A 138,618-nucleotide genomic window follows, 5' to 3' on the forward strand; every position below is an offset into this window, starting at 1 on the left:
GCCAATGTCGAGCTACGCCAACCTTGGCCGATGTCAAACCGGGTAAGCCAGGGACAATGCCCAGCTGAGTCGACCTGGGCCCATGTCGAGCCAAGTCAGTTCGGGCTGATGTTGAGTCGAATTGACCCAGAATGATGCCGAGTCGAGTCATGTCAAGACATGTTGGCCCGGGCCGATGTCGATCGAAGTAGGCTCGATTCGATTTCTAGCAAAGTCGGGCCGATTGATGTCGAGCGGATTTGACTCGAGTCAATGTCGAGTGGACTAATATTGAGTCGATGTCGAGCGGACTCGGCCCAGGTCAATGTCGAGTGGACTTATCCCGAGTCTATGTCGAGCCGAGTCGGCCCGGGTCTATGTCGAGCAAAGTCGGCCCGGGTCGATGTCGAGCGGACTTATCTCGGGTCGATGTCAAGCGGAATCAACCTGGGCTGACTAATTTCGATCGAAATTGTCATGGGTCGTATTAAGTCAGAGTTTGCCCGGGTCGATGTTGACATGAGTTGGCACGGGACAATGTTGATCGGAGACGACCCGGGCCGAAATCGACTAGCGTCGGCTTGGGTCGATTTTAAGAGTCAGCCCGGCCAATGTCGAAAAATGTCATCCTGAGTCGGTTTCGAGCAGAGTCAATCTGAGCCAATGTCGAGTGGAGACGACCCAGGCCAAAATCGACCATATTTGGTTCGAGTCGATTTTCGAAGTTGACCTGGGTCGATGTCGACTAGCGTTGGTCCAGGTTGATGTCGACCGGAGTTGGCATAGGCCGATGTCGATCGGAGACAACTCAGACCGAAGTCGACCAAGGTCGGCCCTAGCTGATTTTCAGAGTTGGCCTGTATCGATGTCGAGGGTAGTCGGCCCATGCCAATGTCGACTAGAGTCGGCTTGGGCGAATGTCTAGCTGAGTCGCCCCGAGCCAAGGTTGATTCGTCACCGAACCCATGTAGAGTCATGTTGACCCAGGCTGAGTCGGTCTGGACCAATGTATAACCGCGTCGGCTCAAGATTAGCCCGAGCCCGGACACCTTGACATCGCCCCGAGTCCGCTTGGCTCGACATCGACCATGGCCTACAAGGCTTGACATCGGCTCGAGCCTTCTCGTCTCCGGGCTGAAATCGACCAACGTCGGCTTGGGTCGATTTTAAGAGTCAGCCCAGGCCGATGTCGAAAAATGTCATCCTGAGTCGGTTTCGAGCAGAGTCAATCTGGACCAATGTCGAGCAGAGACGGCCCAGGCCAAAATTGACCAGCTTCGGTTCGAGTCGATTTTCGAAGTCGGCCTGGGTCGATGTCAACCGGAGTTGGCATAGGCCGATGTCGATCGGAGACAACTCAGGCCGAAGTCGACCAAGGCGGCCCTAACTGATTTTCAGAGTTGGCATGTGTCGATGTCGAGGGTAGTCGGCCCATGCCAATGTCGACTGGAGTCGGCCTGGGCGGATGTCGACTGGAGTCGGCCTGGGCGGATGTCGAGCTGAGTCGCCCCGAGCCAAGGTTGACTCGTCACTAAACCCATGTAAAGTCATGTTGACCCAGGCTGAGTCGGTCTGGGCCGATGTATAACCGAGTTGGCTCAAGATTAGCTCGAGCCCGGACACCTCGACATCGCCCCGAGTCCGCTTGGCTCGACATCGACCATGGCCCACAAGGCTTGACATCGACACAGGCTTTCTCATCTCAATATCGACCTTGGCCCGCTCGACATTGACCCAGACCTTCTCGACTCGACATCGACCCGAGCTTATTGACTCGATATCGAACCTAAAAGACTGAGCTTAAGATTGACATGGGCCAACTCGATTCAATATCGGTCCTGGGGGTCAACTCAATATCGGTCACTCAGCTTGACTTGGCCCATGGTTGACTCAGCTCGACTTTGGCCCAGAATGACTTGCCTCGACTTTGACTCAAACGACGCGGCTCAACACCAGCCCTTGAAGACTCGTATCGACATTGTCCCTGGCTTACCCAAATCAACATCGAACCAGACTGAATTAGCCTGACATCGGCCTAGGCCGGCGTAGCTCGACATCAACCTTGCTTGATTTGGCTAGACATCTTCCTGGGTGGAGTTGGCTCGATAGGGACTCAATCAGACTCTGCTCAACATCAGCGTGGACCGAAGCTAGTCGACATCGACCCAGGATGACTCCAAAAATCGGCCCAAATCGATGTTGGTCAATTCGCCCTGGGCCGTCTTCGATCAACATCGTCCTGTGCCGACTTTGCTCGCCATCGACTAGGGCCAACTCCAGTCAACAACGACCTGGGTCGACTCTGGTCAACATCGAGCTGGGCCGACACAAGTCGACAACGACCATTGCCGACTCCACTAGAAATTGACTCAAGACGACATTGCTCGACATTAGCCCAAGCTGACTCCACTCGACATCTGCTTATGCTAACCGGGCCCGGGCCGATGTTGAGCCGAGCGGGCTCAAGCTGATGTCGAGCTGAACGGGCCCGAGCCGATGTCAAGTCGTTCGGTCGAGGTTGATGTCGAGTCGTTCGGGCCCAAGCCGATGTCGAGTCATCCGGGCCCGAACCGATGTCGAGTCGTCTGGGTTGGGATCGATGTAGAGCCGAGTTTGTGTGCATCTAGGTTGAGTCGGCCCAGTTCGAGCCAAGTTAGTCTCTATTCATATCAAAATGGATTTAATGTAATTGACAAAGTGGATTTAATCTGGATTCAATCCACTTTAAATGGATTTTAAAAAAATCCAAATATATTTGATCTAATTAAAGTGGATATGAATTTTAAATCCAATCCATTTATTTGGATTTGGATTTGGATTTAGATTGAATTTTGGAAAATCCAATCCATACCCACCCCTAGTTTGCACATACGCTCATCCACCTCACACCTGATAACAATGTTTAAGATTTGAGGAACTGAAAATGTTTACTACTATATTAAGGGAAAAAATTCATTTTGTAACTAAATACTAAAGTTCTACACCTTAATTTATGGAAAAATTAGATACATATGTATTTTTAAAAACATTAAACTACACAAACTAATTTTCACTATAAGAGAAGATTGATTAGTTTTATCACCTTATTTTTATAGATAAAACTTTAACCAAACTGAAAGCTTATCAATGCAGAATCTTTCCATTTGCAGCTTGGTTTGAGTTTTCAAACAAGCAAGTAAAGCACTGCAAAGAGAGTTTCAAAAATTGGGGATCCCAATTCATGTTATATATAATTAAACTTATCTGGAATTTGCAATGTGGGGTACAGATCACGTAAAATCCTTGCAAGTTCAGATGAGTGTATCACTTTCTCAGTCAAACAGTATCTTCCACTGGCTGAAGCAATCTCATATGCCAGAATATGAGCGTTAGCAACATCTTTCACGTCGACCCATCCGAAAAGCTTTATTTGGAATTGTTTTACCTGCATTAAATAAGTTAAAGAGTTAGTGTGCTTGTTCTGCAAAACCAGTTCACTTGGAACACACGTAATCCAGGTGGTTGAGTTCTATAAAATACTTAAACCCTTTTATTAACAGTGAAAGGTTTTATACATAAAATCTACTCACAATACAGTATACCATCCATAAACTGTCTCAACAATAACAAAAACAAGATTGAAATAAAGCACTTTTCCTAATACTTAAAGAATCTATGCATAGAGAATACTCATCTAACCCATAATGGTCTTTATATGTTATATAGAACATAAACTAAGGAAATAATAGAAAAACCATTTAAGGAAAACCCCTAAGACAATTATAACAAACACCCACTAGACTGTTTAACTTGTCTTAACACTACTAGATTGTTTCTAATAGATAGTTTTCTCCATCATTCCATCAGACAATCTAATCGTCCAACTGAACTATTCAGCAGACAGTCTGATGTACATGATTTAGTATCAATCATCACACGTATATACAGATGCACGAAAAGGAGATAGCAAAATATTCAAACAGCATAACATGACAAGTACATAAGAATTACCATTTATTACGTTTAAAATATACTCAATGCTTTCATTAACCTCTGGTTGTAAGAAAGATCCTGCCACCATTCCTGGGTTAATAGCAATCATGTTGATGTTGTTTTCATTTACAAATTTCCACGCAGCCTCCTCAGCCAAAGTCTTTGAAAGATGGTACCACATCTGAAGACATAATAAGAAAATTAGCATGCACGGTTAACATACTATATAAGATTATTACAGCATGTTGGAACGAATAGAGATTGTCTACAAAATACAAGATCGACATTACTAAACAGTGGTTGAATAATGTTCAAACTTGAAACAGTTTAAAAAGCTTTACGGCCCATCTCCACTACAGTGTTACTTGTATCTGGGAGGAAATTTTATTACTCTCTTTTTCCCCTGTTTTCGCTGTTAGAGACTTAATATAAACCATTCATGAATATTTCATCCAACGGCCTAAGATTTAGGGATAGTTCAATAGTTCATGACATAGTATCAAAACAGTATTTTGTTGTTTTCTTTTGATATGTTTAATTGATTAATGCAATTTGATTGAAGTAGAAAATATGACCACCTAAAGAAAAGAAATCTCCTTTCCCATAGCCAAATCACTTGTCCTTCTAATGCAGACTCCTCAAAAGATTGGACCCAGAGATTGTCACCGGGAAGGTCTCCTCGATAGGTAAGTGGCCATTGAAGGATTTGACATCTTGACAACGATGCAAATCTAAAGAAACAAAGAAATCAGCATCCGGTTCTACGAACAGAAGGATGTCAATAACAAACAGATGGTCAGAAACCAAAACATCTTCGGAGATGTTGAATTTTAGGGGAGATAAGAGAGAGAGGGAGAGAATTGTTCAGCTAAAATTGGTTGATAATTTGATTGCCCAACACTTAGGTTGTGTAGAACATCTATATAGATAGACCCTTAATAGACTTAGTAGACATCTACTAGGTAAAAGGTTGGTGTTGCTTCTAAAATACTAATTCCTACAAAAATTAAACATATTTAACATGCCAACAAGAACTATACATGACCTGCGCTCAGACCCTCTTACATGCCAAATGATTTATGTAATACCCAATAACAATTTTTTCCTACTAAAACAAAACAAATAGAAAGGTATACCTTAAAGACTCAGTTGAATTCACTTGATCTAGTGACAACTAAATTTCGAAAAAGGGAAAGATGTTGGTTCATTGAAGGGAGACACTGGGAAGATTTGGCCCAAATGAGTTGCGAACAAATTCATACAAGAGACTAGAACACAACCTTCAACTCAAAACTTTAAGATAATAGTTTATGAGTCCTTCTACTTATATATTGTACATCTTACTCATTTTTACCTAATGTGAGACTTTCAACTCACCTTGAATTCCCAACACCTTTGGCACTTTCTAAATCCCTCTTTCTTTATTTAACTATAGCTGTGGTCATTTGCTGTCGTGGGTATTAATCACTATTTTCTTCTACTAATTTTACAGCTTAGCATGGTTAGCAGTGGCAAAGGAAACAATTTTCAACAATCATAAGGATGCATAGTTTCAGGTTAAAAGAAAAGGAACAGATAAGATGAGATTTAAGTTAATATAACAACGCAAGACTGTTTCAGGCAATATTATTCTAACATTTAGGAAAGACATCCAGTTCAGTATTATTGGAAAGTGATTTTTACTCATCTCTGGAAAAGTAATGTCTTACTCTATAGTATAAAATACTTCTCATAAATGTATGTGTAAATATCCCCATTCTTGGAATTAATATTAACATGTCTTACATTTAGCAAACACATTTATGCTGTTCGTATGTAGTGATAAGGTACATAAATGTTGTTTTAGATGGAAAGAACATGTCGTTCATTTCCCAGCTTTGATCAAACCACTTCAAAAACATATTCCACCTAAATAAATTTTAGCAAAAAATATTACCAACCTTTAATTCCCTACAGACATCTGGATCTGAAAACCATGTCTCATCAGCTACTACTTCAGGAGTTCTAGGTCTTTCAGTAGTAGAAGAGGTGAAGACAACCCGTTTCACAGATGGTGATTTTGCACATGATTTGAGAACATTAAGAGTTCCTATCACAGCTGGATCAATCAGCTGAAACAAGGAAAACAAAAGTTAGCAGGGGACAAACAGGCAAGTTTTAAGTTATTTTTTTTTTCTCTCAAACAAAAAAAAACAGCCAATGATCCTTTAAGAAAGTCAGCAAAAAGGTCATTTCCAATCAATACTACAAACATTTTAAGAACTTCAAGCATATCAAAAAAACAATCCAGCTTAGTGATTCAAATCATCATATATATCTTAAATAACAGGAGCAAGAAAAAAACTGATAAATGAATTGTAAAATAGAATTTCAACAGTGCATTGACCTTTACAAACATGCAGACACAGAAATTAGCGATCTTGGAGTATTTCTAATGGAAGCAACTCTTGAGTTGCTTCATACATAGCTTCACACATAAAAATATGTTTGTGATTTCCACTGTGCCTCCCAGTTTTATTCCGGTGAAAGAAACTTCAACGAATTTGAAGTAACTTAAAAGTGTATATTTTTTATGGTGGTTGATACTGAACAATAATTTTTTAATGTTAAACATTCATCTCTTATACCTCATCTTTAACACTCTTGCCACATGCCACATTATCTCTCAGGTGAAATTTTTCAAGATTTCGGTTCTTCAACTCAAAAAATCATTAACTAACACAGATTCTTTAAGTCAAGGAACCATTAAGTAATACAGTTCGAGATGCTATTACGTCACTAATGTCCTTGTTATTAGTTTTGTGCAGAGAGGCAACACCTTACCCTCGGCCATACATTTTCTTCATTCAAATTCCATAATACTAGTAGTTTAGACATAATAGGTGTTTATTCATAAAACTTAAATTTTAAGAAATACATATTTCGAATATATAAATTATAATATATTAAATTCCATAACAAACAATTATTATGGACATATAAATTATGTTTACAATAAATAAATACATTGGTTATATTATATTAAGATTTATAAAAAATCATTAATTTGGACATAAATTTTAACTTTGGATATGTGATGAATTTGATACAATGTTATTTTTAACTGTTGATAATTTTTTTTAAATATTGAAATTCAATTTAGAATAAATATAAAAAAGGTTAAAAGATAAATTATATTAAAATTTATGATAATTAATTAATTTAAACATACATATTTTATTTTAGATTTATGATAAACAACTAATATTGCGATACAACGGTAATATCATTCAATATAATTTTATTCCAATTCTTTATTATTATTATTATTGTAAGAAAAGAGTAATTTGATCTAAAAATATAACTGGTTTAAATGAGATAAATATAAAGATTTTATTAATTAAGTTAAAAATTCTATGAATAGAAAATTTAATTATTCAATCTTCATTTAAAAAAAGCTATTATCTTTGTACAACTAAATTCCATAAACTCATTTATCCATTTCAAGATCTGAATCTGTCATAGGAATGCTATCATAGAAAAGATATACTTATCAAAATTTTGTTTAAAGCAATTTTTTTTTATGAATGTTTATTGGGTTGTTTAACAAATTAAAATTTAATATTTATATTAATTTAAATTTAAATATGTTAAATAAAATATATTAAAATATATATTACATCTACGACAGTATATGATCCATATCTTTTATATATTATTTTAATTTAGGATTAATTAAGTTTTAATTCTTTTATAAATGTAAGACATTAAATACTAAATTCTTTTATATTTTTCTAATCGAATTTTCAATAAAAACAGTAAAAGTCACTATTTAAATTAACCAAACAGACTTAAGATGACTAGACTAAACAAGATTAGAACCATAGACAAAAAGATTATATGAGACTTAATTGAAGATTCTTAACTTTATAAGGAATTAAAAACATAATTAAACCTTTAATTTATAACAGTGAAATATACATTTAGTTTTAATAATATCATAAAAGATGAGAGGTATAAAGTTACTTTACAAGATAAATCATCTTTCTTTTCTATCCATTAATTTTTATCACTTTCTTCTTTTTCTTTTTTCTTTTTTCTTTATTTCTCTGTTTCTTTCTTAGAAGATGATGAAATTTTAAAAAATTAAGAAGTGGCGGTAAAAGAGGAAAGAGGATTTGGTAACCTACTTCACAATAAACAGATGCATGATTTCGATTCTAGTACTCACTGATCTAAACTACTTGTAAGAAAATCTAACCGTAATCATCATCAACTATTGCAACCTGTGGATCTTTCACTGCGAAACGGACAGGTGAAGCGGTGTGAAAAACACCGTCGCAGCCTTCCACAACGGAGTCGAACGAACCTTCTTCCAACAAATCCGCCTTGAACAGATGCAACCTCTCCTTCGCGCCCTCTAGGTTAACCAAGTGCAACACCTTTTTCCGATTACCCGCATATCATATCATATCACACCATACACATTCATTCATACGAACTATTGATGAATTTAAGAGATAGGTATTAGGAACAATACACATTCATTCATATGAACTATTAATGAATTTAAGAAATAGGTATTAGGAATCATACACATTCATTCATATGAACTATTGATGAATTTAAGAGATAGGTATGAGGAATTAGAGATGGATGAAACTGACTAGGGTTTCGAACGGTGGCTCTGACGGTGTAACCGCGTTGGAGAAGAAATTTGACGATCCATGAAGCGATGAAACCAGAAGCACCGGTGACACACACCCCCTTTCCTACGCCGCTGCTCATCCTTGCTAATACTGAACCAATCCAAACCCTAATTTTGAAAGCACTTTCTCAAACAGGAAAACTCGTTTCGTACCATTTCAAGAGTGTAACGGTCATATTTATACATGTTCATTTTCAATATCTTTGCAGTAAAAAAGGAAACTCTCTGAGAATTAAAAGAGATTAAAAATACATGTTAGTTTCGTCTTTTAATACATGAATCTATCTGTTGCCAACTACTGTAGCAAAGATAATAAACGGTTTGGTAAACTTTACATAATAAAGATAGCGCCAAGAATGTTTTTGGTAGGTTGTTGTTTAAAATATGATAATTAAGTTTAATTAATAGGGGAGATAATACGGTTAAAATATTTAAAGAGTATAATTAATAGATATTTAAAGACAATATTTTATTGATGGAATATTTTCCAAACAAGAATGCTAAAGATGCAATCCTAACAATTTTGTTGGATTTTCAAGAAGTCTTTTCTAGTTCATTTGCGATCTTGCTTATGGAATAGTTAGTGTTTGATCAAAATATTTATTACTAAAAAAAATATTAACAATTAAGCACGTGTAAGTTTGATCTTTTTGGATTCGATTTCAATAATAAGAGTAAAATATGATAACTGAATTCATTTAATATGTGAATTTTGATAATACTAATCGGACATTAGATCATCATAATACGAATCATGATAAACTAAAAACAAGGCCTAATACAAATCATAATAAAGAGTGAGAAATGAAAAAATATTAAATTAAAAGAATAAAACCTTTCTCAATTTATAAGAAATATAATATTATATATATTATTCATTTTACATCAATTTTTTATAGTCCTTTAATGTAAAATTACATATATAAATTATTTCCACTTAATTCTTATATTCGTGTTCTTTAATGAAAATAAGAGTACAAGGGTTCTTACCATTTTTATACAAAATTAATTCTCCAATTACTTTTCATCAAATGAAATTGTTTTTATACCATTTTATAACGATAATAAGTTTTTCAAGAGAGTCGTATTAAACTAAAATCAAATTTATAAATTTTATTTTATAATACTATAAATAAGACAAAAATCGACATGATTATGCTATGGTAAAATAGTAGATTATGCAAATCGAAATAAAACCTAGTTGTCTTGTTCTATTACCTTCACGAGTACAAATCAAACTAAAAGCAACAAGTAATTACATTAAAATTGTTACACTCAGAACAATAATTTATTTTCAAACATGGGATTTTTAAAACCAGAAGCATTAACGAAACACAGTTGAAATTATCAACGTTCACTCGTTCATTGAGAGATTAAAAGTTGGTAAAGTTTTTCTCCTTCAAACTTTCCACAGTCTCTTTAAGACTCGCTTCTAAGGGAATAAATTCAACCCCCAATGATTTTGCCTTTTCTTTGGAAACCTGAAATGTTGGTACATAAGGCTTATCGTCTGCAGACCTACACAATTCTCAGTTTCAGCATTGAATCAAGTTCTAATGAAAACATCAATTAGAAATAAAAATATTTGATAATATGTAAATAAGTGTAAATCTCATTTTATGAATGAGTTTTATAAGATTAAGTTAGACTTAAAATTTACTTCTTAATATGGTATCAGAGTCTATCCTAACGAGAATTTGTTGAGCTTGTGAGGTCACTCGCTATTGATCGTTATTGGACAATTCATAAATATATAGTCTCATGCACGAGTTGACATTCTCGACACGCCGTTGTTGCACAATCCATGAATATATAGTCCGACAACCTCAACGTGAGGAGGAGAGCGTGTGTTGGATATTCCACATCAATTAGAGATAAAGACAATTCATAACACTTGTGAGTCGATTTTATAAGGTTAAATTAGGTTTAAAGACTAATTCTTAATAATAATAATAATAAAATTACAAATGAGTTACACAAATTATTAAACTTACTTTTGTGGAATTTGATATGTTGGGTATAGATCATGTAAAATCTTGGCGAGTTCAGAGTAGTGTGCCACTCTCTCAACTAAACAATATCTTCCACTAGCTGAAGCAATCTCATAAGTCTGAATATGTGCATTTGCAACATCCTTCACATTGATCCATCCATAAGTATCATTTGGAAAAGTTTCTGAACCTGCATCAATCAATTCAAATTTATATTTTGTGAAACAACAACAGAACTGAAAGATATTTTATGCAAATATTAGGTTTGTTTCCGCTTTCAATTTCACTTGAAAGAAATTTTATGCACATAGGAACTGATCATAGAATTTGCAGCATAACATCATTAAATGAATGAACCAAAAATTACCATTTACTAGGTTTAAAATTGTAGAAGCACTAGTGTTTAGCTCTGCTTGCAACAGTGGCCCTACAACCATTGCTGGGTTAACAGAAACTAAGTTAAGGTTGTTTTCTTTGGAACATTTCCATGCAGCATCCTCAGCCAAAGTCTTTGAAAGTATATACCACATCTGACAACACCAATAGAAAACAACCTTATTTGGTTGGTGAAAAGGAAGACTGTGAGAGGAAGATGGAGGGAAAAAGAAGTGAGCGCGTGTTGAGCATGGTGCATTCAAGAAAACAACCTTATTTGGTTGGTGAGAATGCGCCAAGCTTTTTACAATCGTTTAGGATTGTTTCTTTTTACACTTTTATTCCATCAAATAATTATAAGTTTTTATTGAGATTTTCAAATCAACTTTTGATACAGGTTTTGAAATAAATATTTGGTAATCGCCCTTAATTAAATATACTGTTGAGATGATATTAATTTGTCCTTAAAATTATTATTTGTTTAGTTTGTATTAAAAATATAATTAATAATATTTTTAGTTTATGATAATTTTTAATATAATTATTATTATAGTAAAATTATAAAAATAATAAAATTATAAAATAATAGTAACAATAAAATGATGAAACCAATAAAAAGACTTTTAAAATGTTTGTTAAGATTTTTTTCTGGAAAATATTTATGAAAAGTTACTGTTTTTAAACTGTTCTTTTCATTAATGAGTTAATTAATTGTTTTTGGTTTGTTCTCTTCTTTAATAAATTAATTAAAAATGATGTTTTAGAAAAGTTTTTACATATGTTAAAATATTGTGTTTTAATATGTTTAATAGAATTTGTTTTACAATCTAAGGTTTCAACATTTGAGAAAAACTATTTAGTTTACTTTAAGAAAAATAATATTACATATATAACTAAAATATAAAAAATAAGTATATTTAATTAAGAAATGCATAAATTTTGAAAGTAGATGTAATATTTATAAAAAGGGGGAAAAAGTTTACCATAAATAAATAATTTAAAAAAAGTAATACTTAAAAATTTGAAAATAACACCTGATATTACTAATAACGAGAGGGAGTGACCCATGTTGTCACCTGTACAAAATCATCATTTCTTTTTTTGTTCTTGTAAAAATGCTCCTCTTGTTTAACTTTTTACATATTTGTCATAAATACAGTCTTTCAACCTGCTTTTAGACCTTTTCATTGCCAAACCAAAGTTCTATTAACATTAATTTATATTTTTGTTTCTTCAGCTTTTACCTTTTACATATTTTTGTTTCTTTGGCTTTTAACTTTTACATATTTTTGTTTCTTTGGCTTTTGACTTTTCCATTCTCTGTCAATCATATCTTAATTATAGGTTTCTCCCCCTATCTGCATACCCGCGTGTTTTCCTTTTTCCTTGTTAATTTGCATGTGTAGATATTGTTTACTTTTACGATTAAGTGGTCAATAGTTAATAATAAAATTGTATCCATGTGTAGAAGAAATTGTTAGGTGATGGTTTACTGTTGCTTAAATCTTTGTGAGTCAGTGTTTAGCATTTGATTGTGTTTACTCTTGAAGAAGAATATTAACAAAGAAATGCAAAACTGAAGTGGTTGATATGGAAAGTAATTACAGTAAGGAGCACCTAACGTTCAACATACACACCTGGTTGGTACCAACAATTCAAATACCCGCCAATCACTCACACCACACCAAACCTTTAGCTTCATAAAAGAACAGGGATCCTCTGCTCTCAATGCTGCTACCTTGAATTTTATCAATGGCTCTGTTACATCCACCCGTGCGCACTGCACCATCTCAGCCTCACCGGTGGCAACAGGCTTGGATGCTGCCTCCTCTCGCCATTTGGATTTGTGGCATGTAATTTTTCATCTTCTTTATGCTTCCCTCCCTCCTTTCATCACTCTTTCTCACGCCCTGCCCTTTTCTTTCTCTCTCTGTTTTTTCTATTTTGCAGTTTCAGCCACCCTCCGTTATGGGTATTACGGGGATTCCCTTATCCTTCTTGGTCCTGGCTCGTCCCGTTTGATTAGAACCAGTTCTGTTTTTGTGAAGCAGCTTCAAGTGGCAAGCAAGGACCAAAATCAAGTCTTTCTTCACGCTTTCAGTAAGAAGCCCGAGTTAAGCTCTCTAACTAATTGGACGGCGTCGGATTTCTTCCTTGTTGAAGCCTATAAAAGCAAGGTAACATTGTTATAGGGTTTGGTTTGGTTTGTTCTAAAGCAGTCACCCAGAGAATGTCCTTGAAGAAATTGATTTTTCAACTTCAGGGGATTTCTTTGTGGTTAAATCAAGGCTCCACCATCCGTATTAGGTGGGAAGAACATACCTCTCGTAGTTTGGATCAGCTACATGGAATGGTGATTAAAGGTCATGGCTGTCTCTTATCTTTTTTTTCTGAGTATGAATTTCTGGTTTGTCTCAAGAATCATTCTTATTTTGCAGGAGACATGAAGTTTGAACTACCACAGGCTCCACAAACGAGCTTCCTCAATGCAATTTCTCTTCGAGGGACTGTGAATGGTAATTGATTATAGAATTAGCTGTCTTAGCTAAAAAATTGGGTCAAAAACAACTTTAGGGCTATAAGTAGTCAAGTATCTGCTACAATTTTGAAACTAGAATTTGGATCATGAATTCAAAATTCTTTTCTACTTATATACACTATTTCTATCATATTAGTAATTAACGTGAGATTCTCAACCTACTCTATTCTTGACAGAGATTGTTCATTTGAGTTATTTGATAATAACTTGTTTGTTAAGTTTAACAATTATTAAGGTGAACTTTTACATAATCTAAAATTTAACTCAACATTAAAAACTAATTTAGAAGAAGAGAGTTGTCTCTCATTTATTATTCTATTTTAACCATATTACTTGTCAACTAGAATGAGTAATACTTACTGTTGTTCATTATAAGTTGCTCCTCACTTATCATGATTTTATTTTAAAGAAAACAATATGTTTTCAGAAAGCTTACAACAATTATTATTTCTTTCAATAAAGAAAATCGTTACCAATTATGCAGCAATATGTCCAATTCTATTCTCTTGTGTTACGCCCAATTATCTTTGATTGGCTAAGTATATGGAAATTTTGAAAGAGGCGGGGCATTTTTATTTTTGTGGACATTGCTAGGTAAAGAAGCTGAATACATGGTTGAGGAAGATGATAGATACCACATTGGGGTTCTAAACATGAATGCAAGGAACATAATCTTGACTATGGAAGTTAATGTTTCAGCAAAGGTATATGATACCACCAAAGCCAAGAAGATGTGCTCCAGTGAAAATGGACCTTGTAGGCTCAGTTTTTCCTTCCCTAATACATATTATGTTATTCTTACGGCAACCAACAATGTAAGGCACAAGTAACCTTGTCTGACTCATTTATCTTTGGAGATCTTCGCCAAAGTAATTCAAGAATACATTGTTACATCGATTGATTACAGGGAGATGGGGCATCGTATGTTGAAATTTCTTTAGTGGTCCGTGTGTTTGTCTACATATTACTTCTGGGTACAGTGATTAAAATTTCTGTTCTAAATCCTTTGGTTTAACTATGTATACTATTTGTTTCTAAAGATGCCGCATTTTTGCGTGTAGGAATTATTGTGATTGCTGTTTATCTGATTCTGAAAGCCCTTGGAGTTTATGATGATGCTGAGCAGCATAGTCATGTTACAGTCGATGTTACGTACGGAACAAGTAATGTAGTTGCAACACAGACCGAAACTGAGCCCTTGATGCGAGTGGAGGCAAATCGAATGTCATATGGAACAAATGCAAAAGATGATGAAGAGAATTCAGTAGCATATAGTAGCTCTTCAGAGGAGTTATATGATGAAAAATTATGTTGCATTTGTTATGATGAACAACGCAGCAGCTTCTTTGTTCCTTGTGGACATTGTGCCACTTGCTATGACTGTGCACAGAGGTACTCCCTACTGAATATTTTCATAGGCTTCAATTTATACAAATTTCAGGAGATTCACATTTGAGTGCGTTTTGCAGGATTGTCGATGGGGAGAGCAAAGTGTGTCCTATATGCCGAAGGCTTATTCACAAAGTACGAAGATTATTTCACATTTAGGCTTATAGACATGTGTGTTGTAGTGATTTGATTTGAGGGATCATGTAGATAGTGGGGGAAATTTGGTAGGGAAATAGACTTTGGGAGTGGCTTTTGTGAAGAGATTGAGTGGTGTTATTTTCTATTTTATGCATGAAGCTTCAGGGAAATGAGTAACTATCGTTTCCTTTGGGGCAGAGTTCAGCAACCAAAAAAAGAGACTCTTCCTATATATTCTTTTCATATTTTCGGCATAACTTCACACAGATCAATTTGTTCTTACACGTAACTGACACTTATATTTAACAAAATATGTTACTTGTCAACAATGCTTTTTAACTATTTAAAATGTTTGTTTGTTTTTCTTGGTTCAACCATGATATTTGTTGGCCGAGCCTTTCCAATAAAGGTAGCAATTTATAAAAAAAAAATGACTTTTTTACGAGATAATATGGGTACAGCAAGATTTAGTCTCGTACAGATCTGATAATATTGTTTTCCTCCATAATTGAATTCGGACATGATTTGATTTTGAGTTCAGCACCATAACTATTTATATCTAATTTTTGGTTTTAAAAAGGTGGTTTTTAAGTATATATAACACGTAACTTTGTAAAAGCATTTAAAAGCATCTTTGTAAAAGAAAATCGCTGAGAATAAAGGAACTCCAACTCGTTTCTAAGACAGACTTTTGTTGGGATTTGGCATCAGCTCAGTATTCCCTGCGAACTATTATCATTTTTACCATGCAATCATTCATCATTGAAAGGGGCACGATTTAACTATATCAAGTATGATATTGCTTAATCCATCATAAAAACCTTTTTTCAATTATCACAAACATCATTTTCCTTTAAAATCAAAGTCTGTCACTTTGTGTAGAAATATTCTACCCTCTGATACAGTCCTGGCCCTTGAAGCTATTTTGTGTTGAAAATTCTATACTCACTCTTCGATGATGTCCTGATACTAATTAAGTAAAATAACCTATTACTCTACAATAAGCTGTAAAGCTGAAATTTACCAAAACAATTGTTTGTCTGATTGCTGGAATCAGGAGCCACCATGGTTACATAGTGGTTTGACCCAAAAACTAATAACCTTGTATCAGCTTGTGGCCACACCCAAAGATATATCTGGTGATAGAAAATGAGTGATAATAACATGTTTAGAATTGAGGATAGAAAGTTCACACTTATCCTTACGTGTGGAACTTTTATCTTCAATCTTCAAATAAATATTCCGAAGCTAAAGTGTGCCGAGTTTTTTGGCAAAAGGGTCTACAAGGGAGACTAGTTGTGTGGCTTCAAATGGTGCTGGAACTGTTCCCTTGGACTATTGCATGCCTATTTTTCACTCCAGTCGTTCTTTCACCTTTCAATGACTCCAACATAGTTCTGAGTGGAAAACAGATGTCATTTTCTCTCTTGCATTCTGACACAAGCCATCTTAACTCAGTACTCTCACATCACAGCAACCCAATTTTGGTGAAGATTTTCTGAACTTGCAGCTGAATAAAAGCATGGGTACATAATGGAGAATCAGAAAAGGGAGACAGTGAAAGTGTATGAGGATGGCCCACTTGACCTTCTCATCAAAATCTGATGGCTGTTGTTATGGCTGCAGATGCTACAATACAAGCTAGAAACCAAACAGCCATAATCAAAACTATATATGTAATTGTACCCTGTAGCACTTTATGGGTTGGAGTTGGACTTACACTCTTCTTCCATAAAGGGTATCCATGGATTATTGTTGGACACAAGTTTCAAACAACCACAAGATGCTGAGTATTAACTAGGCAAGGCCATGTTTTCAGTTCACCACAGTGTTTACCTTTTGGAATTTGTTCTCTTTAAACACTCTTGTCTCAAGACACAAGAATCAACTATGTTATCAGCATATTTTGGCTCCTCCAATGTTATATTTATATAACTAATTAAAGTTACTCCAATCAATTATTTAAATAATTAAAATTAAAAATAGTTAGCATTAATATATATATATAACCATATATTTAGCATGTATGAAGCATAATATAAACTAAGCATTTAAACTTGTTTTAAATTATCATTATTAATTGGTTTTTTTACCATCATGGGGCATTTTTTTTTTTTACCAAAATGAGGTCGTTGTCAAAAAAATTACAAATTTGGGACAAGTTGTGCTAACTTGGCACGACTTCATATGTAGAAATCATGCCAAATTGGCACGACTTTGTCACGTCAGCTTGAAGTCATGTCAACTTAATACAACTTCTGCCACGTCAACCTGAAGTCGTGTCAAGTTGGCAAGACTTTGTCCACATCATATATTTTAAAAAAAAAATCTTGTGTTTTAAATAAATATATATATATATATATTATAATTATTTAATTATAATTAAAATTATAAGTTATGTAATATTTGAAATTAATTTGATAAATAATTTTTTTATGAAGGAATAAATAATTAGGTAAAGAAAATGAGAAAATTAATAATAAAACTTGAAATTGAATTTTATTATCAATCTTGTTTATGCGGACAAAAATATTGTGACCTTCAGTTCTGCAATATGAACACTTTTTTTTGTTTATTTAGAATTGAATCATCTATTTCATGGATTAAATTAGACCTCATAAGTTTGGAAATATTGTGGAGACTATACACTGGGGCGATAAATGTCGTTAGCTGTAAATGACAAAATGAGCAAGCAACAATTACATGTAGACAAGACAGATGTATAGCTTGAAACTCCCCACAATTCTCTATTTATTTTCCAATAATTAATTCTCATTTCTATTTATTTCCAAATGCAATAACAATTTTTTCATATTTTTTTATTAATCTAATAACCAAATTAATATATTACATTACCGTCAAACATGATCCATACACAATTTTTTTTTTATTGCTTAAAACTAACACCCTTAGAAAATTATGTATCAAATTAATTTTAAACATTACATAACGTACTACTCAATATATAAATAAGAAAATTTTACAATAATATATATATATATATATATATATATATATATATATACAAAGTCGTGCCAAGTTGGCACGACTTCAAGGGTTGATGTGGCAGAAGTCGTGCCAACTTGGCATGATTTCAGGTTGACGTGACAAAGTCGTGTCAAGTTGGCACGACTTACCCATATTTGTAATTTTTTTGAAAGCGATCCCATTTTGGTAAAAACGGAAAAAAAAAATGCCCCATGATGGTCAAAACCCCTTATTAATTAGTCATAATATTTTTTTCACAATGTCAATAATCGAAACTACACCAATACATACAAGTTGTATTAATTTTAAAAGATTATGACATCAAATTGCATTGATTTGAAACTAAAGATAAATTTAAACTAGTGGAATAAAAAAGAGTAATTAAGTAACAAAAGTAAGTCTAATATTATGTGAGTAATTTTAACTTTACCGGTCGGCACCGGAGGAACGAAGAGTTTACATTAAAAGACTTATTAAATAAGAAACGTGGTTACACGTGGAACAAACAGTTATAACTTCTGTTGAATAAGTCAAGCACGTTCTCTAGAGCACTCCCTTGATTCCAGGAAGCCACCAGGCACGACCTAGAGACCACTAGGCATGTCTCTAGCCATCGGTTGCTTGGCCCAAATGGCAAAAGCCCAAGTCAACCTACTAAAGAAACTTCTAAAGGGAAAAAATGTACGTTTTTCATAATATTAGAGAATTCACATTGAGCACCATCGCTGACTTGAGTGCAATCGCACGAAGAGGAAGAGAAACTTGAAGAATTGGACAGCTAAGGACACGGCGACCCTTGTGTATCGACGTGGATCAATATTGCTCAGCCCCTGACATCCACACAGGTACATAACTATTTAAATATAATTTATATGATCATTTGGTTTGTCCTCTGAGAAAAGAAAAAAAATTGCAAACATGATTTATGATTTATTGAGGTAGTAATGTTGAAAGTTGTACTTTTTAATGAATATAAATGTGAGTAAATAATATATGTCCTAATAATGTAAATGATTTCTATACAATTCATTCAAAAATAATTAAATTTTATAAAAAAATTTATATTAGTGATAATTTTTAATTAGTATATAATGAATTTTTTATACTGACAATATAAATTAACTTCAGGAGATGTTTTCATTAAAAAGGTGAAATAATTTTCTTCTACAGCCCTCTCAAGTTCTGTCATTATAATTTTAAATTTTGTAGTTAATTAAATATAAATTTATAAATTATTTATTGATAATAACAATTATTTTATATATTAATTTTTTTAATCTCTAAAATATATTTGATTTAGTGAATATAGTGATTAATTATTTTTTTAATTAATTTTTATTTAATAATTTTTTTATAGTATTTAAATAAAAATTAGATATAATAATAATATTAATAATTAATAAATAAATATTTTTTATTTGCATTTAATAAAATATTTTAAATCAAATTTAACTAAAAAATTCTCCTCTTTTTCAAAATTAGATTCTATTTGCACTAGTTGGTTAGATTTTAATACAAAGTAAACATTTTTTCATCTGAAATATTTCAATTCATTTTTATGTTAATTTTTTAAGTTTAAGGTTTAATCTATTAAAACATGGTTATTTTAACTAGTTTGGTTCTTAATTGGATTTTAATTATGTTATTTTGGATCTCACTTTGGTGTTTTCTATCCCTTCTTAGCTATTACTTGTAGTGCAAGTAATCTTTTAGGTATGATTGATAAATTATTGCAAATGAGTTAGATTTAAGAATTTAATTGATCCAACATTGAATAACTGCGGTTATGCATTTGTTAAATTAGGAAGTTGATTATGATTTACAACAATGTATCTATTTAAGTACAAATATCTATATTTAATATAGACACTAAATCGTACAGATTAAAACTTTAACTAAGAAAAAGAGATTAAGATAAAGAATTTATTATATAGAAACATGTAGATGTAGGTGTATCGATAGTATTTATAAATATGTACTTACCAACCTTAAAATATGTCACATGCTAGTTATATATAGGAATGCATCATTAATTAATTTGTAAAAGTTTTTTAGATAATTTTTAAAGATGTTTGATTCATAAGTTAATTTTACTTATAAGAATCTTTTTGTTCTCTAAAAGAATGTTATGAATGTAAATGAGCTCTTAATTGAAAAAATATTTACATATATAAAATATATTTTTATTTTGAGTTACCTCATATTACTAGCATTTAGAGTAAAAAGTAAAAGTTTTTAAAATTAATATCTATGAATCTTAATGTTTTCTTCATAAAATATCTCTTTACCCTTTTAACCTTTTTTTCTATATAAAATTGATCCAAATGGAAATGCATAAGAATAAAATTAACAAAAACATCAAACTTTGCCTTCATAAAACTACGTCAAACGTTGCTTTTATATTTAGTTCCATGTTTTATAAAATAAAACAACAATTATTATATAAACTGAATTCATCTTCTATAATATTCTTTATTAATTTTTGTTCAATATCTTTTTATTTGACATTCTTATAGAGTATATGTTGATCCTTTAACAAATACCAGTTATTATAGTTCTTTTTAATATTAAAACTTTAAATAGATTGACATGCCTGAATTTTTTAATAGATTAATAAGTCTATAAACAGTTTGTTGGATGTGTTACGTTGATTACATTTTTTATGCAAACACGGTAAAAATGATATCGATTAAAAATAAAAATCACTCATAAATTGTAATGAAAGAAAAATAATAAATATTCAATTTAATAATTGAATATGTGAGACATTATCATCAACTTACTTAAAACAAAAGAAGAAAAATTAATATTTAGATATGTAAAAATAAATCCAACACCAAATTAATTTTTTTATTATTAAGTAATAAATTAAAAATCAATTTGTATTTTTTTATCAGTAAGATACTAAATCTATTTTTCACTTGCAAGAAAATATAAGTTTTATTCCACGTGATTGCCACACGCCCATTAGAGATCAGGAAAGTGATTGGATGAGAAGCAAAGGTGGAGATCTTGTGAAGCTTAAAACGTCGAATCATTGTTATGAAAAAACCAGAAACACTTGCTTCGATACAGGGGTTAACACTCATCAGTATTTTACCATTTAATTATTTATATAAATGATTAAATACAGTGACATTTTCTTAAACCTAAATTTTAGATTATGGAAGACGCACTTCTTTTTAATACCAGATAAGGCCACCAATTTTGATATTTTTAATAAATTTATTTACAGGGTCTAAAAAATTAATATTAAATATTTTTTATATTTATGACGTGACAAATATTTATTAACATGTCAAATATGTATGATAACAAAGTAATTTTATATTCACTAATTTTATTCTTTAATAAATGTTTTATGAAGAAATAATGTTCAATAAATAAAAAGTCCAAAATGCTACTATTAATTTTCTAAAAGATGGACTCAAATGCTCTTATATGTATGTTACATTTCTTAATTTATTCACAGTAACTATTTTAAAAATTATATTAATAATAATAATAATTTAGAATTAAACAACATAAATAATCATTAATAAAAATAATGTCTAAAGCGACTTTCTTTTACCTGAAGTACCATCGGGGAATGAAGTGATGTATAAATTGTAGTAATAACCGCACACCTGACAGAAAAAAAAAATGATGGTGAAATAAATGATCGAACGGCCACAGACGCAGACGGTGCAAGTGTTTCTCAGAAGAATGACGAAAATAAGGCCTTAATTGTGACGTGTCGCTACGCTGTTGGTTTAAACCGAGCGATTGCATCTAGGAATGGAGTAGAGAGTAACTAGCTACACAGGCCAGATGCTAGATAGATCCGTATAAATAGGTGCGTTGAGTATGCACACGTAGCAGGCCACCTCGAACTGGCTTCCTCCGCCGCCCGCGCACGCCGGAAAGTTTGATCAGAATGAGTGCTCCGTCGCGAGAAGAGGAGTCGAAGGAGGACGAGAGAGACGAGGAGGCGAACCGGCTTCTAGAGGAAGCAGGAGCGGCATCATCATCATCATTGGGAGAAGATGTGGCATACGAAGCGGGGGAGAAGATCCTGGTGGCGGATTTCGATTTTGACACGGTGGACGATGCGAACGTTCCTCCTTTCTCATGGAAGAAGCTGTGGCTCTTCACTGGGCCTGGGTTCTTGATGAGCATAGCTTTTTTGGATCCGGGGAATCTTGAGGGGGATCTGCAGTCTGGGGCCATCGCGGGCTACTCGCTCCTCTGGCTCTTGATGTGGGCCACCTCCATGGGCCTCTTGATCCAGCTTTTGTCCGCCAGGGTCGGCGTCGCCACGGGCCGCCACCTCGCCGAGCTCTGCAGGGATGAATATCCCCATTGGGCCCGCCTTGTGCTCTGGTTCATGGCCGAGCTGGCTCTGATTGGCGCCGACATTCAAGAGGTCATTGGAAGTGCCATCGCCATCCAAATTCTTAGCCGAGGCTTCTTCCCTCTCTGGGCAGGAGTTCTAATCACTGCTTCCGACTGGTATCCTTCCTTCTCGTTTCTAATTCCACTCGTTTAACTCATGTTTCGATAAACTTTTTGTGTATACCCGAGGATAATAAGAAATTATCTCCTAGACTAAAATCAATGCATTTACCTCAACTTTTGGAGAGAGCCTTGCATTCAAAACTATTTTTAGTTGTTAGAAGAAATTTGATTCATTTTACCCTTTTATGTCGTTTTCCTATCAAAAAAAAGTTTATCCAAATTCTTGACGTTCGAATTCCACCGGTCAAGTTTTGAGGTGGTTTTTGTGATATTAAGCGGCTGTTTGTTAGGTTTTGGTTTCATGTTTTTTAATTCTATTTTTCCTGTTCAAATTAGTTGCTCTACAAGTTTATTTTTAATTGATGCATTCACAATCTCATTTTAGTTCATGGAAAATTTTATTTTATTTTCTGTTCTTATTATTTTTTCTATAAGTTTTATGTATCATTGTTTGTAGTGTATTGTTCCCTTTCATTAATTGCTTGCAAGCTTTCTACTTTTCATGTCAGAACGTGTTTTAACTGAAGTATATTCTGTCTGTTGTTGAGCAGCTTTTTCTTTCTATTTCTTGAGAACTATGGAGTGAGGAAGTTGGAAGCTGCTTTTGCAGTTCTTATTGGTGTTATGGGTCTTTCTTTTGCCTGGATGTTTGCTGACGCAAGACCTAATGGACAAGAACTTTTAATGGGTAAGTTTCATGTGATGTTGTGGTTGAAATATCACTTTTCGATATGACCCATGTGTTCTTTAATAGCTTTCCCTTCTCACTGGTGTTTCAGAAGTTAAAAGATAGCTAGCCTTTCATAGTCCATGGGTATAATATAACTGTGTTTGTTCCTTTTGTTAGGTATTTTGGTTCCGAGACTAAGCTCAAAAACAATTCGTCAAGCTGTGGGTGTTGTGGGTTGTGTCATCATGCCTCACAATGTATTCCTGCATTCTGCTTTGGTTCAATCAAGGAAGGTTGATCCTAAAAAGAAAGGTCGGGTACAGGAGGCTCTCAACTACTATTCAATTGAGTCTTCAGCTGCACTTTCAATCTCCTTCATGATCAATCTATTTGTCACAACAGTTTTTGCTAAGGGTTTTTATGGAACAAAGCAGGCAAAACACATAGGACTGGTCAATGCAGGGCAGTATCTTGAACAAAAGTATGGAGGAGGAGTCTTCCCTATTCTTTATATATGGGGAATTGGGTTATTGGCAGCTGGCCAGAGCAGCACCATCACTGGCACATATGCTGGGCAATTCATAATGGGGGGCTTCCTCAACCTTCGTTTAAAGAAATGGATGAGAGCATTGATCACTCGAAGTTTTGCTATTGTGCCAACTATAATTGTAGCTATAGTTTTTAATAGATCAGAAGCGTCCTTGGACATTTTGAATGAATGGCTCAATGTGCTTCAGTCCATGCAAATTCCCTTTGCTCTGATTCCCCTCCTCACGTTGGTCTCCAAAGAGCAGGTCATGGGAACCTTTAGAGTTGGACCTGTTCTTGAGGTTAGTTAATCATCTCACTGTTCTTTCATTTTGTTGATTGTTAATTATAAGATCTACCTGAAGCAACTTTCCTCGTGGTTCAAAGTTATGTTTCAGTAAGCGAACAAAAGTAAAGCTGTCCAATGTTTTTGCTTTGTGTCTGCGGCTATAAATATATTTTTTTCTGTAGTTAAGGATGGTTGTCTGTGAGGTTTGACAGCCAGAGCCCAATCTGATTATGAAATCTAGAGTTATTTAAGATGTATGTTGGTTATTCAATAACAATCTATACCTGTTTGCTGGGTAAAGCTAGAAATAGATCTGCAGTTATACTTAAGAGAGTGATGCATGGTTGATGCCTGATGTTTCTCTATAGTTGCTTCTATACCCTTTCTTGTTTTGCTGCTTAGATGCATTTGGTTTCAATGATTTTCATGTGAAGGTGAATGTAAAAATATATGTCAATTCTCCAGTTGAATTTCTGCAGAAGAAATGATCAGCAAATATTAATTTAAGTTACTTCGAAGATCTGTTTCTGTGAAGTGTAATGTGAAGATGTTTGAATTTCAGTTCATTCTTCTATAGGGAAAAATAGAAAAATTATACAACTCCTTGCTTGAGTTCATGGAGTCCTAAAGTTTTAAGGAATTGACTCTTAACTGTAAGGAAAATTATTGCTACACATTGACTTCGATTTACATAACTATCGTATGGTTTACATTAAAATCCTGCACAAGGATTTGTTCCCATACAAGATTCACATTCTCGTGGCCCTCTTTGTGGGAATTAGGTTGATGTAGAAGTAATTTAAGGAAAAACGATGAGCAAAAATACCATATTCATTAAGTATACTGATTTCAAGATTACAAAATCTTCTCTATTTTTTCCATACTAATGTTTACTTATTTTATACTTGTAGAGAGTAGCATGGACTGTTGCTGGACTGATAATAGTGATTAATGGGTATCTCTTGTTAGATTTCTTCATTTCTGAGGTGAATGGCATTTTGCTTGGTCTTTTAGCGTGCTCCTGCACGACAGCATATATTGCGTTCATTGTATATTTGGTTTCACAGAGCGGTATTCTTCCTTCCGCATGGGTTAAGCGTCTTCCCAAGGGATTTTCTTCAACTGGGAATTAATTCAACAAAATTCACACTCTGATGAAACACATGGAAATAGTACGGCAAACTTCTGCTTGACAATTTTGCATGAGTTTTGCTTCATACACCATAAACTTTATAGAGTTTCTCTAGCCATGCAACCTGGATTAAAGAGAATACAAGGTCAGATAGGGGGAAACACCTAGTTTTAACTGCACTTCAATTTTGCAATAGCCTTACAGCGTTTACCTTCCATGTGCAACAAGATGGATATACCTTCAGTATGGAAGACGTGGAGAGAGCATCATTACAGCTTGCAGGATAGATTATAGATTTACCGCACTACATACCTGCCATTCTTTTTCTAACAAGTTGTGAATTGCTCCATTATTCTTTGATGTATACAGTTTGTATTTAACTTGGAACTGGCACATGTTCCTTTCATGAAGGAACACAAAGTACATTCTACCTGCTGAGGGTAGAAAGGTAATCAAGGCAGCAGACATAAGTTGTAGGGAATACTCAATTGTAAGATCTGGAGTACATTTGTTTTACTATTTTTATGTTTTCTGGTTAGTTGATCTCACTCACCTTAAGTGAAGGTGCTACTCAGTTGCTGAGCAACACACTAGCAAACTGTTAGAGCCTTAATCTGATTAGGATATAGTTAATAGGTTACTTTTTAGTTGAAAAGTAAAAGGTGCTAAACCAATTTGATGAATTACTTGTTGAATATATGTAAAAGAACTCATTTCTTTTATTGCTATCCATCTTTCACTCAATTTTGAATAAAAAATATTTTAGGTAACCATTTCATTTTTTTTTCCACTAGTTTCTTCTTTTACTAAATAACTAATTTCTTTGGTGGAATCTACCTCAGACTTTATTTTAGAAAGACTAGAGCTTGAATTGGCTCGAGTAGTTTCCTAGAGTTACGAACAACACTTGAGCACGAAAGTCACCTATTCCCAAGGTCATGCATTCACTGGGTACATAAACTCTCATTGATGAAGGTTTTAAAATAATCTGACACAAAATCTTGTGTTTTAATAATAAAATTAATTTTTGATATCAATATGCCTTTTAAATATTGATATCAAAGTAATATTTAATTCTTTTTCCATAGCCTCTATTTGCTTCAAGGGTTCTAGTATTGTAGAAGAAGGATGTGAGGAATGTCTATAATTTTGATTAAGGGATATGCCGGTAAGGGAGAGAGTGGATTCGTGTGTATAGAAATTTTACTTTTCCTTCTCATGTGTAAAGATTGGAAAGGGAAACCACCACATAGGATGGTGGTGTTTTTTCATTTTATCCTTACTTTTTTCTTTGTCATTCATGCAATAATATATAGAATAATACCTTTTGTTTCTATTATTTTTCGATTATATTGTATGATATTTTATATTTTGTTCTATATATTTTTTTTATAAATAAATTTGTTGTACAATTCACTCTACATATAATATTTTTTTATTATAAAATTTCTGTATAATTATGTATTTACATACAATCTAATTCAATGAAAAGAAAAGATTTTCAAAATGTATAAATAAATATAATGGTAAATTTTTGTATGCTTAGATAATATTATTTTTACAATTTTTTTCATGTTTCAACAATATTAAATAACTTGTATTTTTTTCGAAAATAATTATTTAATAGTACCAAAATAAATTATTCCATGGTACTAAAGATAATTTATAATATTTTAATTAACTCAATCTACACAAAATACTTCATATTTTATTATTAAGATATTTTTAAATACAAAGGTAAATTTGTAAACTTATATTTTACACATTTTAAACAAATCGAAAAAATCTTCTCAGAACCACCATATTACTCACCAACTTCAATCAACTTTTCTCACAAATTCACTCTAATATATCAAAATTTAAACACACTCACTTTCTTCACAATTTTCTCTCAAATCCTCATCCATCTATTCCATCAAATCATCACACATCCCCTCCCCAATTCAAACACAATATTTAATAGATAATGTTATTGTTTATGTTATGGCAAAGTGGATTTTGAATTGTGTGAAACTTTTGTGATTTACAATTTCTTCTTGGTTCACTTAGCATCTTATGCAACTTCAAACATGTTGACCCAATTATACATCAACACTATCTAGAACTTTAACATTAGCATTTTCACCATCTTAACTCTAATCACATTCATTATGTTTTTCAGTAATAACAAAAGGGGATAATGGAGATGTTCTAGTATTCTTTTCCACACATTTGACATTTGTAAGGAGTTGTGTCCCTTCTAAGATTTGTTCGATTAGAATTCTCATATGACTTTCTTAACTCTTTGGTTGTTCATACATCTTTTTGTACTATGGTAGCATGATTTCATCATATTCAATTTTAAGCCACATGACCTTAACTCACCTTAGTTTTTGTTTCCACAACCACAAAGGCTATTGTCATGTACTGAACTGGTCATTCGGATCTCTAATAACAACAACTAGAAATTACTCACTAAACTTTGTTTTTAGGTGACTCCTATCAACCCCAATCAACGGTGGAATGTAGACTTAGGATGTGTTTGATTCAAGGTGAGTTCTCTACACGAGGATGGAAAAGAGTGGATGATTTGTGTTTAGGAAATTGAGCCGATTTGGCAACTGAGCCACAAAATAGCAAGAGGGCAAACAAAGTAACAAAAAAAATATTCATTTCATTTTTAGAAATCAAATTATTTATAATTTGAAACAAATTCCGAAATTCCAAACTACCCTGTATCCAATAAATACCTAAAATTCTCAATAATAATCCAAAATCCCCTACACGATTAGTTACAAATGCTTTTTGAAAAGCATTTGCCGCAATAGGACGGGTGAAATCCAAACACATGTAGAAACTACTTAGTTAGAGTTGTAAAGTGAGTGACTGACATTTCCAATTTATTTACACATGTATTTGTCACACAACTTCACCTTAACTCTACTTCATATGACCACAATTGTGAAAACTATTTCATTTCATTACATACTACTCTATCTTTTGTAATTAACTTAACATTTTTAGTCTTGCAAATTATAATCCTTGTAGAACAATTAGATATGAACTTACCAATTATATCATTGTAGAACAATTACATATGAACTCACCAATTAAATCCTTGAATGTCATCTCTACAATTGTTACTTCTTATTTTGTTGAGTAGAATTTCATCCACTCACTTATAATTGACACTTGTGTTATTGAAAACCCTACCACGTGTTATTTAGCAGAATTATATACCTAGTTTACATTAAGTCAAGAATAAGTATTTCTTTTCTTAGAAAATAAAATAAGTATTTTTTCTCTTAGAAAATAAGCTAGACTAGAACCTATATTAAACATATTTAGTTAGAAAATGTTAAACTATGAATATTATTATTTTTTAAATTTTAACCTGTCAATTTATTTTGAAAAATATACATAAATATTTATTATTATTATTATTATTATTATTATTATTTTAAATATATTATAACATATAAACTATATTTATTTTCTTTTTAAATGTTAAACATATTCATCTATAAAGTATACACACTTTTAGTTAATTTTATTGAAATATAAATTTATGTCTCATTTAGATTACTTATTACATAATACGCTTTTGAACAAGTTACACTAATGTAGTATTAAACTTTTTTTTAAATATAAAACTTTCAAGTTGGGCATCACTATACAACTTGACATTCTAGGTAGACTGACATCCCAAGTAACAACAATTATCTACCATCACATGAAAAAAGTATTATTAAAAGAGAAAAGATAAAGAAAGAAAATATGAAAAATATATATGGAAAATTAGACTAAAACTCATACGTTAACGACATATACATTTTCATAAAGAACTTTAAGAATAGACTAAATGGAAGCCTATTATACCAATGAAATGAGCCTCTATGAATAAATCATAAGTTAGCAAACATATGCGCACACACATTCCCTTCACAAAAGATATGAGTAACCATAAACCTTATTTTCCCACAGTAATTAAGACAAGTGTTACACCGATTACGAAGTATCCACGGAACCTTAGTCCTAGCAGTAAATGCAACACTAACCAAGGCAGAATCACATTCAAGTCATACATTAGTAATACTCATCTTTTGAGTTTCCTCCACAACATATATAACTCCATAAAACTCAACAACTAAAACAATTTGAACGTCAATAAACGCAGAAAAATCACCAATAAACTCTCTCATACTCTCACGAAAAATACCTTCACACTAGTAACAAGACCAAGATAACCCATAGTCGTATCATTAATGTTATTTTTAACACAGTCTAGTAAAGAAAACTCTCATCTAACTGGAAGAGGATGAAGAACTTTACCACCATGATAAGTTAGATGTTTAACATACATATATTTTACCTTTATCTTCATGTTAAACTATTATAAAGTAAGTCTTTATACATATTTGTAAGTCACACCTGTATTTTTTTACATCTTCGGTCAAATTTTAAAATTGTCTTCATAGGTAAAAAATGTTTTTAGACCTTATACTTTAACTAAGAAAATATGGAAATAAAAATATGAAAATAAAACTTATGTCATTGAGGAATATTGTTTCAACTTTTATCAATGTTGTGTTGGCTTCTTGTTAAGTAATATACAACTAATTTTTTTAAAAAAAATACAAAGTAACTATTATAGAAACAATTTACAAAAGGAGTTTATAAAGTGTGAAATTTTGAACAAGAAGGTGAGAAAAATTCTAGTTCATAAAACCATATTATTAAATTATTATGTCTTGTAAATATTTGAAGTAATTATGAGATCATTAAAAAAAATTTAATTTATATCACTACAAGAAAATCATAAAATATAAATCAATTTTATAGACAAAAAATAATTAGTTGCTATAGTAACTAAATTAGAGACCATTACTAACCAAATTTTTGGTTTCTAAATTAGTTTATATTATTGTTAAATGATTTCTAAATTGATATTTAATTAACAACCAAAGTTTTTGCTACCAATTTAGAATCTAAACAATTGGTAGTTAAAACCTTGGTAGGTAATTAGATATCAATTTAGAAATTATCTAACAATAATAGAAACTAATTTAGAAACCAACCAAAAATATTTTTAGTTTCTAAAATGGTCTGTCATTTAGTTACTATTGCAACTAATTATTTTTTGTCTTGGTTTCTATTTCATGATTTTCTTGTAATGTATATACGGAAGATTGTATCCTATAAATTTATTTATTTATTTCACTCACTTATTATAAATGTTATTTTTCACTTTATATGTTTCTTATATTCCAAAATAAACTTTCATGTTAAGTTTGTTAAATAATTTAAATTTTTTCCCTTCAAAGCACCATTTAAATGGTAAATAAATTTGTAAGAAAAAATATTTCCAAGACCATGTTTATATAAATAAAAGTAATATAAGACGTGTGAGAAAGTAAAATTAATTAAAAGTATACTTTTTTTATAATACTTCAATATGTACTTTTAAATATTTGTAAATAACTACAGATTTATTTTTTAAAATATATTTAAAATCACAAAAAATTTAAATTTAACACGCAAACAAGGCACATTTTTTTCTATCTTTAACTAATAAAAAGTATGATTATAAACATTCGAGATTTGAATGTTTAAATTCATAAGTATATATTAGTTATTTAGCAATATATTTATACAATAATGTTTTCTCATATGTTACATGACAGCGAATCAAAATTATTTCTAGTAAGAAAATTAACATTTTATACTTTTAATCCATTGGACATGGATAGTTATATTACTTAATATAATTATAATCAATAGTTTTCATTATTTCAACATTCAAATTGTTAAAACAAAAAAAAATTGATAGTTTAAATAAAACACATGTATGAGATTTTTTTTTTAATTTCTATTTCTAAATAGCGGTTCAATTTTTCTTCCCATGAAAAATAAATTATATTGATTAAGATAATAATAACTAGGATAATTTCATAATTTGAATATTCATATTGACAACAACATAATATTTCTTATTTAAATGGAGAACTTTTCAATATCTATTTTGATTTCGTAGCATAAATAATGTATAATAATAATTTAATATAAGTTATAAAATAAAAATCACATTTAAATCATAATATAATATATTTTTGTTTTGGATAAATTACTTTTTATTTATTTATGGGGTCCAATCTGCAGTCTCTATTTTTTTTTCTAGTTGTGGCTCCAAATCCAATTAATTCAACGATTTCCCGAAAAAAATGTAAAGTTCAGTAGAATATTAATAACGGTATCATAAAAATAAATACTAATTATAGTTTATAATTAGTTATAATTTAGGTGAATCCAAAAAAACAACAGAAAATTGGTGGAAGAAACCTACACCCTTAAGGGATGAACAATAAAACCAGAATTATAAATAATATAGAAAAAAAAAACTTAATAGAGCTCACTCTTGATACTATACTCAGTGGTAACATCAAATACTTTAACCCTATTTAGTATGTTGATTTTGCTTTATATAAATGAGATCTAAAATAAATTTAAATTAATAAAACTTTTTTTTGTATATATATAAATAATTAAAATAAATTTGTAATCTACTCGTAAATTTTTAAATAAACATTGTTTAATAGTAAAATAGTGAACCGCCACTATAATTTGGCATTTCTATATAATATTCATGTATCTATTTCATTATTTACACCAAATTTATTTATTATAAATTAAACAATAATTATTTTTTAAGAAACTAACTCTTTTAAAGTGAATATAAAATGTGTTCAATTATTTATTAAATATATTAATTAAACATATGTATACTAAACATTATAACTAGTAGAAGATCTTGTTAGTCACTTTTTAGACATTAGTTATGTAACACCCAAAAAAAAATACAACTAACTATTACAATAGAAGTTCTAACCATTTTCATACAAATTTGGATTTTTTCAAAATATTCTTATTACAAGATTATGGCTCATAAGAATACAAATATTTACATACAATATAAGGGTTAAAACACCATAAAGCCTTCCAAGACCTCCTACATCTGTATGATTATCTGCTTGTATACGTATTACAATCATCGCAGTTCAAACACAACAAGAAAAACAAGAGTAAGCTAGTGAAAAAAAAATTATAATATACACAATTAAATCAAAAGAGAAAATCAAATTACAAGGATCAATTTCTCAATTATTCAATCTTCTTCAAATCCCAGCATAAACACAATCACATAAATCTCACATGGATCTACACATCCAAGATATTCAACAAACATAATAACATCTGACGCCTTCCAGAAGACTTGTATTAAGTAAGTCTTACCAAAGTCTAACACCTGATCCAAAGATTACCAGCGAATCCAAGGATCAGGGTAAGTTCAATACAACTCAAACCGTGCATCTCATATGTCACGGTGTGCATGAACTCTCCCATTAACTTCTCACCACCTGATATCTTAGTCTATGTGACTTAGATCATCATAAGCCCGAAGATCTCCGTTACCACATAGGCATCAATACTTAATACACAATAAACATCAGTCCATACATTATCCAAAATGTATGAATTCAATTCCATATCATTTTCATCATACAATATCATCCAAAACACGATTCACAACATTCAAAAGTCTATTTAACATAAAAATAACATTTAAATACTAAACCATCAAAATCTAATATTTCTACAAAAAAAAAAACAATTTATTTACGGTAGAATTCCATAGATAATGTATCCATAGGTAATTTAATATACTTTATTTTTAAAATTTTAATTTACAAATATTATTTTATGCCAATTATAATTAAAGTTAAAACTAAACTGCAACAAGTGGTACTCAAAGCCAAGTACCTTGAGAAATGTGCAAAGAAGCTTTAACCATTACATCAGTCAAGTTTTATTGTCATGTTATGATTATTATTATACTTATTAGTATGATTATCAATATTAATATAATTAATAAAATAAAAATTAATAATATTATTCATATATTAATTATTAAATATTCTTAATATTATTAAATATTCTTCTATACCTATATATAAAGGGGATTTCCCATTATAACCGCTTTTTGGTGTACACAATGTTCTTTCAATTCTACCCTTATTTAATATATATCATTTTATTAATACAATAAAGTATTTTGTCACTTCATATGAATTATTTTTTTAAATTAATATTAATGTACAATTTTTGTATGACTCCCCCACTCTTTTCTTAATTTCTTATTTTAAGGCAACAACATAGAGAAAGAGAGAGGATACTCTCACACATTTCAACATCAAATCTCACATATCAAATAAAATAACCTCCATTTTTAATCATTTTATGCCCTTCATTTTTTGTTTTTCAATTTTGACTCATCTAAAATTATTTTTGTATGTATATTAAATTTCTATTATCATAAAAATTGAGTAAAAGAGAAAAATGTGAATACAGGTGCATTTGCGCTTGTGTTTCCTCTAGTATTAATAATATTAGTAAATATTATTAATTATTATTTATTATTATTTATTATTAATTTTTTTAAATATTATTAATATAATACTAATTATATTATTTATATTATTAATTTATAATATTAACAATATGTATACTTATTAGTTATGATTATTGTTATTTATTATTATTATTTATGAATATTAATTATGATTTTATAATTATTCAGATTATAATAATATTTTTAATATTATGTATATATTTATTATGATAATAATTGGTAGATAATAGAGATTTGTCGGTGATGATAGTTTGTAGGTAATAGTTGGTAAGTAATAGAGATTCGTGAATAAAAGTTGATAGGTAATAAAATCCGTAGATAATAGTTGGTAGGTAATGTTGATTTACCCATGAATTCAAAATATGTGGGTAAATGTAATATCCGTAGGTAATGTTGTTCGTGAGTAATATCCATAGGTAATGTAGAATTTACCTACGGGTTCAGATCTGTACATAAAAATCTGTAGATAATAATGATTTTTTTTTGTAGTGTTTCTCAACTGACCCTCCTAAGATTGATAACTAAATCATACAGAAAAACAGATAATAAGAGATCTTTAGAATAAAAATGATTTTATTTTGCTCGAAAACCTGATAGGATAAAATGTTCCTTAATTCCTCAACTACAACGTGATGCGATGGAAAGATGGAGAGAGAAAAATACTTTGGTGTTGGGGAAGCTTCTGTATACTTTTAATTTTGTAAGTTCTTACAAGTTATCTATGTGAAATTAGAGATAAAAAGATCATTAGTAATGATTTTTTTTTATTACAACTGAACAAACTTCAACAATAACTTTTTTTTTATGATAATTTGTTGTATTTTATTCTTTTGCGATTAATAAAACGATAATGACTTTAATAATGAAAAATGACATATAAGCTAATGTTATAAAAATTTAAGACATTTTTAAAATTATGATATGTAATACTTGCGATTTTAAATTAAAATAATTATATTTTAATGATAAATATTATTATGTTCATCTTATCACTATTAAAAAATTATTAAATAAAAATAAATTTAAAAATAAAAAATAATTAATTATTTTATTAATTAAATTATATATTATATTTACTAAATTATATACTATTATATTATTAAAAATATTGATACATAAAATAGTTTCTAAATTTATAAATCAATTTTTAAAATATATTTAATTAGTTTATTTTTATCTGATTAACTACAAAAACTTTACAATATAAATTAGTTAATACTTAATTAATTAAATACTAATTTAAAAATTGTATTAATAATAAAAATTAATTTAGATATAAATTTTTTAAAATTAATTTTTATTTAATGATTTTTTTCTTTCTCATTATTAATTAGATATCAAAGCCCCCACAAAATTGTGAGTATTAAAACAATCAAATCATGTTTTAGGGACTCTGAGAATAGTATACAAGTAACGGATGCGATGATAAAGTTCATTATCATAAATTGAATGTTAAAAAACTAAAATGAATTATTTCAAATATTAAAAAAATAAAAAATAAATGAATATTAAAATTCATTTATTCTTGCAATAGGTAAAAATAATAGTTTTAATTTTACATGACAATGTTAGAGTTTGTAAATTTATATACTTATACTTAAAAGTATATTTAAGCTATTAAAAATATATGTAAGCAAGCTCACAAAAGCAGCAGGCGTTGTGATATTTAATTTAGGGACTGAAGGTAAAGACAAAATAAAAACAAAAATTAATAACGGCAATTAAAAAAGATGAATTAATATTAAAGTATACTTTTTATAAGAAAATAAAATATTTCCAATAAATAAGATTTAATATATGGATAAATATAACGTTATGATATATTTATTTTTGTTGTTGTATATATGCATATAGAAGATTTGAGAGAGAAGAAATAGTATTTTCCATATTCATTCATCTGATTTATGAGAATCAGGTATTCCAGCCCTAACCTTCCTCTGCCCAAAAAAAGAAACATTTTAGTCAACTGATTGACTATTTGCTGCAAATGTCCACCTTATGCAACTGGTTCAAAAGGTATCTGAAACACAAAGTAAATAACAGTGTTTTTTGCCATTTTTGGAGTACTTCTACAAAGAGACCAACTTTGTTCTGGAACTTGGATGGAGTGTTGACCCAAAAAAAAAAAAAAAAAGTTAACCATGGAACACACACATGCATTTGGGTTTAAAAGGATATACTTTCACATAAATTTTAAAAATAACAAAGGAAACACTCACTCATTTAGGGGTTGAAATTTAATATATATTTGAAATATTCTAAAATAAAATAAAAACTATTTTTACATCACCAGTCAATCATATTTATAGTAATTTCATTAAAAAATGTTACTACTATTTTCAATATTAGTTTCAATAAAAAACTAATCTAATATACTACTAATAATGTCTAGTTTATAGAAAATTAAATTAAAAAATGTATTTAAAGATGGACAAGTATTGGTACTTTTATATTACTTTCTTTAGAAGAAAACATCCTACAATCAAATTATATATATGTATTTAGACAAAGTAGAAAATATACTATTTAAGAGTATGTTTATTAGATGATTAATTTCTATATTTCTTATGAAAAGATTATGAGTCATGTTATTTTGATAGGATAAAAAATATATTAAAATCACCAAATTGTATAATTTAGAAAAGGAAAAATTTGTAACATTTATTGTTATTATGGATTGAAAATAAGCAATTTCCAATTATAAAATAATTTCACACATAAGGGGTAATCTTAAAAAAAGAAAAAAAAAAGAGGGTGAGGTTATATAAGAAAAGTATGCATAAAGTTTTTTTTGACACATGGAGTTGAAGCAGTAGTTTTTTTGTTGTTTGTTGGGTTTTGTGGCATGTAATTTTACTATATATTGCATGCAGAACGGTACCCATTGGAAGACTCTCCTTACTCAGCTAAACAACACTGCCTCCTCACCTCCCACACTCTTCTTCTTCCCTCTTTCTCACCCTAATCCCTTTTTTCCTTTCACTTTTTCACCAAATAATAAAAATCGTTTATTCCTTCCTCTAAAACCCCTTTCTTTAAATCTTTTCCATTCTTTCATCAATTCCTTTGCTCCCCAATGATGTCGCAACGATCATCATCTGCATTTCACAATGATCACTCACTTACCTCGTCTTCCCAACAACCTCCGGAGCTGTCTCGCTTTTTTTCGCAAACCCATAACCCTTCTCAAACCCTAGAAGATGCTTTTTCTCGTCTTTCTGTCTCCGCGTCTTCTTTCAACTACCCACATTCTGATTTTGTTGCTGATACTCCTTATGGCATCAATGGCCCCTCTCACCCTTGTAACACTTGGGCTGGTGGGATTCCTACTTCTCAGTCTTCCCATCTTTGGCACCCCACATTCACTGTCAATAATTATTCTCATCACGGTGATGAGTTTTTATGTTCCAAACTATTGACGAGACAAAGCGAAAATCCCACATTCAGTGGTGTTTATCCTGTTGTACCTTTCTCCAATGGGATGATGTCGCAGAAGACCCCTAATGCTGGTTTCTTGAATGGGTTGTTGAGTGGGAAAAGTTCTAATATTCTGGGGTTTAGTAGGGATGAAAGACGCCTCCGATGGTTTAATAACTTTCGCGGTTGCGTTCTGATGTTGGCTATGGATCAACATACGTGTAGGACTTTGCAGGAGACTTTGAGAACATTGACGAGAGAGGAGTTTGACATCATTTTCTTGGAGCTTATTAATCACGTGACTAATTTGATGGTTGACCCCTTTGGGAATTATGTTGTTCAGAGGATGATGGAACTTTGTAGTGAAGAGCAGCAGACTCAGATCGTTTTAAGAGTGACTCAGTGTAATTTTCAGTTGGTCAGAATTTGCCTGAGTTCCCATGGGTATTACTGTTGTCTCTTCCTTTTTTAAGAATTTTGTCAGTTTACTCTAGCTTTTTTTATTTTGTTTCTTGTATGTGAAAAGGCTGCAATAAAGTGGTCTTTTGTTTTTTTTAATCGAAGTGAGTTTGTTTTTGTTTTCTAGAACCCGGGCCGTTGAGAAATTATTGGAGCATCTAACCTCCCAGGAGCAAAGAGATCGTGTTATGTCAGCTCTTAGTCCTGGTGCTGCTATATTGGCAAAGGACGTGAGTGGTCATCGCGTGATTCTGCATTGTCTAAAACAATTCCCTAGAGAAGACAATGAGGTAATGTTTGTTCACGGTTTGTTTTCTTATGTACTTTATCTTAAATTACACATTCATTTTCTTTGCAAATAGCAACTGTGGAAACCATATGGAAAAGTTTTGTATGATGCTAAGGCTAGACATTTGATTCTCAGAATGAACTATATTTAAATGATTTGAGTCTATCTCTGTGTATTCTGGGACAGCAGATTTTTTTCACTCCTGTGTGATTATTTCAGAGCACTCTGAATTTTATGCCTTTTATGTTTTCTTAGTAGGAATTTAACTTATAATTTGACTTTTATGTTGAAAGTTGTTTTCTTGGTTTTTGTTGATATGGTTATATACACCTTCAATAAATAATTACTGTAACTTTGGATGCATGTTATGTTTCTTTTACCCCTTTGGTAGATCTTAATTATAAGTTTCTTAGTAGGAATTTAAGTTTATGTTTACTGAATTAGTCTGTATAAAGATCTTTATGCTACCTTATTATAATTAATTTTAAGAAGTTTTGTTTTTCCTTAATTCATATCTTCTTAACTGATCAGCCCTGTTTAGGAGTTATGGAAATGAGATAGCTGTCGTGTAAGCCTCACTATTCTATTTTGTTTACAGAAATTCAAAAGAAATTTATATTTATTATCGAGGTACTTTGATATGGTATTCCTGGCTTCATGAAGTTTTGATTGTAGACTTTTTTCCACAGAATCTTCTGAATGTTGTGGCAAACAAGTGCTTTGAGATTGCAACAGATAAAACTGGGTGTTGTGTGCTGCAGCCATGCATTAACCATGCACAAGGAGAAATAAAAAAGAAGCTGATAGCTGCTGTCATGTTATACGCTTCACTCTTGGCGGAAGACTGTTACGGGTCTCTTGTTGTCTTCTGTATTATGTTTTTTCTCTTTTCTGGTTAATGAATTTTAATGTGCTTAACTTTTACTGTTTCTTTTATGTTTCCTGTTCGGCAGCAACTATGTTGTGCAACATTTATTGTCTTTGGGAATACCAGGGGTTGCAGAATCTCTATGGAGACAGCTTGAAGGAAGATTTTTCTATCTGGCCTGTAACAAATATGGGAGTAATGTAGTGGAGAAGTTCTTTCAAGACTCGGTTGAACCGTATTCAACATATATTACTTTGGAGTTGCTCCACAATCCAAATGTTCCAATGCTTCTTGTGGATCCATATGGGAATTATGTCATCAAATCAGCATTGTCATCAGTTAGGGTCAGTGAACTCAAACACTTTGGATTTTGTAATATTCATGTTTGTGGATTAATTTTCCATAATGGTAGTTTGCCCTTTTTCTAGTTATTGATGTTTGACTTTGCAGGGTCATGTTCGGAATGCCTTGGAGCAACTGATAAAAAAAAATTCCTTGATGATGCAGAGCAACCTCTTTGGCAAAAAGTTACTTGCTTGGTTTAATAAGGGGAGAATATAAACATGCCTTACAGTGACTTTGTATAGTTCAAAAGACAAGTCATTGCACAAGGGGTTGCACTTGCGTGTCTCCATTGTCTGTCTGTTTTGTTCCATTACTGTCGTAACAAACATTGTTTATGTCTTGGGCTGTGTTAGTTTTGTAGTTTATTTAGTTCTTTTCAATTTTGTCACCTTGCATTTAGATTGGACTACAGAGTGGACTATATTGGACAATTCTCTGCTGTATAGATTACTTCACACCTGCATCAGGGCTGAAGCATGTGATGAAACAAACTGATAATCTGAAACTGTACTCGTGTTGTTCCTCTGTATGACATGTTCAATAAATGAATCCTGAGGATAATTTTGCTTAGGGGGCAGTACTGCGGTAGCTCTTTTCTACGAACCTCCAACAAAGATGACAAATGCTTGCAACATACTTTTTAGGCATTTTTTTTCTCAATAAAGGGATTTAATTCCTCACATCTCTTTATCTGTCATTTAGTATACTCTTACTATGAGAGTAATTAGTCTTTTTCCTATTGAGTTAGAATTTTAAAAGGACTGTTTTGGGATAGAGAAAGTTTTCCCATTCCTTAAAATATTTGGATGAATGTATGACTTGTAATTTTTTTTAACACAACATTACACTGAGCACATCTGGATCACCACCTAAGTTTCTTTTTTTATGTACACTGCGTAGAGATTGAGACTCATCAATACTCTGCATTAGTACGAGGCCAATAGAAAGACCAAACTAGTGAAAAGAAGGTAAATTCTCTCTGCACCTCCGTATTTTCTTCCTACATTTCCATACTTTCCTTAATTCCAATACATTTCTCAGGATGGTGTCTTCTTCAATTTTTAAGTGGTAGTGGGGGTTTGTGGTGAACTTTTGTGATTAAGGTAAGTTTTGTGGTGTTTTTATAATAGTGGTTATGTTTTTGTTTGCTTATTTATTTTTTTCATTTTTTTGGAAGTCTCATTATCTAGAATAAAAACCAGTAAGATACAAAAATGAAGTACAAAACTCAAAAAAGAATTATTAATCTTCTCGTCAACCATCTTACACATTCAAATGATGAAATTACTCTATAAAACGCTATGGTTGGAACATAATGAACTATGGTGGTGTGAGGTGCAACCGAGATTAGAATTATTTAAATTTTTTAAAAAGTTAAAATTGATTTTTCACAATTAATATTGGTGAATGAATGTGAAAGGTATATAGATTTAGGGAAAATTTTCTGAAAAGAGGAGGAAACTTTCCTAACCTCAACAAGTAAATAATTTGAATAACATTTTAGGTGAGAAGTGATATTAAATATTTTACTTAAATAGTTATACCATCTTTAAAAGAATAAGGTATTAGGTGTGTTTAAAGTAAGGAAAACTGGACGGGAAATGAAGAGAATATACCTGGATCTTAAGGTTTAGGTGAGATTGTCTCTTGAGGGTGATATTTTATATATTTCATTTCATTAAAAAATAATATTTAAAAAACATTCATAACTTTTTTTTAAAAATAGTGCCAATATTTGTATCTATATACCTGTATATAAATAACTTTAATGGAAGTTGTTTACTATGTATATCAGTTGGGGCGGATGAAATGGTAATGTAAGTTTCTTAAGGTAAAAATGTATTTATGACAAATCAGGTAATTTCATTCTCATGATTATACACATTAAATATGACTCATCAATGATGATAAATTTTATTGCAAAGTGTATAAATAAGCACATCAGACAAAACAAATGTACGTCTTCCCATCATAATAATAGCAACACCCAAATATCAAATCGAGAAGAATGAGAGGAAGAAAAACAACCTAGGAAGAAGAATCAATTGTCCGGTCAATAATAAATATATTATTTTAATTGGATGTTATATGCATACCTTTCTTAAAATGAAAATAAATTATTTATAAAATATAAATAATTGTTTATATAAATAATTCTTCTTCAGTTTATAAAGAATTCCCTTTAAAGTTAAGAAACTCGTAAAACCTATATTAAAATAATATTTTTATTTATAAAGCAATCCCGTTAAAAATGCTTTAATAGGTGAAAATTTAAATCTATTAAAAAAATCATTAAATAGAAACTAATTTCAGATACCAAAATAATTAGTTACTATATTGACTAAATTAAATACCATTTTATAAAGTAAAAAAAATTATTGGTTATCTAAAGTAATTTTTAAATTGATATCTAACCATTACCTATCAAAGTTTTAACTATTAACTATTTTATATTTCAAATTAGTTTTTTAAAGACTAATTTAAAATCTAAAATATTAGCAGCTAAAATCTTGGTAGCTAATTAAGATATCAATTTAAAAATCATTTTATAAATATTTATTAATAATAGAAACAATTTTAGATACCAATAACTTTTTAGTCTCTAAATAGTATATAATTTTGTTAATATAGTGACTAATTACTTTGTTTCTAAATTTGGTTGTTATTTAATCATTTTCTTGCAGTGAAATGAAATAATGTTTATGAATATCTTTTTTTTTTCCTTTAAATTTTTTATATCAATATTATTTTAAAATATTGACTAAATACTATATACATTTTAATTTTTTTTTAAAATTCTAACCTAATATGCTCATAAAACATTTAGCATTTTTTTTTGTCATTTTTCCTTCCATTTATTGTTTTTACTTTTCATTGTTTTCTCTCTCTTTTTATTAAGAGTGTGATTATTAAATAAATAAGTAATATCATCTTAAAATTATAAAGTTACAAATAAGTACGAAAATTATAATTCAAAAGAAACTTGGCTATTGTTACATTAATGGGGATAATAATATTTTTAATCATGGAGATACAAATTCTTTATCGTGAAAGTAAAAAGTCATGACTAATATTGTGATGGACCTTGATCACATACAATGTGAATATTTCTCTCTAAACATGATTTATTATGAGAATGTTGAACCATGAATAGTTTACTCAAGTCACAACAAGACTACAAGGTTGTTCCTAATGAAAAATTTGTAAGCAATTCATTTAGAAAAGCAAGTGGAAAGAAATACACTCATTTTCTGATTTATTATATTCCTTTTCAATATATATTTGTTATTACTCTCGTTACTTTCGCTATTACACTCATCATCATCCTAATAATAATAATATTGTCTTATATTAAGGTAATTAATTAAAATTACTTTTAAATGATGATATTATATTTAAAATTAACATTCTTTTATTAATGTTATTCATTCTTTATCGCATAATGCGGAATCAACGTAAAAAGTAACGAATGATTGCAAATATAGCCTCAGATAAATACTATAATACATAATATAAAACAATATAACAACAGAAAGCAAAATATAGAATTAAAAAATTGGATTTTGAATAAAAAATTATAACATCCATATATTTTCATTTTATATTTGTTAGTTACTTTAACAAAATCATCTTAGCAGTCACTTACGATATAATAAGTTAACCAAACAACTTTCCATTATAAGTAAGGTTTGAGCTAATTTTAGGTAAGAGATTAAATACTTCCATTTAGTTTTAAATACTAACCTTTGGTGTATGCAGAGGAACAACGATGGAGCCAATTAAATTACACCCAATTCATAAATATTGATATATGATTCATAAATCAGTAGAAAGGAAGATGATTAGAATCATAAATAGTAAGCTAATTAGGTAGCTAAGGCAATACATAAAGTTGAAGGGTATAGCCAGTATTATTATATTATAAGTTTGGTAGAATGGAAATGAACACATAGCAAATGGAAAGTGTTATGCAATATTGCAGGGATAACAAAATTCAAGGGCATTTGCCCTTGCCCTTGGAGTTCTTCAAGTCCCTGTAGCAAGGACACTCGTCCTTGTTTCCGTAAGTCCCAGATGGCACACAGTGGCACTTCTCACAGCAGATTCCACAGAACTTCAAGCATCTGTCCTTAACCCCGGCTTTGGCACACCTCCGTGCACACTTTGAGTCACAGAAACCTAAATCCCCCTCACAACACATCAATTCATTTCATCATCACTTATAACAATAACACTCCAATCATGAACCGTACATAAATCTATAACAACCAACATTTGAACCAAAACACATGCAGTGATATATATATATATATATATAACAAATGATGGAGGTTATTACCAGAACCAGCCATTGAGATTTCCAAGAAAGAGGAGCTGAGGAGAAGGCACACAAGGAGAGCATTTGCAAACACAAGCTTCATCATGCTCTTCACACGGCACAATAGAGAATACAGTAGTGATTGAAGGTTTTGTTGCGGTGGTGTGAGCCAGTTAAGGATGTTATTTATAGTAACGAATGAAGGGTAGATAGGTGTAAGGTTTTTGGAGTTTTGCTTTCAGAAAAAACTAAATGTTTTTGGATTTGTGTGAAATTTACGTGTGAAATTTATTACTGGTTCTTAGTTCGATCGAAATTTGCAAGCAGGATACAGCTGGCCATTTCCTAGAACTTGTAACATCATTATGTACTACTCATATTAGATGTTTGGTTTGTTGGGAGGATTGTTTTTTGGGTTACGTAATTATTATAACTCTTTTTATTAGGGTTTCAACATCTCTAACGTTTCATATTTATTAATTAATATTAGAATGTAGTGAGTTTTAGTACCAATAACCATTTTCTGACACGTTTTTTTCTATTGAAAAAGAAAGGAAATGACACAAAGCTTGATGAGAGGACCCATAGTTCACCCCAGGAATCTGGGTTACAGCAACAGCATATCCCACAAATTTCTCTGCGAGGCTCTCATAATGTACTCCTTCATCGTCTGCTATAAATGTTTTTTGTGCTCTTTCTTTCTTCTTCTGTTTCCTTTTTCTACTTTGTTTGCCACTTCTCTATATCACTCCACGCAAAGAGAATATCCACACCAGCTTTCACATTTTATACTATTTTGACATAATCATAATTGTGATTTTCAGAATAATATATTAAGAGTAAAATTTTATAGTCAACGGATTAGTTAATATTTTATCACAATTTTTTTTATCAGCAATAAATTAATAGAATAAAAAGGGATACTTAAGGGGTGTCCCAACCCTTATACAATTACTAGACCTGACATAAGAAGAGTTAAAGGTAAACCATTTATAATAATACAACTCATACTATATTTTATCACAGTAAATAAGACTCTTTAAAATTCATAATTAGTATGCACTATGGTATTATATTTTTTAATTTTGAGAGTTCTACATTTATTTTTATGAGTAATAATAAATAAATAAAGAGAATCACTTGAGGAATGATTCAACTTTTATACATAACAAGACAGTGTAACACATATCTCCAAAACACTCACTTCCAAAGAAGGAAAAGAGCCACCACCTAGCGAAAAACAATCAAAGCCAGTAAAGAAAAAAAACAAGATAAATCAACAAACAAACAAACTAAAGTTTCCTAAAAAATTTCCAATCCAAACTCACATACAACCATCACTCAACCCACACATGAAAACCAACCAAAGAAAACAAAAATCGAACAACTTATAACAAAACAAAGGGGTCAAACACCAATCAAAAAAGAAAAATTGAACAACGAGAACTTTAGAGGTAACCCAAGTCTAAATATTAATTATTAAAATAATATTACATAATTTAGTTAGTTAAATTTAAGTTATATGGAAAAAAACTAGCATCTAAACGTTAAAAAATATATTTATATATTTAATTTCTGGCATTGTGATGCTTGTCAGTGTTGGAAAAACTTGAGTTACCAAATAGGAGTTAAAAGCCAGAGTTCGCAAAACACAAAATCCAATTGCTTTTGCATTTCTGCAACTGGATCATCTTCTTCGGTTAAACGTATTTTCCCTCTATTCATCTCATTGGATTCTCAGCATCTACGAACAGTGCATTTGAATAGCACACAGTAATCCATTTCATCTTATAAATTCACTGTAATATCATAAAAAGGTAAATGATGAAAACAACTTTTTTCTGTTTTTTTATTTTTACATAATTATAAATAATTACAGATATTTTGTAATCAAGTTAATATTGAAACTAAAACAAAAGAATAGTTTTATAAATATATATAAAAGTGAAATAGATATTTTTATGTTCTTCAGTGCCTACATAAAAGAAGTTTTGTGAGGTATATGAAATTGCCAGTTCATAGCGTGCTAAGACCCAGAAAGAATGTACAGGGTCAGTTGTCATGATGTTACCCTTTTTTGGGACCATTCTCTGCTCTTTACCCTTTACAGTAAGCAAACAATTTGGATGTAATTCACAAGTTCGAAATAGTTGCATTGCACTTGCATGCTACATTGGCAAAAAATTATTCTTTGATTATTAAATTTATTTGCCTAACTACCGCTCTTTTTTTTCCCTGTTAAGGAGTTGGCTAATTCTTCCCATCAATTGTTTAACAACCTTCACCCAACATCTTTTTTTCAATCTGTTACTTTTATTTAAAATTTTTTTGCTGAGGAACTCGTTTGATATGGTAGAGATGGTAGTGTGTAGTAATTTGTTGTGGTGGTGGATGGCGAAACATTGTTGTTAGGTGCGATGAAGTTGTGTTTTAATGTAAGTATTTTTGTTTTCCTATGATAGATGCAATGACAATGTTGCAAAGTCGTTTTCGTTTTTTTAGAAGTGACTCATGAATATACAAATCCAGAATGTAGATTTTGGATATATTTATATTTGAATGGTAAAAAAATGACTTTTCTCTATATTTAAAAGTCATTGTTGGATGTCTTAATCAGATAACGAATACGAATAGTAATATCCAAAATTCACTTATAATTCAGTCAGAGTGATTCAGAAATACATTATTTGTGATACCAACATAACAGAATATTAAAAAAATTCTTGTGTAAGTGTTGGGTGCGTGTGAGAAATATGATGGGGGAAGAATTAGCATAAGGAGTTCCTCCCAACCCGATTTCTCATTTTCGTTTTCTCAACTTTTCCTTTTCAAACTTTGAGAATTCGCTTTTCTGAACCCCAATTCTGAAGCCGATTATTTTTACTTTTTTGGATTATTTTTACCTTTCATTGTTAGAACATTTATTGTCCTGAAATGCAACATGTCAAATATATATCTTTTGGATTGAGTCTGTTCTCTAAAGTCCATTTCAGTATTATGCAAGTTGATTTTGGATACCTGCTAATACTTTTTGCACATAGCTATTGTGTTCTCATGTGTGATATGGTGGGCATAATTTTTGTTCGGCAGCATGTGGAACTATTCGGTGGAGATGCATTTTCCAACCTAAATGGATTGGATGCCTAAATGGATTGGATGTACATGTATATAAGATATTATTGGGTATGAAGTTATGATCAATTAGGTTGGACTGATTAGACACCATGTTTAGTGAGTGGACTTAATCATTGTGTCTCATTTATAATTTTTATTTAAAGATATCATTGTACTTGTAATTGGTGTGTAAGATGAAAACTTAATAATTGTCCGTGTAAATGTTGGTTATCGAATCACGATAAATCAATGCACTAACATGCGGAAATGCATGATATGAACAGTTTTTGAAACATTCCACATTCACAGTGTGGTTGATCCAAGTTGTCCCTCCAGTGATCCCTCATATGCCTACATATGCTTGGTCTGAGATCAATGACTAAGGTTCCTCTTGATGCTTCGTAGGGCACATCACATGCTGTAATTTCAAAAAGGGTGAGACGTTATAGGTAACAAACTTTCACACCTCCACTGCCTAAATACCGCGTCAATTATTGAATCATGTGGAATAGTTTGTTAGAGCTACCAAACTTTCTCACACAATCTCATATACCATTGTTTTATTATTCATTCTCTTTACTTAATTTTCGCAATATTTTCATGTAACCAACGTAGTTGTAAGGAAGGCCAGTAGCCAATTTAAGAATGATACAATTAAATATATGGAAAATGATAATGTAACAACTCAAATAGTTATATACAATGTGATAGATTTAGAAATAAATATATATAATAAAGGGTAAATTTGTAATTAAATAATATAAAAAAATATTAAAATAATAGTATTGGGAGTTTATAAAAAAAATGGATTGTACATATATTATTGCTCTAAATATATTCACTCTTAAAAATTTGGTTTTGAATATAATCTCATGCTGTTTGTGTATGTCGTTTGTCTGGTCACACTGTCTTCTTTGATTGTAATTTTGAACCTTTTAAAACTCTTATACGTTTTAAAATTATAAAATTATTATTTAGCATTTTATTAAACTTATGCTTTAATTTAAATATTTTTTTAATTATACTCAACAATTCAAAATTAATTCTCAACGAAATTTTAAACCAAACAGGCCTGATGAATAACTTGAATTTGATTCACATAGAGAAGTGAAAAACTCACTTGTGTTGGTTTTGTTTTGTTTTCTCTGAAAATATCAATGGAATAGTAGTGAAAAGAAAGTTGGGCCCAGTATTGTTTTGTGTCTTTTCTATCAACAGCACAAACATAATCAAAACTTTGTTTTAGGCCCCAGTTTTTGGGCTATTTTATCCTTCTATCTCTTCACCCACAAAGGAAAAAACATTGTTAAGCTGTAATAACACTATTATGGATATGTTCACCAACTTCTCCATTATAACTTATAGAAAGAAAAATAAATTATATGATAGTTTTTTAAAAAAATATTTTTTATCCATGCATAAATTCATTTTAACTTATGAATGAATGAATGAATTTTATTTTCTCTAAATCCTTCTTAGTAAAGTCGTTCAAATAGCTATGTTTCTTAATGTCCTGTTTCATTTTTTTTGTAAGTACTAACAGTAAGAAAAATACTTGAATGAAAAGGTTGGACGTACTTTTCTTTTCTTTTCTTTTTAAATAAAACATTTATTTTTATATTAAAGGAAATATTCTTTTTGTGTGTGAATAATTTTTTCTTTTGGTCACTATGTAGGATAAGATCAAAATAGTCCAACAAAAAATGTATTTACACTCATAAAAATCATGAAATAAAAATCAATTATAAAGACAAAAAATAATTAGTTGTTATAGTGATTAAATTAAAGAATATTTTAAAAAATAAAAAAACTTTTGATTTATAAATTAGTTTCTATTATTGTTAAATAATTTTTAAATTAGTATCTAATTACCTATCAAGATTTTTTATACCAATTTAACAATAATAAAATCTCTTGTGCAGATTAGGCATATTAGAACCGTCTAGACCAGAGATTTAACTGTGCTACTTCATACTTTTACTTTGACTTGATCACACTCTGTTTTGACCTTCTATATTGAACCTCCTTCATTCTTCTAACTGCCTGCACAATAAGCATAACAAAATTCTAGGCTAGGAAGCCTGATACTCTTACCAACCCAAGTAATACAATATGAAACACTGATGTATGTGTCTTATTATTACACTTCTTCAACAAAGATATTTTAAGATAAGAGTTTTAATATAAAACATAAACACTAACCAGAATAAAAAAAAATAACATTTGTATATTATTCGTCATCCATGTCGAAATTTAAATTTAAATTATCATGAACACTTTTATACCATCTAGTTTTAAATTCTTAAAAATTTCTATATGTGGTATTGTTATATTAATTTTTTTGCCTATATAAAAAGTTTTCTGAGAGAATTGCTTAGCTAATTCATTAGTTTTCACTGCTAAAAGACACAGAGAAAAGAAACAAGTGAAACTTCTTTAGCATGACACCATGTGGATTTGGATTTGAACGACTTTAACCGTTATATCAGAGTAAACTCAGCATAGTTTGATGTGTCCAGATTATAAATGTAGTCCTTGCCATCATGAGCAAAGAAGTGTTAATGGTACGAACAGACAATTAACAATGTCCCCGCCTCAATTGTTTTGGCTTGGTTAAACGAATCTTTGAATCATGATCCAAAATAATTAATATTCTTATGAAAAAGATGAAATCTAAGAAACATTCTATTCATGGCTTCCACCTATGGCAGCCGCATATTCTTGAGACCACCACCACTGTACTTAAATCATGTTTTTAATCTATATTTCTGCTTTCTAAGAGATGCTGTGCATATTTTTATTTGAAGGTGCAAATTTAGCAATGGGACGGGACCACATTCTGGAACTGATTTGAAGGGCCTTGTTTTGCCATTTTGAAGATGTGGTCCCTCAATCTTTTCTCTTCGCCCATTACATACACCTTCGGTTTTCAAAATATTTAACTGCAGAAATCAGTGGGGAATTGTGGGCTAAGGTTGGTGAAATCCCACCATCTATTTTCAGTTTAACTTAGACTTTTTGTTCTCATTTTTACTTAAAAAGAGCTTTATAGGCATAGGTGGAGGAACTTATTAAGTTGACTGGATACGGGACAGAATGATGATGAAGTTGCATAGAAAACTACAAAAGCATCACGAGTCTACACTGTGTGCAACATTTCAAATCTTGCTTACGTGATCCCCTTTGTCGCATAAGGACGACAAATTCTTGCAAGTAAGAAAAGTTAGAGAAAAAAAAGCCTCTCATGAACTAGTATTTGATTTAGAAAGTACTGTCGGGTTATCGACCAAAGAAAAAGAAAGTAGTGTCTGTCGGGGACGTTTAGCTTCCAACAACGAACGTAGAATCGTAGATCATGAGGGAGAGCACCGCACCGAACCAAACTGCTTAATTGAGACAAACTTGTCACAATAAAAAAAGTATTTTGAGATGTGTTGAATTGTCCCAGTGCACTGCATGCATGCTTTTTCTCTCTACCTCGTGCTCTTTCTTAATTTGTTGCTTTCTTCTACACTATGTTTGTATTGCACATTGAATATAACTACATGTGTATGTTAAAATGTTTTATTATTTTAGGAAAGAAGACGTGTCTTACGCAACGATAAAGAACACCTTTTCTTCCAGAAAATGCCTCATATTTATGTTCCCTTTTCTTTTTATGCAGTGGTCGTACATAGATTTTTATTCAATTTTCAGATTTAAGTTTTTGAACATATTAGTATGTATTTTTATAATTTTAAATTAATGGATAACATAAAATAAATAATTTAAATGAATATTAAAACATGGATAACAGAAATATCATTGATTCTGATGATAATAATAACAATAGTTAAGTTACAATTATAATCCAAATATATCTTAACACTTTTATTAATTTGAATTTATAAATATTAATTAAACTTAAGAAAAATATATATCTTCTATCAATTAATTATTTAATGCAAACAAATAACCAAAATCAAAATTTGAATTTTAAAATTACAATATTTTAACTAATTAATTAATTTATTAATTCATTCAGTATAAGAGAAAATGATTTTAACGGGAGTTTATTTTTACATTATCTAGGGTTAAAATTTAAAATTTCTATTAAGTCATTTATTCAGGGTTGTTGTTTTTTCGCTAAATCATATATGGAAAACGTGTTCTCTAGGATTTTTTTAAACCTCAGGAACAGTCTTTCAAAATCCTTATTAAATATCATGGATTTAAGAACTTCCGTAAAATATCATGGGTCTCAAAACCTTCATAAAATAATATGGGTTTAAAAATATTTGTAAAATACCATGAGTTTCAAAATTTCCATAAAATGACTTGTCGTCTGAAATAACCTTCAACCTCATTTTTCACCATCTCTAACGATCCTCCTGACCTCTCTCCGACACAGGCTCAATGACCACCAACAAGAAAAATTAGAATTACATACAACCAAAATTCGTATGTAAGACCAAATATCTGTATGTAAAACATAGTTACATGCGGATTACATACTAACAAAAATCCGTATATAAAACTATCGTAGGTAAGTGTTACATACAGATTCTGGATGTAATATTATTAATATCATTTATATTATTTAAATTATTAATATTATTAAATATTTTTAATATTACTAAATATTGTTAATATTATTAAATATTGTTAATATTATTTAGTATAGTTAATAAATTTATTTATATTTAACACAATAATATTTTCTATTATATTTTTCAAGTTTTTTTATTGTTTTTATTTATATTTATATAATAATATAAATAATATTTATATTATTAATAATTATATTTATATTATTAATAATAATAAGTATAATAAAAATTATAATATGATAAAAGAACTTATGTGATGTAGTGGTTAATGTCGTGGGCATTGAAGGGATTTGACTTCAAAATCCCATCTATTGCAGTTTTCTTTTAACATTAATCTATATCTAACTTATTTCAAAATTAATTAAAAAATTAAACGAAGTGTTAGAATCCGAATGCATGTATGGTTGAAATACATATTATCCAAAATTATTTTAGTGAGTTTTTAAAATAAAGTTTTGAAACTTATTAGAAAACTTATTTCTAACGTAAACTTTCAAAATTTTAGAAAATGTATTTATAAAATATATTAAAACTATATAGTTTTTAATTATTTATAAATAAATTTAATTTTATTTATTTATTGAAGTTTGAAAAATCTGAAGTATTTTTATTGAGGTTCTACAATAAATCTTGAAATTTAACGAATTTTTTTGAGATTCGAAGATTAAAAAAAACATTCATTATTTTGTCGAGATTTTAAAATAAACTTTTGAAATTTAATAAAGGTTAAAAAAACTTCTTCATTATTTAAATTAATTCCTAAGATTATATTAACCTCTATTAAAATATTATTTGTTTTTTTAATGATTCTTTATCTTCCTTTTAAAAGGAAAAAGAAAATAAAAGATTAAATAATCACCTTAAAATTTGGATTCGTTATAGAATTAACACATTGAAAATGTGTTGTATTGAACATAAAGAAAGTGGAAAAAAAAAATAGCACAGATAATAGGTCATTCCAAGCAAGATTATTGGAGGTATATGCGTTCGTCTTAATTGATATTATGCTGAAAAATAGCAGAAAAGACTGTGATCTGTATGAAAAAATGGTTTTAGAATAAATTAATCCCTGAGAGCAAAAGACTATATATTGCTCTGTGAAACATGAACGTATTCTATCTAGATTTGAAAATTCACAAGAAATTAATAACACTTAGGGTCATATATAGAGATTAACCAATTGCATAAATTATTGAGTGTATTAGAATTTTTGAATTTGAATTTTGGAGATCCATCTATCTTAAATAGTTGAAAGGGATAGTTTTGTCAGGAGCAACTGTAAGGATAATGAAACTGCTTTATTGGATAATGAAAGCCTCCCATGAATGCGGCACTAGGTGTTGATAAATTATTACATCATTTTTTATCATGACCTATTTCAACCCCTTTGGCTAAGGTTCCTCATATAACACAAAGAACAACCCAACTTTCTAATCTCAGAAATCAATCAACTAAGACAGCTATGAAGTCCCAAATGAAGAAAAAGAGAGTAACCCCTATTCCCAATACTCCTTGCAACATCAGCGATGAGCTTTGCATCAACCCGCGTTGCTTCTTCTGCAGCATGGGAGAACCAGATGCATCTCTCAGAAGAGCTGAAATAACGACTTGCTTCAAAGAACTATTTCAGGGAGAGAATCATGAGAAACACGTGTTGGTGCTGAGTGGACTATGGCACATCGCAATGAGCCAACCCAACGACCCAGAGTTCCCATCCCTCGGAATATTCAAGTACATGGCAAGTCTAATCCACAAAGGGATAAACGACAGGCACTGGCTTCACACAAATCAAAACATATACATGCCCTATTACGCTGCTCATATCATTGGCTCATACACAATGAACAAGGAGGAGTTTGCACAACTAGCCGTGCAATCAGGCGTGATACCCCCATTACTAGACTTGCTTAGGGGGAAGATGAGTTGGGTTGAGCAAAGAGTTGCTGTTCGAGCACTTGGTCACTTGGCCAGTTACAAAAGCACGTTTGAATCAGTAGTACAGCAGGAGCAAGAGGTAGTGAAGTTGGCCTTGAACTTGGCTTCCACTTGTTTAGAAGTGGTCTATGTTGACTTCGTAGCTGTGAAGGAAAACAAAAGGCTCGAGTATCACAGAAACTTGCTTACTAGAGGGGTTGGGGATTTGGAGATGGAGAATCGCAAGGCAGAGGAATGGGCTAGCCAGCTTCAGTGTTGGTCTCTTTACCTTCTGAATTGCTTTGCTTGCAAAGATAGGGCTCTGGATCTCATATGCAAGAAGGGGTTTCTCAAGGACTTGTGCGATATGTGGGGAGGGTTGATAAATCACACGTCACCAGCAGGGGTTGGACTGATAAGAATCTTGTGTTATAGTAAAGAAGGAAGGAAAAACATTGCTGAGTTACCTAAAGTTGTGAACGCTTTAGGTAACCTTTCCAGATCTTCAGATGATTGGCAGTATATAGGTATCGATTGTCTTCTTCTCCTTCTCAAGGACCCAGATACGAGGTACAAAGTTCTTGATGTTACCGCTCCTTACCTTACTGATTTGATCGAACTTACAAACCTTGGAGATAAATCAAACGTGGGTGAGACCGTCACAAAGGTTCTTCTTAATTTGAAACCTAACATACAAAAGGTTGGAGCAGTATTGCAAGAAGTGATGGACTTGAAGGTTGATAGGAGGAACAAGGAGAAGGTACTCTCGGAGGAAAAATTAGAGGAAACAAGGGTTCTGGTGAGTTTGATAAAGCAAGAAGCGAATCACAAGTTCAGGTTGGGAAAGGTGGAAGAAGCTTTAGTGAAATACTCTGAAGCGCTTGGTGTTTGTCCCTTGAAGTTTAGAAAAGAGAGAATGGTGATTTATAGTAACAAAGCTCAGTGTCATATTTTACTTAAGGACGCAGATTCAGCGATCAGTGACTCAACGCGTGCTCTTTGCCTATCCAACCCCACAAACACCCATAGGAAAAGCCTTTGGAGAAGGTCACAGGCATATGACATGAAAGGAATGGCCAAAGAGAGCCTCATGGACTGCATAATGTTCATGAACAGTAGCATCAAGTCGGGTGAAACCATGCGTGTCAAGATTCCATACCACCCTGCGCGCATGATCTGCAAGCACATGGATGCCACGTGGCTTTTTGCCACTGCTCGATCAAGGGTAGAAAAAACAATGCAAGAATTGAACCAAGTTGGCGGGCATGCTCAGAACCAAAAGCAACCACGTGATCATAAGGCCATGATGATACAAAACAGAAACACTCACATACACGGTAATTAACTCTATGCCTTGCTTATTTAACTGTTGCTTACATAACTAGAGAAATTTTCTTGAAAAAAATTATTCACAGACAATAGCATTAATGTGCATAAAATGCAACCATTGATGCATAATACTCAAACCTTTTAGCTGTTAGACAGATCTTAGTAAGTTTTGACCTAAGTCAAGAATTTATAGCAGAAAAGAGTTGTTGATGCTGAAATTAATAAACATGCTATATATCAGTGTAATCGGGAACTATTTTAAAGGAACCTTTGATGTGAAAAATAACATCTTAAATAAAGTTGATCATTTTTGCTTCGAAGTTGTGTTCTCTAACCATTTTCACACACACTATGAGTAATATTAAAATCAAGTATTAACATAATTTGAAGTAAATATTTTAGCTGACTTGAATTTAGAGTTCATATGCTGTCTTTACAGCGTTTGCGTGCGTGAGGGTCAGAATAACTTTTGGTGTGAACTACTTTTTCAGGTCTGTCAACCATTATTGAAGAACCTTTTAACGCAAAAGAAGGTGGTAGGAGAAAGATGGAAAGGGCGAGAAGGAGATTGAAGAAAGGTGGAGCAACGTAGGTCAATTTAAATGGCTTGTTAGATGCGTAGGAAGAGAATATTGTGGCACCCAGCTAGCTAGGTTCCATATTTTGGCCACTAGTTTAAACTTACACATATAAATACTTTCTTTTATGTACTTTAATTTGTCAGTGGCAGATTAGAAACCGAACCAAAATGGCTCTCTAATCTATTTTGCATATGAAAATGGAAAATGAGTAGTACGTAATGGAATGGCTTATTATAAAAGAATGGCGTGACTGATATAAACCAGCAGAACCCGGGAAAATGGAGAGGACCACATCTCCATTGTTAATATAATACTATATATAATGTAACTCACTGCTCAAATTAAAAATACCAACAACAAGAGTACAACACAGAATAAATTTGTGTTGGTTTGGTATTCAAAAACTGGTTTTCTTTTACAATTATGGTGCAATCTCATCAAGAAATTACCATAATGGACGGAATCCAAAAAATCTATAAGGATATGGGTTCGTGTGCATCACTTCATGTAAGAAAAAATTATGTTTTATCAAACAAAACTTTAGTTTCAACTTAAAATACTTAAAATTTAAAAAGAAATTGTGGATGCAGAAAATAACTTCTGTTGTAAAATTTTCATTCACAAAAGTCGGATTCATTCAACACGAAACTACTTTGACTTATTAATTTATCTAATAAAAGTTGTGAACGGGAAAATCTGTTCACTTTCTTAAAAAACAAAACACGACTTTAATACAAAATTAATCAATAAGTCTGCGTAGTTTATGTTGCTGATAAAAAAAAAAAATTATGTTGATTATTTTGAACTAAATTCGTCATCAAGCATAAGAATTTAAAAAAAAAAACATTGAACTCATGCTCCTTAACAGTTTTATTAAAGTAATGTATAGTGTTCATGACTTTTGCATAGGTTGAGATTTTTGTAATTCAGCTATCATGCAATAAGGCTCAAAAGCTCACAATAATTAGCCTTCATAACTCTGAAATTAGTTTTTGGTATAAAGAGAAAATAAAATAGATCCTTATATTCATTAAAAATAAGAAATAACTTACTTATCTAAATATATCACTATTTTGTTATATGGACCTACGTTATAGTAAATTATAAATTGTAATAAAATTAAAAGTTGGTATTTCAATTGATATGGTGAAAAAAGTGTTAGGTTACTGAGTATTTGATGGTATAGACAAATTGTTTAAAGTTGTGACAACTTAAATTAGTTGAGTAAAGATAGGTGATACTATTAAGTACAAATTCAATTCAACAATGTCAAAAAATATATAGGAGCAACAATGTCAAGAAATATATAAGAGTTGTTTATGGTAAACATAATTTCACTACAGATATAATTGGAGTCGTGTTTATTATACATAATTTTACTACAAATAAATGTAAAATTATCCTTTTTATACATGATTTTACCTTTAAACAGAAAATTAATATAATTAAAGTTGATAAACCTTTCATGAATAAAAATTATTTTAAAACAAATTCGTTTTTAAGGATACGATTTCTTCATATAGATTGAAGGCGGCGTTTTATAAACACAATTTCTTCTTTAACAGATTGAGTTTTCAAACGCAACTTTTTTTTATTTTATTTTCAAAAATCTGCTCATTCCAATAATTTAGAATGAAATGGAACAAGAGTGGTAAAAAAAATAGAAATCTTGAATCCACGGACTCTATAACATGTTGAGAAGTGTACTTTAAACCTAACTCAACTTTATAAAATCAACTTATAAGATGATGTTTGCATTCACTTATTTGTAATAAATTATCATCATCTCTAATAAATGTGGGATGTCCAACATTATTCAAACTTTATTTCAAGCTCATGAAGTGCTAAATCATTGGAAAAATGGAATTGAAGCTTGATTTAGAAACAGCAAGATGAATTGAGTAGTTTTACAATGACTAAGTTGTTGGATTTGTTTACTTGTTTAGAGTGCACAAATTTAAGTTACAGTAACGGCAACAAAGTGTTGCATCTCACAAACTGAGCAATAGAACTAGTCCCCATCTTTTGAAGATATACACAAACGGCATGTTAAAATATGTGGTTTAATATAAACTTTTGGAGAGGTAAATGTTATAAGGTTCAATTCCCTATTTAGTACCATTTACACTTTTATTTCTCCATTTAACACCATTTTTTTATCTAGCATCTTTTTGTTTTTATTTCCTATCTAGTACCCTTTTATTTTTTATTTCCCTATCTAGCACTATTTCAAAAATAAATAAATAATAAATTATTATTTTTTTGATAATTTTAATTTGGAATGTATTAAGAAATAAATATTTTTAATGTTTAAAATAGTTAGAAATATAATTAATGAATAAAGAAATAAGTTTTTACAAAATAAAAATAAAAAAGTAATAAATTTAAAATGTTTAGTTTAAAATTATTTTTTTTAAGAATGAAGAAAATAAAAAATTAAACCCTACAATAACATAAAAGTTGAATCTATAAACATAAATTAGTATTTTTATTATTATTGATGATGTAATCATGTTAATTTCAAGTAAAAAATATAGAACATAATTATAAAAAAACAAATTTAATTAGTATTAATTAATAGTGGACACACAAATAATATTGAAGAGTTTACCTTAAATGCAAAATCCTAAAAAAAACTAATGCAAATGTTACCCTTAATGCTTAAAAATGAGAAGAAAAAATGCAAAAATAAATAATTCTAGAAAATAAAAACAACAACAATAAAATAAAAACAAAAAACAGAAATAAATAAAGAAGGGTAGAAAAAAAAATAATAACTAAAAACATAAAAGATATAAAATAAAGGCAAAACAAAATAAGATAAAGATAAAATATATAAAAAAAATCCAAATAAGTTAAATATAAGAGATATAAGGCGATACTAAATAAGTATATGTTGATCATAAAAAAAATGAAAGATGGTCATTTATTTAATATTTTCTTCAATGGTACATTAAATAGTTTGTGCGAAATGAAACATAATTAATGATGAGAAGTGCCACTACAAAAAAATCATGAAATATAAAGCAATTTTTAGAGACCAAAATAATTAGTTACAATAGGAACTAAAATAGAGACCATTTTAGAAACTAAAAAAAAAAAAATTGGTTTCTAAATTAGTTTCTATTATTTTCTATTATTGTTAAATAGTTTCTAAATTGGTATCTAATTAGCAACTAAGGTTTTAATTACCAATTATTTAGTTTCTAAATTTGGTAGCAAACCTTGGTTACTAATTAGATACCAATTTAGAAACTATTTAACAATAATAGAAAATAATATAAACTAATTTAGAAACCAAATTTCTTTTTAGTTTCTAAAATGGTCTCTAATTTAGTTACTATTGCAACTAATTATTTTGGTTTCTACAAATTGGTTTCTATTTCATAATTTTCTTGTAGTGTGCACAATCCAGTAATGTTGGGACAAGTTCTTTATGTGTCCTGGTGTTTGACAATATGAACATTTTCTGTTCGATCATGATGTTCTCTTATGTCCATATCAATCCTTATTCAACTTGTTTTTTTTTTATAATTATGTCATGTATTTTTTACTTGAATTAACATGATTACATCCTCAATAATAATAAAAATAAATATTAATTTATGTTTATAGATTCAACTTTTATGTTGTTGTAGAGTTTAATTTTTTATTTTTTTCATTCTTAAAAAAATAATTTTTAAACTAAACATTTTAAATGTATTACTTTTTTATTTTTATTTTGTAAAAACTCATTTCTTTATTCATTAATTATATTTCTAACTATTTTAAACATTAAAAATATTTATTTTTTAATGCATTCAAAATTAAAATTATCATTTTTTTTTAATTTATTATTTATTTATTTATTTTTGAAATGGTGCTAGATAGGGAAATAAAAAATAAAAGGGTGTTAGATAAGGAAATAAAAACAAAAGAGTGCTAGATAGGAAAATAAAAACAAAAAGGTGCTACATGGGAAAATAAAAATGTAAATGGTGCTAGATAAAAATTGACCTCTCACACTAAAGTAAAAATACACATCATAAGTCCACAATATAATATTAAAACAATCAAACTCCAGAATCGGATGGTTGAAAAAAAAACCGCAGAAATTACTTCTAACATTATATACTTAATATTTTATCCACAATTAAACTTTCTCATAATTTTACAATTTCTTTTACAGTTAATAATTTTATGATTATATTTTGGTTAAAAGAAAAATTCTAATTGGTTTGATGAAAATAAAAACATATCTAATGTAATATTTTTACAATAAAAATTATATAATTATATAATTTTTTATGAAGTTTTATTTTATTTTAAGTAAATCCACCATGTTAATTGTATATTTTAAAGAACATGTTACAAATTTTGTTTTAGTGACGTAGAATAGAAAATAAATAGATAGATAGTGAGAGATTTTGCAATATCTATTGTCAATTTGATGTAGAAGATACTACATTAGTATTATCACCACCTAATGTAATATGTCATTTAAAAACAAAAGCAAAATGGATACATACTACATTAGGATTTTCACTTGAATGTCATTTAAAAACAAGGCTAAAGCAAAATATTTTATGCATCTTGTATATAATATGCATACACATCAAGTATAGTCTTAATTGGTGTATACTTTGTACATTAGTAATTAATGTAGAATGTACATTTTTTTTCAAATTAATTTATTTATTTTCCTTCTACCACACATGTAAAGATAGAAAATGTAATTAAATTTTTATATTTAACTAACTTATATAATTTAATAAAAGTAGATATATAATATATTTCTATATTGAACTAAATTTTTATGTCTAAATTTTCTGTATATAACACTCATTCTTAATATAAACGTCTATTCCTATATTCTAAATTGTAAAAAAGAACATATATTAAAATTTGTAACATTACAAGAGAATCATAAGTGATGCAAGGTAAAGGAAATGATGATGTGGCATGGAATTGCCTATGGTTAGCATAGGCATTGGGAGTAGCTAGTAAGAGAGAATAATGTAGTGAAGTTTTGTGCTGAAACTTTTTATAATTTTTTGTTCACGCTTTAGTTCAATTCGTGCAACTTATAAAATTGTTTTAATTATAAAATAAATGACTTTATTTGAAACTCAAAACTTAAATTAAGACTCTTACCATATCATCTCATCATTTTTATTTTATTTTATTTTTCATCATATTTCAATAAATAAAAACTCTTATAAAACCTATACCATATATTTAAGATGTAAATTAATATTCCTCTATTAGAAATACTGTAAAAACAATTAGTTATTCTTTTGAATTTAATAATATATTAAAGCATAAAATTTAGAAAACAATATCGTGTATCAATACTTTATGCATTTATTTAAAAACTTAGTTTTATAAAAAAAAAAAGTTGAATTACTTTTATAAATCTATTTTACAAGTTTAAATTTCAACTTTAGTCTAAAAATGTATTAACACTTTTCCTTTCCTTCTACGTTATTTAATTATCTCATTTGGATTCAATCTCCCATTATAAAAAAGTTGGCCCATCATGAATAGAGAATGATAAATATTACGTATTTGTAAAATTTAAATAACATAATAAAAAAAAAGTTGACCATTTAATTTTTTTTTTCTGTTGGATTAATAACGATGATGTTTTTTCTTTCCTTCATACTCTTAACTTCCATCTACAATCCCATTTTAAAATGAGTAAAATACCAAATTTCTTCAAAATATTGCTCACTTTTCTCTCTCAGTCCCTACATATATCTAGTTCTTTTCCTTGCTTTTATTTTTATGGGTTGTGAAATACTTTGAATTTCATGGCCAAAGCACAATGTACAAGTATTTTAGAAAGTTTCACTTATAGATTGATTGCATAATCAATAAGTGACTTTTTGGAAGTGACATTAAAAGGTATGAAAAAAACCAATCTTCCCTAAAACAATCGATGTAAAAAAGTAAGGATTTGTTTGAATTTTAATTGTATAATTTCAAAATTAAAATTATTTAAAAAAGTTGTGATTTGAAAAAATTAAATTTTTGATTTGTTGAACATATTTTTTTAAGTTAATTTAACCTTTTAAATTTCACAATAAAAAAAGTAAAAGAAAATTAAATCCCGTAATATATAATCTAAAATATAAAATTAACTTTCAATTTGTACAATTTGAATGTAAAAAATTCAAAAAAATATGTTAAAAAATTTAAAATTCAAATAAAAAATTTAACCTTTTAATTATACATTCTTAAATATAAAAAATATCCAAATGGTAAAATTCAAGATGAACTCCAATTCAAATATTTCTAAAAGTAAATTAAAACTCAAACAATTTGTTGTTTTTATTTTTGAGTTTATTGTTTCAACTAGTTTGTTATAATAAGATCTATTTTTTAGGAGAGATAGAGACGATTTTCTAATCACTAGACTATAGGTTTGTAAAGCGTAGAGTTTGTTTTCTACTTTTGTGTAAAAAGGCTATAAATAGCTAAAGGTATGTTTAATTGAAAATACATTCTCTCTATTTAGTTTTTCTAAACTTTATAAGTTCTGATTTTCAGCATTTAGTATCAGAGTTAGGAAAGGGGCCTGACTAGAATAGGAGTGTGAGAGTGAGTGAAGCATATGACAACCTCAAAGAAATTTGTGACCCCAAAGTTTGACGGCCATTACAACCATTGGTTAATGTTGATGGATAATTTCTTAAGGAGCATAGAGATGTGGAATCTGGTGAGTGAAATCTCACATGAATATGCTTACTCTTCTAGATATGTGTCATGATAGGGTTTGGAACTGTATCATGGTCTTCAAAAAAATAACCAGAGACTGAATATATCACAACAACATATCAGTGTATATGACTCAAAAGGATTATAGAGAAAGTGATAGCAGTTTTGCCAATTAGTTGGTTAAGAATCCAATTTTTTCATGGAAAGAGTAAGCATATTCATGTGAGATTTCACTCACCAAATTCTAGATCTTTATGCTCCTTAAGAAATTCTCCATCGACATTGACCAATGGTCGTAATGGCAGTCAAACTTTGGAGTCATGAATCTATCTGAAGTTGTCATGCTTCACTCACCCTCACACTCCTATTTTAGTCAGGTCCCTTTCCTAGCTCTGATACCAAATGTTGGAAATCAGAACTTATAAAGTTTAGAAAATATGAATAGAGAAAGTATATTTCCAATTAAACATACCTTTGGCTATTTATAACCTTTTACACAAAAGCAAAAAACAAACTCATTGTTTTACAAGTCTATAGCATAGTGGTTCGAAAACCGTATCTATCTCTCCTAAAAAATAGGTCTTATTATAACAAATTAATTAAAACAATAAACTCTAATTGTGGTGTTGTGGAATTGAAGTATTGTGATTCTCAAGAACAAATTGCAGATTTGATGACAAAGCCACTTAAGCAAAGCAACTTGAGAAACTACGTGCTATGCTTGAAGTAAGCTAAATACATATGTTTAGTTAGTTTAAGGGAGGATACACTAGTTATAATTTTATTGTTTATATTTTGAGTTTATTGTTTCAACTAGTTTGTTATAATAAAACATTCTTTAGAGGAGATATAAACTATTTTCTAGCCATGCTATACACTCGTAAAATGTAGAATTTATTTTATACTTATGTGTAAAAAACTATAAATAACCAAAAATCTGTTTAATTAAAAGTACATTTTTTCTATTTAGTTTTTCTTAAACTTTTTAAGTTTTGATTTCCAACAAAATTCACATTCCACACACTTCCACCTCCTCTTCTGTAAGTTTACCATAAGCTCCTATTCGAGCTATTAGTAAAAGTCAACAGTGTTTCTACTCGCTCATTATATAATAGAAAAAATAATCTGAATATTTTGAATTATATAAAAGCTACGGGGATATGAAAAGAAACATCTATTAACATATTAGAAATATCATATTTCACGCAACCCACTTTATCATTCTTAGGAAATATCGAATGAGTTCCAAAAAAGATGAAGATCGTGGTAAGGGAAAAAAAGTGAGACTTTACCTTAAAAAGACAAAATGACATGGATGCTAAATTAATATTGTTATTCATCATAACAATGATGTTAACTAGTAAGTTCACTTCAATAATGAAAATTTCAGAAAAGTAAAAAGAAGTTAATGAAAAGAAGTGACATAAAACTAAAACACTGCCGTTATCAAGTACAAATAGAATTAATTATACTATATTTGAATCTCCTGCTGTTGAGGCATAATAAATAACTATCAATTTTGAAAAGTTAGATTGAACTATAACAAACTAGGTTATATTAAGAAAATAAGTGTTTTACTATATATACTTAAAATTTATTATAAATATGTAAATTATATTATAATAAAAATTAAATTAATACATAAACCCTTTAATTATGAATAATCAAATTATTCTCAAGAATTTTTAATTTTCTTAAATTATCTATCTAAATAATACATTTTATTATATAATACTTTAAATTATTTATAAAAAATAAGCTACTCTTATAAATCATCTATCCAACCAACGAATTATAGTGTTTTTTATATGATAATTAGTCTATTAACATGTTTATATAGTTATACCTATTTGAAATAGGATAATAAGCTTGAATTTTATAAATTGATCACACATTTATAGATAAAGTTTTGCTCGAACCATCCTCTTTTCATCCTTGCTCTGGCTGAAGAGTGTGACTTTTTCTCCTTTGTTTTCTTAAATAGACATTATAAAAACACCACTTAAATTAAATCCCTAGATAGTCTTAAAAGATATAACAAACTATCCACTTTTATGTTAACAATTACATTATACAGCTTAACAATGATATTTAACTTTTTGGTTTTCTTATTCAATATTATTTCCCTTATTTTTTTTAAAACATGCATTTTACCCGAGTTTGACAACTAATGAAATTCTTTTTTTCTCATCTTCTCAAAATACTTATCTTTTGATCACTATAAGTATTTGATCCTATTAAGGGTCTCGTCATCAACTTTAATCAGTACGTTTTTTTATCTTTATCCTTTAAACTTGATTTTAATGATTTTATATCATAAATAATTACTTAGAAAAAACATCACAAATTTAATTATTTATTATAACTATACAATATAATTATTATATTTAAACACATTTTATTTACTATAAAGTTTAAATAATACAATAATGTATATTTGTTATAAAATTAATTGTATGCCGCTATATATTTATGGTATTAAATAATATAAAGCAAGAAATATAAAATATTCCATTTCTGTTTTTGATCTTGGCCTTATCCCGTTACAACTATGAGGACAGGTCATACATATACATCTACTAAATCCAACCATCCAGATTCAAGTCTTCATTTATCCTAAACATTTCCCTCTATCAGATTCAAAACAAGCAAAAACAAAAGGAAAAAGAAAATGAGTTGGTGGTGGGCTGGAGCAATCGGCGCTGCCAAGGCAAGTTCATCGATTATTCATCGTCGTTTTCCTTTATTCAATTCAATTATTATTATTATTATTATTTGTGAATTTGTTTCTTGTGCCGCTGCAGAAGAAATTCGAGGAAGATGAACCTCCGCGAAGCTTCGAGAGCGTGGGACTGGTGATCGGCGTCACGGGCATCGTCGGAAACAGCCTCGCCGAGATCCTGCCTCTCCACGACACCCCCGGTGGTCCATGGAAAGTCTACGGCGTGGCACGGAGGCCGCGGCCGTCGTGGAACGCCGATCACCCCATCGAGTATGTTCAGTGCGACGTCTCCGATCCCGCCGACGCCGAAAGCAAGCTCTCCGTCTTGACCGACGTCACGCACGTTTTCTTCGTGTCCTGGACTAACCGCCCCACCGAGGCGGAGAACTGCGAAGTTAACGGCGCGATGTTACAGAATGTGCTGCGCGCCGTTATCCCCAATGCTCCCAATCTGCGTCACGTGTCCCTCCAGACAGGAACCAAGCACTACCTTGGATCGTTCGAATCCATCGGCAAGATCCAATCCCACGAGCCCCCCTTCACGGAGGATCTCCCGCGCTTGGACACGCCTAATTTTTACTACAATCAAGAGGATATTCTCTTTGAAGAAAGCGCTAAGAAAGAGGGTTTGACTTGGTCCGTACACAGACCCGGAACAATATTTGGCTTTTCTCCCTACAGTTTGATGAACCTGGTTGGGTCTGTTTGCGTTTATGCCGCAATTTGCAAGCACGAGGGGGTTCCGTTGAGATTTCCCGGTACGAAAGGCGCCTGGGAGGGTTATTCCTTTTCTTCCGATGCGGATTTGATTGCGGAGCAGCATATTTGGGCGGCTGTTGACCCCAATGCGCGGAATGAAGCATTTAACTGCTCCAATGGTGATGTGTTCAAGTGGAAGCATCTCTGGAAGGTGTTGGCTGAACAGTTTGGGATTGAGGAGTATGGTTTTGAAGAAGGTTCGCATTTGAAGTTGTCGGAAGTGATGAAGGATAAGGGTCCTGTTTGGGATGAGATTGTGAGTGCGAATCAGCTTCTGCCTACTAAACTTGAGGAGGTTGGTGATTGGTGGTTTGTTGATATTATTTTCTCTGCGGAAGGAGTGTTAGATAGCATGAACAAGGCCAAAGAACATGGATTTTTGGGATTCAGGAACTCCAAGAATTCGCTCATAAGTTGGATAGACAAGTGCAAGGGTTATAAGATTGTTCCTTGAATAATTGAATCGTGGTTGATTTGTAATGTGTATCAGTTTGTGTTTTGATTTATTCATCTTCCTTGTAAGTTATATGGAACAAATAAAACTCGGGTGAGTGGGATAAAAAAGAGCTGTGCATCCGGATTTATGTTGTGTTCTGTTTCTGTTTTGTATAATAATCCACATTGAGAGATGAAACTGTGTTTGAAAAGGAATGAATTTCTAAGTTTGTATCCACAGGTCTCCCGAAAGGGGTAGCAGATTTGAATGAAATGCAAGTATCAGTTTTCAGTGACGTGTTTCGTTGTTCTTCTTCCATTTGTAGTGATTATTGTTCCAAAGTAATGTTTCTGGTTAGTTCCTATGATCATTGATTAGACCTGTAGATCAGGTTGTCTTGTGATACGAACCTTTTAAACAACGGAAGTAATTAATGTAGCGCAACATTATTGTAAGATCATAATTGTTGGATTCTTTTTTTTTTATTAAGAATAATAGAGATTTGACTCTCCAAATTCATACTAGTGAGAATATAGGAAAAAAAACAAAAACGTCAGAAGATAAAAAAAAATATATAAACTTTGACATTCTATTCTTTCCATACTTTTGAAAGACTAACGTTTTGAAAGATGTCACAACACGGGTTTGATTAAGGTAAATATGTTATTAAGTTATTATTTTATTTTTAAAAGAGGTAAATATTTGTTGTTGTGACAATTTTATTGTAAAAAAATACATATAAGTTGGACATGATTATAATGATTTTTTTTATACTAAAGTCATCATATCTTGACTTCAGATTTTTTTTTTTAATTTTTATAAAATTGTAATTTTTGGTTTAAAAACAAAAAAAATGGGTAAAAAATATAGTGATATAAATTACAAATATTTTGTAGTTTTACATATTTAAATGTGTTATTAATTAAAAAATAAAAATGTAGGTTTTAAAATAAAAATATTCTAAAATGATATGCAGGTTCTATAAAATAAAATACATACTGCATAAACAAATGCATGAAATTAAAATGAATATGAATACTAACTTTAACTCATTAAAATAAGATGATAATATATATAATTAATGTTATTAAATAAATATTTCAAAGCATAATATTTTTCTTTTTAAATGAAAAAAAAAATTATCGTGATTTTTGAATTATGTATTTTATTTTATTTTAGGGTTTATAATTTTTAAAATATTTTAATTTTAGAACCTACATTTTATTTTTTAATTATTGAGATATTTAAATATATAAAATAAGAAAATACTTATAATTCATGCCATCATAACTTTTTAACATTTTTTTATTAGAAGGATATGACAACTTGAGTATAAAAAATACACATAATTCGTCCTAATCATACATTTTTTTATGACTTCCCTTTTTTTAAAAGAAAATTTAGGTAAGCATGACTTTTCACACCATTTTTAAATAAATAAAGTTGTTAGAAATACAATGACTTTTATGTAAATTTTATAAACGAATGAAAATTGACATTAGAAAAGTGAATTCGTGCTGGTTGAGTACATGAGTATCACTTGTCTGTTTTTGAAATATTTTTCAAATTTGACCATTCACATTGCACCATTTTACTAAACTTTTCAAAGTAATTAACATTTTCAGAGGTAAATTATATTGATTATAAGTATTTTATATAACTTCAAATTACTCTTCAACTTAAAATATTAGACTAATTCAACTTAAATTATTAGAAAAAATCAAATTCAAATTGTAGATATTTAATATTTATCTTTTTTATTAAAGTCATATTCTAGATTTACTTCATATTTATTTTTTTTACAAATTTTGTTCTTCAAAGCACCATATATGTTTTATTGTTTTCTTTTCATATACTGGATAGAGACTCCTTCTATATTATGTTATCAATATCACTAATTTCTTAGTCATCGAGCTCCTACTACTATAACAATTTTAAAAGAAATAAAATTGAATAAATAAAAAGTCCTGACTAAAGAAATATAAAATAACACTTTTTTTTGTGAGTAAAAATTATCTTTGGTTTTTCAAGTTTTTTTACTCACTTTCTTCTTTTTTGGTTCATGCAATCATAACTTAGGTGAATCATCATCCCTAATTATTCATAGGTTGAAGCACATTTTTTTTGTTAGTATATAAATGCATATTGATCTTTGAATAGTAAACATCCATTTGACAAGTATACGTTTAACTGATTATGACATGAAATTATAAATTATAATACTGTCTAGTTTGATACTTGGAATTGACATTAATGATTTGATAAATTTTTTGAAAAACTACATAAATTTATTTATGCAACCAAAATTTGACTAAAACCTTGACCCGGATGTGTCTCCCGTGTAGAAAGATATGTGGATTATTCATATGGAATCGCTTAATTAAATAGATATATATATATAAAGTTTGATGATAACTTTAAATCAAATTTGAGTTTAAAAATAATTTATATCCAACATTAACTTTATATCCAATATCAGTAAAATATAAAGGTATTTTTGAGAGTGTGAGGTGCAGGAGAAAAATATGGAGGTGCAGGAAGAATTTGACAGATAGAATCGACTTGCTTTTGGGGTCTTAGTCCGAATGGCCTTTTATTTTGGGCAATTTCTTCTTGCACTTCTATATTTTTCTTCCTACACCTCTATAATGTTGTGCAAGATAAAATTATCTCCATATAAAAACTGTATATTTATTTTTTGCATTCTGGATTATGAAATTCGGTAAATTTTTGAATTGGCGCTTCCGGTAAAATTTTGGATTGACACGTTCGGTAACCTCCCGGATTGGTGCTTCTGGTAACCTCCTAGATTGATGTTTCCGGTAGTACATGAATGACAGTGTTAAAAAATATGCATTCCGGATCTGGAAATCCGTAATTCAAAATAAATTACGGATTCAGAAATCCATAATTGAAAAAAATCATTATGGATCCACCAATCCATAATAGAAATTAGGCTTCCTGATTCAACAATTCAAAAATCAACAATCCAAAAATTAACAATTTATGTAAACTTTGCTTCCAAAACACCCTCATTCAGAAAGCAAGATAATTCACTTCCAGATTGATGAATCTGTAACACACTCCCAGATCCCAGTTTCAAATAAAAGGTGAAAGTCAGTTTCGGGATTTACAAAATTGTGGGGTGAAGTAAGAAAAATGTAGGGGTGCAGGAAGAAAGTGCCTTCATTTTGTACATTGATATGGGCCAATGGAAAAAAGGCTTCTCCACTCGAATACGGCTGCTTCTTCGTGCGCCTCAATACCTTCTTGTGCCATCCTCATAAATTTTTCGTATTCCAAATATACCCTTTTTAATATTCCGGATTACATAATCCGGAAGTCTTTTTCTAGATCCAGAATTAGTTTTCGGATTATGTAATCCAGAAGTCTTTTGTAATTAGTTCCGGATTATATAATCCAGAAGTCTTTTCTATACATAAGATTAGGTTTCGAATTATGTAATCCAGAAGCCTTCTTTTTAAATGTGTTATTAACTTTCGGATTACATAATTTCAGAAGCCTTTTCTAAATATGAAATTGACTTTTGGATTATGTAATCCGAAATATATCCAGATTACATAATTCATAGGCTTATTATTTCAAATCTAAGGAGTGAAAAAAAAGGATAAAATGGTATTTTCATATTTAGTATGGTGTGGGAAGGTACGGAGGTGTAGGAAGAAAGAGTCTTGGAATAGTTAATTCACATTTTGCTCTGATTCCTCTGATTAGGCCCTTTATTATGCATCTTCCTTTTACTCTGTATAATCTATCACTCGTAAAGAAGGAAAGAAATCAGAAATGGTTATCACAACCTTCAACGGAACTGGCGTTGGATTTGGTATGCCGTGGGTTTCGCCATTTCTTCATATTCCGAATCTTGAATCCTTATCGCAATTATTTGTTTTTCAGGTTTCGGCGTAGGTTGCGGTTTCGGTATAGGATGGGGTTTCGGAGGTCGGTGGCAGCACGCTGCATTTATTTTCTCTGCTTCACTTTCATTTCCAAATCATTTTAATTGAATAGTTTAAGAGGTTTCTCTACTCGTGTTCCAGTGCCCTAGGAACGCAATTTTATAATCCCCGCTGTTTACAAGGTCTTTTTAAGTTCTCGCAATCTTTTATTGGTCCTTGTTCTTGAGACTATGCAGACAATTTAGTTGTAGCTTTAAAACTCCTTTAGTTTTATTTTCGTGCCCTAGGAACGTAATTTTGTAATCCGCGCTGTTTACAAGGTATTTTTAAGCTCTCACGATCTTTTATTGGTCCTTGTTCTTGAGACTATGCAGGCAATTTAGTTGTAGTTTTAAAATTCCTTTAGTTTTATTTTCGTGTTAATATTGTCGTTCCAAACGAATTCGTTAGATATGCTCGGATAACTGATTGTGTATTGGTATATGGTACTTTTTTAGATTGGATAATAGAGAGGAACTTGGAAATGGAGTGAGGTGGAAAGGCTTTAATCTTAACTCAGTTTTTTTGGCCGAGAATGGAATGTGGGTGGACAAAGACATTTTAGGCTTATAATGTAGGCCTGGTTTGGAGTAGGTTTTTTTCTAGCTTATATGAAATACGTATTTGATTTAAATGATAGAGCTTTTGAAAAATATCAATAAAGTAAGTTGATTTTTACTTCTGTGAGATTCATTTTTATCAGCTTGGTTCATATTTCACCTTGGAATTTGTCCAAACTTGCTCTTAGCTCATTTTCATACCCGAGTTACTTATTATTGGCCAAATATGATTGTGTAGAGTGAAGAATATTGGACTACATTTTCTATCATCCTTCTTCAGTTCTGTGTGCTAATTTTCATTCCAAAATTTCACTGGATTTCTTCAGCTAAACCAATCACACTCTTCCCAAATTCTGTCTATCTATTGCTATTTTCCCCTGTCAAGTCTTCTGCAAAGTTTCAGTCCTAGTTTCCTACCTCCCTTTTCTATTTAGCTGAGTGCAGTGAATGGACTTTAGCCTCTAGCTGTCTTAACCATTTCACTTACGAACAAACCATATTCTCCTCCCAAAATCTTAGACACTCAGTGTCCTGGATACAGAGGTGATTTAGACAGGTTCAGTTGAGGATACAAAGTCCTCCATATGGAGAAACTGGGGACTGGAAGAAGCAAGGAACAGACTGTTGTGACTAGGAACAGTACAGAGGCAAAATATAGAGCAAGTAGTGAAGGTGTTTCGGAACTTATCTGGATAAATAGATTTCTTGAAGATTTATCTCTTCCAATTCATTAACCTGTGAAACTCTCTAGTGAAAGCAGTGCTCCAAGGGCATAATCCCACTAATCTCGAATACATGTAAAGAAAATTGCATGTATGTTGATATCAAATAACAACTACTTTCGTCTTATTTAATTATACTATACTATCTTCAAATTATTGTTCATTTGATTGGATTTTTGTGATCAATGACTTTTTTTTATATTCTTGATATCAAATTCTAATAAAGGGAAATTACGTTCTAAACTAGATTGATTTGATATAGTTAAATGATGTTAATTAGCTTTCTTAATTAGTGTGAATTAGTTTTTTGTTTATATTCGAGCAAGAAGGATTAGTTCATAATCCAATTAAATCTGATAGGACGAATCATGTAATGATTGACAGAAACTTAATTGGGTCTTATCCCAGGTACTGCATTCCAACCAAATTGTAGGAAGTAGATATGCTCACAAAGGCCTCGTGGAAATACTGATCTAATGTTGGCTAGATCAATATCTATTTTATTTTAAGAGAATGACAGCATCTCAATAATAGGAAGGATTTCACTCAAGTATTGTATTTTTATTTTATTCTGGTAACTTTGTGATTCCTACTTAATTCTGTAAATATTCTATGTTTCTTGTTTCCTTCTTTATATAATGTATCTCTTCTTTTGAAATAATACGAAGATGAAATCATTTTCTTCATACTCTGTTCATAATTTATGTATCTGATCTGTTGCACAGGTATGCCATTGAACTTATTGGGTCTTGGTGCAGGTACAATAATCATGAATCTGCTTTCTTTACTGCTTCTAAGTTTTAATTTTCAGTATTCTATAGTTATGACTATGACATGCTGCATGATGTGGGTAGCCTTTTTTTCTTCAAAACCTTAATCTTACAGTTTACACCTAAAGACTTTTTCTTCAAAGGTACTTGTTGATCACTTTGTAGCAAATCGTTTTCTAATTTATCTATCCTTCTGGTTTGGTTGGTTAGTGCTAGTGCTAATACCTAACCTTATGGGATAGGGTTGACATCATTAGTCTAACCCCTTCCCTCTAATAATAATATTATATATATATATATATATATATATATATATATATATATAAAGAAACTGCTCTGTTTTTTTTTCCTGACTCAAGTAATGTTGCCATTTGCTATATCTTGATCTTAGTTCCATCTATGGTTTTTATGATTTTAGTTCCACGTTGTTTCAAGTAGTGCTATTTGGATTTCTTTTTTATGTTGAAATATAGTTACTGTCTTTTTTTTTATGAATCAAATATGAATTTTACCTATCAATATCGAATTGGGTATGTTGGATTTAATTTTCAAGGTGGAGGCTGTGGCGTTGGAGTAGGACTTGGTTGGGGGTTTGGTACTGCATTTGGTAGCAAGTATCGATCCTCACGGATCACATTTCAAGGAGTGGAATTTGATAGCAAGGAGACAGTTAACAGCAAGGAGTTCTCAAAGCCCAGTACAGAAGCTGGAGGTGCACGGTAGCGTTTGTACTTTGTAAATTCCTGGTCGGCCTCTGGAGATAAATTGAATTTGTAATAAAAAAGAACCTGTGGAGATTGTGACTTCCTTTCAAATTGTAGCAGTTTTTGGATGATGGTTGCCCTTGGTAAAGAGTTTATGACATGAATGATAATGTGATATGTACGCATCTTTTATTTCAAGAAAACTAGTGGTGTGTTTAGAGCCATGGAGTGGAAATAGAGAGGTGTTGCTATTAAATGAGTTTGTTTGGTAGGATGGAGGCAGGAATCTTAATAGTGTTTTTATACACTTTTTTATTATTTTATTTTGTTTCTACTCTCTTTTTTTCAATATCTTTTCTATTTTTCTTTAATAAAAGCTCAGTGTTTACATTATTATTCTATATAAATATTTATAAATTTTCATCTAGTATATTCTTCTTTTCTTTATCAAACGGACTCTAGGAGAACTAGAAAGAAGAGACTGCAAATAAAGACAAGAAATAAATTTACTTTTGTTTGTTTGTTTTATGAATGTGTAATTTTGATAATTATAAAAATGGAATTGAAGATTGGATTCTTTAGATTTTTTTTTCAATATTAGAAAAAAATGGTTAATTGTTAATATAGTAATTTCTCAAATAGTGAAATTATAAATTAAATATTTTACCATACAAATATATATACATAATTTAGTAATCAATTATATAAGAGAGGGCTTACAATTTAAAGAAAATTGAAAAGATATATGTATATGTATGTATACAAAAAAATTCAAAGCATTCTAAACGTAATCATAAAAATTTTCTGATTCCGTAATGTCATCTCTCTTGATATATCGAGTATAAACATAATACATGATGTAATTTCATTTATTAATTATCAAAAATGTATAATTCATGTCAAGTTACACAACTTGACACATTTTTAATATAATCAAATTTTTGTATTAACATGGCACAGTTTCAATATAATCAAATTTCAATTCAAATTCAAGACGTATTTTACTTATTTTAGTAATTACACTGTGAAATTGCAACACGATAATAAAATTCAAAAAATTCATGAATCTTAACCTATAAGTCACGTTAAATTTATTGTTCTAAAAATAATATACCCACAAATGTATTCCTGTATCCAAAAACTAAACCTTTCCTCAACTTCTAACTATATAATAAGTGAAACTATAATATATATTTAGTTTGTAGGCTACTTTAGTTAATACTCGCAAACCATAGATTGAGAGATCTTATCATCCCAAGCATGTGACTTAGTCCACAAAAATTGGTAGAAATGGAAAATTGGTTGCAACTTTTGGTCTTTACACGTAGTTGGATGATCAATTGAGCAAAAAAATATGTTTTCAATATATTTGAGAGGAGATATTTGAATGGATGGAAGAGAAGCCTATCATCTCCATGATTTAGTTTTATTTTGTCCCTCACTTCAACTTGACAATTAATCATAAAGAATGCCACTTATCATATAAGTCAAAGATAGATTTGGCAGTTATTGATCCACGTGGTGACTGGTAGTTGATAACTCCGGAGGAAGAAAAACACGTGGTGGTAGAAACGGAAAGTGCAACTTTAACTACCACCATTATATTTTATAAGAATTCAGCACGTACATTTCTTCACTAAAAACTCTTCCATTATTATTATTAGCAAGCATGGCCGAACCAAGGGTTTTCACCCTCTCACAGGTTTCCCAGCACAAATCCAACAGAGACTGTTGGGTGGTCATCAATGGCAGAGTAAGTATACTACCTTCTTACGTTAAACACTCTAAGTCTGAATCAGGTTTTTTCAAGAAAATAAGGTAATTTTTTCTTATTTTTTACTAATATAAGGTAATTTAAAGAAATACTGACATGATAAGATAAAGTTGTATCAAGATAACACATAACACAGTTGAGTGTAACGAGTTTAAATTGAAGTTATGTTATTAATATAATTTTATAGGTGTTGGATGTGACAAAGTTTTTGGAGGAACACCCTGGAGGGGAAGAGGTGATTGCAGAAGTGGCTGGGAAGGAAGCGACAAAGCAGTTTGATGCCATTGGACACAGCAAAGCAGCAGAAAACATGGTACTGAAGTACCAAGTGGGTGTTCTGGAAGGTGCCAAGGTGAAAAAGGTAGACATGAACGATGATGTCGTGGACATGGAATCCAACACCAAAGAGATGAGTGCTTTCGTGATCAAAGATGGTGCAAACTATAAGTCCATTTCATTTTACGACCTCTTTGTTCCTCTTCTTGTTGCTGCTCTCTACTTTGGCTATCGATGCTTCACCATCACTCACTACTAGCTCTTCTTATTCCAACTCCTTCATCATCAATGTCTTGGCCTTTAATTCAGATTGTTGTTTATTGATTTTCATATTTGACACAATAATGAATGAGTTGTTAAAATAAAGTTAATCAAAATATTTTCTTCTATTTGTTTTTAATCCTTGTAATCGATTTTTTATAATATAATATAGTCGTATATGGAGGAATTCACCATTACTAAGTTGTGAAGAAAACTAATATAAAATGTTAAAACATTATTTTTTATCCTAAAATATGTTTGATTATTTATCTGATTATTTCTTAATTATTATTAAATTTTTTAACTCGCTTAAATTAAAAAAAAAAAGAGTTTGTATTATTTTAGTTCTTTAACTTAATAGTTCATTATTATTTTAGTCTCTTGGTTATTTTAAGAGCTAAGAGCCTCTAAACTTGATCATTTACTATTATTTGAATGAGATATAATTGAAATTTCAAAACTATTTTTAAAACAAATTATGATAAAATAAGAGTAAGTATTTAAGTAACTTGATACATTGACGTAACATCTTCCTATTCATATATAATGAATGGTAAAAAAATGACAATAAAAAATATGTTTAGACAATTTTTTATAATTTTTTTTTTCAAAAGACTAAGATCAACTTATGAAAAAAACTTATTAAAACATGTTTTAAAAGTTAAAATACTGGAATAAAAAAATGCGTTTTCTAATTTTTTTAAGTATGTATAGTGTAAGTTGGAGATCCAATCAGAGATAATTTTTTTTATAATATATAAATAGATACTAATCTCATCATATAAATCAACTTTATAAAATTAAATTAAACTTAATTTTTTTTAATAGTATTTTTTTTAAGTAATCATTAAAATAAAAGCTTTTGAATTATTTAACAATCTAATGTTTGTGTGAATGAAGTGACGATGAATTCGAGTTGAAACCAGACACAAACTATAAACTTGAGTAGACTATAGAAAATATCTTGTAAAAATATATTAGATGATGATGAATATTTTATCTATGTATATAAGATATGCAGTTATCCACGTGGAAGTGTGAGGGCTATTCCCTATTAACTAACTAAAGAAAGTAGAACTTAACCCATATTATAATAATAGATAATTTGTTATACTTAGGCTTTGTTTGCTTTCCGAGTGAACGTTCACTCGGATAAAGAAAACAAAGAATGTTTTAGTTTATTTTTGATGATTTAAGCAGATTGAATGGCGATGATTTTCGAGATGAGAAACAAAAGCAGTCCCTGTGCCATGCAGACCGCGAAAGTTTGCCAAAATTTATATAAAAAGTGAAAATTATCCTCAATAACTTTTTAAACATATATAAAATAATACTTTATATATTATATATTTATAATATAAATATAATAAAATAATTTATAATAATATAATATAATAGTAATAAATATATTTATATAATAATAATATAAATGTATTTATATAGTAATAATAAAAGAAAATAAACTAGTATTATAAATGTAAACTATGAAATAATAATATATTTAAAATAGGAATAATAATAATGATAATAATAATAATAAATTATTAACAATAAAAATAAATATAAATATAAATTACATATTTAATAATAATTAAAATAAATTTATTAAATAATAATATTAACAAAATAAAAGTTAATTTTAATTTTGATTTGATTTTGTGAAAATGTTTTTTTAAGAAAATGATAAATTTGTAAACTTACATTTTATATATTTAAAAAAAAAAAAATCTCCTTGCAATCATCCTGTCACACACAAACTTCAATAAATTTTTCTCACAAATTCACTCTAATATACATAATCCAAACAACCTCACTTTTTTCACACTTTCTTTTTAAATCACTTTAAATCCACTCCCTCAAATCTTCTCCCCAATCCAAACACACCCTAAAGATAAATACATAGCAACCATTATTTTAATATGTATAAGAATAGATCATTTTAGTTATATATACTAGTGTGGTCATGGATTTGATTTTTCAAATTCCAAATTTAGATCCAATCCAAATCCAAATAAATGGATTGGATTTAAAATCCATATCCATTTTAACTAGATCAAATTTATTTGGATTTTTTTTTAAATCCATTTAAAGTGAATTAAATCAACTTTGTTTGTCAAATACATTAAATCCATTTATTTTGATATGGACACAGACTAACTTGGCTCGAGCTGGCCTAAGCCAACTCAACCTGGACGCGGACCAACTTGACTCGACATCGGCCTGGACTCGAACCACTCGACATCGGCCTGGACTCAAATGACTCGACATCGGCTCGGCTCGAACAACTCGACATAAGCCCGACCCGAACTACCCGGGCCCAGGCCCATACGACTCGACATTGACTCGGGCCCGGACCCATTGACATCGACCCGGGGCCGAAGGACTCGACATAATTTCAGGCTCAGACTAATAGACATCAATCCGAGTCCGAACGAATCGACATCGACTCGGGCCCGAACAACTCGACATCGACCCGGGCCCGGATGACTCGACATCGGCCCAGGCCAGGACGACTCGACATCGACCCAGGCCGGGACAGCATGACCTCGACATGATCCCACCCGGACGACTCGACATCGGTCCAAGTTCGCTTAGCTCGACATTGGCCCGGGTCTGCACGGCTCGACAAAGGTTCGGGCCCGCCCGGCTCGAGAACAGCCTTGACTCGGACAACTCTACATTGACCCGGGCCCGGACAACTTGACATCGACCCAGGCCCGAACGACTCGACATCGACCCCGAGCCCGCTCAACTCGACATCAACCCCGGGCCCGCTCAACTCATAATCGACCTGGGCTCGATTGGATCAACATCGACCCGGGCCCGATCGGCTCGACATCAACCTAGGCCTGCGCGACTCCATCTCGACCTAGGTCTACATGGCATGACATCAGCCTAGGCCCGGGCGGCTCGACATCGGCCAGAGCCCGCCAAGACGACTAGACATTGGCCTAGGCTCAGACAACTCAACATCGGTCCGGGCCTGAACGACTCGACATCGGTCGGACCCGCTCGACTTGACATCGATCCAAGTCCGCTCGGCTCAACATCGACCCGGGTTCGCACGACTCAATATTGGTCCGGGCCCGCTCGGCTCGACAACGGCCTTGGCCTGCTCAGCTCGACATCGACCCAGGCTCGGACGACTCGACATCGGCCCGGACCTGGACGTCTTTACATCGATCTGAGCCCACCCGGAGGTCTCTACATCGATCCGAGCCCACCCGGAGGTCTCTACATCGATCCGAGCCCACCCGGAGGTCTCTACATCGATTCGAGCCCACCCGAACGACTTAACATCGACCTAGGCCCGGACGTCTCGGCATCATTCCAGGCCTAAGCGACTCGACATCGATCAGGCCTGCTCGGCTCGACATCGCTCAGGACCGCTCAACTTGAAATCATGTCGGCCTGCTCGGCTAGACATCGGTCCGGGTTTGCACGACTCGACATCGAACCGGGCCCTCTCAACTCAACATCAGCCCAGGCCCGCTCGACTCAATATCGGCCTTAGCCTGCTCAGCTCGACTTCGGCCCGAGCCTAGACGACTCAACATCGGTCCCAACCCGTTCGACTCGACATCAACCTAGGCCTGCTCGGCTCGACATGGACTCTTGACTGCTCGACTCGACATCGACCCGGGCCTGCTCGGCTCAATATCGGCCTTGGCCTGCTCGGCTTGACATCAATCCGGGCCTACTCGGCTCGACATCGGCTCGGGCCTGCTTTGCTTGATATCAGCCTGGGCCTGCTCGACTCCATATCGGACTCGAAAGACTCAACTCGATATGGGCATGGACCGACTCGACTAGACATTGGCCTAGGCCAACTCGGCTCAATATCGACCCCAATCGACTCAGGTCGACTCAATGCGACTTGGGCTCAGACTTTTCGGTTCAACGTGGACTTGGGCCAACTTTGCTAAACCTGGATGAACTTGGATCGGGCCAAGTCAAAATCCAATCCAAAATGCAATTTGGATAATCCAAAAATGTATCCAATCTATATATAATTCATATCCAATTAAATGGATTGGATTTAAAATCCAAAAATATGGATTTGGTTAATTATAGATTGGATTTTGTAATTTGGATTTTTTCCCCCACCCTTAATATATATATATACATTAATAATAACTACAAAAATAGAAACGTAACCCATACGATGTACGGGCATTGTTCTAGTTTAACTAAAAAATAGATAAATTGTAATAAAAGGGATTACATCTGTAATGAGTACAAATTTAAAAGAAAAAACCTGAGAAACAAAAATAAGTTTAATCGAATAAAACTAATACAAAATAATTGAAATAATAGGCTGAGTCTTCCAAAGACTGCTACAACAATTAATAAATCTTTATATGTTACTTTAAAAATATATAATCTTTCCATAGCTCTAGACTTAGTATAACAATGAGTTACTTTCATTAGTGCTTAGTAATTGACATGAATGAAGATAGAATATTGGCCTCAAATTGTGAATGCAAAGCCAAAATCTTTGGTGGATAACAGAGTTATCGCATCGATGAGAAATTACATTGGTTAGTGTCCATTCAATTAGTTCTGTACATCTTGATGTGGTCATATAGTACAAAAGCGAAGAGGGAAAAGAACACTCTTCTTGAGACCATTAAAATAGGTGAAAAATGGATATACCATGAAGAGAAAAACAGCTAAGAAGTGCTACACTGTGTGTAATGGAAGACTCTAAACAGTAACATATCTCACCTCGAATCAAGGCATCGCTTGTCCAAACCCGATTCTGTCCGCCGCACTCCACAAAATGATACATAATGTAACAAAATCTTCCTTTCTACATCGTGCAAAAAGCAATAAAAACTGCAGGGATATCAAAATTGTAAGCAACATATACATACTATTGGAATAGAAAAGTGATGAATTTTCATAACTCTCTTCTCTGTTCTAATTTAAATCTTGTTCTTTCTGATCTGAATTCACATCAGCATAATGCATAATAAAGTTCAATAAGTTCAAATAACTTGGTGTCTATGTGTGAAATCATGTAGATAGAAAGGAACGAAGAGCACTCAAAAGCAGCCTTCTGCCTTTCAGGAGTAAAAAGGGGCGAAAATAGTTTCATGATCAAGGAGTTCTGGCGGCCTAAATGGAAAGCATCATCAACACGGTCATACCAATTATTAGAATAAAAAAGATGAGGATGGAGGTGCATACATTCCACCAATTTCAAAGCTAAGAAATTGAGAGAATGTTGGTGCATACATTTTTTTTAAAACACAAACAAAGATCCAGAGCTTACCAATCAGGCAAAGGAGAATAACAGCCCAGATAGTTATTTGAACATGCCGGTTGTATTGCATTTGGTATTGAGATCTTTGAAGCTGCCTTTGCAAAGCCCCGTACCACCCGTGGAGTTGCTTATCATAAGATTCATCATAATTACCAAGGCAACTCTTACGTTTTTCATAGTATGCATTGATGCCCTTTATTTGCAAAAGTAAACATGAAATATTAATAATTAAGCAAAAAGCATTGAAATACACAAGCAAATCTGTGTTAAAAAACAAAGCAGCTAAAGCACAAACCCCATTCAATCCAGCTGATTGTAATAGTTCACTATCCGTCTCTTCACAATGATTCACTGGTTTCAGCTTTCGATAACCATTCTTAGACCACTTCAACTTAGAGATTGTTCTCACGGAACCAAAAAATCCGGAGAGACTGGCTACCTTGTGCATAGGAATTGCACCGGAAGAACCATTGGAGGAACCCGATTGTTGGACACCATCAGAAACAGTGATTTTCCAAGAACTAATATCAGCATCAGCACTAGCTGCTCTCCGATGCCCAAGTGACTTTTCCTGTGCTGCATCAGACGAACCCCGCGCAGATGAAACATGTAAATCGGTTGAACAATCAGGGAACGAATCTTTGTCAATTAATTGCACATTTTCACCATCTCTGCTGGTACATTTAACAGGGATTTTGCAAACAGAAGCCGATGTTCCCGAGAGAAATGATGCCAGTTCATCACGTTCTCCTTCATCCAGACGGGGCCAAGGCAGAGCTACCTTCCTACCCGAATGAACAGGTTCTAGTAACAGATGTTCAACTTTGCTGATCTTGTCACGGATGGCATCAACAAAATCTCGGTGCCTAGTTTTCGCATCCTCAGTTGAAACTTTACTATAACTTGACCGAGTAGCCCGTTCAAATTCCTCTAACTGCATTAGCCATACAAGTGCAACCACATGCTTAGTTATGATGATACAAAATTTGAAACTATATTTACTAAGAGAAACTACCTGCCATTTAGCAGTGCCAAGAGCGGTTTGTAGATCTCGGCGAAGTTCATCAAAGTTCCATTCGGTGGATGCATCCTTCATTGCGTGAATCCACGTTCTATAGGTAGATTCCATCCTTGAAAACACAATCATAGCATCTCAATAAGAAGAAAATTAGACCCATTAGATATGTGGTTCAGTTGGCAACACACGCTGAGAAAGATTTTTATTGCTGATAAAAAAAAAACACGCTGAAAGACTTAAGTTCAATTCCAGCAAAACACATTCTTGAACAAGAATGACGAGTTTTAACTATGTTGTCGGTCCCTGACCCACAATTAGTTCCATAGCCAACCCAGAGGGTCGAAGCTTACGAGGAAACCTTGATCTTGTACGAGAGCCAAAGATTCCCGTAATGGTGGCTAAACATAATAACAAGAAAATGGGAGCAATTCAGGTTTTTTCTTTCAAGATTGTGCACAACAAATGAACTTCAAAACCTTAAGCCTTTCAATATCGAGTTCAATGGGAAATAAACGAATAAAAAGGTAGGTATTGGCAAGTGCATTTATTTCACCCCCAAAATGGAATCACCTGGCAAGATTATATTCTACTATACCTACATTTCATTGGAAAAACAAAATTAAAGATTGGATTAAACATAAAAAAACAAATGGAAAACCCAATTGCAAGAACGAGAGATACCTGTCTGAAGATTCCTGAACTTCTTCGGCAGCATTAAAGAAAGGATCTTTTTCCCATCGATCAAAACTGGTAGCCATGAATATTGAATGATAGTATATAATTAATATATGATAACCGGAATATGGAAAAAGGGAATAGTGGATAATCTGGGTTGGGGATAGAGGGGAAGGTGGTGAATTGAATGATGGATGCTGTTAATTCAAAGAAAAGTTCTTGCAATTGGAGGAATTGCAATTTGCAATGAAACCAAAAAAAGTAGGAAAAATAATTATATTATATCCCTGTCCTCAACTGCTACTACCTCACCCATTTTATTCATCAAATTATACGCTCCCTCGTCTTTCACTTATTAAATTAAAATACCACCTGAATCACCAATATGTTGTTTTAGTAAAAAAATGAAAAAAATTTATGCAATTAAAATTTAAGTGATGATGATTTATTTTCTAAAACTTCCAATTATATCAACATTTTACGACAAATGCTATATTTTGTTTTTATGTTTTTTTTTTACTTAGTCATTTATTGTTGTATTCTTGTTTTCTTTAAGTTAATTTTTACTTTTTATTCGTTGGTGTTCGACTACATATTTTTTATTATTATATTTTAATTTTAAAAACATTTTTTTTTTATTTTTCTATCTAACATCCTTTTATTTTTTATTTCTCTATCTAGCACCATTTCAAAAATAAATAAATAAATAATAATTTTTATTTATAATTTTAATTTTGAATGCATTAAAAAATAAGTATTTTTAATGTTTAAAATAGTTAGAAATATAAATAATGAATAAAGAAATGAGTTTTTATAAAATAAAAAATAAATAGAAAAATAAATTTAAAATGTTTAGTTTGAAAATATTTTTTTTAAGAATGAAAAAAATTAAAAATTAAACCCTACAACAATATAAAAGTTGAATCTATAAACATAAATTAGTATTTATTTTTATTATTATTGATGATGTAATCGTGTTAATTTCAAGTAAAAAATATGTGACATAATTGCAAAAAAAAAAAACAAAGTCAATTAGTATTAATTAATAGGGGACACACAAATAATATTGAAGTGTCTACCCTAAATGCAAAATCCTAAAAATAAAACTAATGCAAATGTTACACTTAATGCTTAAAAATGAGAAGAAAAAAATGAAAAAAAAATAAGTCTAGAAAATAAAAACAGCAACAATAAAAAAAATGGCAGAAAAAATAATAACTAAAAACATAAAAGATATAAAATAAAGACAAAATAAATTAAGAGTGATGCCTAACATGAAAACTTTTATAAAAAAAAGGCAAAACAAATTAAGATTAAGATAAAAGATATAAAAAAATACAAATAAGATAAATATAAGAGATATAAAACGATACTAAATAAGTATATGTTGATCATAAAAATGAAAATAAATGAAAAATGGTGATTCATTTAATATTTTTTTCAATGGTACATTAAATAGTTTGTGCGAAATAAAACATAATTAATAACGAAAAGTGCACAATCTAGTAATGTTGGGACATATTCTTTATATGTGTCCTGGTATTTGACAATATGAACATTTTTTTGTTCGAACAGTTCTTATTCAACTTGTTTTTTTATAATTATGTCATGTATTTTTTACTTGAAATTAACATGATTACATCATCAATAATAATAAAAATAAATATTAATTTATATTTATAAATTCAACTTTTATGTTGGTATAGAGTTTAATTTTTTATTTTCTTCATTCTTAAAAAAAATAATTTTTAAACTAAACATTTGAAATTTATTATTTTTTTTATTTTTATTTTGTAAAAGCTCATTTATTTATTCATTAATTATATTTCTAACTATTTTAAACATTAAAAATATTTATTTTTTAATGCACTCAAAATTTAAATTATAAAAAAAATTATTATTTATTTATTTATTTTTGAAATGGTGCTAGATAGGGAAATAAAAAATAAAAGGGTATTAGATAAAAAAATAAAAACAAAAGAGGATTAGACAGAGTAATAAAAAAAAGTGTTAAATAGGGAATTTAGCCAACAAAAAAGACCACATATCATTTTTATGTTTTATTTAAATATATTTTAAACTTCAAAATTGAAACACAAGACAAAATTTGATGTTTCACAACAAGGTTAATGTTCAATATGACACAAACTTAACGTGCATTGAAAATAAAATGTACAATTAATATTAAAATTAATTATTTCACATATACGCACTAAAAAATAATTTCTAAATTTTATAAAATAAAAAACTCTCTTTTTATAATGTTTTTATTCAATATGAATATAGAAAATAAAAAATGAAGATGGGTAAAAACGAGAATTTTTATAACAAAAAAGAAATGAGAGGAAAGGAATAGTGAGGTTTTAGAGTGGAGGGTGAGGGTTTGAGGGTTGGAAGCAAAGAAGATGAAGGAAGCGGAGGAGCAACTGTGCGAGGCGGCCAGGAAGGGTGACGTGGAGAAAGTGAGGGCTCTCATAGACTCCGGCGCCGACGTCACCCACTTCGACGGCGAGGGCCTCAATCCTCTCATGCACGCCGCAAAGAACGGCCATGCACCCGTCCTCACTCTCCTCCTCTCCGCCGGCGCTCCCTGGAACGCCCTCTCTCCCTCCAGCCTCTCCGCCGGCGACTACGCCATGCAGGAAGGCCACAGCGAAGCCTTCGACCTTCTCCTCAACGCCGGTACACATTCCTCTTTTTCCATTCCGACTATTTCTATTTGCTTATTGGGGTCTGATTTCGTTTCAATTTGCCAGGGATTCAGGCCGAACTGATCTTGGGAACAATTGCGAGGAAGGAAAACAAGAGCGGCGATTCCGGTGTCAATTATCTGGAAGATAGGGTGAGTTTTAGCGAAGACAAGCTTATGGACTCCGAAAGCAAAGCTGTGATGATGGCGTGGGAGAAGCCGTTGATGGAGGCTCATGCCAAAGCTGTTTGTTCGGGAGGGGGCCACGTGCTCAATATTGGGTTCGGAATGGGGCTCGTGGATTCGGCCATTCAGCAGTATGCACCTGCATCACACACCATCGTTGAGGCTCATCCGGAGGTTTATCAACGCATGCTTCGCTCCGGTTGGGGTCAGAAGGAAAATGTGAAGATAGTTTTTGGCCGATGGCAGGATGTTCTGTCTCAGCTTGAAACATATGATGGTAATTTCTAATCCTAATCTTCATTGACTTGATACTTAATTGTAGCAGTACAATTTATTCAATTGTCTTCTGTTGAAAACAGACGAAATATTAAGATCCTATATTGGCTAGTTAGGAGGCCAAATTTCGTTATTTGAGCTACTTTTTGGTATTTACTTGAGCTCAGTCTCTAATTTTAAGCTGAGAGTCCATTCTAATGGTGGATATGGTCATTGGTGAACTTATTGGACCGACCACCTGTTATCAAATTATCTGCGAATTCAATTTTTAGTGTATTATAAAGATTTCATATTGATATGACTACAAAGTGTATGATTGATAGAGAGGACAGAAATTGGTTGGGTGAAATAGAGAAGAGACGAGGATACGGATAGAGAGATGAGTATAAATAGGAAACAGTTTTTTTTTTAAATTATATTTTGTTTTTTCTCTCCTACCAAACACCCTAACTTAATTTTATCTTTATCCATCCTCACAACCAAAGTTTATGGTTATATAAGTGAGGGAAATCTATAATTTTTTAGCTTTTTGAGTTGAGTTAGACCTAGTTTTGAATCTGGGAGTTTTATTTACTTGTAGCAGATGCATCCAATTCTTTGGGAATTTGATCTTTAACTGTTTTCAATGTTATCATGCAATCCATGCAGCTGACCTCTCACCTAGTGAAAAATAAGGCTTTATTATTAATGTTGTTGAATATGTGTATGATGCATGATGAGTTTTATCTGGGTTATGTCTGATTTGGGTCAATGACGTGAATTGTGTTCAGGAATATTCTTTGACACCTATGGGGAGTATTATGAAGATTTAAGGGAGTTCCACCAACATCTCCCAACACTTCTGAAGCCTGGTGGTATCTACTCATTCTTCAATGGCCTTTGTGGCAGTAATGCGTTTTTCCATGTTGTTTACTGCCATTTGGTATCACTTGAGCTTGAGAATTTGGGGTATTCCACGCAATTAATTCCATTGCCTGTTAAGGATTGTTTAGGAGAACAAGTTTGGGAAGGTGTGAAACAAAGATATTGGCAGCTCGATACGTACTACCTTCCTGTCTGTCACTCTGTAGAAGACCCTGAATGATGTAGGAAATTGATGTTCTGCAGTTTAGAAGAACTGCATACTGTGTGCAGTTACTGATTTCACCATTGATGCTAGTTTTTCTCCCCTTTATATATTTAAACCAAAGGAATGACTGAAATATCATGCAGTGTTTTTCCCAAACTGTAGAGGATATTGAATCGAGTGGTGTATGTTTTGATTTTAATCACATAGTCAAAATTGTTCTAACACTGTTGTTGCATTGGTGACATAATAAATGATACTGTAAGAATACACTTGGAGTCATTGGAATCCTCAACTTTATATGTAAATTCCATTACTTGGTATCGTTTAAATTTAGAAGTCTTTGGCTATAATCATCACCATGGTTCAAGATCACCATAGTTAATACCGAAGGATTTCTTTTTAAATTATCGAATTAAGAAAAAGCTTTTACTTTCAAGTTTAAGACTCCAGAGTGCTCATAACTATATGAAGTTTAGGGTAAGTTGAGCTTTACCCTTTTTCCCTTGTTAAGCTTTTCTATATGAAGTTGAAGCTAGCAATCTAATCAAGTCAGTGTGGTCATAATCTAGTGTGAATGTCTTCTCAATTCTTAACTCAATTAAGGGAAGGAATTGTTACGGGACATGTTTCCAATTAAAATAGGACTCGAATATTGTCAGTTGAGTTGTAGTTACTTAAAAAAGGTCGTTTTATTTGCGATTTCCGACGCAAATGCGGCTCTATTTCTCCCTTTAAAAAGAGAGAAAGTATCATTTGTTTGATAGGATAACGCAAATAAAGATAGATAAACTTATTCCTGGAATGACTTCTAAAAAACAAAAAAAAAAATAAAAATTCATGAGAACTTTATAAATTAAAGTATATATAAATTAATTTTAACTAGAAAAACTATTTTGTTTTATTTTTTCTTCTTATATTTCTCTTCAATATTTTTTTTACAGTAGGTTACAACTAAATTTTCGAGCAAATGTTCTTGATTAGGTGATCTAAAATGGGGGTAAAGAAAGAGCTTAATGCCTTAGCTCTTCAGTTTTTGGTCAATGCTTCATATTTTTATTCCTTATTACATACCAGTAGTTGTAAATTACCAAAAAAATCTTAATGTAATGGCAATGCAATTGAGATGCCTGCATTGGATCAACCATCTGATAGAAAAACCTGTCATGTACACGCCAACGAGCGCAAAGCTAAGTAAATACGAATAACCATTCAGTGTCATTATTCATTTATTCAGACACGCCATTAGTCCATTACCCTGTTTCTTTACTGTGCAATCCTTCTTTTACAATTTTCAGAGAACAGCAAGAGACAAATAACATCATACCCCTTTGCCGGACCAAAAGCAGAACAAAACATAGAGAAACGATTATTCTTGAACTCAGCCGCGTTTGCAACAGGTAATTCAGAGTTAGGGCCTTCAAAAAACAGTGTCAAGTCCAGCTGAAAGCAATGGGACTAGAAACCTTGTGTTTCCCATCAGACCATTCTAGATAAGCAAAACTGTTTGTTCCAGAAGGCTTTGAAGAAGACGTGAACGTAACTGTGTAGCTCTTCTTCTCATTCAGTTGACGGAAACTAAGTGTTTGTGGTTCAACCACAATCTTCACCGAGGGAGACTGTGTCACTGAAACTTTATACGTTGCTGGAGCTCCCACGTTTGTTAAAGTCCTTTTGTACTGAACAGCGGTTGGTTTTTGTGAACCACCCTTGACTCCGAAAGCCGTGTTAAAAGGAACAGCAAAAGATGGGTAGTTGAGATCTTCCACTCTGTACTTCTTCCTTTTGCTGCAAGTAAAATCTCTCCTAGCAACAAGCTTTATTTGATAGGAACTGTAGTTCAAGGCACAGAAGAAGCTCAAGTAGTCATCCACGGTGGCATCATAGACAAGGCCAGGATCGAAAGCAGCCACTGGATCTACATGTCCAGCCCCAAAATCAAACGGTGTGGCTGGTAGGCCAGTGTAAACATCTTTTAAGGTTTGCCCATTTTTGTAGGTTCTGTATGATGTGGTCATGAGGGCAGACCTTATAGCTGCAGGGCTCCATTCTGGGTGAGTGCCCTTAAGAAGGGCAGCTAACCCACTGACATGGGGGCAGGACATGGATGTGCCAGAGATGATGTTGAATTCCACATGCCTGGTGTCTTCAGTCATGCCAGTTGGTCCAACTGCACCAGTCCATCCAGCTAGGATGTTAACTCCTGGAGCTATTAGGTCTGGTTTGAGGACCTTTGGTGTTAGCAGATTTGGCCCTCTTGAGCTGAAAGCTGCCACCACTGGGGATGGTTGAACCCCTAAGTGGGTGCCACCAAACGAAAGTTTAGCTGTGGGATTGGGAGATGAGAAAACATACTTCTTTAGCACATTGCTGGATTTCTGGCCCAAAGCTATTGCCGGGAGGAGATAGGAGTCAGCCACTAACTCTTCCCCGTAATCTTCACTGTTTGCTAGTATCATCCCACTGCCTCCAGCGCTCTTCACCACCAAACCCTTTTCCACCCTTGCATTCCCTCCTCTGTCACAAATCACGATTTTTCCAGCTACTTTTGCAGCAATCAAACTACCTTTGCTGCACAGACTTCCTTCTGAATCACCGCTTACATTACCGGCATAAACAATTGGAATTGGAGACTTAGGGGGCAGTTTGCCATTGTAAAGGGACACCCCAGTGTATGACTTCCCATTTCCAAGGGTGACATAAGCAGGGAAGTCACGGTCTATAGTCCCAGCGCCCACTGTGGTTAACCATGGTGCCACATTAGACAAAGAGGCTTGACTAGGCCCACCATTTCCTGCTGAATTGGAAACCAGTATTCTATGGGCAGTGGCAGCAAAAGTTCCAATCGCAATAGTGTCTCTGTAGTAATCCGTCAAACCTCCTCCAATTGACATGGAAAGGATGTTGACACCATCTGCTATGGCCTTGTCAATGCCAGCAGCTATGTCTGATGAAAAGCACCCTCCAAGCCAACACACTTTGTATGTAGCAACTCTGGCTTGTGTGGCCATGCCTCTTGCTGTCCCATTAGCAAAGCCGAAGAGGCTAGCTCCTGCAACTGCAGAACCTGCTGCTGTTGTTGAGGTGTGAGTTCCATGGCCATCATCATCCCTTGGTGACTTTGATTCTGTACTTTCATCGATGGGTCCAAACGCCGCCTCATAGCCCTTGGCGAAAAACCTTGCACCAACAAGCTTCTTGTTACAGTTTGCTGGGCCGAAGTTCTTACCTCTCTCACACTCACCTTTCCAGCTACTTGGAACTGGGCCAAGACCCTTGTCATCGAAGCTTTTTAGCTCAGGCCACACACCAGTGTCTAGCACTCCAACAACTACATCGCTTTGTCTTCCAGAGGCCAGTGAAAGAGTAATGAATTTCTCCAACCCCAAAAACTCTGGTGTTCGAGTTGTGTGAAGATCGTATCTAATTTCAGGGATGACAGAGAGAATTCCCGGTTGCTTTGAGAGTAACTCCGCTTCTTGGGTAGTTAGCCTCGTGGAGAAGCCATGAGCTACATGTTGGTATGTGTAGAGCCTCTCTGCTGAGTCTGACACTGATTTCAGAGATGAATCATACCAGAGGAGATGGTCATTGAAGCTTGATGGCATGCTGAACTTGTCCGTGTAAATTATGTATGTGCTTTTAGAGTGGTGATTGATTTTCTTTTCTGCTACGGTGTGTCTGCTAGAGAAAACTAGCAACAAAGAAATGAGAAGGGACTTGAATATCAGCATACTCATCTTTTCACCTTGCTCTCGCTCTTCCATTTGAGGTTTTAGCACAATTTAGTCTCAGTCTTCCTTCCAATTTGCTTCAGAAATGCAGGGAAAGTTGCTATATATTCTTGGCTAGGCCTTAGCTAAGATATCTTGCAATTATTGGAAGCGAATAATGATGAGGAATTGAAACAATAGTGTAATGGAAATGCAATGTACACTTTCATCCATATCAAATTATGTTAATATAAAACTTTAAATACGTATTATAAAAGTTAAAAAATTTATATATATTATAACTCTTATTCAACTAAAAATATAAAAACGTGTCACATACAACCTATGTAGCAAACAAGGATCCAGATGCTCACACGACACGGATACCAATACAGAGATACGTATAATCTCTAATATGTAGGACACAATCTCTAATATGTAGGACACGGGAATATAGATCTATATATTATATAATTATGAGGTATATAAATTGACAATAAATATTTATGTGTACAAGTATGTTTCAGATTTTTTTGGGAGCAGGAAGATGTTTTTCTTGATGGGTTCAAAAAAATTTGTTCTTTATTTTTATAATCATAATAAAAATTTATACAATAAATTTGAGTTTTTTGAAAATTATTGTATTTATCCTTTTTAAAATTGTGTTCGAACCATGTTAGAATTGTCAGAAATTCAATAAATATTTTTTGAATTGAACACTTCATCGATAAGTGTTCTACGCGTGTCGTACGAGTGTCGACACCGATACGTGTATCCGACACGGACCTAATGGGAATTTATTTTTATTCTATCACATATCCAAAATGAATTCAAACACTGAAGTTCTCAATAAAATTAAAGATGATAAATTTTGTTAAGCAATTATGGACTGATTTACAAGAAGATAAAAAAAAAGCATGTTTATTAGACTCAAATACAAACTAATTTCAAATTTGATATAATATTGTTATATCAGAAGAGGTAATATACAATCTCTTTCTTTTATTATGGATATTATTAAGAGAAAGAGAAAGATTGGGTTTACGGCCACGCTACTCAAACTTCTAATTATATATATATATATATATATATATATATATATATATATATATATATATATATATTAACTAGTGTTTGTGAGTTGGATTCCACATAATCTAAGATCATTAATTTTTATGTATCTTTAATTAAAGATAGGATATGTAGGTACACTGCATTAACCATATACATACATATATATATATATATATATGAATAGAATTACTTTTGTTCCACTATTTACTTTACATGTCATATTTTCACCTATGAAAAAGTTTGAAGTGTACTTATATACAAAGAAAAAGAAAGTGGAATTGCTTATCTGAGTGTACTATCCCAACTAAGTGTAAGTGTGTAACTTCCAAGAACACTATGGAAATAATAAAACAAACACACTCCATTCCTACAACATCTATACTATTAAACTACATTAATAAAGAACATATTTGGTGTCCATGCTTCTTTTTAATTATGTTATCTCTTCACTAATTCTAAAAACTATTTAACAATCATTACATTTATTATATAAATAAGTATTTTTTTCTTCATAGTTAATCCATGGACTTTTTTTAACTAGTCTAATATAAAAGGATTGACATTATAGATAAGGTATGTACAATTGAAGAGGAATTTAATTAAAATTACAAAAAAAAATAAATAACACGGGCCAGTCTTTAATAATATACTAACTTTGATAAGATTTACGAAATTAATTAATAGCTTTTATATACAGTTTTTAGTTTGCTGGAATATATTTTTTAATTAAATTTTCTGCATATAAAATTTATAGTGAAGTATCAACTGTGATTTGAGCTTATTTTTAATAATTCATAATTGAAAAATTTAATTTAATTAGAAAAAAGATTAAAACAATCAAATAATTGAAACAAAAGAGATAGTAGATGTGAAACACCTTTTGACTTGTTACTGGAATAATATGTCAAATCCATCCTAAAAGAAAAAAAAAAACCAAATATTGAAAAGATTATTTGTACTACCGAGTGGTCGAGAATGGTCGACAAAACCTAGTGAACTTGGAAGCAGTAGATAAGTCTACAATTAATCGTAATTAAGTCAGTTTAATCATAAACTATTATTAAAGCACATTTGGACTTTCATATGACCATAAGCAGGCACATGACAATTGAGGTTCAACATAAAACTATAAATACTAAAGGAGATTCAATGCCAAAGGTAATTTTCTTATCCCTAACTCACCTATATATTATACTCGGACTGACTTGAACGTTAGAGCGTCTTTGCAGGTACCTCACCCGCTCATTGGAGAAGTTTAAGAAGGCACCAAACACAGAAGCCGCGAGCATGAGAGAAAAAGGAGATTATTGAAGTTAGTTTAAGAGTAACCCAATCTGAAACAACATTATTAAATATTAAAAAGTATTACTAAATGGTGAAAACAACATTTGTATAGTACGACAAACACAAGATTATATATAAATGATTATATTTGGTTATTTTGACCCTTTTTCTATTGAGTTTTTGTTTTCATAGTGATCCAGTGGACAGAAGATCATGAGCAGTTAAGAAGTAAGTATAACATGATCATAGGATTCCTCCATGTATGAATGCAGTGTCCAATTAAAAGTAACCTAATCTTGCTTTTTTCTCAATCATGGATGAGCATGTTGAAAATGGGGATTCTCACTCTACTTTTTACTACAGTACAAAAAGATAAACATGTTAAAGTAATATAATATTTGTATTTCATTAGATGAAATTAGTTAATGAATTACACAAAGTTATTTTTGTTAACATAATATTAATTTATCTTTATGTATATGATGCTTTTTTTTATTATCAAAAGTAATATAATATATTATCTATAGTTATATAAATGTCTTATTTGGTTTAAAGCCACTTTTGACTCCTATACTTTGTACGGATGTATGGTTTTGATTCCCTCAAATTTTTAATTCCAATTTTTCATTTAATGTTTTAAAATTAATCATTTTTGTTCACCATTAAGATAGTATTTAATTATTAAAAGAAACATGTATTTTTTAAATAAAAATATTAAAATTAATTGCTAAACTTAATATTGATATCTTACTTAAATGAGTACATAAAATTATTATTAAAAATATGAAAATTACTTTATTTTGAAAAACTCAATAATCAAATCTGAAATTAAAATTTTGCAAGGGATAAAAGTGATTTTTAGTATCATTATTTTATACATGTTTTATGAATTTTTTATACTAAATTGACATATTTTTTATTTAATTAATTTTCATTAAAAATATTTATTTTTAACTGTCATTAAACATAACACGCTATCTATTGATCACAATTGAAAACAATATTTTAGTAATTAAATTAATCTTAATAAAGAAGCGTTTCAACTTTAATATTTTTAACTTTAAATTAATTTTTATTAAATATCTATTAATTGATTTTTGATTTGTTAAATCAGTCTTCTTTAAAATATTTTAATTTTTTATTTTATTTTTATGCAGAAATATGTGTAGAGTGTGTGAGATGTTTGATTTGTACCAAGAAACCCACTAAGATATTGGTTGATATAGTGGAAGAAGCACTGAGTTAGACATCCTTAGACCTTAGGTGATTGCAATTTACACTATTCAATTTTTAGATATTTATATTTATTTATTATAAAATGTAAAGATACCCTCTATGCATTATGCATTATGCTTCACCCATTATTGTGGCACTTGCTGGAGTGGACCTACACCACTCTTCAATGTTATCCATTAGGTTATAATGCTCAACTTAGTGTGATTTATTGTTGGATAATAATATTAAAGATATAAATATGAAAGTTATTGAAGATGTTAATGTTAATTATGTTAATGTTAATATTAATTATGTTTTTAGTTATTTCTCTTTATATAGGTGAATAATTTTATTTTGTTTTTGTCCGTTATGATGCTAGTATTTATTGATTATTAATTTTTTCTTTTTTAACTAAACCTAGAATGAGTGTACTGTTTATATATATTCAGATTATTTATTTTGATCTCAATAAAATAATATTAAAGATATTCATTCTCATATATTTTTACTTTTCTTTTGCTTTTTTTTCATTTCTATTCTATTTTATAATAATAAATTATTTCATTCAATACAATTTTTTTAATATGACAACTTATATTCTAAATTTATTATGAAATTTAACTTCATTACTACCAAAATAAGTTAAAAATTACAGAAGATAGTTTGTGTTAATAGGTTACATAAAAAGAAATTCACAATCACTAATAAATAGTTACGTCCATATATATTTAATTTAATTTATTCTTTGTGATAAAAAAAAATTACGTTCATATAATTTAAAAGTTATATAAAAAATTATATATAGTCATAGAAAAGGTTTCCATTTATTGTGAGAATCCTATAATTAAATATTAGATTATTATTTAGTAAAAGAAAAGGTTCCAATCAATCTAGAGAATCTTAGGGAATCTTATTACTCAATACTAAAAGGTTACGAGTTGATAGATAACGTTTCTTTCTATCTTTATCATTCAAAATAAAAAAGTTGTGTAGTAATAGGTAAATTCTAACTTTTTCTAAATTATATATATATATATATGTTCCCGCCGGTTGACCTGGGTCGTTTTTGTGCGTGGCTTGTCCTCACGAGCTAGGGCATCTTCGTTCTGCTCTGTCTGTAAATACCTGAAAAGAAGTGGACAAAGGGGCGTCATCGCGGCCGTTTGCACTCCGACGATCAAGTCAGCTAGCAAGAAACATCAAAGGGACACACCTCCGTATCGGAACACCATGGATGCTCTGAGGGTGGTCTAAAAACTGAGTAACTAGTGCTTTCTGCCCCCCTAACTGCCTGTGCGCGTACAATGGGTGCGCCAACAAGACAACTAGGGTTTCGGTGTGTGTAAAACTGCGAGAATTAGGTCAAAACTCGGATCCTGTTTCAAACGTCTAAAGCCCCTTTTAAACACCTTCAGCATTTAAAGCGTCTTAAAGCATATTTAAAGTGTATAAAGAAAGTTCAACGCGTTTAAAATGTTTAAGGCATTTAAAGCATTTAAAGTGCTTTAAAGCGTTCTAAACGTAAACTAAATTAATGCGTACCTTAGCAGACTTTGATGTTTCAATGCTTTCTGCTATGTGTTCTTCTGACTTGATCGCTACTCTTCGTACAACATCGTAACCCAACTTAGGGATAATCCATTGTGTAAATCCTCCTTCTTGGACTGCATCTGCGCAAGGGGTGACTTTCTGGGTGCCAACTCATGCACCCTAACCTCTAGTCACTCGCCCTGGGACTGTATCTACATTTCTCTCGTACCATGCACGTGGTTCTCCCCTGGGCATGGCCCTATCATGGGTCGTATCTGTCCCAGGGTCTCCCAGCGGTGGCGTGGGTACTTCACGAGTCAGGTTACCCCTTACTGGTATTAGAAATGTGGCCTAGAAGCCACCTTTCTCTTCTCTTTATTACTGCTCTGAGGTACTGAGGCCTCTTGCGGTGTCGCCCCCTCCGCGGTCTTTCCTACCCATGGGTATCGGGAGGTGACACCGTCGATGCCTTAACTTGGCGACGCCTCATCCTGGCAACGCCTACACCTGGCGACGCCTCAAGCGGTCAACCAGTTGACTTTCTTCCCTTGGGCCCCCTTGAGAGGTCCCACCATACGTTGACTTTGACTTTGGTCAACGTTCGGGAACGGAACGGTACAAAATATATATATATATATATATATATTAAATTATATTTTGACTTCCCAAAATTATATTTCAAACTTTTATGTATCCAAAAATTATTTCAAGCTTTTCTTTTTACTTTTCAAAATTTTCAATTTATTTTATTTTTTTCAGTGAGAGTCTTGTCGTTAATTAAGTCAAAACACAAAAATAGAAGACTTGACTCTTACCAAGATCCATAAAAAAAATATTATATAATGAATATTTGCATATAAATAGAAAGAAGGTACAATTAGCCTACACAAATTTCCTATGTAATCAAGAAACGATAAATATATATTAGATGTTAATTTAAAAGTAAATAAGAAGGGATTATAAAAACACTAATTAATTTTGATTAAGAATAATCAAATTAAGAAAATAAGAAATAAGTAAAACAATTCGTAGACTCTAATTTAAGAAATTATACTATAATCTTAAGAAAAATACTTCTTATAAATAGAACCTTTGAAGATTAAGAGAAGGACAAGACACAAAGAAAAAAAAATTTATAATTTAAAGAGTTTGTTTATACATCTTTTGAATATAATATTTTTCAATATTATTTTTTAAGAGAATGTTTATATACATAAATGAAGAAGGCATGTTTGACATTTTCTTTAATTTACAACAAGAAGGACAATTTTCTTATTCATACTTTTATGAAAAATATGAGCGTCTCGTAACTTATGGCCCCAAAGTTGAAATAATGTTTTGAATATTAATTTAAGAAGTAGTACTTATCTTGTTATGTAAATGCTTCATTTATAGGATAGTCCAAGTTTCAATAAAAGTGTTATGTTTGTGTGAATACTTTTTTTTTTGTCTTTATTGTATGGGATATTGTACAAAGTTCAAACTTCTATCTTTGAATATTTCTAAGAGTAATATTAATTTTTTAAATAAATTTTTTTATATTAGGTATTATTATGCAACTTGACATCTCAGTTATGTAGATAGCTCAAGTAACAACAATCATTTGTTATTGTATGGAAAAAAAATTATTAAAAAGAAAAAAAAATACAAAAATATTGAGGTATACACCAAAACTCATATGTTAACAAAAACGATACATAGGTATACTATACTTATTCATAAAGAATTATAAGAACATATTAGATGGTAGCCTATTGTACCAATGAAAAGATTCTCTATCAATAAATCCTAGATTGGCCAACTTATAAGCACACACATTCCTTTAACGAAAAATATGAATAACCTTAAACCTGATTTTCCCACAGTAATTAAGACAAGTATTTCATCGATTACGAAGCATCCAATGAACATTGATCATAGCAGTAAACGTGACACAAATCAAAGCAGAATCACATTCCAACCATACATTAATAACCCATCTTTTGAGCTTCCTCCAAACGTAAGATTTATTTTTTCAATATAATTTCAGGAAAAATGATATTTGAGACAAATTTAAGAATTTGAGGTGCTTATATGCAAGCTAAATTTAGGATAAAATATTCACTAAAGTCAATTATTTGTATGAATAAAGTTATGGATGTGTATAGGCTAGAGTTAGTTATTTCAGGAGTTGAATAAAACCCATGTATCTTTAGACATCCAAAATGAATGAAGAACAAACTTTATTTGTTGTTTGGATAGTTGTGTAACACTTGAATGTTCTTGAGTTTGCAATTGGGTCCCTCCTTGCTGTAAAAATCTCCACAAAGTGAGATCATCCATGAAGACAAAACACAAATAAATTTAAATGGACCTAACCAGTACTATCTAAGTAAACAACAAAGTCGATAAGTTCTCACATGGTGGAGTTTATGGAGGAGCAACATCATGCCAAAAGCACTTATTCACGAAATGAAATACTGAAAATGTTGGACCATCTTGCTTCTGAATCTTATGGTAGCTACATATTTTCTCAATTAATGGATCATATTCAATCATAAATGAAAGAATATCAACACATGTAGGGCAAAAAAGAATCATTAGTATGGCAAGTGTGCGACTAAGGTATATCAGAGTCCACATAATACGTGATCTTTTCTGATATGAAGTTATTGGTAGCTGTTGTGTCACATTCCCTTGCCAAAAAAAGGACAAATCACTGGGAACCTCTCGTAGAACTTGTTTCTTTCTTCAATTCTTTTGTTCATGATTGGGACCTCCTTATTAGAATGTCAGCCAACGAAGCTTAAGTGCATTATATATAACATGCCAACTAAACACATGCAGTTACAATCTTTACGTTGCTTCATGCTTCGTATTGTGCGACACTTTCGAATGTCACAACCTTAACTCACCCACCAAACGTTGTTGCGGACCCAAGGATCTTCATACTGGGATAATATAGATCGGTATAGTTATTAGTCAATCATCAAAAATGTGTTCTTTTGTGAAGGAAAGTACCTGAAACATAGACATCATTATATACTACACTTCATAAATAATACCCACATACTACATGTCATAGGTAATACTTATATACTAGTCCTTAGATATGATACCTATGATTTTTATTTTTATATAGACACATCAAGATATATATCTACAAAAATATGTTTTGTCATTGATAATCTGTAAATAATTTTGATTTATCTATAAATTTTTATTGTTATCTATGAATATTAATTTTGGTAAACCCTAATTACAAATGAAAAAGAAACAATAACTTAAGTATAAAAAAAAAAATACAAGAAAAATTCTTATTTGCTTGTATATTAGAGAGTAAAATACATGGTGTATATATAAGAAAAAAACTAAAACCTAGCTGAAATAAAAAATGAAAGTTGAATCAAACAAACAAAACCCAATAATTTAAAACAGAAAAACTAAATATGTTAACCATGAATTTTAACTATAAATAAATTTGATTTCTTAAATATGATCTTCTACTATGGAGATAACATGATTATTGATGAAATTGTGACTCTTAATTATAAAGAGATGAAACTCTTAATGTAAATATTTCAAACCCCTGTACCAACATATTGATTATATAAATAATAAATAAACTAATTATTTAAATATGAAAATTTATTAAACTAAAAAGTCTAGAAAAATATTATGAACAACTAAACTTATAAAATATAATAAATAAGAGAAAATAAATTAAAATTATTTGCTAATATTTTTTCAACAAAGAGAAGTCTCCAATTTATAGTAACAAATGTAATATAACTCAATTACAAACATTTATTTAAAATAAATAATATAAAAAAACTAATACCCAATCAATATAATAATTATCCATAACAATTTAATTCAATTACAAAAGTAAGGTAGATCTTTCCACTGTTAGATCCTAAATTTGATATATAAGAAAAATATAACTGTATACTTTTTTATTTACGTATGAATACGAGTATGAAAAGGTACCAAAGCCTATAGTTTTTTACTATACCTACAACTTTTTCATGATTTCCCAACTGCCTGCATCTCCATATATTTTTTTTCACCCCCATAAATTTTCATATTTTCAAAAATATCCTTATTTAATATTTTGGATTACGTAATCCATTTTTTTTTTTCAAATTCGTAATTAGCTTTTGGATTACATAATTCGGAAGTCTTTTTACAAATGCATGTAAGGATTACAAAATCCGAAAACTACTCTATGGGGTGACACAAAAAGAATAAAAATATATTTTCACGTTGTGTATGGGGTGGCAGAAGAACTTATGGAGGTACAAGAAGAAACAGTCTCATTTAATAAATAAAGGCCTATTCATTGCAATACATTTTGGATAAAGGTCCAGTTACAATTGCTAACCGTTACACCTGTTTTGCTAAGTTCACCATTAACCTTTAATTGATTTTTTTTACTAAAATAATTTATATGGAAATATGGCTCCCATGTGTTTAATTAATTTACACCTCATAATAACTCATGTGAAATACATTTTAGTTATATATATGAAACAGGAAATATCTCAACTTGATTTAATCCGGATACACAAAAAAACATATTCTTATTAAAAGGTGCAATTTTGGTTATACACAGCTCTCACCGTCCAATTATATCAAAGCCTCACCTAATTATTATCTTGTGAGATATTGACTCAATCATAATTTTTTTAACATTTAATAGTTTATTAAAAAAATATATTAAATCTTTAAAATAGATCAATTGAATAGTTTGAGTATTATATTTTTTATACTTCACCAATCGAGGTTAAGTTTTATATTAATTGAGATAATTGATTGATAAATTAGCCGATAAACTTGTTGATAGATGTAAAATTATATAAAAGATATAACTACAGAAATTTTATTTTAGTATAAATGAAATTTATGTTTTTAAGATAAAAATATTTCATCATGTAATTATAAATTTTTTTAAACAACTAATTTTAAATACTTATATCTATTTTTTTAAAAGTTGTATAGCTTTTTTTTTTTATTTGAACAAGTCATTTTATTTAAATAAATTGATATAATGAATATTAATCACATCTAATTTTCACATAACATATGCAATGAAACATTAGTTACTTTAATTTATAATATTAAATATTTTTTAATTGAAACTACATAAAAAAAAATAGAAAATAGTCCAACAAATGTTAAAATTAATATAATAAAAATAACTCCATTATAGTAAAATCATTGTTCTAAAATGACTATTGTATCTAAAGCTTATATCACGACAATCAATGAAAACGCAATAAATAATATGTTTGGATCAACTTCTTCAAAAGTTTATATATAAAGAAAATAACTTCTCTATAAATTAAAATTAATTTACATAAACTACTTTTAATTGTTTAATTGTGTAATCTTTATACCTATCAGACCGTTCAACCGGTCAGAGTTAATGAACCAAGATAAAGAACTAAGATAAATTAATAAGATACAAGACAAATCAGATTATTTCATTTAAGTTATAATACACATTAAATATGGTCTATTGATGAGACAGTTCATTACAAACTCTATAAATAAACATAATTATATAAAAATAATGTATGTTTTTATCAATACATTAATCCTACCGAAACAAAATACTTATTTGATGGTTGAAAAACATTTTATAAATCTACCCGATCAAAAACTAAAGATTAAATAAATAAAAAAATATAGAGAAAAACACTACCGAAAAAGAATAATAAATTATTTAGGTGATGACATATATTTAGACCTATACAAATATAGTCTTATTTTCTTTTTTTTTAGTTTCTTGTTGTACTAATATCTCCCATAAGTTACTTTTAAAAGACTAAAAAAATGAAAACAATTTTCTGTAAGTTAAAATTAATTTATAGAAATTCTCGTATAATTTCAATTCATACGTAAATTAAGTTTAACTTAAAAAATTGTTTTTTTTTCTTTTCTTAGAAATTGTGGAGAAGCTGGTTGAAACTTCTCAGTTGGTTAGCTTATTGCTTAAGCTAAAATTATTGGTTCTCATTTCGAAACCCATTTCCATCTCATTGGAAGTTGATAGGGCTGTCACCAAAAAGTGTGTCTGGTTTCTCAGTAGCTTTTCTTTTCTTCACCATTGACGAAGTCTCAATTATCCAATTCAGTGGGACATTACCAAGCATCATTGACGACCCTTACAATGCGAAGCACCATGCTTGTCTTCGCAAACACTATCCACTAAGAAACTCAAATTATTGTTTGAAGTGATTCTTAAGCGAAGATAATGTTGAAGATCCTATAAGAGATAAAAGAAAAGTGAATACAATTCTTTTCTGAACCCAAGCAAAAGTTTAGATTTAATTAGTCATCAAGTTATTCATAAGTGGTCCTCCATCTTTACCAACAATACGTTTTTTCCCTTGTGATGTTACCATCCTTTTCTTTTGATGTGCTCAACCTTTCACCAAGTCACTTCATCAATTGAGTAAGTCCTTGTGGGACAAAGGCTTGCTTCTTCTCTTGGAGTGGATTAATGGCTTTCCCATCTATTCTTGCTGTGGAATAATGATTCTTTGGACACTTATTTCAATGTTTACAAAACTGAAATAGTGAGAAAAGATAAATAAGTGATCGATATAATTTGTAAACGATGAAGCACTTACACAAAGATAAACGGAAATAACAAGTTATAGAACTTTCTTACTTCGGATACTCAAAATTCAACTTCTACTTATTTTACTGTTCTAATTATAACATTTTTTAAGCGTAGATGATTTAAAAAAAGGATGAACGTTAACATGTTAAGTTGTGTTTAAGTATATAAATTAAAATTTTAATTATTTAATTTTTCATTTGTAAAATGTATTATCTCTTTAAATTACATTTTCTATATATTTTGAGTGTCTTAATTATTTCTAATGTTTTGATTTTTTTTTTCTGAATGGATCTCTCATATGCGACATAAACTAGATCAATATTATTCAATTAAGATTTGTTTTTGGGAAAGTTTTTACTTTTCATTTTTTTTTCTATTTAATTTATGTTCATGCTAGAGAGATGAGACCTAGAAAACTATTGGATGACTTAGTCTTCTTCCTTCCTTCATGCAGGTTGCTAGAGTTTCACTGTGATTCTTCTTGTCTCGATGTTACTCCTTCGGGTCTCGACCTCTGACTCAGGTGAATGCCAAATGAGGGAGGTACCTGCAAAAGACAATTCAACGCTCAAGTTAGTAAAAAAGGTATTCGACACTCAGGGGTGTACAGTGATGACGACGTACCTTTGTTTTTATAGTGTGTGTTATTTATATTATTTTAATGAACTTAACTTATTGGACCGGATTAGTGCAGTGGATCACACGTATTACCTAATTTTTAATGGTAGTTTAGCTTTACTAACCTTAATTTGAGAATTAATGAATTAGGTCTGTCGGTCAGCCTACACAATCGTGGAGGTCTCGATCAGTTAAATAAAAAGACCATCCACCATTACAGATTCATTTATGAATATCTTAATTTTATTCTAAGTTCAACTAGTTAAAAATATTTGTGTGATTAAAGATAGAGATGAATATAAAAAAATGATAATAGTATGCATCTATTGTTGTTGACTTGATATTTGTCATAACTCTGTAGAAACATAGTTTTCCGTTAATTGTTACTGCGATGCTGAGTTGATATATAAGAGTGATGGGTTAGATAAATCATAAAAATAAATGTAGGTAACGATGCGTCAGCTGAAAAAAACATAGATTTGTCAGTTGGGAGGTGAAAGCGGCTTTAATCATATTATCTGTTGTCCTTGTCCAACACCTGGAACACATTATTAATGGAATACGAAGAGACACCCAGTGTCCCATTCTACCAATTAACCAAATTAATTAGTTTGTGGATTAGGGTTTTAGCATTCCAACTTAACGGTCAAAACACCCTTCCCATTTAACCGTTTCTTCATTTTCAATTCACTCTTTGCTCCTTCGCACACTTCTTTCTTTTCCTTAGCCCAATTCAGAAACTCAGCATTACTATTTACAACCATTGCTGAACGCTTCATGACACTGTCAGAACCACAATGGTAGAAGCTGCCATTTCAACGCCCAAAAAACTCTCGTCATCTCCTCGGTCACCGTCGCCATTCACGCCCAAACGCTCGCACTCTGTGGAGCGAAAGCGCCCCGGCACTAGCGGCTCTGCCCGCACGACGTCGTCTTCCGGCAAAACGTTTTCAAATTCCTCAACAACAAGAAGCCTATCCGTGTCGTTTCAGGGCGAGTCGTTCTGGATCACCGTCAACAAAGCCAAACCAACAACAAACAACATCGTTTCCTCTCCCAAACTCGTCGCGCCGAGAAAATCGGCGTTGGACGGCGCATCGTCTCCGCGAGGAGTTATAAATAGCAGAGGCCAGGTTTCTTTTATTCGTCCTGCTTCACCGAACAAGGTTTCTAATGCAGTACCAACCTCTTCTTCTTCTTCCCGAGGTGTGAGCCCCTTGAGGCTCAGAAGCGGGGCGTCCTATAACGGGTTCAACAAAGAGCCTTCTATTTTGAGTTTTGCCGTTGATGTTAAGAGAGGGAGGGTGGGAGAGAACAGAATTGTGGTGGCGCATTCGCTTAGGCTTCTCCATAACCGCCTCTTGCAGTGGCGTTTTGTCAACGCCAGAGCAGATTCTGATCTCTCTGTACAGAAATCCAATGCTGAGGTATGGTTTTATTTCAAAGATACTTATAGTTTACTATTTTTTATTTTGGATTTGATTTCAAGAAGTGAATATATAGTTATAGCTTCCAAATCCTAAACTCGGTTCCTTCTTTCTCTGCCAGTTTGGCTTAGATAGATTAGACTAAATAATCTCTGCAGAACTTCACCGGAGTTTCTTGAGTTTTACATTGAGATTAGGACTCTTGAAGGGGTGACAATTAGAGTTATCGTTAAATAGGCACAGTCAATTTAGGTAATGTCACGTCACACATGGTAGAAGTAGACCAGGTGTTCTTGTTGAATTCAGTTGACCATTAAAACTTTCAGGTCACACTGATTAAATAGAATTAACCAATTTAGGTTACGCATTGTAGAAGCTCGCTAGAATTTTTTGTTTTTTTTTTTTTATATTGAGCTTTAGGACTCTCGAACTAATGACAATTAAAGAACAGGCTCGTTAGATAAGCATGATTAGTCCAGGTTACACATTGCAGAAGCTCACCACAACTTCATGAGTTCATATTGAACTTTTAGCATGAACAATCTTAGTTAGTGATAAAATCATGTTTATGTAAAATTGACCATTGATTTTTTATTTTTCTTTTATTAGAGTTGTCTCTATGATGCTTGGGCATCTACCACTAAACTACAAGAATCTGTGCGTGCCAAAAGGAGAGAACTACAATTGCTGAAGCATAAATTGAAGCTGGTATTCATCCTCAAAAAGCAAGTACGATCTACCGTTACCCTGTGAATTGTTCATATACTTTTAGCTTGATCATATTTGAGTTTGATTCTCTTCAACATGGAACTTACTGATTACTTGTTTAACTTTGGTATCCAAATTAACATTCTAAACAAAACTTTCACTGTAGATGGTTTATTTGGAAGATTGGGCTGTTTTGGATGAAATTTACATTAGTTCACTTGCTGGAGCTATTAAAGCATTAAAGGCTAGCACTCTCCGCCTGCCTGTTGTTGATGGGGCCACGGTATTTACTTTTTGCTTTTTCTTCATTCGTCTATTCCTTCATGATAGATGATAGATAGTGTCATAATGATTTAGTTCATAAAATTTGTACTTTGACACTGCATAAAATAAAATACAATCATTTTACAACTTATTCTAATAATATAATAATATATATTAATAATGTATTAAAATATAAAAAGTATGATTAAAATATTAATATATTAAATTGTCAAGTAATTATATTTTTTTTAAGGGGATGTAAATATATCATTTCTCATTACTATATATAACATGTTTTGGGAATAATATAAAAATCTCCTGTCAGGCAGATGTATTTAAAGTCAAGGATGTTATCTGTTCAGCGATGGATATAATGAAGGCTATGGGATCCTCCATGTGCTTATTGTTACCAAAGGTATATATTCTTTTTCTTTACCGTACTAAGGATTTTAGATATTAATTATTTATGTGGATAGTCATACTTAAAAGTATTCAACAATAAAAATTGTTCTAGTATATATAATTTTTTTTCTCCTATTGAACCAAAATCCTTTATTTTTATTTATTGAAATTGTATTTGTAAATATAATTTTAATAAAAAAATGTAAAGCAAAACTTATCAACGTGAGTTGAAGCCATTAAAACCATATATTATACGACTTCTTTATCGAATTTATTACCTATTTTATAATAAAGAATAACCTTTTAAGTACGGTTCCATTGATGTGTCAAAATGTCTGAAAAGTATTTACAATTGATAGGTTGGATATGTAAATTCGTTGGTGGTGGAAGTTGCTAACTTGAGTACGAAGGAGCATGTTTTGCTTGATGAGTGCAGACGCCATTTATCAATGGTTACAACCATGCAGGTAAATTTTGTATCCGAAAAAGAGGTAGGGAAGCTAAAAATATTTTGCTGATTTTCATCAGATGATCATAACATGAAGTTAAAGACGGACATGTTAATCAAATGTATGGCTGCAAGCTTATTAACAAAATATTATTTACGCCTGCAGGTTAGAGAGTGTAGCCTTAGATCACATATTTCACAACTGAAGTGCTTACCTGAAACTCAACATTGAAAGTAACAGCAAGAATATAAAGCTCACATTCATTGCTAACGGTGTCGTAAGTTATGATTTTGCGCACTACCAATAGGTATGCTTATCTTGGCCTTGATTAATGCCTACTTGTATGATGATTGATCTTATGCAAATCAAATAGTTAGGAAGTTGATTTTTAAGATGCAGGTTTATTTATATAAGCCTTTTTTTTATTGTTATTTTAAAAAGCTCAAAAGGATGTATATATAAACCTTGTTGCACAATATATTTTGTATTTGCATGTTATCTTTTGTATAATTATGATCCGGTTAGTAAGGTATCCGGTTCTTTTACGTTGTCTCTATTATTACAAGGGTTGGTCTGTATTCCATGGAAACTATAAACAGTTCAGTTGTAATATATAAATATAATATAACATTCATTTGCTCCATTAATTTGTACTACGAAACTTAACTACGGGTGCTGATAATCTAGAGCCAATCTGAATCTAATAAAATTTAAAATTTATATCATTTTAACTTATTAAATTTATTTAAATTTTTACAAATGCATTTAAAATAGATTAAATCTATTTTAATTCAAAATGGATTTGTGTTCACTCGACTCGACATTAACTTTGGCCCACTCATTTCGACATAGACTTTGGTTCATTCGACTCAACATGAAACCTAGTAGACTCAGCTCGACATGGAACCTGTTAGACTCGGCTCGACATGGAACCTAGTAGACTCGGCTCGAAAAAGACTTGGATCGACTCGGCTCGAAAAAGACTCGGATCGACTCGGCTCGATGTTGGCCTGGACCGACTTGGCTTGACATAGTCCCAGACGGACTCGAATTGACATGGGTTCGGACTAACTTAAATCGACATGGGTCTGGGTTGACTCCGCTCAACATATGTCGGGTCGACTCGGTTCGACTTGACTCAACATGGGTTTGGTGCTGACTTGACTTAGGCTTGACCGACTCGGGTTGACATCAGCAAGGGGTCAACTAAGCTCGACATGGGTGTGAGCCGACTCTGCTTGACTTTGGCCTGAGTCAACTCGGATCGACATGGGCCCGCCCGATCGACTCCACATCAACCTAGAGCTACTATACTCGACATCGGTCTGGACCGACTCGGCTCGACATCGCCCCGGACTGATTCAGCTAGACATCGATCCAGACCGACTCAGCTCAACATCATCTTGGATCGACTCTACTCGACATCAGCCTGGGCCAACTCTACGCGACATCAGTCGAGCCAACTCAGCTTAACATGGTCTGTGACCGACTCGGATCGACATGGACTTGGGTCAACTTGGCTCCACATGGGTCTGGGTCGACTCACCAGGACATGGGATGGCCAACTCGGCTTGACAAATGCTCGGGCCACATTGGCTCGACCTCCGCTCTGGTCGACTTGGCTTAACCTGGGTTCGGTGTCGCCTCGACTTGGGCTCTGACCCACTTAGCTCGACTTTGTCCTGGGCCGACTCGGCTCGACTTTGGCTTTGACTGACTTGACCCCGAATCGATTCGGACCGACTTTGCTCGACCTTGACCAAGATTGACTTGACTCAAGCTAGGATCGAGCCAAGTTAAAATTGAACCCAAAATCCATTTTAGATCATCCAAAAATGTATCTAATCTATATATAATTCATACCCAATTAAATGGATTTGACTGAAAATTTAAAAATATGGTTTTGAGTTTGAAAAAAATTCATTTAAATAAATTAAAAGTAATATAGATTTTAATCATTATGAATTAAATTTGGTAATTTGAATTATTTGTCCCTTAAAGTTAGGGTGGTCATGGATTGGATTTAAAATCCATATCCATTTTAACTAGATCAAATTTAAATGGATCTTTTTTAAATCCATTTAAAGTGGATTAAATCTAGATTCAATCCATTTTGTTAATTAGATTAAATCCACTTTGTCAATCACATTAAATCCATTTTGATATGGACACAGACTAACTTGGCTCAAATCAGGCCTAAGCCGACTCAACCTGAATGCGAACCAACTCGGTTTGACATCGCCCCAGGCCCGGACGACTCGACATCAGCCCGAGCCCGAACGACTCAACATCGGTCTGGGCCCAGACGACTCGACAATGGCTCGGGCCTGGATGATTCGACATCAGCCTGAGCCTGTTCAACTCGACATCGCCTCGGGCCCGTTCGGCTCGACATTAGTCAGGGCCCAATCGACTCGACCTCGACCTGGGCCCGCTCCACTCGACATCAACTCGAGCCCAGACGACTCAACATCAGTCTGGGCCCGGATGACTGGACATCGATCTGGGCCCGCTCGGCTTGACATCGGCCCGGGCTCGCTTGACTGGACATTAGCCAAGGCCCAATTGACTCAACATCGGCCTGAACGACTCGGCAATGGCTCGGGCCTGAATGATTCGACATCGGTCCGAGCCCGTTCGACTCGACATCGACCCGGACCCGCTCAGCTCGACATTAGCCAGAGCCCAATCAACTCGACATCAACCCGGGCCCGCTCCACTCGACACTGGCTCGAGCCCGGACGACTCGGCATCGGTCCGGGCCCGGACGACTCGACATCGGTCTGGGCCCGAACGACTCGACAATGGCCTAAACCCGGATGACTCGACATCAGCTCGGGTCGCTCGGCTTGACATCAACCAGGGCTCAATCGACTTGACATCGACTCCGACCCGCTCCACTCGACATCGACTCCGACCCGCTCCACTCGACATCGACCCGGGCCCGTTCGACTTGACATTGGCCCAAGCCCAAGAGAATTGACATTGTCTCGGGCCCGATCGACTCGACATTGGCCCGGGCCCGGGAAATTCGACATTGACCCAGGCCCGTTCGGCTCGACATTAGCCCGGGCCCGTTCTGCTCAACAACGGCTCGGGCCCGTTCGACTTGACATCGGCCTGGGCTTGCTCAACTCAACATTGGTCTGGCCCGTTCGGCTCGACATCGGCGCGGGCCCGACAACTCGACATCAGCTCAGGCCAGCTCGACTTGACATCGACTCGGGAATGCTCGGCTCGACAACGACCTATGCGCGCTCAACTAGCGGGCCCGGGACTGCTCGATTAAACATCGATCTGGGGGCCCGAGACTGCTCGGTTAAACATGACTAATATTAAATATAAACAGTGTTGTAATCGATGAAGAAATTATGTATATTTTTATGCATATAAGTATAATTTATGAAAAACTGGTCGAATAGTTTGCCCATATATATAAAATATTTATTATTGTAAACTAGGATCAAAGCTATATTAATTATATTTTTTATTAACAATAAAAAATAAATAAATATATTATTAAAAATAAAAAATAAATATATTATTGTTAATAATAAATAAATAAATAAGAATTATTTTAAAATTATTTAATCCGAACATGCTATTAATTATATCTGGAATCGTAAAATTGACAATATGGAAATGAATATTACTGCTTTTCTTTATCAAAAAATTCTGTAATTGTTTTTGTATATTCTAGTTTTATCCTTGATAATCTCCCTCTTACATTTCATAATTGATCTTTATTTATTTTCGCTTTTACATTTCTCCCTTGGTTACTTTTTTTTGCATTTATGTTTATTGTTCTTCAGTTTCTCAAAACATTTATTTATTATCTTGTTTCTTTTAATTTCCTCTTAAATTATCTAGCTTATATATTATTCTTCATGAGTTTACATAACTTTTTTAATATTATCACTACAAGAAAAATCATGAAATAAAAACCAATTTTAGAAACAAAAAATAATTAGTTGCTATAGTGATTAAATTAAAAATTATTTTAGAGACTAAATAAATTTTTGGTTTCTAAATTAATTTCTATTATTATTAAATGATTTCTAAATTAATTTCTATTATTATTAAATGATTTCTAAATTGGTATCTAATTACCAATCAAGGTTTTTCTACCAAATTTAACTAATTAGATACCAATTTAGAAATCATTTAACAATAAAATACATTTGACCCACTCTTATTATTAAACTTACTCACCTACAACCATTTACTAAAAAAATTTAATTCAAGGGCGTCTTTCAAATACCAATTTTGGACCATCAAAAGAATTTGATCTTTGGGCTAGTAATGGCCCATACCACGCTCCAAGGTTCTAAGTAACTGTTGGGCTTTATTTCCATCTATTCTCCTCCAAAAACAAATCTGGTGGGTCCTGTGTAAAATAAAACTCCTTTGCACTATGCAGTATTCAAATTTTGTGAAAACAACCTTAAAGTTAGGAAAAACGTATTTTTTTTTTTTTTCATTCATCCTGCCCATGATCAAATATACAGTATGCAATACAACTAATAACTAATCTATTAATAATATTCTTATTATAGCAATTGATAGCATATAATGGCAATGATCACTAATAATAAACCTTTTAAAATTTATCAAAGTAAAAAGAAAATGAAATTTGCTTGAAAAATTATATCATATAATTTAGTTTAGATTCTTCTCCGATAAGAATTTTCTATGAATATCTCTTTTGGTTTGAATAAATTTACACTTTTTACGTATCCTGTAAAGAGAGAAAATTTAGGATAAGTATAGGAATTAAATAATTAATCAAATTAAAGTCCGGTTTTAAATTATAATCTTTGTGCAAATACTGAGATAATAGTCAACAGCAGAAAAATGATGTCAAAAATTATGGTTTGTGTGGTTGTATGGAGATGGTTTAAAGATGAAAGAAAATGAAAGACTTTAGAAGAAGATGGAAGTTTAGCTGAGGTGAACTATATATATAAATGGGATGTGTGGGTCTTATATGATAAAAGGTTCCTTTTTTTAAAAAAAAATGGAGTGTGAAAGAGGAGAAAATATGATTTGGAATAAAAAAAATTACAATTTTCTTTCTTTTGCCTTTTACCTTGTAATGAACTACAATTAACATGTAATCTTATATCACTTTTTTACAGACAATTGATGCACCACATTGTCATCTTTACTTTTTACGTGTAATATTCGGTGATTGATAACTTCACTAATTTCATCATTTATTAGCGAAATGAGGTCAATGACAAACTATTATGCACATGTTCATCCAAATAACAAGTTTGATTTAAATTTTCAGTTTAACCTAGATTCTATAAAGAAACATATTGCATATATTCTTAATTATGAAAAAGAGTGTGATTTTCAGTTTAAATCCTAGATTTTCTTAATTATTTTACCCTTGACCTCACCATATATATATCGATTTGCTCTGGTTCTGATAAATTAATCAATGGTAATATGTATAATGCTAAAATAAAAAAGCAGGTGGTTGTGGAGGAATTACACATTAAGAAATTAACAGTCTCATTGAATCGATTCCATTTTGTTGGTTCCAGAAGAAGACAGGAAATGATGCTGGTCGTATGATATGATGCAATTATGCAACACGTCAACATATACCAGAAGGGTTTTCTGAATTTCCAATGCTGTATGTTGAAACTCAAGATTCTAAACTTATCTAGTTAAAACAAAGTATTAGGTATTTTCATTTGTGTGAAAAATATGTACGAACATCAAAATTTATAATAAAAAAATGGTGGGTGTAAAGAAGTACATTTAATGTAGCACTTAAGTTTTTAAAAGAATATAGTACCTGTTACTTGTGTCTAAGGGCGCCGCCTTTGGGAAGTGGGAAATTGGTGGGAAGAAGAAGATTCGGAGAACCTGGACATGAGCACAAAGATTCTGGAAAGTTCATGGCGGTTCAAAAGTTAGGCAATCTCCCTTTGCATAAACAACAACCATGCACACAAATTCGATCGGCTTCAGATTTTCTCCAACCCACCAATTGGACGTTCAACCCACTTTCAAAATTATAGGTATATACACATTTTCATATTAAAATAATACATATATAATGTTCCAACGTTTTAAAAATAATATATGTTGTACTGGTCAGTACCGTTCTTCATAATCAAAGTTATCAAATCCAGTATGTCCGTTTCATTAATTTGACCCAAAGATAAGTTAATTAAAATAATATAAATAGCACATATTTTAATAATAAGATATGTCATTGATTACGGTACATTTTTAAGTGTCGAACACTCCTTTTACTAACTTGAGCGTGTTGGAGTACCTTCTGCAGGTACCACTGAGACGAGAAGGAGCAAATTGAAGTTCTAGTAGAATGCCCGATAAGAAGGAGAGACACGAAGTCAGTCAACAATTCTCTTAATCAATCTCCTTAACAGGAATATATATATATATATATATTTTTTTTTTTTTTTTTATTTATTTTTTTTTTTTTTTTAATTTCCCAATATGTTTTTTTTAATCGGGTTTGATTTTAAATTGATAACGGTTAGATTTCAATTAAAACATTCAACTTTAGGAAAAAATACAGAGATTTTTAGTTAATGTTTTTTTATCTTTTTCAAATCATGTGTCCTTCTTTTTATCACTCACCCTTCTACACGTGATATTGTTTTCATTTTAAATGTTAATCTACCATTCAAAACCAACTTTTAATATTTATGTGAAGAAAATAACGAAATTACTATATTAAATATTTATTATTGATTAATATTGTTTGCAAGACTCTAAGTGATTGAACCTGACTCATCACACCGCAAAAATATACAAGAAATGAGTTGACTTTTCTTTTCTCTTAAAACCAATCCAATTGCAAGTTGGCTGCTAAATCAAATTACATAGTTGATTTAGTATTATTTCAATCGAAAAAGGAAGAAAAGATTTAGAGTTAAAAATATGAAGTTGTCGATAAGAATGATGTATTTTTCTAAAATAAGTTAGCGAATAAAATTGTCGAATATCTTCAACTTAGTTGTGAATCATAATTAGTTAACTATAATATCGAACAATATAGACCAAGATTTTGAATTTGGTACCCTTCAATCATCTTTCATCAAGAAGTCAGAGCCATATATAAAATATCTATGCACATTGTGAATGCAAGCCTTATTTGAATAATTTCCACCCAATCAAACTCTATTTAAAGAAAAAAAAAATTATAATCAACGTTAAATTTAACACAATTTCACTATCATTCAATACAATGCAATAAAAAAAATGTGTTACACACATAAATTTTTTATGTTTGAAACTTGAGATACATTAGTCTCTTAAATTTTAAAATTATTATTTTAATTCTTTAAATTAAAACCCATGTTTAAGAATAAAAAATAAAAAACAATGGCCACATGTAATACTATATAACATTATCAAATATTTTCAAATGAGTGGTCAATTATAACTCGACAACTATACAACATAGACCAGACTTTTAAATTTGATACTTGTTAATAATCATTCATTAACAAGTCAGAATCGTATATAAATATATAGACATTTGGGACGCGAGCCTTGATTGAATACCTAATCTGCTCTATATAATTTTTTTTAAAAAAATAAAATTTAATAGCAATAATTATACTTATGATTCTGTAATTTTTTTAATAATGGGATAAAAAAAACCACAATCATTTAATGATGTGCTATACTGTGTTAAGAAAATTGACTGCTGCTCAAATACCGAATTGATTAAGAAGAATATAAATTTTACTAGTTACAGGAGTGTAGAATAACACAACAGTGGCTTGAAGAAGAAAAGAATAACAGAATGAGGAGTGAAAAAAGGTTGGTAATGTGGAAAAGCTGCAAAGTATAGTGTGAACACTTTTAATGGTTCTGTTGGTGGACCTTTTCCCACTAATTAGTTGAAACGCGCATAGATAGATAGAGTTGAAACTTGAAACCCAAGAATGAATGTGTTCATCATTTAACGCGAATCTTCCACAGTGCAGAGTTTGGCATCAAATTGGGCACCTCCTTGCCAACTAAAACACCTTTTCTTTTACTAATTCTAAGTTTCAGATGCCGCCGCGTGTGACGGCACCTCTTACGCATGGATTGGGAAGCTTCAGCTCTTATTTGCAGTGTGAAACGTATCAGACCAATTTTGGTCTTCAGCAATGGTAGGTAGGAACATTCAATAACGTGTCACAACACGATGGTAGAATGCTGCTAATTCAAACCGCTAATCCTATAAACCAATTATTACAACGTAAGGATAAGTAACCCACGTGTCGTCATCATCACAGCATTTAAAAGACCAAACCCAAACCCTTGTTCTTATCCCCTCTGTTCATCCCACCAAGTTGCTCCTTATATCACTGTTAACTCCCATTCTTAACCGTCCACATTAAAAATTAAAATAAAGTTTATTTTCGTAAAAGAAAATAACAAGGAATTTATATTCGTGGTCCACACCAACAGTAAAAACAGTTACACACACAAAAACCGAAAGAAACACGCGCAAGTGACCTCGACAAATTTGCCGCACCGTTCACGCGGTTCCTCGGCGTGTTCCAGATCAATAATCAATCATCTATTACAAAGTAATACGTAGGATCTGATAAAAAATAATGAATTGAATTGAATTACCACTGTAGAAGTACAATCTAAATTTTAAAGCTAGAAAATAAGGTCCAAGTACTGTATATGTACAAGATCAAATAAATAACAAATAACTTAGGAAAAAACAGTAAAAGACTGAATATTTTTGGGTAAATGGATTAGTGCTGAGGGATTTCAATCTTGGGTATAGTCAGATGGAGACGCGGCTTCTTGGAAGGATGGGGGCTGGAAACCTCTTCATCCGCGAAGAACCTCGTGGGAAAGTCCGGAAAAGCCGGGAGGTTGAGATCGAAATCGCGGTGGCTTCCAGTGTGAGTGGACCCCACACCTTCGGAGGCGGTTACGGCGCTGTTACCGCCGCCGCCTTCGTAGTGACAACGTTTGTGTCCTCCCAAGGCCTGTCCTGTCGGGAACGTTTTGTGGCATATGGAGCACTCGTGGGTTCTACCTCCGCCGTTGGAGGCAGAAGTGGTGGTCACGCTGGAGGAGGCAGGCTGATCTTCGGCGGCGCCAGCTAATTTCCGGTGGCTGGCCTTGTGTCCGCCGAGGGCTTGGTAAGAGGAGAAGGCCTTGTTGCAGACGGAGCATTTGTAGGTGAGTTTCGCGGCGGAGAGCGGCGCCGAGTTGTTGTCTGAGAGAGCAGGCTTGGAGGTGGTGGGGATGGCGGGGGCAGCGTGAGAGCCGCCGCGAGCGAGCATGATGAGACAGAGAGCCAGATACTCCTCCTCGGTGCAGGAAGGGTGTTGCAGTTGCAGTTGTTGGTCCATGCGGGCACGCTTAGAACGCTTTCGCTTGGCCCAAGGTGTGTCTAAGTAACTGAGATTGGCTTCTTCAAAGGGACTAAACGATGGGTTGGCGGTGGTGGGTGATTGAAGAGCTTCGAGAGCCATTTGAATTTGACGCGTGGTGTTGTGTGAGGGAGAAAGAGAAGTTGTTGTGGCTCTGGTTGATTCTGAGTTAGGAGGTGAAGTGTTGGAGTGGAGAATTGGGGGTGTGGGGGATTTATAAGGAGGTGAGGATTTGGGGGAAGTTGCGTGACAAGTGCTGGGAAAAGTAGGCGCAAGGAACTCCCCAACTCTCAAATAGTTACTACTATATTATAATTCAGTAGAGCACGTGTTTTACTTCAGTTACCCAAATACTTTTCTTGGTGGCCACTGGACCTATCTAAGTCGGTCAAATAAATTGTTAGTACTAACTGCGAGTTTTTTTTTTAAGTGCAAGTGAACTCATTAGAAGACAAGTTCAAGTTTCAAAAGTCAACATCCACAAAAAGTATAAAAAAACTCAAAATTTTCAAGTGAAGGGAATGTGGCTTAAATTAAATAGTTTGGTCCACAGCAGCCGGTAGGCAAGTGTAAGTAGCTAGCCACCAATGACTTTTCCGAGTCAAATCACAGGGTGCGACTTCATATTCAATAGCCGAGTAGAAAGTGAGTCATTCATGCATCATTCAGATTTCAGTGTGTGTGGTTTATGTAATGCAGATTCCATTGCAAAATTGCATTGAATGTGTGAGGAAGTGTTGAGTGTGTGGAGTAGTAGACTTGGTGTGGGATTTCACCACTATTATCTGTTCTAGTTTTTTATGTATTGGGACAAGTGGAGCACGTTTTGGTGCAGAAGAAGGTTCAAGAATATATGCATTATTCTTTGGCAATTGCGATTTCCTTTTTTTAACAAGAATGAAGCATAGGATTTGTGGCTATTCTTCTGTCCAAACCGAATCCCAATTCCTCCATTTCCATCTACACAATTCAAACGTTGTTCAGCTAACTTTACTCGGTGCTTCATTAGCTGAACACTTTAAAGCCTTTTTCACATTCCAAGACTTTTTAAAAAAAAGTAACATTTTTAAATAAATTACAAAGTATTGATAAATTGGACTTTATATTACTATTTCAATTTTTTTTTTAAATTCAAAATCATAATACAACACCTTTTTAGTATCAACAAAATTAACTTCACAAAGTGAAGCTTTAAAAAACACAATAACTTCTTCAGCTTATCCATATTTTATAATTTATTTATAATTAAAAAAAAAACTGACACCTAACAATTCCTAACTTTAAACTATAAAACCGGCTTTACAAAATGAATTGTCCCCGAATAAAAAAAAAGTTACCATGGCCAGAATAATGTTATAAAGCATGATTGTGTTAGGTTAATCGTCCATTTTATGTAAAAGTAAAAATCCATATCAATTTCAAATGTAACACAAGGTTTTCTCATTTATATTATTTTATCTGATTTTTTTTATGTAACCCAACGTGCCATAAAATTATGTGTGGGGGGTAAAGACTCGTACTTTTTAAAATATTGAATTAAATTTATATAAATATACAGGTCATTATTATTGTTTATTTATTTTAAAGTGAGTTTTTCGTTAAAAAAAATAAAAGAGTATATATATTTTTTAAATATTAAGTATTTAAGAAAATATAGATATTTTCATAGAAAAAATATAGGTGACTGGTCAAAATAATTATTATATTAATAGAAAATTTAAATTAGTATAATTGTATTAATATTATTTAAGAGAAATAATGACACTAAAATTGTAGCTTTCTCATTAAAAGGAGACTGAAAACACAGTAGATGTATATATGTTCAAAATGATGTTAAATATAAGTTTGTAGAAATTGAGAAGATGGAAGAAGATGAAAATCAAGGAAATAGAGAAAGGAGTATATATTAATTATCCACATAATAACAATTATATTGAATATAAAATTAAATTTGAATGAAATTCTGGTTAGAGATAGTAAATCCACTAGAGATTAGATAATATATAAATGTTTGTAAATATTATATTATTGAATTAAATTTAAAGTTTGGTTTTTAATATTGTATAAGAGTTATTTAAACATATTATAACGAAAAGTTATTAGATTTATATTGATTAAATATTAAAATATTTTATAATATATAAATAAATATAAATATTATATTATGAGTGAATTTTATAAAATTGAATTAAAATTAAATTTAAATTATTATAAATGTGATGATATAATTCATTGTAAACTAGAAGCCAATTAGAAGAAGTTGAATTTTGTTTGGATGAGAGTTTTGAAGTGCGTGGGAGTTAGTGGAATAGTGGGAACAGAAGAGTGATTGGGTAACAAGGAACAACAACTACTGCTTTTTTAAGTCTAAAAACTGTTGGAATGAGAAGTTGGAAAAAAGCTACGCGAAGCATCCAAATTCACACGTGCACAGTCAAACCATTTTTCCGCGGTTTCTAGATTTGCCCTACCATTCTCAACAACAAACAACGTTGGTTCACCCAAAAACGATTCATATTCATTGTACCAAGAAAGCAAACACTAACATCGGAGTAATCTATAATTTGTACGTGCTGTTCGCGTTTTTTTTTACTTCCCTACGCACAGAGAGTACTGTAATAAATTAATTCTGATTAATACCAAGTTTTATTTCTCTATATTTATTTTAAGAAAAATCACATTAAACCTTTGTAAGATTTTTGCGTCTTTTTAAAGGGGTATATTATAATTTTAAATTGTCTTTTAATTCATTATTGATAATGATATTTCGGTTGCACTATTACCATCATCCAATTGCCATGGTGAATTCTATGTTTAGACTATTCGTATCATATTCTTTAATATTTTATTATTTTTAATTAACAACATATATTTATTAGGTTGCTAATTGGAAAGGGTTAACAAGGTCTTTTTTAGTACAAATTTTGGTCTAAAGTTTTGAAATTTTTCGAGTTTATTTAAGAGTTATTAGATGCTGAATTAGTTATATTAAACATGATGTATTTGTTCTTTTTGTTGTGTTTATGATTTATATAAACGATTGATAAACTCTTATTTCCTTAAACATTTTTCACTTTATCTTTGTCTTGTGGATTAAGTAGTTACATTAGTATTTTGATCTTACTCATATGTTAGATTCCTATGAAGTATATGTAAAAGATTTTTTTTTTATATATTTGTAGAAAAAATTATTAAATAGTAATCAATTTTATACGTAAAAAATAATTATTTATTATATTAACTAAATTATATATTATTTTAAAAAATAAAAATCATTAATATTTAAAAAGATTTTTTTATTAATAAAAAAATATAAAATATTTTTTAAATTTGTATCTAAATTAGCTATTAAGATTTTAGTTATTATAAATTAGTTTTTGAAAGACTAATAAAGGCTAATTTAGAATACAAATAATTAGTAGTTAAAAAATATTGGTATAATTAGATATCAATTTAAAAACTACTATATAAATATTTATTAATAATATAAATTATTTTAAATATCAGTAATTTTTTAATTTATAAAATAGTTTATAACTTAATTAATATAGTAACTAATTATTTTAATTTTTTAAAAAAAGTTTTATTTAATATTTTTTTTAAATGGTTAAAATAATAAAGTATTTCATTTAATACAATTTTTTTCTAATAAAAGAAAAAAGTCTTTGTAATTTTTTTTAAAAACTCTCTCTCTTTCATCTCTTGAAGGATATTTTTAAGTGAGTGTGCAATTTAGCTCGTTGGATGTTGTTAATATTATCACAACTCAAGAATGATGTTTGTTCTGGAGATATATTTTTGAGTGTGTTGATAGAGACATGAAATTTCCTTTCCTTCAGATTTAGAGAGATTGTAATATTGTAACACGTCATGATTTGTTTTTCTTAGTTTTTTTCTTTATTTTAATCCAAATAAATTAATGTTTTATTTTGTAATCTTTATATCTTTTCCAAATATAATTCCAGATTTTTGTCATCCAAATCTAATTTAGATTGAGTTATCATTATATTTTACGTTATTTAATTAAAATTGCCAATTTTAATTCATTCATAAAATAAATATTTAATTATTTTAATCTCTCTACATGTTCATTTATTTTTTGCAATCGAATTGATCGACTTGCCAAAGATAAATCATAACTTGTAGCAAAGTCGAACCAGCAATAAAAAAGTCAACCTAATCCTTTTTTTAACACATGGAATATAAGTAGGAGTGTTGTGTTTATTTTTTATTTTGTGTGTTCAAATAAACAACTTTTTAGTTCATCACTCATTAGTGGAGTAGACTATATATCTTGTGACCTGCTCTTGATAAAGTGAATTAAAATTAATTAAAGTTATATATATATATTTCATTTGCATTACAGATGCAACATCAACCAAATTTATTGGAGGAAAAACATAAAAATTTCAAGATATTATTTTTTAAAATTTGAAATAAAGTGATTATTTTTTACATAATGAACACATTTTTACTCAGTTAAAATATTTAATTTTTTTTTTTACTATAACGATCTTGAAATTTATCTAATTGATTTCATTTAAATTTTAATTGTTATTATTGATTAATGTTATAATTTCAATACAATATATCGTAGGTCTAATTCTTGTTGTAACAAAATATCTTATAAAAGAGTCTACTGCAGTAACATGTGAGTCTAGTTAAAGTTGAATTAGATTATTTGAAAAAAATGCACTAAAGATTAGAAGAAAAAAAAATGGAGAATAAAATATAAATCTCAGAAAAAAATTATACAAAAATATGATAAAAAAAACAAAATTTTGAAAACAAAATATAAGAAAAGGATGAAAGAGTAAAATCTAAAAAAAAATCATAAATTTAGAGACGAGTGATGTAGAAAAGAGTTATTGAATGTTTGTTTTATTAATAAAATTTTATTGAATATGATTGATGTTTATTTAGTTAAATTTGATTTTATTGATGTTTATTTGAAAATTAGATAAATAATAATCATATATTATAATCGATGAATAATTTAATTTTTAAAAAATATGAGTAAACATGTTTTTTAATTATTTTATTTTTATCCCTTCTGATTGCTAAAAAAACATTATTTATTTATCGTTGTTTCTAATTAACACTTTATTTGCAAACTATATATAAATTTTGTTTAATTATGATTGTAATTGAATTTATTGAAAAAAACCTTAATTTAGCAACTCTATAATACTCTAATTGTGTTGACCTTTTGGTGAATTAGACTATACAATCTAAGACACTATATGAAATGATCTACAATGACACTCTTTTATTAATTAAAAACGCAACGATTAAATTTAATATTTCGCCCACCATTTTAATTTCTTCATTATTATTATTATTGGTTATTTTTATTTATTTTGGGTGATAATTATTGGGCAATTGACCCGCGTTCCAATAAAGCAGAATTTAAGAGATGGGAGTGTAGAGTGGTATTCTGAAATTCCCAGTTGGCACTTAGAAGAAAGAGATGTTTTATTTTAATTATTTTTTGTGGTTATTTTTAATTTTGTGAAAATGGAAAAGTGACAAGTGAGGAGGCAAGAAGAATGCGGGTTGTGTGTTGCTCCATTTCGTGGTCGTTTGGGTCAGCCGTCACTGCCGCTCTCCCCTCTTTCCCTTCTTCCAGATTCCCTCCGCTCCTCCCTCTTCCTCTTTCACTCCCTTCTTCCAATTTTTCACCCACCCTCAGCCGCCGCTCCACTCCTTCCGGTACGTAACTTTCAATCAATTCCCTTCTCTCTCTCTTTCTCAAATTGCTTGTTTTTGTCTTTCTTCCAGCACACAATAAAACATTCATTTGTCTTTGTTTGGTTGGGCAGGGAGACGAGTGACCAGAATGGCTCTGAAGGACGCTCAAGATCAACAAGACCCGCGCTTAGAGAGAATCTCCTCTGCAATCCGAGTGATCCCTGACTTTCCCAAGCCAGGTCTCCCTCTCTCATCCAACTGCCTCCTCCCCTTTTTCTTTAATCATTTACTTTACGTTGCATTTCTTGTCTCTCTCAGGAATTTTGTTTCAGGACATAACCACGCTGCTTCTTGATCCCAAGGCTTTCAAAGACACCATCGACCTTTTTGTTGAGAGGTACAGAGATCAAAATATCAATGTTGTTGCAGGTACTCATCACTCCTCATTTCCTCTTTTCTTGCTTTCAAATTATTTTCTTTACCCCTTTCTCACTCTGATTCTCCTTCTAATTTTGTCCTAACTCCTCAACCCGGGGTCAGGGGAGATTTCTGTAAAAACCACCTTACGGTGTATCTGAATCAACTCGTGATCTTTCATCTGCCATGTCCTTTTCTCTCTTGCAGCCAACTTATTTATCGCAAATTTGGGTTGAGGGAGGGTGTGATAGTGGGTTAAAGGGTCAGGATCTTTTCGTGTTATTAAAGAACGTGATTATGTCATGTTACGTAATGGAAACTCTTTCTATTTTCCTAAAGGCCACTTACATTGTGAGGGTCAATGCATTTTGTCTTTAAAGATGGTTGAAGAACAAAGATGTTCAGAAATTACCATTTGCTTCATTTCTAAGCAACGTGGACAGTTTTTTGGTGTGTGTACTGGAACTGTGACTCCAAATTGAGGCCAAGGAGATATAGGGCCTTGTGTCCCACGTGTGTGGCCTGTTTTAGCTCTAGACCTTTCTTTCTCTTAACATGATATTGTGATATTCTTTATTAACCTGAGTTAATCCTAATCTATGAGTTTAATACTAGGGAAATTAGAGGCTTGCTGTTATGTTCTCCAGCTTTTGATATTGCAAGAATTTATTTTTTCAGTTCTAGTCTGCAATTTGTGATGGGCGGCAGCATCGCTTCCTTGCCTGTGGGCATAAGTCAATTTGTATATTTGTTTTTATGTCTTTCAAATACCTTGTTGATAATATTTACTGGAATGATCTCTTGAACGACTAACTTCCATTAATTCATTGATTTCCATACGAATTGCCAAAGTGGGATTTTTGTTTTATTCCAACTTCAGAAGATAGTGGACGCAAACTCAGATACCAATTAGCAACTGTGTTGCTAGAAATCTGGATTTTTCAATTTCTTTTACTTATGCTCAAATAAGTGACTAATTTTTTCTGATAGCTGTATTTATGTCCCAATGCAGGTGTTGAAGCAAGAGGCTTTATATTTGGTCCACCCATTGCATTAGCTATTGGAGCAAAATTTGTCCCCATGAGGAAACCCAATAAATTGCCAGGCATTATTTTTGTACCTTTCTTTTCAAATAATTACATATAATGTTGCCATAAGTTCCTACTTAGCAGATAATTGTGGTTTGAGGTCTTTGAATCTCTGTATTGTGTATGGTCCTCAATTCTAACTTTTGCACTTGTTCACTGTGCTTATTTTTTTTAGTTTTTTGAATGGTCGTGTTTTGATTATACTTACAGGGGAGGTTATCTCAGAAGAGTACTCTTTGGAGTATGGAACAGACAAAATCGAGATGCATGTAGGGGCTGTACAACCGGGAGAACGGGCCTTAGTCATAGATGATCTTATTGCCACTGGGGGAACGTTAGATGCTGCAATTAAGCTACTAGGTAAACTTATCAATATTAATGCTTTATGAGCTAGGCCAGGAAAACCTATTATGAGTGAAAGTTGATTTTCTGCCTTCTTAAAGCTCTCATGGATCCCGAGTCCCAACCTAGTTACTCTTGTCTGGTTCATATGATGCGCCTGTTAAAAAGACCTTGTGTTTTTTGTTTAAGGATTAAAAATGTCTTTAGAATTGTGCCAATGACCAAACATGGACTTCGGACCCATTGAACCACAGAAGAGATCATCCTATCAGTGTTTCAGCATTCATGGTTTTCTTCTTTCTGTTTATTTATACATTCAGACAAATAATGCATGTATCATGTTGTTAGGATCCAAGAATTATAAAGAGAAGAAAAGAAAGGTTTTTATTGGATAGAAAGAAAAGAACAAGAAATAGGAGAGCACTCTCTCCTTCGGCTCTTCCCCTTCACAAAGAGCTAAAGCTCAATTTACAAAAATATTACACACAGTCCCTCCCCTCTCCTTCTTTCTTATTTATATCTAACTAGCAAAACAAATAACTAATTCATGACTATTCTAATTCTAACTAACTCCTCTTCTATGTGTAACCTAACACATGTGCTTTTAATGAGAAGAGAAAAGCTTGTTTCTGGGTAATGAACCTAATACCACCATTTTAAAAATGGTGTTTTCAAGTGAAGTGACTGTTTAACTTGGAAGTGTATTTTATACTATTTAATGCTTAACATAAGCATTTCAATACATTCTTAGTTGTTCTGTTTGTTACTCCCTTTATTGCAGAACGTGTTGGGGTTGATGTTGTGGAGTGTGCTTGTCTGATTGAATTACCAGAGTTGAAGGTACAACCCTAACCTATATTTATCCTCACCTTGTCTAATTGTTGGCTTGATTTATTTCTTAAATATATGGAACATGTCAACTTTAAAAATTAATTAAATAAACAAACACTGGAATCAGGATGGCTATTATCTTGTTACACTTTGCATTTTAGGATCTCAATTGACATTAGCAGAACTAAAGAATGATGGTAAAGTTGAATTATATCTTTGAAAGTTGTGTTGAGAGACATTAATCTAAAAAATTATTGTATAGGCACCGTGTGCAAAGTAATTTGCGCCCTGACCAAATGGAGAATGACTTGATTTTACATTTTCAGATTTAAGTACTAGGTAATAGGACCTGTCAAATAATTACTAGGTCCAACGTGATAATGTTTTTCTTAATAAATCTAAAATATTTGTCATTTTCTTTTTATTCTGCATATAAATTTATTGTTATTAATAAATATTGATAAATGTCATTTGAAATTTTAATTGAAGTATGATAACATGATTTTTTATTTTATTTTTTATATGTATTTAAATGCTAAAATATTATTATAAATTCATGTTTTATTTTAGTTTTTAGCATTATAGAATTATGATATTACATTTTTTAAATATTTTTATTTATATTATTTAGTTATTATATTTATTAATACTGGTTTGACCACGATTGAACAATTGAGCCTTGAACTAGTGCCTTAAATGATTCAATGACTGGTATGGTTTTAAAAATATAGGTGTTTATACAATAAAGCATGAACAAAGAAAATTCTTAATCCTAACTGATCCTAGAATCTGGGATCAAATCATTTGTCTCATTAACAATAATTGTGTCTCCTTTCTTAACATTTGGGTTTGACTCTTACTAACTTCTACAAAATTTGTTTATAAGGTGAGATTACCTTTCACTTATATATTTTAATTTGGTTATATCACTAATTGATGCAAGACTAAACCACCACCCTTAATATTGCCAGGCAACCCCAAAGAGACCGGAACTTGAGTGGGCTAGGGGTGATCACAACTAAGATGATTTTCTAACACAGTCCTTTATGCCTAGGACTTCCAACCCAGAACATGGTAGATATACAAGTGACCCAACATTGGATATAGGATAGTATCTGATGTTATCTTAATATTTGAGTTTAAGTCTAAGTCAACTCCACAGCTATCTTTTAAAGCGGGGACTGTTTTCTACTTATATATTTTAATTTGACAATATTACTAGTAAATGTGAGACTAAACCAACTCTTGAGATTGCAATTTTAAGCAACATCCAAAGAAGTCACAACTGGGGCAGGCTAGTGACTGTAATTAAAGCGACTTGGGGCATACAAGTATGCTGCATCCAACTTGTTACATACAGAAACTATTCTAGGATAGTAAGAACTAGTAGGTTGTTCCTTAGAGCCCACGAAACTTCTATATGTTTAGTCTTCTATTAGTTCATTGGTTATATAACAAGGGCCATGGGGTATATCTTACAAAGCTTCAAATTTTGAAGCAAATGCTTTGACCATAAGGGTTCAAAAGTTCTATTAGCTATTGCCCAATACTTGGACTTTATCTTGCAGCTAAATCTACCTTTTACTTTTCCTCAAGTTAAAGTTTTCAGCAACGAGGACATAGTAGCCTATTCTGGATCTTCCCAATATTCATTTGTATGTACCATGATGTTAGCATTACTCTTGTCCATATCAACGAGCCCTTGGCCAGGTAATCCTTTTATGCACCCAAGGATCTGAACAACTACATTCCAGTGTCTACGACGTGGTGAATTGAGAAAGTGACTGCCAACAGTAATAGCAAAGGAAATGTTTGGTAATCTTTTTCAGTTAATTTAATTTCCCAACTAATATATATTTGCCTAGATCATTATAGGACTCCCCCTGATTTGGTTGAAACTTCACATTTGGGTGCATAGGAATATCAACAAGCTTACAATCAAGAATTCCCGTTTCTTCCAAAATATCAATAGTGTTTCCATCTTTGATTGAGAGATATTTAAGTCCAAAGAAGTACCACAATCGACCAAGATATTGTTTGAAAATCTTTGAATTCTGAACTAGTATTTTGTCAACTCCCTGATGTTGTCTTGATCATCCGTTGCAAACATAATATTATTTACATCACCATACCTTATCTATGTTATAACTAACCATACCAAATGGTTGGATGGGGCTACTAAATTTACCAAACCAACCTCAAGGTGATTATTTTAAATCATATTAAGACCTCAGTAGCTTGCAAACAAGATTAGACTCCCTCTAAGCAACAGAGTTAGATGGTTGTTCCATGAAGATTTCCTCAAAAATTTCGTGCAAGGAATATCTAATATCTAGCTAGCTAGTACTAGGTATATTGCCTCATGTCATGTCAGCCATAAATAAGAATAAAAATCATCTTGGTAACAAGGGAGAAATTATCACCATAATCCAAATCATAAATTTGAGTATATCATTTTGCTACCAGAGCAACTAAGACAACAAGAAACGCATAATAGGTTGCAACAACACATTTAGATAAAGTGGAGTAGCGTCGTGAGAAACGTGAAGAGCAAAGTAGAAAACAAAGCACACATATTTCTTAATAATAGGTTAACTCAACCTTTAGTTGTGTCCTGTCCTTCAACATGAAAGATTTTCTTAAGCAAGTTGGTCACAATAAGTGTTCTCTAAGTCACTTTTTCAACTATACAATAGGTGGAGAACCCGAGTCTCATACCTGAAAATTAAATCCTATATGCAGTATGTGGCGCCTGCCCAAGAATCCCTTGCATTCCTTGATTCTGGAGTGAAAAGAGGCAATAAATGCAGAAATTATGTGGACTTTGTAGGTCATCGTTAGTGATCCTGCCTTGATTTAATATGTTTGATTTAAAAACAATATTACTGCAAATCGTCCTGGAGGAGGGTCATTGAAGTTATGTCAGCACTTGAATTCCTCTCTATTTATTGTTGTACATGATTTATCTAGAGCTTCTGGTCGTGCAGTGTTTATTTAGGTGTTTTCTACTTTTTATTTAGAAAGAAAGGCCGTAACTTACGGATTCTTTTGGTCTGGCTATTGTGCGAGATATATGACATTCGAAATAGTGTATTCTCCCTGGTGCTTTAAATTACACTGACTATTTTGAATACCAAATCTATGGTGTTGCGACAGAAAATTGATTGCTATAAACTATTTTTCCTTCTGCCTTATTTCAGGGGCGGGACAGGCTGGGAGACAAGCCGCTATTTGTCTTAGTTAAAGTGACGGCCTGATATTTTTCCTGCTGATTATGTTTAGTTATTGACCATTGGATCTGGCTCTTGTTAGGAGCTCTATTGATGACTTCTTAGATTTTCTTAACATATATTTTGATGGGATTTGCTGCAGAAAGCTTCGTTGTTTCTGCGATTAGTTCTGCTCTATTATTATTATCATTATTATTATTATTATTATTATTTTCTGTGTCTGTTGTTTTAAAGCTCGTAATTTATATTTATAGAATAGAGAAAACTATTAGAGTCGGTCCAGTGGTTAGAAATTTGGGTAATATGCATAGTTTTAATCTTAATATTGTAAAAAAATGTAAATTATCTTATTTTTGTGTTGGGGAATGAGAGAACTACTTGCCCTTTGCCCATTTCGCAGTGGTAGATCTTAAGATTAGGCATAGTGATGAGAATAGTCTCGCTAAGGATTGTTTAATTTTTAATAATTAAACTATATTTTTAGGGGTGGTCATAAATTAGATTTTTCAAAATTCAATCTAGATCCAATGAAATGGATTGGATTTAAAATTCATATCCAAGATCAAATTAATTTGAATTTTTTAAAATTTATTTAAAATAGATTAAATCTAAATTAAATTCACTTTATCAATTAGATTAATTCCATCTCAATTTGAACCCTAGTCGACTCAGTTCGACATGGACTTTGGCCTACTGGACTCAACCTTAGTATGAGTCAACTTGGATCTACATGGGCTCGGTACTGACTCAACCTTGACTCGGTGACTCAACTCGACATGGGTTCGAGATCATTCAACTTGACATGGGCACAACCCTTCTTAGCTTGACATGGACCTAATTTGATTTAAGTTGACATGGTCTTGGGTCGACTCGACTCAACATAGTCTTGGGTTGCCTTGCATCAACATGGGTCCGGGCTGACTTGACTTAACATGGGCCTAGGCTGACTCAGCTTGACATTGGCCCAAACCGACTTGGCTCAACATGGTCTGGTAAGGGTGGGCAAAAAATTCAAATTACAAAATCCAATCCATAATTATCCAAATCCATAATCCATTTAAATGGATTTATCTCAAATCCATAATCCATTTAATTGGATAAAGATTATATATATTGGATACATTTTTGGATTATCCAAATTGCATTTTAGGTTAGATTTTGACTTGGCCCGATCCAGGTTGAGCCAAGACAATCCGGACCCAAGTTGAGTAAAGTGGGCCAAAGTCGAGCCAAGTCGTTTTGGGCCAACGTTGAGCCGAGTCAACCCTGGGCCAAGTCGAGTTGAGTGGTCGATATTAAGTCGACCCGAGTCGGCCAGGGCCGATATCGAGCCGAGTTGGCTTAGACGTCTAGACGAGCTGAGTCTTTCGGGTCCGATAACGAGTCAAGCGAGCCTGGGTCGATATCCAAACGATCGGGGTAGGGCGGTGTCGAGCCAAGTAGGTCTGGGCCAATGTCGAGGCGAGCGGGCCTGAGCTGATGTTGAGCTAAGTGGGCCCGAGTCGATGTCGAGCCGACCAGTCCTAGATCGATGTCGAGCTGAGCAGTCTGGACCAATGTCGAGCTGAGCAGTCTGGACCGATGTCGAGCTGAGCGGGCCTGGGCCGATGTTAAGTCGCCCAGGCCGATGTAGAGTCGTTCGGGACCAGGCCGATGTCCTCCTGAGCAGGTCGGGATGATGTCGATTCGGGCACGGGTCGACGTCGAGTCGAGCAGGCCTGGGCCGATGTCGAGTCGAGCAGGCCTGGGCCGATGTTGAGTCGAGCGGCCCCGGAATGAGGTCAACCTGAGCTGGCCTGGATTGATGTCGAGTCGAGCAGGCCCTGACCGATCGGACCCGGGCGATGTCGAGCCAAGTGGGCCCAAACCGATGTTGAGTAGTGTGGGCCCGGGCTTATGTCGAGCCGTCCGGGCCTAGGTCAATGTTGAAACATTCGGGCCCGTGTCAATGTCGAGTCGAGTAGACCTAGACCGATGTCGAGTCGTCTGGTCTGGGCTCGGGCTTGTCTCAATATCGACCTTGGCCTGCTCAGCTTGACATCGACCCGGACATGCTCAGCTTGACATTGCTCTAGCCTAGTCGTCTTGTTAGTACAGGCCCGCTCGACTCGATATCAAACTCGAAAGACTCAGCTTGACATGGGCTTGGACCGACTCGATTAGACATTGGCCTAGGCCAACTCGACTAGATATCGGCCTCGGGTCGACTCAATATTGCCACTCAGCTTGACTTAGCCTAGGGTTGACTTGACTCGACTTTGGTCCGGAACGACATGGCTTGACTTTGGCCCATACCGACTGGTCCCGGGCGATGTCGTGTTGAGTGGGCCGGACACGAGGTCGAGCCAAGTGGGCCTAAACCGATGTTGAATAGTCTGCGCTCGGGCTTATGTCGAGTTGTCCAGGCCTAGGTCGATGTTGAGACGTTCGGGCCCGTGTCGATGTCGAGTCGAGCAGACTGAGACCGATGTCGAGTCGTCTGGTCTGGGCTTGGGCTTGTCTCAATATCGACCTTGGCCTGCTCGACTTGACATCAATCCGAACATGCTCGGCTCGACATTACCCTAGCCTAGTCGTCTTGATAGTACGGGCTCGCTCGACTCGATATCAAACCCAAAGCCTCAACTTGACATGGACCTGAACCGACTCGATTAGACATTGACCTAGGCCAACTCGGCTGGATATTGGCCTCAAGTCGACCAGGCCCTGCACGAGGTCGAGTTGACCGAGCCCCATCCAATGTAGAGTCGTCTGGTCCAGGGTCGATGTCGTGTCTAGCCTGGGACGAGGTCAAGCCGAGTGGGCCCGAGCAATGTTGAGTTGTCTGGGCCCGACTGATGTGGAGTCCAGTGGGCTTGGGCCGATATCTAGTAGAGAGGGTCTGGGCCAATGTTGAGAAGAGCGAGCTTGGGTCGATGTTGAGTAGAGCAGGCCGGGTCGATGTCGAGTCGAGTGGGCCCTTTCGATGTTTTGTTGACCAGGCCCTGCACGAGGTCAAGTCAAGCAGGCCCATATCGATGTTGAATCATCCGGGCCTAGGCAGATGTCGAATCGTTCGGGTCGATGTCAAGTCGAGCAGTCCCATGTCGATGTCGAGTCGAGTGGTCTCGAGCTGAGTCGAGTCGAACGAGCCCGAGCCGATGTCTAGTAGAGCGGGCCCGGGCCGATATCGAGTTGTCCGGACCTAAGACAATGTTGAGTCGAGTTGGTCCGCGTCAAGGTTGAGTCGGCTTAGGTCCAGTTCGAGCCAAGTTAGAATGTGTCCATATCAAAATGGATTTAATTTAATTGACAAAGTGAATTTAATCTAATTAATAAAGTGAATTTAATATAGATTTAATTCACTTTAAATGGATTTATAAAAATCTAAATAAATTTGATCTAGTTAAAATGGATATAAAATTTAAATTCAATCCATTTATTTGGATTTGGATTGGATCTAGATTAGGTTTTGAAAAATCCAATTCATGACCATCCCTAGCGGTTGACTCGGTTCGATGTCGGGACATATTGACTCTCTTCGACATCGACTCAACTCGGCTTGACATGGGCCTGAATCGACTTTGATCGACGTCGGCCTAGGCTGACTCGGCTCTACATCCTCTGGACTAACTTGACTCGACATCGGCCTAGACTGACTCTACTCGACATCGGCCTAGACTGACTCTACTCGACATCGGCCTGGGACAACTTGGCTTGACATCAAGTCGAGCTGACTCTCCGCGACAACGACTCGGACCAACTCGACTCGACATCACCATGAATCGACACAACTCGAAATTGGCCCGAATTGAATCGACTCAACATCGGCCTAACCCAACAATGCTCGACATGGTCTACATGGGCCATGGTCGACTCAACTTGACATGGGCCCTGATCGACTCAACTTGACATGGGCCTGGGTCAACTTAGCTCGACATGGGTTTGGGTTGACTTAGCTCTACTTTAGTCTGGGTCGACTCGGTTCGACTTGGGTGGACTTTGCTCGGCTTGGGCTCGAATTAACTTGTCTTAACCTCGGTCCGAGCCAAGTCAAAATCCAACCCAACATTTATTTTGGATAGTCCAAAAATGTATCTAATATATATCCAATTAAACGGGGACTTAAAATCCAAAAATATGGATTTGGATTTGGATTTGGATTTGGCATCCAAATGGAAATTTTTGAAACAAACATGAAGCATTTAAAATAATTCTAGAATCATTATTAAACTGATTTAAAAAATTTCCACGGAAGAGACATTCCTGTCACTCACAATAGGCCCAGACATTTGCTGTCACTCATAATAGGCTCACAGAAATTACATGCAACAATTCCACAAGTTCACAACTCAACCCATATGCTTGTGATAAAGAATAATGAAGGATCGATATCGGAGACCTCTTTAATCATTGTAGACCTCCAGATCCCTAGAAAATATCTTACAAGCACATCACATAATTTCAAACTTGTACATACACGGTTGGTACTTGGACAACCTAATCCAAAAAACCCATAAGGACTTCCTAACTTTTCCAAAGTCTACCCTGTCAAAACAACAATCAAGAATTCAAGGGAAATGATAACTACACTAAAGAAGAATTCAGGTTACCAAAAGCTAGCCACGAGAATCCAATAAAAAACAAAATCCAAACAAGTTTAGCCAGTCACGAATAAATGCACAATAAAATTCAAAAATAAAGCTTCATTGGATCACGTGCTAGAGTGTCTACATTCTACCTTACACAGTCGTATACAAACAATAACACAAATTCCAAAACAAAGGGATATTCACTCATAACACGATCGATTAGATGAATTCAAACATAAAGCTTCATTGAATCACGTGCTAGAGTGTCTACATTCTACCTCACACAGTCGTATACAAACAATAACACAAATTCCAAAACAAAGGGATATTAACTCATAACACGATCGATTAGATGAATTCAAACATAAAGCTTCATTGAATCACGTGTTAGAGTGTCTACATTCTACCTCACACGGTCGTATACAGACAATAACACAAATTCCAAAACAAAGGGATATTCACTCATAACACGATCGATTAGATGTAGCATGAAAAATATTGCAAACACCACTGCAAAGAAACAAATGACAACGGAATCCTTATATTTCGTGATCAAATCCGAAAAAATCAAATAGAGGAAATTTATTTTTCAAACACCACTGCAGAGAAACAAATGACAACGAAATTCTTATATTTCGTGATCAAATCCGAAAAAATCAAATAGAGGAAATTCTAAACACTTATGGATTTTAATCCTCAACCAATCTTTTTATTTTGATAGATCTCTATCACCAAATAAAAGAATGCATTCAAATAGATAGTCACGAATGAACACATTAGAAAATGTAAGGGTAACAAAACCTATGGTTTCAAATGATCCTGCCCATGTTTCTACATTGTCCTCACACATCCATTACATGTCTTATAGCTATAAAGAGAAAAAATTCAAGAAAACTGAAAGCACTCATACTAGAGGTGGAATTTTAGAAAATATTAGACGAATTCTTAAATTCAGAAACAAATAGAGACACTCACCAAAGCTCGACGAGATCCGGGCATTATTTGAATCCAATCATAAACAACTGTAGAAAAACAAATCTTGATATGGAAACAAGAAAATATGATACTGCTAGCTTACCATATAATGAACCCTAAACCCACAAAAGAAGATAGCAAGTTGCATATCGTTCATCGCGTGTTGTTATAAGCTGAAAAGGGATTAATGGAGACAGTTCAATCAACACCTGGATTGGGTAGAGGAATAGAATAACAATTTTACCCAGCCTCCAAAATACAATTCCTGCTCTGTGTTCTGAAAAGGGATTAATGCAAACAATTCAATCAACACCTGGATTTGGGTAGAAAAATAGAATAACAAAGAAATTAGTTTATCAAGAGTCGTTCCTTGTTTTGACTTTCACCTCCAAAACACCATTATCTTTCTCGCATAGAAATCCTGTCCAAATAGAACATGAACAAAAAATGAACGGAAAGGTATAACTAATTAAAGAAATCATGGCATAAACAACTCAACATGTATGATTCACTTAGGTGCAAACGTATAACAATGGAAACAAACTGCACATCCTCTGAACTCTTATCAATAAGAAAGAAAGTAGTTCTCGCATTGGAAAAGCCATTGACGGATGTTTTCTCCAGAGAATCTCCTACCGCAAGAATAAGAAGAAGAGGGATGTTGCTTTGTGAATTCTTGAAATTGATCTTTTAAGAGATAAGTACTCTATTATGTTCTGTTTTTTACATGGGAATCAACCTTCTTTATATATAGCAAATTGATTCGTAACGTGGTTTTATATTTTTGTTATTACACTTAATGCTCAAGTTTTAGTTTATTTATTTTTAAACGAAACACTCTATCATCTCACCAATAGTTAACACTATAAATTCTAAAATTAATTTATACAAAAAGAACTTTTAATATGAATAGGTATATGTTGTATTAAGTTCAATCGATTTTGTGTTTGATATTAAAATAATTCATTTTTATTGTAAAATAATGGTAATTTTTTAATAAGTAATAATATATAAATTTAATGTATTTTTCATCACTTCTATTATTAGCTTTTCAAAATTATACTTAAAAGTTGAAAAGATTTTTAAGTGTTGAAAACATTTTTAGTAGGCGAAAAATTTATACATATAAACAAGAAAACCTTTAAATCCATTTGTTAGTAAGTGTTTTTCCCCAAAGAGATTCAGTAGGAAAAACAATCTAAGAAGTTGACTTCTAAATTTATATATCTTTATTATATTTTCAAGAGAATAATTTTTTTTGCATAAGAAATTAATAGTTTTCATGTATTACAACTAAAAAATATATACCTAATCCAGTTATAGTTAAAATCTAATTTACTTTTAACCTTCTTTATTTTTTTTTATTTTCTTATAATTTTGCCATCAATATTAATAAAATCAATTAAAAGAATATCATCTCAACTTGGATTTTAAGTAATTATTTTGTTTGAGCTATTTTTTTTAAATAAGAAATTTCATATAAAAAAAATAATTAAAGAGTGATGTGATCTTTGATTTCTTTGTAAGTTGTGTGCTAAAAATATTTTTAATTTTTATGCGAAAATAATTCAAACACCAATTCAACCTTTATGCATGAAAAGGTAAAAACTCACATCATCACATAAAAAATCACATGCAGAATTTACTAATAATTCTTGCATTCTTCAATCCAATAAAAACACATCAATCAATCGATCGTTTATTAATTATGTCTTTATTTATGGTATTTGTTCTGCATATGTAATGTCATATACATAAAATAATTATTTTATGATTTCATTTTTATTTATTTTTCAGATTTCACTTATATATCAATAGAAATATAAAAAACAATCAATTTTTTATAAAAAAACCAAAAAAGAAATAATTTTTATGTTACGAAAAACGTAACAAACGCAGAAGCAACAATATGAAGAACAATGGAGGAAACAAACCGATAAAGAGATGAAAAAATCGACATAAATGATAAAATTAAGGAACTTTGATGAAAAAAAATCCAAAAAATTAAATTATGTTGCGAAAAAACTTAACAAACAAATTAAGAGAATCCGCAAAAAGAATAAAAACAAGCAATGTAGAAAAGAAATGATAAAGAATAACCTGTTCTTCAAAAAAGAAAAAGAAGAAATGAGAGAAATGTGAAACATAAGCATAACATATGAGAGATACGTGAGAGAGAATTTTGAAGGAAATGCAGAGAGTTAGGGTTTAAAAATCGGAAATGAAAAGAGTGGAAGGAACGTTTCAAACTGATATTTATTAGAATTGCGGTTTATGTCATAAAAAAATGTTTTGTAAAAAATGTTTTGTAATTCGACGTATTTTTTTATGATTCATCAATCAATAATTAAATGTTATTTTACTGAAACAGTTCAATACCTTTATTGTTGAAAAAATAATATAATTAATAGTATAATATGAATAAAATTCAATTTTACTTTTTTAATATAATGTTATGATTAATGCTGCTATATTAAATGTGTATAATAGTATTGTTATAATGTAAATCCAGTCTTAAAAAAAAGTATACCACTTTTTTTATTTCTACTTCATAATAAATGTATAAGTGCTAATTAATTAAAAATAAAATAAATTATTTATCTAATTGTAAAAGATTTATTTTGTTATTTTAAAATTAGAAATATGATAATTAAATAGAATCAAAATACATAAAAATTAAAAATAACAAATAAAGTACTATATTAAAATGTTATAATGATGTGCACATATATCTTCACGCACCATGCTCTTTAATTAAAATTATTGGATAAAGGTGAATGGATATTTAACCACTAAAACATTATAGAAATTGATATCTCTTTATAAAATTAGAAATACTAAATATTAGAATTATGAAATAATATGAATAAATATAAAACATGATAATAAATTATTATCATTATTATTACCTCAGTATTAAGGTGATATAAAAATTCCAAGATGGTTTGATGAAGTAAAAGATAAACTAGAAATTGATAAGTGTGATGATTTGATAAGATAATGAATAATACTTGTGATTGTTGCAATTCCAAGAAAAAAAAGAAAACAGCACCTGATAACTCTGGACTGAACCCAACCAAACAGGCCCTTACTCTTCTGAGATATCTTGAACGGATCCAACTGAGAGTGAGATGAAGGGGAGGACTTCCCTCCACTGGTTTAGTCATTAGGTGCGTTGATGGCAATGCTGAAACCACTCGCACATCATTGGCAAGAACTCTCTTGAAGTGCTCCAAATCAAATATATCACCAAACTCACTGCAACCAAACCAATGGAAAACATCACAAATAAGGAAAAAACATCAAAGTCTCACCACACTATCTTCTAACAAACACAAATGAGGAAAGAAATATAATTAACTCTAGTTAATCAAACCGATCAGAATAAGAAAATAAATTATTTTTTAAGCCTAAACATAACTAGGTATCTTGTCCAATATTTAAAATTTTGAATTCATCAATAAGATAAACCTGGCTATGGACAATAATAAAATGTACCTTTCATCACTCCAAATGACATTGACTTGCAATATAGGAACAACCTATGCAGTCCCAAGAATCCTAGCAATGACAACTGCATCAACAATTTGATTCCTTTGCTGATTCAAGCCTCTAGATAAATTTTTTTACATTCCGGATTATGAAATCCGAAATTTTTTTGGATTTAGACATCCGGAAAATTTTTGGATCCATCAATTTGTAACTCAATATACATTCCACAATCAGAAATCTATCATTCAAAAAAAGCATTTTGGATTTATCAATCCATAACAGAAATATGCATTCCGGATTCAGAAATCCATAATTCAAAAAAAGCATTATGGATTTACCAATCCGTAACAGAATTAGGCTTCTGGATTCAGCAATTTATGCAAAATTTGCTTTCGAAACACTCCCTCTTCTGAAAAACACAATTTAATCAATTCCAGATTCATGAATCCGTAATATATTAGCAGATCTCGATATCCGATAACTCAAAAATCTCCATAACCACCATGTTCCTAAAAAAAACTTAACTCTTAACTCTACAATGCAAACAACACTTCGACAACATAGCGTACTCCTCCACCTTGCCTCGAACAACTACAAAAACCCTCCACCAGTGATTGATATTCAATGATGAAGATGAACAGTGATAAAGGAAGTTCAGCATGGTGCCCCTTTTCAAATTATAGGTCAAGGTTAATTTTGAAATATTTAAAATTGTGGGGTGCAGGAAGAAAAACATGGGATACAGAAAGAAGAAGCCTCCTTCTCAAATCTCAACTTTTTATGGATATGGGGATTATGTGGCATGTTTGTTAAAGAATGACCCTTAAGCCCCATCCATGTTTCATTTTTCATCTATAGATGCTATTCTTGGTAATCAAAATCATCTTTTCTTTTTCATCCCTTGCTTTCTTCAAGCTTTTAATATTCAACAACACCTAAATCCATCAAGGGAATTGTCTCTACCATGTATGGTGTAGCATAGGGGTGTCAATGTCACACAAAATACATGAATTCCATGGCCAAATTTTAGAGATAAAATCATATGGATAATTATATCTTCATAGAGTTACCTCAACTTGACACTAGTTCTATCTATTTGATATAAAAAAAAAATATCATTTTAGTATAAATATATAATGAAGTAAAAAACAAAATACTACTTTATAATTATGATTTTAACAATACAATTTTAAAATTGTTCCATTTCAATAAAATATTAATTTTATAAAATTATAATCACTACATAATTGTCAACATATCAATACTTATAAATACATAAATAAAATTTATTTTAAATATATATTAACTCAATTAGAATGTTAAATAAACTTTATTCCAAAAATGTCTAGCACTCTTTTATTTTTTATTTCTCTATCTAGCACCATTTCAAAAATAAATAAATAAAAAATAAATTATTAATTTTTTAATAATTTTAATTTTGAATGCATTAAAAAATAAGTATTTTTAATGTTTAAAATAGTTAGAAATATAATTAATGAATAAAGAAATGAGTTTTTTTAAAAAAAAAAAAATTAAAAATGTTTAGTTTAAAATTATTTTTTAAGAATGAAGAAAATAAATTAAACCCTACAACAACATAAAAGTTGAATCTATAAACATAAATTAATAATTATTTTTATTATTATTGATGATGTAATCATGTTAATTTCAAGTAAAAAAATACAAGACATAATTATAAAAAAACCAAAGTCAATTAGTATTAATTAATAATGGACACACAAATAATATTGAAGTGACTACCCTAAATGCAAAATCCTAAAAAAAAAACTAATGCAAATACTACACTTAATGCTTAAAAATGAGAAGGAAAAAATGCAAAAATAAATAAGTATAGAAAATAAAAACAGCAATAATAAAATAAAAACAAAAATAAATAAACAATGGCAGGAAAAAATAATAACTAAAAACATATAAGATATAAAATAGAGGCAAAACAAAATAAGATAAATATACAAAATATAAAAAAAATAAAAATTCAAACAAGATAAAGATAAGAGATATAAGACGATACTAAATAAGTAGATGTTGATCGTAAAAAGAAAAATAAATTAAAGATGATCATTCATTTAATATTTTCTTCAATGGTACATTAAATAGTTTGTGCGAAATGAAACATAATTAATGACTAAAAGTGCACAATCCAATCATGTTGGGACATGTTCTTTTTGTGTGTCCTAGTGTTTGACAATATGAACATTTTTTTTGTTCGATCATGTTGTTTTCTCATGTCCACATCAGTCCTTATTCGACTTGACTTAGGTCTCCCCTTTTATGTTATTTTCATGTCGGGATTTGGGCATAGTATTTGACTAGTGTATGCAGACCAATACTCTTCATTTTTGAGTTTCATCAAATAGTCTTTCGTAACATGCGTGAATATCCGAGAGGAAAGAAAGATCTGTTGCAATGTTGTTGTTTTTATTTTCTATATTTATTTATTTTTACATTTTTCTTCTTCTCATTTTTAAGCATTAAGTGTAGCAATTGCATTAGTTTTTTTTTTTTTAGGATTTTGCATTTAGGGTAGATAGACACTTCAATATTATTTGTGCGTTCAATATTAATTAATACTAATTGACTTTGATTTTTTTATAGTTATGTCCTGTATTTTTTACTTGAAATTAACATGATTACATCATCAATAATAATAAAAATAAATACTAAGTTATGTTTATAGATTTTCAACTTTTATGTTGTTGTAGAGTTTAATTTTTTATTTTTTCATTCTTTAAAAAAAATTAAACTAAACATTTTTAATTTATTACTTTTTTATTTTTATTTTGTAAAAACTAATTTCTTTATTCATTAATTATATCTCTAACTATTTTAAACATTAAAAATACTTATTTTTTAATGTATTCAAAATTAAAATTATCAAAAAAATAATAATTTATTATTTATTTATGAAATGGTGCTAGATAGAAAAATAAAAAATAAAAGGGTGCTAGATAGGAAAATAAAAACAAAAGGATGCTAGATAGGGAAGTAAAAACAAAAGGGTGCTAGATAGGGAAATAAAAGTGTAAATGGTGCTAGGAAATTGAGCCTCATGACTTAAAGTAATATTTTTTCATTTAAATACAAATTTTTATAATTAAAATTCTTATATTTCACTTAAATGGTATGATATTACTTAAGTAAAGTATTAAAAAAAATAAGAAAGATGAAAGAACAAATCTTTCTAATAAAAAAAAAATTTTGATTGAACCAAACACTTCTACTTCATTATATAACTTAAGCCTTTTCTTAGTCCACAGCCAAAAAAAAATAAAATGTAACATATTTTCTTCCTTGTTATCAAATATACCAATTCAAACTTCTATCCTAGATAGCCATATCAAAATAATATAACCAACATTCAACAATGACATGATTTTAACATTATAAGAAAATCATTAATTATAAATCAATTTTAAATATAAAAAATAATTGATTGTTAAATAATTGGTAGTTAAAATCTGGTAGCTAATTAGATACTAATTTATAAACTATTTATAAATAATAGAAACTAATTTAGAAACCAATAATTTTGGTAGTCTCTACCTAAAACGATATCTAATTTAATCACTAAAACAACTAATTATTATTTTTTTAAAAAATTATTTTTTATTTAGTTTATTTT

The 138,618-nt window shown here is 31.8% G+C and overlaps 16 protein-coding genes across 23 annotated transcripts; 10 read left to right on the top strand and 6 right to left on the bottom strand.

Annotated features, from left to right (window-relative positions):
- Nucleotides 1-3,092: 3,092 nt before the first annotated feature.
- On the bottom strand, nt 3,093-8,799 carry LOC137822575 (cinnamoyl-CoA reductase CAD2-like). 2 transcript variants are annotated; one of them, XM_090295195.1, is made up of 5 exons: nt 8,598-8,799; nt 8,217-8,386; nt 5,892-6,062; nt 3,959-4,132; nt 3,093-3,382 (listed from the first exon to the last, which is right to left on the bottom strand). In XM_090295195.1, the coding sequence occupies exons 1-5, from the start codon at nt 8,716-8,718 to the stop codon at nt 3,203-3,205; spliced, it is 816 nt and encodes a 271-aa protein (XP_090151321.1). In that variant the 5' UTR covers nt 8,719-8,799; the 3' UTR covers nt 3,093-3,202. The 2 variants fall into 2 exon arrangements, with proteins under 2 accessions (XP_090151321.1, XP_090151320.1); XM_090295194.1 differs by lacking the exon at nt 8,598-8,799 and having other exon boundaries at nt 3,219-3,403; nt 3,970-4,132; nt 8,192-8,345.
- A 1,030-nt stretch (nt 8,800-9,829) lies between these two features.
- On the bottom strand, nt 9,830-11,159 carry LOC137822574 (cinnamoyl-CoA reductase CAD2). The gene is made up of 3 exons (XM_068627485.2): nt 10,997-11,159; nt 10,633-10,819; nt 9,830-10,156 (listed from the first exon to the last, which is right to left on the bottom strand). The coding sequence occupies exons 1-3, from the start codon at nt 11,157-11,159 to the stop codon at nt 10,012-10,014; spliced, it is 495 nt and encodes a 164-aa protein (XP_068483586.1). The 3' UTR covers nt 9,830-10,011.
- A 1,326-nt stretch (nt 11,160-12,485) lies between these two features.
- Nucleotides 12,486-15,354, top strand: LOC137822573 (E3 ubiquitin-protein ligase APD2). Of its 2 annotated transcripts, none has more exons than XM_068627484.2 (8): nt 12,486-12,853; nt 12,955-13,181; nt 13,268-13,367; nt 13,443-13,520; nt 14,138-14,358; nt 14,451-14,517; nt 14,605-14,935; nt 15,013-15,354. In XM_068627484.2, exons 1-8 carry the CDS (start codon nt 12,757-12,759, stop codon nt 15,089-15,091), a joined length of 1,200 nt encoding a protein of 399 aa, XP_068483585.1. In that variant the 5' UTR covers nt 12,486-12,756; the 3' UTR covers nt 15,092-15,354. The 2 variants fall into 2 exon arrangements, with proteins under 2 accessions (XP_068483585.1, XP_090151319.1); XM_090295193.1 differs by having other exon boundaries at nt 12,544-12,857.
- A 6,455-nt stretch (nt 15,355-21,809) lies between these two features.
- Nucleotides 21,810-25,896, top strand: LOC137821046 (metal transporter Nramp2-like). 2 transcript variants are annotated; one of them, XR_016515541.1, is made up of 5 exons: nt 21,891-22,549; nt 23,107-23,243; nt 23,403-23,537; nt 23,660-24,055; nt 24,954-25,896. XR_016515541.1 is itself a non-coding variant. In XM_068625459.2 (4 exons), the coding sequence occupies exons 1-4, from the start codon at nt 21,975-21,977 to the stop codon at nt 25,173-25,175; spliced, it is 1,587 nt and encodes a 528-aa protein (XP_068481560.2). In that variant the 5' UTR covers nt 21,810-21,974; the 3' UTR covers nt 25,176-25,896. The 2 variants fall into 2 exon arrangements, 1 of the variants encoding a protein (XP_068481560.2); XM_068625459.2 differs by having other exon boundaries at nt 21,810-22,549; nt 23,403-24,055.
- Nucleotides 25,897-36,506: 10,610 nt separating this feature from the next.
- Nucleotides 36,507-39,597, top strand: LOC137822791 (pumilio homolog 12). Its single transcript, XM_068627790.2, has 5 exons — nt 36,507-37,481; nt 37,624-37,786; nt 38,475-38,638; nt 38,739-38,997; nt 39,104-39,597. The coding sequence occupies exons 1-5, from the start codon at nt 36,697-36,699 to the stop codon at nt 39,212-39,214; spliced, it is 1,482 nt and encodes a 493-aa protein (XP_068483891.1). The 5' UTR covers nt 36,507-36,696; the 3' UTR covers nt 39,215-39,597.
- A 3,288-nt stretch (nt 39,598-42,885) lies between these two features.
- LOC137822792 (peamaclein) lies at nt 42,886-43,491 on the bottom strand. Its single transcript, XM_068627791.2, has 2 exons — nt 43,338-43,491; nt 42,886-43,177 (listed from the first exon to the last, which is right to left on the bottom strand). Exons 1-2 carry the CDS (start codon nt 43,420-43,422, stop codon nt 42,993-42,995), a joined length of 270 nt encoding a protein of 89 aa, XP_068483892.1. The 5' UTR covers nt 43,423-43,491; the 3' UTR covers nt 42,886-42,992.
- Nucleotides 43,492-52,306: 8,815 nt separating this feature from the next.
- On the top strand, nt 52,307-55,036 carry LOC137821258 (ARM-repeat/Tetratricopeptide repeat (TPR)-like protein). The gene is made up of 2 exons (XM_068625765.2): nt 52,307-54,270; nt 54,754-55,036. Exons 1-2 carry the CDS (start codon nt 52,482-52,484, stop codon nt 54,852-54,854), a joined length of 1,890 nt encoding a protein of 629 aa, XP_068481866.2. The 5' UTR covers nt 52,307-52,481; the 3' UTR covers nt 54,855-55,036.
- Nucleotides 55,037-64,078: 9,042 nt separating this feature from the next.
- Nucleotides 64,079-65,754, top strand: VEP1 (NAD(P)-binding Rossmann-fold superfamily protein). Its single transcript, XM_068624468.2, has 2 exons — nt 64,079-64,252; nt 64,347-65,754. The coding sequence occupies exons 1-2, from the start codon at nt 64,214-64,216 to the stop codon at nt 65,475-65,477; spliced, it is 1,170 nt and encodes a 389-aa protein (XP_068480569.1). The 5' UTR covers nt 64,079-64,213; the 3' UTR covers nt 65,478-65,754.
- A 3,343-nt stretch (nt 65,755-69,097) lies between these two features.
- On the top strand, nt 69,098-72,494 carry LOC137821204 (glycine-rich protein). 2 transcript variants are annotated; one of them, XM_068625679.2, is made up of 4 exons: nt 69,098-69,303; nt 69,375-69,419; nt 71,423-71,455; nt 72,021-72,494. In XM_068625679.2, exons 1-4 carry the CDS (start codon nt 69,264-69,266, stop codon nt 72,188-72,190), a joined length of 288 nt encoding a protein of 95 aa, XP_068481780.1. In that variant the 5' UTR covers nt 69,098-69,263; the 3' UTR covers nt 72,191-72,494. The 2 variants fall into 2 exon arrangements, with proteins under 2 accessions (XP_068481780.1, XP_068481781.1); XM_068625680.2 differs by lacking the exon at nt 71,423-71,455 and having other exon boundaries at nt 69,137-69,303.
- A 1,303-nt stretch (nt 72,495-73,797) lies between these two features.
- On the top strand, nt 73,798-74,621 carry LOC137821203 (uncharacterized). The gene is made up of 2 exons (XM_068625678.2): nt 73,798-73,924; nt 74,133-74,621. The coding sequence occupies exons 1-2, from the start codon at nt 73,841-73,843 to the stop codon at nt 74,478-74,480; spliced, it is 432 nt and encodes a 143-aa protein (XP_068481779.1). The 5' UTR covers nt 73,798-73,840; the 3' UTR covers nt 74,481-74,621.
- Nucleotides 74,622-78,939: 4,318 nt separating this feature from the next.
- On the bottom strand, nt 78,940-81,770 carry LOC137821205 (uncharacterized). 3 transcript variants are annotated; one of them, XM_068625683.2, is made up of 5 exons: nt 81,451-81,770; nt 80,767-80,903; nt 80,047-80,685; nt 79,761-79,944; nt 78,940-79,321 (listed from the first exon to the last, which is right to left on the bottom strand). In XM_068625683.2, exons 1-5 carry the CDS (start codon nt 81,482-81,484, stop codon nt 79,296-79,298), a joined length of 1,020 nt encoding a protein of 339 aa, XP_068481784.1. In that variant the 5' UTR covers nt 81,485-81,770; the 3' UTR covers nt 78,940-79,295. The 3 variants fall into 3 exon arrangements, with proteins under 3 accessions (XP_068481784.1, XP_068481783.1, XP_090151950.1); XM_068625682.2 differs by having other exon boundaries at nt 80,767-80,881; nt 81,451-81,749; XM_090295824.1 differs by having other exon boundaries at nt 80,047-80,881; nt 81,451-81,733.
- Nucleotides 81,771-83,835: 2,065 nt separating this feature from the next.
- Nucleotides 83,836-85,943, top strand: LOC137821207 (ankyrin repeat family protein). Its single transcript, XM_068625685.2, has 3 exons — nt 83,836-84,126; nt 84,201-84,596; nt 85,366-85,943. The coding sequence occupies exons 1-3, from the start codon at nt 83,850-83,852 to the stop codon at nt 85,677-85,679; spliced, it is 987 nt and encodes a 328-aa protein (XP_068481786.1). The 5' UTR covers nt 83,836-83,849; the 3' UTR covers nt 85,680-85,943.
- Nucleotides 85,944-86,852: 909 nt separating this feature from the next.
- LOC137821206 (subtilisin-like protease SBT1.7) lies at nt 86,853-89,625 on the bottom strand. Its single transcript, XM_068625684.2, has one exon. It carries the CDS (start codon nt 89,426-89,428, stop codon nt 87,095-87,097), a length of 2,334 nt encoding a protein of 777 aa, XP_068481785.1. The 5' UTR covers nt 89,429-89,625; the 3' UTR covers nt 86,853-87,094.
- Nucleotides 89,626-102,171: 12,546 nt separating this feature from the next.
- QWRF9 (QWRF motif protein (DUF566)) lies at nt 102,172-105,511 on the top strand. 2 transcript variants are annotated; one of them, XM_068627634.2, is made up of 6 exons: nt 102,172-103,132; nt 103,742-103,861; nt 104,007-104,123; nt 104,430-104,519; nt 104,866-104,973; nt 105,121-105,511. In XM_068627634.2, exons 1-6 carry the CDS (start codon nt 102,503-102,505, stop codon nt 105,184-105,186), a joined length of 1,131 nt encoding a protein of 376 aa, XP_068483735.2. In that variant the 5' UTR covers nt 102,172-102,502; the 3' UTR covers nt 105,187-105,511. The 2 variants fall into 2 exon arrangements, 1 of the variants encoding a protein (XP_068483735.2); XR_011082960.2 differs by having other exon boundaries at nt 102,289-103,132; nt 104,434-104,519.
- Nucleotides 105,512-113,546: 8,035 nt separating this feature from the next.
- Nucleotides 113,547-114,651, bottom strand: LOC137821073 (zinc finger protein ZAT10). Its single transcript, XM_068625490.2, has one exon. It carries the CDS (start codon nt 114,438-114,440, stop codon nt 113,709-113,711), a length of 732 nt encoding a protein of 243 aa, XP_068481591.1. The 5' UTR covers nt 114,441-114,651; the 3' UTR covers nt 113,547-113,708.
- Nucleotides 114,652-119,700: 5,049 nt separating this feature from the next.
- On the top strand, nt 119,701-126,147 carry LOC137821074 (adenine phosphoribosyltransferase 1). Its single transcript, XM_068625491.2, has 7 exons — nt 119,701-120,050; nt 120,161-120,268; nt 120,348-120,458; nt 121,459-121,551; nt 121,745-121,894; nt 122,658-122,716; nt 125,908-126,147. The coding sequence occupies exons 1-7, from the start codon at nt 119,888-119,890 to the stop codon at nt 125,962-125,964; spliced, it is 741 nt and encodes a 246-aa protein (XP_068481592.1). The 5' UTR covers nt 119,701-119,887; the 3' UTR covers nt 125,965-126,147.
- The last annotated feature ends 12,471 nt before the right edge of the window (nt 126,148-138,618 follow it).

Source organism: Phaseolus vulgaris, chromosome 9 (assembly GCF_051622355.1).
Source record: "Phaseolus vulgaris cultivar YP4 chromosome 9, ASM5162235v1, whole genome shotgun sequence".
Classification (NCBI taxonomy): domain Eukaryota; kingdom Viridiplantae; phylum Streptophyta; class Magnoliopsida; order Fabales; family Fabaceae; genus Phaseolus; species Phaseolus vulgaris.

Excerpts from the sequence above, each read along its gene's own strand:
- LOC137822575 (XM_090295195.1), bottom strand. The coding sequence starts at position 8,718 with ATGAGCAGCGGCGTAGGAAAGGGGGTGTGTGTCACCGGTGCTTCTGGT. Across the intron at positions 8,387-8,597 it reads AGCCACCGTTCGAAACCCTA|GTAATCGGAAAAAGGTGTTG; the intron begins GTCAGTTTCATC and ends TATGATATGCGG. Across the intron at positions 3,383-3,958 it reads TAATAAATGGTAATTCTTAT|CTTTTCGGATGGGTCGACGT; the intron begins GTACTTGTCATG and ends TTCCAAATAAAG.
- LOC137822574 (XM_068627485.2), bottom strand. The coding sequence starts at position 11,159 with ATGTGGTATATACTTTCAAAGACTTTGGCTGAGGATGCTGCATGGAAA. Across the intron at positions 10,820-10,996 it reads AATTTTAAACCTAGTAAATG|GTTCAGAAACTTTTCCAAAT; the intron begins GTAATTTTTGGT and ends TGATTGATGCAG. Across the intron at positions 10,157-10,632 it reads ACATATCAAATTCCACAAAA|GTCTGCAGACGATAAGCCTT; the intron begins GTAAGTTTAATA and ends AGAATTGTGTAG.
- LOC137822573 (XM_068627484.2), top strand. The coding sequence starts at position 12,757 with ATGGCTCTGTTACATCCACCCGTGCGCACTGCACCATCTCAGCCTCAC. Across the intron at positions 13,182-13,267 it reads TTGAAGCCTATAAAAGCAAG|GGGATTTCTTTGTGGTTAAA; the intron begins GTAACATTGTTA and ends TTTCAACTTCAG. Across the intron at positions 14,518-14,604 it reads TGTCTACATATTACTTCTGG|GAATTATTGTGATTGCTGTT; the intron begins GTACAGTGATTA and ends TTTTGCGTGTAG.
- LOC137821046 (XM_068625459.2), top strand. The coding sequence starts at position 21,975 with ATGAGTGCTCCGTCGCGAGAAGAGGAGTCGAAGGAGGACGAGAGAGAC. Across the intron at positions 22,550-23,106 it reads CTAATCACTGCTTCCGACTG|CTTTTTCTTTCTATTTCTTG; the intron begins GTATCCTTCCTT and ends GTTGTTGAGCAG. Across the intron at positions 23,244-23,402 it reads TGGACAAGAACTTTTAATGG|GTATTTTGGTTCCGAGACTA; the intron begins GTAAGTTTCATG and ends TCCTTTTGTTAG.
- LOC137822791 (XM_068627790.2), top strand. The coding sequence starts at position 36,697 with ATGATGTCGCAACGATCATCATCTGCATTTCACAATGATCACTCACTT. Across the intron at positions 37,787-38,474 it reads TCCCTAGAGAAGACAATGAG|AATCTTCTGAATGTTGTGGC; the intron begins GTAATGTTTGTT and ends TTTTTTCCACAG. Across the intron at positions 38,998-39,103 it reads CAGCATTGTCATCAGTTAGG|GGTCATGTTCGGAATGCCTT; the intron begins GTCAGTGAACTC and ends TTGACTTTGCAG.
- LOC137822792 (XM_068627791.2), bottom strand. The coding sequence starts at position 43,422 with ATGATGAAGCTTGTGTTTGCAAATGCTCTCCTTGTGTGCCTTCTCCTC. Across the intron at positions 43,178-43,337 it reads AATCTCAATGGCTGGTTCTG|GTTTCTGTGACTCAAAGTGT; the intron begins GTAATAACCTCC and ends AGGGGGATTTAG.
- LOC137821258 (XM_068625765.2), top strand. The coding sequence starts at position 52,482 with ATGAAGTCCCAAATGAAGAAAAAGAGAGTAACCCCTATTCCCAATACT. Across the intron at positions 54,271-54,753 it reads CAGAAACACTCACATACACG|GTCTGTCAACCATTATTGAA; the intron begins GTAATTAACTCT and ends CTACTTTTTCAG.
- VEP1 (XM_068624468.2), top strand. The coding sequence starts at position 64,214 with ATGAGTTGGTGGTGGGCTGGAGCAATCGGCGCTGCCAAG. Across the intron at positions 64,253-64,346 it reads GAGCAATCGGCGCTGCCAAG|AAGAAATTCGAGGAAGATGA; the intron begins GCAAGTTCATCG and ends GTGCCGCTGCAG.
- LOC137821204 (XM_068625679.2), top strand. The coding sequence starts at position 69,264 with ATGGTTATCACAACCTTCAACGGAACTGGCGTTGGATTTG. Across the intron at positions 69,420-71,422 it reads TATAGGATGGGGTTTCGGAG|GTATGCCATTGAACTTATTG; the intron begins GTCGGTGGCAGC and ends TCTGTTGCACAG. Across the intron at positions 71,456-72,020 it reads CTTATTGGGTCTTGGTGCAG|GTGGAGGCTGTGGCGTTGGA; the intron begins GTACAATAATCA and ends TTAATTTTCAAG.
- LOC137821203 (XM_068625678.2), top strand. The coding sequence starts at position 73,841 with ATGGCCGAACCAAGGGTTTTCACCCTCTCACAGGTTTCCCAGCACAAA. Across the intron at positions 73,925-74,132 it reads GGGTGGTCATCAATGGCAGA|GTGTTGGATGTGACAAAGTT; the intron begins GTAAGTATACTA and ends ATAATTTTATAG.
- LOC137821205 (XM_090295824.1), bottom strand. The coding sequence starts at position 81,527 with ATGGCTACCAGTTTTGATCGATGGGAAAAAGATCCTTTCTTTAATGCT. Across the intron at positions 79,945-80,046 it reads AATCAGCTGGATTGAATGGG|GGCATCAATGCATACTATGA; the intron begins GTTTGTGCTTTA and ends TTGCAAATAAAG. Across the intron at positions 79,322-79,760 it reads TATTCTCCTTTGCCTGATTG|TTTTTATTGCTTTTTGCACG; the intron begins GTAAGCTCTGGA and ends ATATCCCTGCAG.
- LOC137821207 (XM_068625685.2), top strand. The coding sequence starts at position 83,850 with ATGAAGGAAGCGGAGGAGCAACTGTGCGAGGCGGCCAGGAAGGGTGAC. Across the intron at positions 84,127-84,200 it reads CGACCTTCTCCTCAACGCCG|GGATTCAGGCCGAACTGATC; the intron begins GTACACATTCCT and ends TCAATTTGCCAG. Across the intron at positions 84,597-85,365 it reads TCAGCTTGAAACATATGATG|GAATATTCTTTGACACCTAT; the intron begins GTAATTTCTAAT and ends AATTGTGTTCAG.
- LOC137821206 (XM_068625684.2), bottom strand. The coding sequence starts at position 89,428 with ATGGAAGAGCGAGAGCAAGGTGAAAAGATGAGTATGCTGATATTCAAG.
- QWRF9 (XM_068627634.2), top strand. The coding sequence starts at position 102,503 with ATGGTAGAAGCTGCCATTTCAACGCCCAAAAAACTCTCGTCATCTCCT. Across the intron at positions 103,133-103,741 it reads TACAGAAATCCAATGCTGAG|AGTTGTCTCTATGATGCTTG; the intron begins GTATGGTTTTAT and ends TTCTTTTATTAG. Across the intron at positions 103,862-104,006 it reads TATTCATCCTCAAAAAGCAA|ATGGTTTATTTGGAAGATTG; the intron begins GTACGATCTACC and ends CTTTCACTGTAG.
- LOC137821073 (XM_068625490.2), bottom strand. The coding sequence starts at position 114,440 with ATGGCTCTCGAAGCTCTTCAATCACCCACCACCGCCAACCCATCGTTT.
- LOC137821074 (XM_068625491.2), top strand. The coding sequence starts at position 119,888 with ATGCGGGTTGTGTGTTGCTCCATTTCGTGGTCGTTTGGGTCAGCCGTC. Across the intron at positions 120,269-120,347 it reads CCCTGACTTTCCCAAGCCAG|GAATTTTGTTTCAGGACATA; the intron begins GTCTCCCTCTCT and ends TGTCTCTCTCAG. Across the intron at positions 122,717-125,907 it reads TTGAATTACCAGAGTTGAAG|GGGCGGGACAGGCTGGGAGA; the intron begins GTACAACCCTAA and ends GCCTTATTTCAG.